This window comes from Cupressus sempervirens, chromosome 11, assembly GCF_028749045.1.
Source record: "Cupressus sempervirens isolate cs-2001-9-10 chromosome 11, ASM2874904v1, whole genome shotgun sequence".
NCBI lineage: Eukaryota > Viridiplantae > Streptophyta > Pinopsida > Cupressales > Cupressaceae > Cupressus > Cupressus sempervirens.
In genome coordinates, this window is record NC_143128.1 from 539,095,526 (window position 1) to 539,239,704 (window position 144,179).

The window sequence follows — 144,179 nt, forward strand, 5'->3', positions numbered from 1 at the left end:
AGGTTGCAAACAAATCATCCTTCTTCCACCAACGAGTCGTTCCATTCAAGAATGATCATGTATGATGATGTCAACGCACAAAAAAATAGGGAGACAATTTCTTGACTGTGGTCTAACTTAAAAAGAAAAGGTGATGGAAAATGTTATTGTCCTTGCAAAAATTGTAAGGTCTTAAAGACTCGAAGATATCTAATCAAAACAGCTGAGGAACATTGTAGGCAACATGGTCAGATTGAAGGGGGAAATGAATATCATCCATTGGTATGTATTTTAATAACTTATAAATTATATAAAACATGATTTGATGATGACATCATGGTCATGGCTAATATAAGGTCATCATTTTCATATAGGTCAACGTCCCTGAGTTTCATGTTATGGACCATGACAATTCAGAGAATGTTGATTTCCAAATGAGGGAACAAGGAGGTGTAAATATTGAAGTAGAAGGTAATGATACCATTGAAGACCATGATGATCAAGATCACGATGATCAAGATGATCATGATGATCAAGATGATCATGATGATGATGATGATGTTGATGCAGAGCTTGATGTACCTATACTTGAGAAGGCACACGAGTCCCTATATGAAGGCTCCAAAATAACTCTTCTTGTCATTTTATTGTTGTTGGTGAACTTGAAGGTTATGAATGGTTTATCCAACGTAACAATGACACGTATGTTAAGATATGTCATCTTCTTTCATTATTTTACTCATAGTTCCCTTACAATTAACATTGGGTTCATGTAGCAATTAATATTTTTGAAATTAACAAATTATATTTTTGGTCATAGGTTGATAGGTGAGAGTTTGTTACCACCATCAAACATTCTACCTCGCTCATACCGAGAATTATCTTCCATCATGAAAGATATTGGAATGGATAATCAAACAATACATGCATGTTTGAACGATCATATTATATCTCATAAACAGCATGAATTTTCAACACAATGCCCTATTTTTCATATAGGTAGATATCAATCAGATCGATTAACAAAAAAGGTGCCTCACAAGGTTCTTCAATATATTCCCATTATTCCACGTCTACAATGATTATTCAAGTGCAATAGCTTGACACAATTTATGGATTACCATGTACGCAATAAAAGTCAAAATGACATTATGTGAATGCCTATAGATGGTTTGACATTTAAGGAAATAGAAAAATTGCCACACTTTAAAGAAGAACCTCATAATCTCAAGCTTTCATTGGCAGCAGATGGTGTCAATCCTTTTGGAGATATGAGATCTACTTACTCGGTGTGGCCAATTTTTGTTATCAACAATAACATACCTCCTTGGTTGTCCATAAAGAGAGAGCACATAATGTTGACACTGATTGTTCCAGGTATTTTTTGATTTAATGGTCATCTAAATTAATTTATTATTACTAATCCATCAAAATGGTCATAATAATTATGTGATTTTTTTGTTCATTCAACTAGGTAAGTACCAAGTTAAAGATATCAATGTATATATTGAACCCTTTATCGACAAGTTGATGGTGTTATGGAGTGGGGTTACTATGCATGACATCTGTAGACCAATAGGACAAAGACAATTTCAATTTCATGCAATGCTTGTATGGACAATACATGATGCCCCTAGGCTAACACATTTTTGTGGTATGTTCTCTTCTTAAGACCTCTTGCTTGGTAGGTTATAGTGACAACACAAAGTTAACACATTTAATCCAATTATACACGATCTTGTAGGTCTTCAGACAAAGGGAAAATTTTCATGTCCAGTTTGCAATCCAAAGACAAAATCTCATCATTCAAAAAGTTTAAGAAAGTAGGTGTTCGATGAGAATAGATATTTTTGTACAAAAATTATAAGTACCGAATTACCAAAAAACATCTTTTCAATGGGAAAGAAAAGACTATGTCAAAGCCACAGAGAATGACACCTTGCCTATGAAAGTTGGCATACAATAAAATAAATCGTCGAGGTAATTTCATTCCATCTAATGGTTTCTGTTTCAAATTCATATTTCAATATTGTGTTTTGTTTACTGATGATGTAATTGATGCTTGTGAAGGTTGTCAAGGCATCAATGACCAACTTCCAAAAGGACTAAAAATTTATCCTACATAATTTACTAGGTTGTTGTACTACAAGAAACTCCCAATTGTGCATTTTTTTTATCCTACGCATATTGGAAAGAATGTAACAGAGACATTATGGAAAATCTTGGATGGAAGGCGTGACAAAGACCAAATTGTCAAAACTTGTAGTGACATTGAAGAATACAACCATGCAATGAAAAATGGCATTTGATCAAACAAAAATGGAGATTAGATTAATACAAGTGCCCTTAGTTGGTTATTGTCAAAGTAGCAGAGCAATGCTATAAAAGAAGTCATAAAAAAATATGATTTCCCACAGGATTTTCTACGAACATAAACAAACTCATATCAAAGAAAAGTGAATTTGGGCCAGGTTTGAAAACACACGATTGGCATACATTTATTAAGGTAATTCATGTTATTTTGTATTCACTATATATTTGTATACTCCATGTAGTTTTAATTGCATTCTTTTATAAAATATTGACAAGATCATTTTAAAAATATTGTTGTATGTTCTACCTCTATCTCTCCCACACCACTTCGCCAACAATGTCAAATAGGTTATATATGATCTTGGAAAATACATGTGGTGGTTGTCATCTAAATAAATCAATAAAGATATAAAATATTGGAAGAGAAAAATTCATCTTCTTATGTGTGAAATGCAAAAGTGTCTACCTCCAAGTTTTTTCAATGCACAAGAACACTACTTCATACATCAAGTTGAGAAGATTTAATTGTGTGGACTTGTACCAACTAGGTCAATGTGGATAGTTGAGAGGCACTTGAAATTTTTGAAAGGCTTGGGAGAGCACATCCTGAGGGTTCTATGGCAGAGGGATATATGATATACCAAACCCATGGTGTACATTAGTGAATATCTTCCTAAGTTTGCAGCAAAGATCCATGTAGATCATATTTGGGATCCCAACTCAATTAAAAAATTTGAAGGGGAGTACTTGATGAACAAAGGTTGATTGAGGAAAGTGAGAGGTAAATCTAAGATGTTATTGTAGTTAATTAATTCTTATAAATCTTCGATATAGGTTATTTATAATTGGTTTTTTTTTTAATATAGGTGGTCGAGAGTGGGATACAATACATTTGTATATTGTGAACAATCTTGATTGGGTGAAAGTATGGATTGAACGATGTCAACAACATGGTTGCTCATTAACATGGGAAGGTGTTGCTTCATTGGTTATAGAAGCTCATCATAATGGAGATTCCAATGCTACGCCGATGTTAGTTGATCTAGTAAAGGGTTTAAGAGGTGGAGAGGTACATAGAAATTTATTAATGATCATAACTAGACGTATGTTTCGTATCAACTCACAATGCAAATAATTTACACATGCTTCAAAATTTGTAGGTCAAGCACCACAAAGCTATGTACTATCATGGCGATAAATTTTGCATTAAAAAGTTGGATGACACAAAGAAAACCTGTGATTCTGGGATAACCATAGTTTTCAAGGTCACCAATATATCATCTAGAAATGACATACATCCTCAACAATATCAAAATCAATACTATGGCATCTTGGATGACATAATTGAGTGCGACTTTAACTCCTTCAAAGTAGTTCTATATGTTGTCAAATGGTACAGGTTACGACTAAATCAAAATAATCCAGATAGAACAGTTATTCAGCATGATAATGGATATACAATGATTAATACAAGGTCGTTTGAGCCAGTTGGAGATGAGCCCTATATTTTTTCAAGACAATGTGAGCAAGTGTTTTACTCAGAGGTTCCACATAAACAGGGTTGGTCATTTGTTGTTAGACATGATCCAAGAGGAAGGCCAATAAAGTATGATGTTATGGAAGAAGAAGATATTGAAGATGATGAAGAAGCAGATGATGAAGATCAAGATGATGGTGATGACGATGATGGTGATGATGATGATGATGATGGTGATAATGATGATGATAGTGATGGTGATGATGGCGATGATGATGATGAGGGTGATGAAGAAGAAGATAATTGATGACTACAGACATCGTCACCCCTTCTGGTGACGATCTTGCATTCCATATATAAGGTAAATTTGTTCATGTTTACAATGTTGCATATTATTCATGTTGTCTTCTAAGTATTTGTAGCACACGTGTATCATGTAATTTTTAGCTAACTTAAGATAAATGATTAACATATGCAAGAAATATGATTACATATTTATTGTGTTCAATTCTAATGATTACAACATATGTTATTTATAATTACCATTGTTTATATTGTGTATGATTATCACCCTTTTTGCAAATAGTCAATTGACTACAGACATCGTCACCTCTTTTGTTGATGATCTTGCATTCCATATATAAGGTAAATTTGTTCATGTTTATGATTTTGCATATTGTTCATGTTGTCTTCAAAGTTATTTGTAGCATACGTGTATCATGTAATTTTTAGCTAACTTAAGATAAATGATTAACATATGTAGGAAATATGATTACATATTTATTGTGTTCAATTCTAATGATTACAACATATGTTATTTATAATTACCATTATTTATATTGTGTCTAATTATCACCCTTTTTGCAAACACTCAATTGACTACAGACATTGTCACCCCTTCTGTTGATGATCTTGCATTCCATATATAAGGTAAATTTGTTCATGTTTACAATGTTGCATATTGTTCATGTTGTCTTCTAAGTTATTTGTAGCATACGCATATCATGTAATTTTTAGCTAACTTAAGATAAATGATTAACATATGCAGGAAATTTGATTATATATTTATTTTGTTCAATTCTAATGATTACAACATATGTTATTTATAATTACCATTGTTTATATTGTGTCTGATTATCACTGTTTTTGCAAACAGTCAATTGACTATAGACATTGTCACCCCTTCTATTGACAATCTTGCATTCCATATATAAGGTAAATTTGTTCATGTTTATGATGTTGCATATTGTTCATGTTGTCTTCTAAGTTATTTGTAGCATACATGTATCATGTAATTTTTAGCTAACTTAAGATAAATGATTAACATATGCTAGAAATTTGACCCCTTTGGCGTGGATCATGCACAGTGACATGGATCAGCAAGTATAAGTCAATAAATAGACATAATTTTCTTATATTCTTCTTGTTTATCATTGACCACGTATGTTATAAATAGACATATTATATAATCATATAATGTATATATAGACAAAGAAGGTCTATATAGAAATATAATTGTATAATCACTTTCAACTTACTACATTTTATATCTCTCACGTATAGACAAGGAAGAACTGCACGTATGAGTCACGACTTGATTATTCTATACATATTATTTAAATATTATCAAATTTCCATTTGATGGATTGCAGGACCCACCAAATAGGTACTTGTTAGATCTATCTGCATCGAATGAGGGAAATGAGGAAATGGTAGATGAAAGCTCTACATGTAGTACAGCAAAAATAGGGAGATCAACTAGAGGTCAAAAGATTTTAAAAAATTTGATAAATGCATGCAATTTTTCCTAATGGGGGGTTATGTTCTTATGATGATGAAACCAAAGGCAACATCAAGGTGCCCTTTTGATACACACACATTGAGAAAGAATGGGTACCCAATGAGCTACCTCCAATTAACACATATTTTTGTGTTAATGAGAGGATATATCACATTGCTCCATCATCATTACATGGTTTGGGCCTATTTTCCATGGATGGGATATAGGTATGTTACAAAAAAGTTGTCAAATTTTTCAAGTACGTCGATCCATGTTACAATTACAATGATTGGATGCAGATTGTTTGATATAAAAAAAGTATGCATAGGTATGTACTATTAGCTAATTATATACAATGGAAAGACAATGATCAAAGTAAAAGATTTGCTATGAACATTGATGGGAGACCAAAAGAAATAGGTAATATTGCAGGTTTTATAAATAGTATGCAACCTTCCTCAACTAGTAAGCAACCCAATTGCATATTTGAGGAGCGTGAGGGCAATGAAGTTTTTGTTTGTGCAATAAAATCAATAAGTGCAGGGGAAGAACTGCTAATAGATTACCATTTAAATTGCATAGATACAAAGATAGTTACTATCATGAGGGTTGTAAGTACTATATACCATTTTGTTAATAAGTTTTTTTTTTTTTTTGTCTATTGCTTTCAGTTAGCTGAAGTTTTTATGTTTAATCTTTGTGACAGGATGATATGGATCCGACATATGATAGAGGCCACGAGGATGCTACTCCCACCCATTCTTCAGCAAGGGTAAAGCTTATTGAAATTGTAAAAATTAGATAGTTGAAAAATGTTATATTATTACGTTATTTTATTTATGGTTTTTGATTTTTTATGATAGTTTTACTGATATTCCTCTCACAATCTGATGTTCAGGATAAGGGAAAAGCACCTACAGTAAGTATAGAGCCACTAACTACCCCTTCTGATGATGATATTGCAGAAACTCCCAATGTAACAATAATGTTGAAGAAAAAAATTTTAAAAATTAATTTAGAAATAATGAGAACTTTGGATGAAGCAAATATTCCATCTGAGGAGATGATGAAGAGGCTATCTAATTTGAGAGCGCAAGCTCATCGTTATGAAGTAAGTAGTAATGAATCTTTAGTTATAACAAAATTTCAATAAAGATTTATATTTTATAATCTTTTATGTTGTGAAGTAAAATATGTAATATGTGTTCTTGTTACAGGATTTTTTGGCAACTGATCCAGAACCTGGTCAAGGACAATGCGGTGAGGCCAATAGTAGCAAAGCTCCGACTACCACTGGTAAAATAATCTTTTAGTTGACAAGTTACATGAAATTTTTTATTTTGAACATTCAAAAACTTCTTAAGTTAACTCTTACTTTTATTATTTCATAATATCTTTGCTAACAATGTATTGTTCAGGTCATCTAGTGCAAGAGACTACTAGGAGGTTGACAAACATCCATACGAGATTTTTGACTGCAATGTCAGCAACAAGGGGACGTCCAGCTGGTAAATCCTTGTTTTGCTATATTTGGTTTTGTGTTAATTATAAGTTGATAATTTTTACTTTTATCTTGGGTGCATCACATAGTGGATTTTTTTTTTGTGGTAGGAGATGCACCATTTGCTATGCTAGATACAGATCATAGTGCATGTATTGGTGATAATTCACCATCATTTCCTGGAGCTACCTGTGTTTCTAGCACGGGAGCTATGCAAACATTGTTGTTGATTGAAAATGATGAATCAATGCCTTTAAAATGTCCTAAGATTCCAGGTACTTTAAATAATTATTTTTTATATTTTAATATGCATTTACCTATTCATAAGAAGCTTTGGATTGATTATCTCATGAATTTTTTTGTAGGAAATGATACATTTTATAAGAAGCTTTATGACCTCACACTACAAATATTCGAGCCCACCATACGTACAAAGTGGAACATCATAAGTGAACTAATTTTATTCCACTATTTTTTTTTCATATCATTAATTGGTGCAACATTTTTCCTTTCATTCGGGTCTTTTCTTTTACTAGCTATATCTAACAATTTTGTATTTTTTCTTAAAAGGTGGAACTTTCAAGATAAAAAATTAAAAGATCAGCTCGTCAAAGATTTAGAGCATGAGTTTGGTATTAATATTTTTTATCATAAGAAAATGTTACAAAAAGCTTGCAAACATCTTAAGGTTGTGAGGGACTCATATAGAAAGAGTCTCGTCCTAAACCCAAAGTACAAGCGTCCTCCCTTTATTATAGTGAGGGAATGGAATGAGTTCATTTTGGATGCAAAGGAAAGGGGATGGTCGAAGAGAAATTACAACAAGAAGTGTAAGAAGGTATGCAATAGTATTAACTACTAGTACATTAATGTAATAATTCACTAATTAGTTCTGATCTTTATATTTATATCATCTAACATATTTCAAACTTTTCATAGGTTGCAGGACACATCAAAGGCAACAAAGGCCAGGCTAGAAGGTTGGGCAGCACAGACTTGGCTTTGGGGGATATTCTAAAATCAAAGCACGAGTTGTAAGTAGCAGTAAATGAATTGCAGAGAAAAATTATTTATAAAATGTAAATAATTTTGTTAATTAATAAAAAAATGCAAGGCGCTGATTTTAATCTAGAGGCCATGGAAGAACACAAAGAATTGCCTTCAAGCAAGGCTATGCAGCCGTGGTTGAATGCCTATGACAAGCTTCCATTACCCCAACTGCACAGTCTCCTGCATCATGTGCACAAGTAAATATGCCAAAAAATATATTAGAAATTCAATACTTGAGCAACAATCTATTTGATAATAATTTGTGTGACATTGCAATGCAGCTTGTTAATCGTGACATGGATCATACATCGCATCATGAAGCCCCTAATGTGCATCGTACTGTCCATGGAGGCACTCATTTGCTATTTAAAACTAATTATGTAATTATTAATACAATTTAACATCTTTAATTAAAGTTGTTGTAACCTTTTTGTGTATATTTTAGAGGATATAGAATCATGTCGTGTTGAACAACTGCCGGAGGATGTTCAGACTGATCAGTAGGTAGCTCATGTCACACATTCAATTAAAGAAAATCTATGTTTTGTTCTTTTAAATTAATTTTTTGATTTATAGTTATTTTACTTAAATAAAAACTCATAATTCACTAATATAAAATGGTGTGAATTTAACTCATGAAGCACTTTTTATTGCAGCAGACCCCCCTTTGGTGCAGTGGCCTCATGTTCCTTAAGAGATGAGGAGGAGACATGCGTTGCAATTAGAACCAGTAGAGTAGGGGGATAACGAGGACATTGATATTCCTCTTAGAAATTTCATGAAAAAAAAATAGCAAGAAAGCCAAAAAGAAATGATTGTTGTGTGTTAATGACTTATTCATGAACGTTGTGTGTTAATGAATTTTGTGTTAATGAATTATTCATGAATGGCTTACTCAAGAATGTTATGTGTTAATGAATTTTGTGTTCAAGAATTATTCATGAATGTTGTGTGTTAATGAATTTTATGTGTTAATGAATGTTATCATGTGATGATAATGATTGAATGTTATATTTCAAAAATGGATGAATGAATGAATGTTATTAAAATGTTAATGGGGAATTGAGAGTGATGTGGGGGGGGGGGGCGAGTGGAGGGGCCAAATGAGCTTCCACCTTCATGCGGTTGGCCTTGTTTAGTAGAGAATATTAAACTATTCTTGAAACCAAGCGAAGCTCAAACTTTAAAGATATGCTTATAGTTAATAGTGACAACCAATTAGCAAATCCAAATGAAGTTCTTCGTTACAGGTACTTTTTTAGTTTTTAAAGCACAATGTCATGTTTTAATATTGTGTAGTTTTTTTCTTAAGTCAAAGTATTCTTTTACTATAAGAACATAATTTATGACCATTTTAGTAACTATTCTTACATCACTTTATGACAAATCCTGTTTTGGAAAAGATGGTGATAAGTGGTATTGTCTATTCCTTGGGAGATTGGATTGCATAGGTCTATATCTCAAAATCATTTGCATGTGGTAGAAATGCATACTTACAACCATTTCATTCTACATTTAAAAACATTGATGACACTCTAGACACAAAATAATGCTAAGTATGGAGATAAGTATTCATAAACAAGATGGTGAGAAACATAAGTATTCATAAACAAGGTGGTGAGAAAGATGGTGAGAAAGTGAGTATTTTGGGTGAGTAGTACTCTCTAATCACATGTTTTCTACTTCTTCAAATATTGGGTTTTTATATTCTTATGGTCTAATTGGTACTTTTTCGTGTTTGTAGGATGGAGAAAGTAGACATTAAGTCTGCAAGTAGCTAGCTCAAGATTGTGGGTACAGTGTTGTGTGTGTCTGGAGCCATGGCCATGAGCTTCCTACGTGGTCCTGCTATAAGCCAACTCTGGCCTTCATCAGACCTCCCTTAGAAAACATCAATTCCCTAAATTTCTACATGAGGGGAATCCACACAAAACTGTCACTGGATGCATTTACCGCTTAATAGTTGTGACAATCATGCCATCGGCCATGATTGTACAGGTGGAAGCTAAGATCAATTATTATTATGTTTCATGATTAATTAAGTTGAGAGGCTCACAATTCACAGATATGTTGTAGACTCTTGCCTTGGTTCTATTTGATTTTGTCATCCTCTTTTCCTAGTTTTTAGTCCTTTCTTACTATAATAGAAACATTGGTCTCATTCATGAAGCTCTTTGCTTATATAGTAGTTGTATTCTTGAGTTGTGACTAAAAATTGAGAGCATGCAATGCAGGCAAAGACAATGAAAAGCTTTCTAGCCCCATTATCCCTGTCAACACTCACTGCACTTTTGGGATCCACTAAAATTGTTGCTTTGATAGTGTTTTTGGAAAAGGGTGTTGATAAATCATCATGGTCTTTGGAATGGGGTGGGGTTGTCACTGTTTTTCTTGGGGTGAGTGAAACAAATCTTATCATTTTATTATTGTTAATGTTTTGAATCAAATTTCATCATTCATCATTTTAATCTGGGAATATTTTGATTTTCCTATTATAATTTTTCATATTTTGATATTTTGATGATGGATCATAGAATTGATCAAAAATACGAACAAATCATCATAAACAATAGAAGTTTCAAATTATTAAATTTCCCCACAATTTTTCAATGTCCTAGCTGGGACTTCGTGGGCAATTCAAAAGCCTCACTTTCTCACCATCTTGTTTATGAATACAATTTTGTTTATGAATCTTATCTATTTGATAAGTATGGAGAGTATGGAGATAAGTATGGAGAGTATAATAAGAATTCATAAACATACTTATCTATTTGAAAATTGCTAAGCAACTTTTGAAAGTTGCATTTTTCAATTTTGAACATAATGAAGTCCTAAGACTCTCAAACCTTCCTAAGACCTATATAAACTTATTCTAAGGTCTTTTCAACCATTTTGGACTATATTCATTATTCTAATCCTATTTAGCTCTTATAGGTCTCTAAGGATTCATGGTTTATAGAAACACCAAATGAACCTTGAACCTTTACAAATGGGCTTATAACAACATGAAATTATTCCTAACATCCTAAAAAGAACTCAAGTCCCTTGAGTTGGTATTGTGTCCAATTGATACCCTGCCTTTTCGATCTTTGTTTGAGTCATCCAAGTTGCATCTTCATTGGGTGTGTCCTTCCATTTGACTAGGTAGGAATAATAGGTGCCTCTCCTGGTTTGTTTTGTAACCTTCTTGTCCAAAATGCATTCAATCTGAGGTTTAGTGACCTTAGGTAACTGAGGAACATCAGCACTGTCCTTATGACCTGTTCCTGCATCACAAATATTAGTAGGTGGCTTATATGCATAAAGATCAAAAATATTAAAAATTGGAGAAAGGCCTATGTCTGATGGAAGATCAATATTATATGCATTGTTAATCTCCATACTCTGACATCAAGGACAAAGGGTGTCCTCTAAAACATTGTATGGACTTTGTGTTACCATACATTACTCGGTAATACGAAAAGTCATATCTATAACTAGACCCACATATCCTTCTTTGCAATTCATGACTTCAATATTTACATTAGCACCTATTGTTGTGTACAGCTTACAAGACTGATATATACCAATTCTAGTGTTGCTCTTTTAACATTGGCATCAAATGCACTCCACAAACTGTGGAAATGGCCACAGAATGAGCGAAATCCATCTGGAAAGGTGATGCTCTTAATTTGGAAAGAATTTATGTGTGCTTCTTAGAAAATTGTATTTTAAGTGACTAAGACAGTGATCTTCTCTACAGTCTATTGCCAATCTTCAACCACAAATGCGGCAGCCAACTAGTGGGATTGTGATGACTAATGATATTGGTGCTACGAATCCAAAAGAAGTTGATGCTTGCATAGCTTTGTCTAAGAATGATTCCTATGTAATGTTTGCCTCTAGTGGAAAGGTCTCCTTGTTCAATATGATGACATTCAAGGTGTAATTTTCTTTTGGTGGCCTTTAAGCTTCATTTTTACCTTTATTGTACACCAAGAATGTAAGTGTAACACCCCACTTGGGAACCCAAGAGAAATAAACCTGACATGTTACAATGTTTACTGAACTATTTTTTTTTTAAAGTTTAAACAACATCAAGATAACATGAATGCAGAAGCAATATGAACATACACATCAAATACAGCTAATCGCCTTCTTCTAATTTATGAGTGTTAGAGAGTTTGATTTTAATATTGATTAACATTAATTTTATTAAAGTTTTTAACAATAAACAAATTAAATTTTAAAAAAGCATGTGCCCCACTTAACCTTATTTGGATCGGCAGCCTATTATTATAAATAGGATACTTTTAAAGTTTTATTAAACTTTTATTAATATTTTCATTAAAGTACTATGTTAATAGTCTTTTTAAATATATATTAACTTTTAATTATTATTTCGATTTATAATGTTTATTAATATTTATTAATTAATTTAAAAATACTAATTTAATAAATTTAATAATTAATAAATATTATTAGTTAAAGATTGTTCTTTTTCAATAGTTTTGTTTAATAATTATTTATTACTAATAAGTAATTTATAATGCTAATTATTAATTTATGTGAGTATGGATATAATTATTAATTGATTTAATTAAGATAATTTAATTTAATTTAATTAAGAATGGAAGTTAATTTAATGGAGTTTAAAACTTATTTAATTGTTATTGCTAATAATTAACAATATTGATTTTTTATAAAACTATAGTTATTCTATTTAAAATCAATAAGTCGTTATTAACTAAATAAATGAATGGGTTATTGGATGGAATAAATGGAGAATCTTATAACTTGTAACGTACACTGAAACTTTACTTGTAACCCAATTATGTATTTTAACTATGAAATTGTGATGTTGCTTGTACTATCTATGCTTTTGGATTTTGGAGTCAATTAGGTGTTGATCAGTTTAGGATGTACACCAGAGGTTTTTGTAAGATTTCTTTTATACTATTTATGTGGCTGGATGTCATGATGTGTTTTGTGATTCAAATTGAGATTATATTTATGAGATTTACTTGTGGAGCATTTATGTGTTCTTGGATGGGAGAACCATCTTATTATCAGGTTGCCTATTAAGGAACCGAGTTTGATCATTATGAGTGTTGTAGTATGGGACACAACTGTGTTTTTTATGTGCTTAGGAGAGGTTGTCTAGGTACGTGACTTGGGAGTGGCTTGCAATAGGGGTCTGGGACCCAAAGTGGTCAGTGCCAGGGTAACCTAATGCAAGTTATGTAATAAGTGATAATCTAGTAGTTAAAACTTTTGGGGGCAAAACACACTAAAAAGATAAGTTAGAGATATTTGATCCACCCATGCCTTGAGTGCTTATATAGACTAAGGATGGGAATGGGATGAGTGCCTCATCTTCTTGAGAGGGCTTTCTGGTTTCTACATGTGTGATGTTGAGGGTCCGGGGTTCAGAGTAACAGTCCAGGGTAACTCAACGCTTGAGGGTTTGGGGTCTATTAAGAGATCAGTTCAAGGTAGCTCAAGCATCCATGTGATGACACTCCCTAGTATGTAGCCTGAGTCTCCTCTGTAGATTATGTGTACCACTGGTGGTGTACTTATTGATTGTGTTTATTGTGGTTATTACTTTCATTGATGATGATTGGTGATTCATGGATGATGTACTTTTGACATGTGGTTATTGACTTGAGGAGGATATCTTTCGTTGACTTTATCTTATAATCTTGGTATTTGGTTTATACTTGGTTCGTGTATGATGTTTGGTTATGTGGAGTTGGTATTGGATTGAGTGTTCTTACTTTTGGATTATTTTATCTTCTTGAGTAGCATGTGTTACCTTTGAGGTAGTTTTGGCTATTAGGGGTACCTTGCCTAGGTATGTTTTATGTTTGATAGTCGTTTGTGGATCATTCATTATCTTCCCTGCACGGTGGGAGTGGAAGCCTGACTAGGTAACCACGTGGTCGAGAGATAGTTTCTTCTTACCATTTGGGTTTCCTCCATATTGCAAGCTATTGGATGTTCATTGCAGAAGATGTACCTTTATCATTCTTATTTCTTATCTCAGAGACTTCTTTTCAAATGATGTATATATGTTATCATGTATTCTAATTTATTGTATCTATTTTCACATACCCTGCAACATGTGCAGTGGATGTTATTAATTGGATGTACTTTCATTGTATTGTTTATACTTATGTATTTGCTTATGTGAATATGTATTTGGTATTTCTTTATGATCATGTGACATTGTACTTGAAACTTAAACTAATTAATTTAAAACTATTAAATGTGACTCAACGTAAAGGAACCCTTGAGGAATTGAAAGTAAATCTGTAATTGATTATGTGTATTTTATGTGTATGTTCATATTGCTTCCGCATTCATGTTATCTTGATGTTGTTTAAACTTTTTTTTTTTTTAAATAGTTCAATAAACATTGTAACATGTCAGGTTTATTTCTCTTGGGTTCCCAAGCGAGGTGTTACAGTAAGAGTGCTTGAATGGAGAAATGTTAGATGTGTTTTGATTTCTTTTTGGGAGGTTTCTAGATTTTGTTCTTGCAATCTATTAGTATATCTTTCTTCCTTTGTGATTTATTATTTTGATGCATCACAGAGTATGCTGTCAAAATTCTGTGATCTATGTATCAAACTTTTCTTATCTAGCTTAGTATCTTCAATATATATAATAATTCAAATATTTAAGGTCTATAATGTAGATGTATAGAGTTTGACTACCAAATTTATTTCGAATTTGAATGCTCTTGAAATTGTTTGCATATATTTTATGTGTCAATGTTTTCTATGATCCATTATCACCTTGTCTTTTCTAGATCATTCTTTCAATAATGCATTATAGAGTATGATCCATGTTCTTACAATCCATCCTCAGGATTTTTTTATTTTTTTTAATTCATTATATTGATGGGTGTTTGAACTCTTTGAAAATCTTTATTATAGACCAAGAAAGTAAGACTGCCTAATTTGTTTTTAGATTCAGTTATTTTTATCATTTTTTCTTATCAATATTTTAGATCATGTTCTATGATCTACCATCACAACTTTCGTGTTCTCTAACTTCCTATCTTGATCATGATAGATGATGGAGTATGTGCCATTGCCATAATGTCTTGTTAATAACTCATAAATATTGATGCAAAAGAGATTTACGAAGTCATATCAAAATCTTTGAAATTCATTAAATTCTGAGAAAAATAGTGTACACTAAGTAAACTACTTATAAACAGAATCTTTATTCACTCTGAATTTTCTTTTTTTTTAGTTGATTGTGTATTTTTGTAAACTAAGAATTAGAAATCATAGCTTTATCTATCATCATAACTTTTCTCTTTTCTAGCTCATTATCTTGTCTAATCCATTATAAACCTAACCACACTCATATGAAAAAGTCTTAATTTGTATCTTAAATCGGAAAGCTTGTCGACTTGATTGCAAGTATCTCCAAAATTATATTTATGATCTAGCATGACTTGGTGTTGGCATGTTATGTATAGAATTGAGACTCATATGAATGAAGTGAAATTTGAACTAAGAAAGAAGGAAGGCTATTCTTTATCGGCTAGGGCCACTTATCAAATCATGGCAACTATAGAAAATTGTTGCTCGGTTGCCCAACTAAAGTGGGAGAGGCTAGACTAGAAAGTCATAGCCAGGTAAGGTTTGTTTCTTTTCAAGCTCACTATACTAAATGATACATCATGGCAGTTCTCTTTTTCACTAATTCACTATCTATATTATTCATTCTAAAATATGAATTGCAAAGTCGATGCAAAAATGTTATACACGGTCAAAGTGAATTGTCCTTATTCTATTCATTTTGTTTTGGTGTTTATTTTATAGGAAAAGTATTTGGGGTCATTCAATATGATGACATTGTTCAATATGATGACATTCTAACTTTTGTCTTTTCAAAACTTTTTTAAACTAACCAGGTAAAAATGAAGCTTAAAGGCCACCAAAAGAAAATTACAGGCTTGGCATTTTCACACACTTTGAATGTATTGGTATCTTCTGGGGCCAATGCCCAGGTTTGTCTTCATTTTGTATATCCATTGCCATCTCATTTTGTACATTCACATGTTTATAGATTCAAATTACCAAATGTTTGGCCAATGTTCTGACAGCTCTGTTTCTGGAGCATTGATAGATGGGAGAAGCGAAAGTGAAAAATTTTACAAGTGCAGACAAGAAGATCATCACCACCGGTTGGGGATACAAGAGTACAGTTCCATAATGATCAAGTTCACTTGTTGGTTGTTCATGAGAGCCAACTTGCTATTTATGATGCTTCTAAGTTTGACTGTTTGCATTATGTAAGTCTTTGTCAGAAATTTAGAATTCAATTTAGTAAGTGATAATGATATAAGCTACCTTCTCTATATGAGTGTAAACTGATATCACATTTGTTTGTACTGCAGTGGACACCTCATGATTCTCTATTTGCTCCCATTTCAAGTGCAGTATATTCATGCGATAGCCTTCTCATAGTTGCAGGCTACTATGATGGTGTCATTGGATTATTTGATGCAGAGAGCTTGAGGCCACACTGTCGTATTGCACCTTCTACATATTTAGCTTCAGGCATGAATAGGTAAGTTGGCCCAAGGAGGCAAAATTTATGTTATGTATGGATAAATGGATCCCCAAGTATTTTATGATTTAACTCAAAATGTATCCTTTGATTATTCACGCAGTGTCTATCCTCTAGTAATACATCACATCCATCTGACTCAAATCAGTTCACTCTTGGAATGATTGACAGAGGAGTTTATGTCATTGAGCCTTCAGAATCAACAAGAAAGTGGGGTGTGGGACCTCCTCCAGATAATGGTACCATTGGATCAAATCCAACATTAATCAATCAAGATTTAGAACTAGCTCCAAGGTAGTTCATCATATTAGAATATGGAAAATGGTGCCTTGTACTACCTTTTTATGTTTATCACTTACCTATCTGCAACTCCACAATCGGTGTTGATGACAATCTCTTGCCCTCATCATGCTCCTTTCGATATTTAGTTTTGTAACCTATATATATATATATATATATATATATATATATATATATATATATATATATATATATATATATATATATATATATATATATATATATATATATATATATATATATATCTTCAAGAGCATAGTGCTTCTTTGTGCATAAGTTTGAGCTTTTAGAGAAAATCATTCACTTATGAACATTCCATCAAAGATGATGTATACTGAGGATATGGCTTTTCTAGCTATTAAGTGGAAGTTTCACATTTTTTAAACATTCAAATAACTTTACTTTTATTGATGCAGCTGAACTATGATTGCCTTTTGTGTTCTTGACAAATGGTAAGCTTTCAACTTTTGTGAAGCCATTACGGATGCAAATGAACTACAACTAGTGAGATGTCAATTTTAAGGCAATTTTTGTTACTATAGTATAGTTCAATTGCTAGAAATAGGCTCAGTGATTGATTGTGTTTTAATATTATGTCCTAGATGCTCTTGCCAAGGAATTGATCAACAAGCAGCCAAATAAGGGGTTATAGTTATATATGTGCTCTTATGATGATGTGATTGGGACTATAAGTTTTTTTGTCACAGCTATCTATTATAGAGATTAGTTAGTGTTATTGGCTTTCATTCTTGATAAATAATTCTTTCCTAATTTTATTTTTCCCTGCAGTCTTCACAAGCAATGGTGTCTCAAGAACAAAAATTAAGACGGGTTGTGCCAATTATTGTAAAGGCTTTGTTCTCATAGGAGCCTTTTAAACTTCACAAAATTTGATTCCAAAGCATAATTTCTCAATGGAGACTCAGGATATCGTGCACATTTCTTCCTCCTTCCCATTGTTTTGTATGAAATAAATCATGTGATATGAATGAAAAAATGGTGTGGAGGTAGAAATGTGCACGATACCCTGAGTCTCATGCATTGAGAAATTATGCTTTAGAATCAAATTTTGTGCATTTTAGAAGGCTCCTATGAGAGCAAAGCTTTTCCAATAATTGGCATAGCCCATCTAAATTTCTGCCAAGAATTGGTCTCAATTTCAACCAACATGTCTTCCCTTTGTCATCGAATGTATGGCACCACCGTAGAAAATTAAGGGGTCTTGGTCACAATTTCGACAATGGTTGAAAAGGATCTTGGTCGCAATTTCGACGACAGTTGGTCTTTTTTGCCATCGAATGTTTGGCTTTACCGTCAAAAAATCCTAAAGGGGTCTACGTCAAAATTTTGACCAGCAATGGACGCAAATGAGGAAATAAGCATTTAGGCTAGACTAAGGAAATTGATGAAACTCGCGTCGATAAGTCAACCTTTTTGAAGTCAAAATTTTGATGCATAGTTACTCTGACTAAAAAAGATCGACGATAAGTTTAGTCATCTATTCAACTAACTCTAGTCACAATTTTGACCTTTTCTCGTCGAAATTTAGGGCTAAATTTACTAGTGATAATTTTGTGTTTTGACTTCTAACTTTTTCACTGTGTGAAGATCAGATAAAGTGATCAGATTTCTATGCTGAAATTTTAATGGTATTTTACTTCTCCCTTGCTAAAGAGGGAGTGTTAATTTTTTAGCATCAATAGAAGTAATTAATGTTTATCTGATATACTAATCTGTGTTTATGTTTAACAAACAAAGTTGTTACTATTGATTATTAAATATATATGCATACATACATACATACGTTGTATGTATGTATGTATGTATGTGTTTTGGATAATACACATTTGCAATATAATCATTGGTAGATAACAATATACATATCAACAGTCACATTTATATTGTCACGTTATTATATGTGATCAGGCTCCTTGATGTATCGTACACGGGCACACTTTTGTGTTTTATTTTTCCTTAACTAAACATGACAATAATCATGCCACTAAAGAGACATGACTCTACTTTTCCAAAGGCCGTGTAGAGCCATGACTCTTCGAGGGTCATGACTCTCGACCTTGTATATAAAGAAAGTGTAGATCGTTGAATAACATCATCAATCCACGGCATTTTGTCTCAGCAGTCTACATCCAATTTTTCATAAACACTTCTCCATCATATCTAATTTGTAGGGATATCAAGAATTCATCTCAAATCATCAGCAATAGAAGATAAGGAAGTTGAATATGAACCCACAGTCCTAGAGATCTACAATATTCAAAGAACAAGGCTGCTCAACAATAATACAAGTAAGAGTTACATTATTCTTGTAGTAATTTTTTTATCTATTAGAGATCAAATAAAACTAATAGCTTCTTCATAGGTACCAAAGTATGGTGCCTTAGGATCCACTGGCTCATTGACAAGAGCCTCAATTATGTCTCTTGTATCATCAATGTTCACCTCATATAAAAGAGGTTTCACCCATGCCACCCTTCGCCTAATTGCTTGTATATGCACCTTTTCACTATCCACAAGGAAGCATATATCTTGCTCATAATCATCAACTAGGTGTTCGGGTATCCTGAATCTGCTCTGCATTCTCTCCTTGAATGTCTCAAAATATGCATCCATGATGCCCTCAAAATTTTCTCCTATATCATCTATGAATTCATTTACCTGATATACAATAGGTATATCCTTCTTCCAAACCACAGTGCCCTTGAAAGGAAAGAATTTTTGTACATAAAAGAATAGATGGGTCAAGAGTGATCCAAACTTACAAGGATTAGTCTTTGACGCTCGAATGCTCTCCATGTTCTTTCTCAATTGGTTCAGCTACAACTCGGCAAGGTCAAATGACAAATTATTCTTGACCACTTTGAATGCTAGATCAACAACTTCACAAGGAATGTTGTTTAATTTGCTCAAAATGTAAATTTTGTGGGCAATTACATGTATCCTAAACTTAATGTCCATGTCTGTGACTCCATTCAACTGCATACCTCTTCCATCCCACTCGGAAAGAGTCTTCTTTGCTAATTCAACCTAACATAGGGTTTTGACAGTTTTTGCCTTGTTGGTCATAGGTAACCCTGTAATCCTATCTATCATCTTCTTTGTGATCAAAATAGGTTGATCGAGCCATAGTTTAATGTCGTAAACTCTTTTGAGAATAAACCTAATCCACTTTTATTGAAAGTCCCTCGGCATGTGCAAGATATGGGTTAGACCCATTGCTTCCAAATACTTGTGCTTGGGTTTCAAACTTCCATCCAAACAATGCTTCATATGCCTAGTTCAACACTAGGGTTCCTAATTCCTGAATTGAACAATGATAAAATGACTAGATGTCATGAATTAGCAGCACCTTTGTGGGATTTGAGATTGTGCTCCAACTAGATCAAGTTCTTCCGCAATCGCTGAACACAATTTGAATGTTGGGGCTTCTTGTTCAACACCTCAGACCAACATTTTGAACCTTTCTTCACATTGCTACTAGAGGAAGATGTCATTTCACTCGGTGATGCAAGGATTAATTTTGACAAATCTTCTTGAAATCATTAGGGGCTCAAGGATGCTCTTCACTCTTTGCTCTGAAATTTGTGGTGAAATAATAACCTTCAATTTATTTCTTTTAACCAAATTTAGTATTTAAGTTGCCATTAATGCATCGTACAATAGTTAGCTCAGTAACAGTTATCCAACTTAGCAGATTCCTTCAAACTCAGTAACTCGGTAAAATCTTCAACTCAGTAAGAACTTCAACTTGGTAAGAACTCTGAACTTGGTAGAGTCTCCAAATCGATTGAGTCTTTAACTTGGTAGAGTCTCCAACTTGGTATAGTCTTCAACTTGCCATCTGTATCCAAGCCCAGTTGGGTCATGCAACATGACCTTTCTCGATAAGGTCTTGTAACCCAACCTTGCTTGGTAAGGTCTTGCAACCTGACCTTTCTCAGTAAGGTCTAAGAAATTACTTTAGTTATCATCCAATTTGGTGATCCAGTGCATCTAAAATGTTGAGTTAGACCTTCTTTCTTGCTGACTAGAACTGATATGAGATGTCTCCTTCTAAATCATAGTTCTAGTAATCTCCATAGATAACTAGTTTGAAATGGTTGAGCCACCCAACTCATTGACTTGAGTGTCAACATTTTCATGACTTTGACTTGCATTCTCTAGAGATTTCCTTGTCCATTGCTACCTCATTTGACTTCTAGTATTGTCATCTTTTGTTTTTGTCTCATCTTCAACTTTACCTCAGTTCATGTTGTTTCTAGCTAGATATCTAAGTTCTGTGCATACAAAGAATATCTTTGTAGGGTCTCTCTTCCTCATGTGAGTTCTTATGCAATTTTCTCCAATGTGCCCATACTCACCACAATAGGGACATCTGCACCATGTGTTATAATCCCAACCAAATATGGCTTTGGCTATTTGTTCTATTGGGTTCCATTTCTTGGTCTTACATTCTAAAGATTTGTGCCCTTGTTTGTTGCAATTGAAAACAATTTCCTTCAAACTTGGTTTTTTCTATGCATTCACTAGCTCTATGTCCATGTTTGTTACAACTGTAACACTTTCTATTGAATATTGGTTTACCATTGCTCCAACACTTGTGATGTATGCCCTATTTTTCCACAATGATTACAAGTAGGCCTTTTGTTCTTTTGAGCTCCTTGTTGAGATGATTCACCTTCATTTGTATAACCTGATCCTACTTTGCCTTTGTGTCTAAATTGGTTTTGCTCATTCAGTTGATTCATGCTTTCTTGAGATTTCATCCTCTCATTGGTTTTCTTTTCCATGTTGAGATCATTCTACAAACTTTCATTCTTTGTCCTCAAGTTGATAAGCTCTTGATTTGCATCATTGAGTTCATCAATCAAATTTGTTTTTTGAAGAGGTAGCTAATGAATTGCATTGTCCTTTTCTTCTATCTTTTCAATTAGCAATCTCTTCTCTTCTTTGGTTGTGTTCTTTTGTTTCATGTTTTCACACATTCTGACTGATTGAATTTCTTGCTCTCTTTTCAGCTTTCTGATTTCTTCATGAAGAGTGAGATTCTTTTCAAGTAGGTCTTTGATTGTTGCATCAGCTTCATCTAAACTTTTATCTTGGTATATGTCTTCAATTATTTCTTCAATGTAAAGATTGCCATTCATTTGTGTTGCTAGTTCTTTCCTTCTTTGCAAAGATTGAGAGAGTTGCTCCTTCATTTTTTTGAATTGATCCATGGCTAATTGTAGATCCAACTTTTCATTTTCAATAGCTTTCTCCAGTCTATATACTTTCATTGCCTCTGATCTTTTCTCAAGCTGCTAAACTTCTGATGTGAGAACCAATGCTCTGATACCAATTCTTGGAAATGTAGTATAGACTAGGTGACTGAGAGGGGGGGTGGGGAGGTGAATCAGGAACCAATAAAACTTATACTTTAATTCACCAATTAAACCTTCACATTATAATCTAGTCTAATTGTATGCATGAAAGACAGAAAGCAATAAAACATTCATAACACTTGACACAATATTTGGTAATCCAGAAACCTTCCAAATAGAAAGTAAAAGTGGGATGGGGATGATATCCACAAGCTTTAATACTACAGTATAAAGTTAGCCTATTAGAGCTTACAATTGATCATTTCTGCTAATCTTCCTTGTTAGGAGCAAGAAGGATTGTTAGATCCACCTTGTGAAAGGATTTATACAATACAATTAAGTATGCACTCGGTTAGGAGATTTTGCATAGGACTATTAAATCCACTTTGTTAAAGGATTTGACTAATGCACCTGTTAGGATGAATCAGTGGCTGATCTTTGATCTACAACTAGGTTTTCATAATGAGATTCCTTTAATGTAAACTAATCACCTATAAGACTCTACTTTTCCTTATATTTTTTGTATCCTTCTTCTAATTTGCACTCGTGCTTCTTCTTATTCTTGTTACTTATTACTCATTTGGATATAAAAATGTAGGGCCCATTTGCCGTTGCACCAAAAGCCATGACTATTAGTGAACATGGAACACCACATAATTAACCACCTATGGGCAGGGAAGCGTGTCGCATCACCCAACAATCTCCCCCTCGACGCGCATACCAGGTGCTTACGCGGGTCGGGAAGGCACCGAGGAGATTTGAACCCATGACCAGGCCAAAACCAGGCTATGATACCAATTGTAGGGCCCATTTGTCGTTGCACCAAAAGCCATGACTATTAGTGAACATGGAACACCACATAATTAACCACCTGTGGGCAGGGGAGCGTGTCACATCACCCAACAAAAAAGATATGTTACATATATACCGATCCAAATCATTACCTTCTGGAGTCAACTACAATACCAAATTCATCATAATTCACCAAGTCAACTCACTACTGAAAATCGGTTCCTAAAGACCACTCAAGTGATATCCTGACACTTGGCAACACAGTCAACTCAGCAAGCTTTGGCACTTAGTTGACACTAGTGCTCGGTCTACATTGATCACTTAGGAGTAGTCACAAACTCCATTAGCACTTGGTGACTTGGCGAACACTAGAGAACTTGATAAACAATGAAGGGCTCGGTTGACACTATAGCTCGGTCAACACTACCTTCATTCTACTTCATTAACATTGCCAGCTCGATAGACACTGATAAGCTCGGTTAACACTACTTCTTGCATGGTTTACACTGATGAGCTCGATAGACTCTGCAAAGCTCAGTAGACTCTGCTATCTGTATGTGATGCTCGATAGCAAATGTAAAGCTCAGCATACACTGCTATTTGTATGTGAGGCTCGGTAGCAACTATAAAACTCAGTAGCAATGTAATCAATCAATCTAATTAACTTTTTAGTCACTAATTGACAAATGATTTGACCATAAGGTCAACAGTGTGAATATCAACATCAAATTAGTGATGACCAAAGACAATGTTAGATATGTTGGAGAAAATAAAGGCTATTTCTTTTCATGAAAATATCTGGACATATAATTTAACAAATTTGGTTTTTTTTTTTTTTATTAAGGTGAAAGCAGGTTTTGAAGGAACCCCCAAACCATTTACAACTACTCTACGAGGAGATAATCAACTAAGCATTACCAATGAGATCAACTATCGAGATATGGCAACAACCCAAAACAAAGGTTAAAAGAAGAGCCCCATAATAGTAGACCAAATGAGACCGACATATCCAAAATAAAAGAATGAAGTCTCAATCTCCCCCAAGAGAATCAAAAAAAACCTCAACCAAAAGAAAATTGGTTATTACTAGTTTGTGTGAATGCCAATTTAATGAGGGCAATCACTAAACACTATAATCTTGAGAAGACTTCCCTTTTCAATACAAAAGAAAAATTTCTCATTAAAAAAAACAAATATGATGATAGCAAATAAGAAGAGAAAATTGCCTAATTTTAGGATATAAGAACTAAGAAAAGGATAAAGAAGACTCATTGAGAAAATGTAAGAACCCTATTATGAGATTTAGACAATTGTTTCATCGAAGTGTATTTTATCCGTGTTAACTTTTAAGCCTTGATTATGAATACATGATACAAATTCTTTTGGTAGTCCCCGTTGTAAATGTATAGTTTTATGAGAAAACTGCACCCTTTGGTTATATTGCAAGTATTTCATAAAATATGCACAAGTCCTAGCCTAATATTGAGATGGATCCTGTAATGGTGCAAATAAAGTGGCACTTTATTTTGTTTCATGTCATTTTTTGTTATTCTTTGACTATATGGAATTTGTGACTTGAGGTTAGGTTAGAGGAAGATGATAATATTCTACAAGAACCATTAGAGATTTATAATTTGCATATAGACAATATGAGACAATTCACTGTGCAATTCTTGAAGAATACTTAGTCAAAGAAGTATACTTAGGTCAGCCTATGGATTGAAGGTTCTTAGAGAAAGTGAAAACATGTTTGTGGCCCAAAGAGCTTCTATCCAAGAAAAAAATAACTCAAGATTCGGGCAAATGATTTCTTTGCTAGCATATCACAACTATTAAGGAATATTGTTTGCTAGTAGCAACCGTATGCCACCAAAATCTCTTCCTAGTAGAATTTCATTTTAGAACTCATTTTGGAAATAAATAAAGCTAAAGATGAAAGGACTCACTTGAGAATTGCCAAAATTGTATTTGTATGCCTTCATCACTTGTTTTCTTAGCTTTCAATGTATCAACCAAACAAGGGCCAACAAACATTTGAGATACTAAACCACCAAGACCATTTGATCCACAATTCTTTATAGATTACTTCAACACACCATACTAAATGTCTAGCTTTATGCACCAATTTGATGAAATAGAGATATGCCACCAAAATATCTTCCTAATAGAATTTCATGTTAGATCTCATTTTGTAAATGAATAGAGATAAAAATGATAAGACTCACTTGAGGATTGTTAAGAAAAAAATTTGTATGCCTTCATCACTTGTTTCTTAGCTTTCCATGTATCAACCAAACAATTGCCAATAAATATGTGAGATATTAAACAACCTAGACCATTTGATTACCAATTCTTTATACATTACTTCAACACACAATACCTAATGTCTATCTTTATGCACAATTTTTGATGAAATAGAGGACCAAACAAAAAATTGTTGCACATAATTGAAAGTGACTAAAAATAAAAATAAATAAATAACCAAACTAAAATTAAACTTCAAGGGGACAAAGCACTGGAGAAGACCCAAAATATACAAAGATCATGTGATGAAGTTTACAATTATGTTCTTACAAAAAGAATGATGTCAACTATTTACAAACATCATTTGAAGAAGGATCAAAATTCCTTCAAGTACTCCTACACTCCTTGCTTCATCAATTCCCTCTACATCATCACCTACATTGGTTCCAAAGATTCGTATACTCATGTCTCCCAACAAACACTATCTTCTACAAAAGAAGTTGTGGTTGAATTTCCAACAATTGAGTTGAGGTTAACATAAGTGGAAAGGATGTGAAAAATGAATTTGATCATAAGGATAAAATTGTGGTTGAACCTCTACCTATGAAAATTACATTGCTTAGTTACAAACAAGGAGGAGATCTTGGTGGTGATTTGAGGGAACTGGGTTTTTCAAGTCAATTTATAGATAGTGATGATTTTATTCAAACTTAGTATTCAAACAATTCTTATGTAAGATTGAAGGACAAATGTATCAAAAAGGATTGAGAATAAATTAGGAAACATATCAAAACAAAACGAAAGTTGCAGATTAGGTTTGAGTAAGGGTGCACAAGGAAATTACTAACATGAAATCTTAGAAGGGGCAAGAAATAGTCAGCGAGAATGGTATACTATTGTTGAAAGGCTAAGATATTTCCTCTAGCATTTCTTTTTATACACACATGAAGTAGCATGAAATGAACTCTTAGATCTCAAATGAGGAGGTCCATGACTTGTACTTTTGATCAATATCTAACCAAAGGCATGGTGTCTTAGTTCTTTGATCAATCTTCCTCAATAGCAACCAGCCCCAAGTGGTGAGAGACCCAAGTGATGAATTATTAAACAGCTTTATTGTTACTAGATGTAGTGATACCACTATGTCACAAGAAGCATAACTGATAACGCACTCTTCTATGTTTTCTTAAGTTACAACCAATAGGTTAACGAGGGATGGTCAACAAGTAGATGTCATAAACCTACATTTTTTATTTAGTTAAATTTTCTGTCCATTTTTCTAGAATTTGCACCATGTAGTCAAGCTATTAATTTAGTTCAATTCTTATTGTTGTAATTTTTTAGCTTAAAAACTTGCAAAATGTTTTTTTTTTCCTATCGTTGGAAGGTAGACGATCATCATCTTTCATATTCACATACTGCGTAAAATAGTTAGTTGAGTAGGGCAAAGAGCACCCACTTACCTTACCTTACCCTCCCAGGGCCCTAGCCCTTTCCTAGAAACCGATTCCAATGGGGAAATCTTCAATTGAGAAATATTCACCTTATAATTGTCATACTTGGAAGACTAGGATAGCTTGATTACTTCAATACCACATTTTATAGTCCTTTTTAACTAAGACCTAACAAAACTTGACTTTTCAATTCTTGATCCTTTAGCATAAGGACAACATACATTAGCCTATGGTTTTCTTTGACATGCATGTTTCAAACAATTGTCTATTTTATCATGATTCATGTCCCACTTGTCAAGCTATGTGACTCAAATTAAAGGATCGTGTCAAGGGTATTAATAAGTTTTGTGGACATTGTGACATCTTTGGTACCTAATTCCTTCTCCTCTATTAACGAATTAAAGATGAAGTTCAAATCATCAAATCAGTTGGACAGAGTCATGGAAAGGATAAGATAAGCAAATACCATATCTTTTTGTTTTTGTCAAAGCTTTGAGGCCTATATTAGTTCTTTGCTTCCATATTTTATTCCACCATGGATCTTTTACATCTTGCATACACTATGCCTTTATTTGATGTGTTTTCTAAATCACTAAAATGGGAGGGGGGCAATTTCATACATATTGATTTACTTTGTAGTTTTAAATCATACTCTTTGGTTTCTTAGTCATTTATAGGGAAATAAAAGAAGCAAATAGTTGCAAACATGGACCAGTATGGTCATTGATGTCAAAATATTCATTGATTGATATATTGTGGCTATACAATAGATCAAGTATGCAATAATATTTTTGTTGTGTCTAGCCTATAGAATAGTACCACGTTTCTCTACATATGAAACTAAAGTTTCATGGTTTGCAAGTTAGATCGATGATAATGCATGGTCTATATGTTTAACATTTCATGTCACAACAACAGAGACAAAAAATATAGCATTTTATAAAGTAGCATTGCTTGTCAAGATAGTTCTCAATTATCCACCACACTACTCATACTATGTTCTTGCAGTTTTGGGGGATAGTCATATTTGTCTATATATTATAAGTCTTCAAAGTTGCATATTGCAAGTATGAACACAATTATTTTTTGTTAAGGAAAAAAAAAGTTTTGAAGGGACTTGAAACCCTTTACATTAATATTACAAAAGATGTAACATCATAGCCCACCAAAACATATTAAAAAAGAGACAAAACCACAACATGGGTTTTACCAACAAGTTCTCACAACCTAAAACAAGTGTTATACAAAAATCAGCAAGCAACCAAAAACCAAAGAAAGGACCAAAGAAAACTAAAATCCTAAGCATCAACAACTAGGGACCATCAAGATTTACCTTTAGTATTGCCATGTGAAAACGAAGAGTAATGTCAAAAGAGGGCGTAGATGTCTTAGCTTTCTTACCCTTAACAATTATCCAACCCTCTTCCACCTTTGTGGCTGCATCATACCAATCTGACAAACCCAATATCGATACACCATGATCTTGAGAAAGAACACCTAAAGAGAGAATGTCACCATCTCAAAGTCATTTCATGTTTTCTCCCTACAGGCAAAGCATCAACATGGATGCTACTAAAGTGATAGCCCTATACAATTATACTTAGATGTTGGGGGCCCAATCCCATGCTAAGGAAACAACAAGAGGGACTTGATATTGCAATCCAATTTTAACAAACACTCCACATGAAACCAAGTTAGTCTAAGAAGAAACTATAATATCTTGCATTATCACTTGAGATAAGCTCCTATGAAGTTTAGATTTATTTCCAACTGTGTAATGTTTTTTTGAAGCACCTTTCCACCATCATGAAGTAAATAAAACCTTCTTTTTGAACCCATAGTTCTCAGGCTGATAACTAGTTTTGAAACATCTTCTACACCTAAATGGAATCCCTTCATAGTCCAAAGGTTGAACCCAACTGCCCTTAGAAAACTTGATTAAGTTCTCAGCAACCCTTTATAAACAAAAATGCAAGAATATGAACCTAATTGATAAGTAGGAGATAATTTCCACAGCTAGTCAAATTGTGATATGAATATCAAGATTTAACTGTGTGATTTTGAGTCAAACTCGAGCGCGCTCAGGCTGGAGTAGTACTGGGATGGGTGACCTCCCGGGAAGTCTCGGTGCTTCACCCCTGTGAGCATCACCTAGATCCAATGAGTGCTAAGTGTTCCATTTATTGTCATGAGAGATGGATTCATGTTGAATCACTACTCATCAAACATGGGTCATCGAGTTTGACTCAAAATCACACAGTTAAATCCTGATATTCATATCACAATGAACCTAATTGTTATATCTCAAGATTGCATTGACTAATTTCCAAGTGATACTAGAGTTTTCAATATTGGTTTGTTGTTCCAACTCAAATGAATGTGGAAGTGTGAAACAATATTATTAAAATGTTGTTGACCATCATCTCATGTACTTATCCATTATAAATACGAATAGCCATTGAGAAATGCATAGAAGGCATGGCAATGCAATAATTCAAACATTAGAGAATATTGTAAGTTTATGTCAAGGGCGAAATTTATTTGGACCGAGTAAAAATAAATTTGAAATCTATAATTAATGCTTTCAATTTTTTTGCAATAATATAAGTGTCGACAATGAGGCATTTCATGGTATGTGTGATATTTTTAATAGATACAAGCACTTACTGTTTTAGATTAGTAGATACATAGATCTCCACATTAATAACTAGATCCCATAAAATTATATATATTATAAAACAAAAAACAAAAAAAATTGCTATGGTGTTAATTGCAAATGCACCTAATTTCATTATTCAGTATTCCTTCCACTTTCTCTTGCACATTTATGCAAGTACAAGAAGAACACATTGCCATATGGATTATTAACATTGGAAGACAAAAAGCTTTACTAGATTAAAGAATTTAACCCAACCGAGAACATGGCAAGAAAGCTTATCCCTGCTATTAAAGGTAAGGCAAGGTGGTTAGTGTCACAATTGAGAACAGGGTCTCATCACCTTAAACGCAAGATGGGTGGATGGAACACCCAAAGAGGCTTGGGAGAAGAGAACACGTCTGTTTGGTAGGACAAGAGCAATTGAAATTAAATGGCATTTTCACTTTGAATGCACAACATACGACAACATCTGAACATATTATGATTCATCCTTAAAGAGAACAGCATGCATAGCTTATTTGAAGTTGACAAGATTAACCAAAATGCTAGATTTTTTGTTAAGATACATAGTAGAAGATAGAAAATTTAGAAAAGAATATGAAAATTGCTAAGTGTAGCATTCCTTTGGTCCATTAGATTCCCTAGTCCGGTGGATGTCATTAAAATCATTCGTTGATTCATTCAATATGCAGGTGCCCACAGCCCTCCCAATTGATTGACCTTCAAGAAAAGGCATAGAGGTACACCACCCATTTAGAAACATTATTATCAACCTTTACTTAACAAGATGTTAGTGTGCAATGGTCCTCACCAAAGTAGAAAAATTTAAACAATGCTTGTGCACACCTCATTCAATCCATCTAGTACCACTCCTAATTAGCTAGGGGCAAGTATAGGCGTAGACATGTCTTTGCACATAAATGCATATAGGTGGGTCTATGTTTGTTTGATGGGTGTCTCGTCCAATCTACCTAGGACTACAGGCACGTGTTATGTGCATGCATGAGATCTCTGGATAGGTAGGTGAGTCTGACATCCATAGAAATCTGCAAGCACTAAAGTTTCTAAACTTTATTATTTTGAGTGCAAGTCATAAGCAACCAAATTATCATGTTTTTACACAAATACCTTAACTATGTTTTCCCGTGGAAAACAAGAGAGTTTCTGCAGATCCTATTATGTTTGTTAATGATAAAAAACGGCTAGAGGATAAAAATCCCAAGCCAAACAGAGCTAGTATGAGTTTTCAATTCTCTTAATCTTGTGATTATTCGCCTTATTACCCAAGTTTAAGGCTGTTAAAAGAAGAAATGCTTACTCATGAATGATAGACATTGAAGTGGCGAGTTTACAAAAAAATCTTCTCAAGTAAAAGATGACCAACAAATAAATATTCACTTAAATAACATCACACCATGAAATCAGATTCAATCTATCATGCAAGCTGATTTTCCCTTCGATCTCTAGCCAAAATAGTATGTTTACTTTTTCAAACTTGTTTATCAGAGTATAAATATGATAAACTGATATTATTCGATCATACATTTTTTCAATTGATCTATGCGTTTACGCAAGTCCAATACTTGGGGTTGTGTTTACTTGGCCCAAACTTTTGTTGAGCACAATGCCCGCCGAAAATGAACCCTCAAGTCTTCTTTGCACTTGAGCATTGTATATTTGTAGTTCATGGTATTGTTTATTAATATTTTGTACCACGCACTGGGTGTTTTGTTTCGTACAGATGGACCGCCAAATCAGGCCTGCACACACTGGCTAAGGAGCTGGTTAAGCCCCTTGCTCCTTTTCATTGGCATGCTACCCAAGATCATTTTGTGATCCATTTTGGTTGGATAATTTTAAGCATGAGGGTTGCAATTGGGTACTTTGTTCTATCAGAACTTTATCAGGCACAGATGTAATGATGAATAAAAAAGATCACGTAGCTTTAGATGTTATCTAATGATGATTTTGTGTTTAAAAATTGTCGATCGCTCGCAGCTATAGGCCAGTGACAATCAAATTACATCAGTGATCCCCGGAACATGGGGAATTTTAGGCTCTGGTTTCTTGATTTTGTCAACCACAATTGCCTGAGTTGTAAGGATCATGCCTGCAACCGAAGCCGCATTCTGTAGAGCGCATCTTGCAACCTTGGTAGGGTCAACGACTCCGCCATCAACAAGATTTTCATATGTGTATGTCATTGAATTATATCCCATCTCCCAGCTGGAAGATAAAATCTTTGCCACTACAGTTTCACCCTCAACACCAGCATTATTTGCAATCAATTTTGCAGGAGCCAATAGTGCCTGCAACAAAAATTGTATAAGAATAATAACTGAAATTTCTAAAAATACTTGGACTTGCAAACGTAACTGAAAAGCAGCATAATTTGAATGTTTATTTTATAACTTGGACTATAAATTCCTCACAATGTAATGCTCATCGAAGTACACAAAATAGTTCTCACGAGAAAATAATAGCTATGAAATGCACCTTCTGTACAATGTCAGCCCCAAGACGCTCTTCAGGGCTATCAATAGATTCTTTTATGAATGGCACATAAGAGGAGAGATGCACGTAAGTAGCCCCACCACCCGGCACAATACCTTCCTCAATAGCTGCAAATGTTGCATTCTTTGCATCCTCAATTTTAAGTTTTCTATCCTCAAGTTCAGCTTCAGTGGAAGCTCCAACCTGAAATAAACAATGTGCTTTTAGTTAGTGCAGTTCAAATATCAACAAAAATTGCTTCAGGTCTACACTGCCACTGTGATGTGCATTCAAAAAGTGTAAAATTTCCATACAGAACACTCTATTGGGCAAAAAGAATAATACAAATGTACCTTAATCACAGCCACTCCTCCACAGAGCTTTGCAATTCTCTCTGATAGTTTATCTCTAAGATAGGATGAATCAGCCTTTGCTAGTTCATTCTTGATATGAGCAATCCTTGCATCAACTTCATCTTTGGTAGCTTCATCAGCAATAATGGTTGTTGACGTTTTGGTTACTTTAATTTTTCTTGCAATACCTAGCTGCTCAATAGAGACATTCTTAAGAGTATAGCCCAGTTCACCGGCCAGAAAATCCGCACCTATCAAAAACAAATATATCCAATGAAAGCCTAACCAAGAGGAAACTGGAAATTATCAAGTTCATGTAAAATTTGAATTATATTAGCTTTTAGACTTGGTGGTAATTAATAATTATCTGTCTCATGTAGGATTATACACTTAGTGAGGTCGTGATGCCAGCAAAGGTCCCTGCTCACCTCGTAAAACCACTGTCAATGGAATAATCTTCAATTTATTAGTATAATATTTTAGACCTGGGACATAATATAAGTGACTCCCGGCATGAGCTATTAGTATTAGCAGCAAAGGATGCCCCACACACAAAATGGCTCTACAACAATGTGCTTCTGTATTGGTCATCCACATCCAAGAACAAAGAGATAACCCCAGATCCTTCTACAAGATTGTCAAATTAAACAGATTGTCCTTATCTGCTAAGGCAATAATTTACCTCCGAAGTCGAGCAGAACCTGTAGAGCAGATCCTCACCATTGACTACAAACGCATTAACCTGTAGAGGTAAAAAGATCAACTAGAAGCTAATAACAGCACATTGTGCTGCCAAAACCATGGATCTATCTTGCATTCCATATTACAATGGCTGCCCATGCACTGCCATTTCCCAAAGAAGACATCTATGATGTTCATAGTACATACAGGTGAGTATGAGCTGCTCTAACAACAAGAAGCATCAAATACACCAGCATGGACAGGCCAAAAGATATGCCACCATTTTGCTATGCATTATAGACGTTCACTTTTCTTTTCCTAATTTTACCATGTTGTTTCTCTTGCGGCTAATTGTGTATGTGTGATGCCACTATTGTTTCCAATAACCTTTGTATATACAAACATTATCTTGGTCTTTTACTAAATGGGCGACCCCCTTGCTATTACGGAAGTAATTGGAAAATATTTGCTTGTTATTAACAGAGACCAAGAGGTCATTATATACAAAAGAATGGAACGATGTTTCCTTAGAAAATGATCATAAAGAATAGAAACATTCTATTCTAGCTGAAAGAAAGCTAAAAAAGCTACAGCTAACTAAAGCTAACAATAGATTACCATTAACTATTAATAGATGATTATCTATTATCGTAATACCCTCCCTTAATAGTTAATCTATCTACAACACCAAGCTGTCCTCTAAATTTGACAAAAGTATCTGGACCAAGAGGCTTGGTGAGAATGTTTGCAATCTGATCTGTGGTAGGAACATACTGCAAATCTATTGTCCCGTCTTCAACCAATTGTCATATGTAGTGACAATGAACATCCACAAGCTTGGTTCGTTCATGGAACACTAGATTTCAGGCTAACTTGATAACGCCTTCATTATCAACAAACTGAGCAGTCAGTCATGCTGGTGACATCTACATATCCCCAAGCATTCAATGAAGCCAAATAGCTTCACATCCTGCCTTAATAGTCCCTCTATATTCGGCCTCTGTAGAGGAGAGAGAAATTGCCTGTTGCCTCTTACTAGTCCATGTGACGGCACCGGATCCCAAACTGATAACATATCCAGAAGTTGACATTTTATCATCAACAGAGCTTGCCCAATCTAAATCAATGAACCCACTGAGTCTAGGATTAGAACTTCGAGAGTAAGAAGTCCATACTCTGAAGTGCCAATGCCTTTCACATAACGAAGCACACGCTTTGTTGCCATCCAATGATCAGCCTTAGGAGTTGTCACAAAGCATGAGATGTAGATGATGTCAGTAGCAAAGAGGTAGATGAGGTTACCTACTAGTTGCATGTAGTATCATCAACGAAGCCAAATAGCTGGTGAGATCTGCATATCCCCAAGCATTCGACGAAGCCAAACAGCTTTACATCCTACCTTAAAAATCCCTTTCTATTCAACCTCTATAGAGGAGAGAGAAACTGTCTGTTGCTTCTTACTGATCCATTTGACGACACCAGATCCCAAACTAAACACATATCCAAAAGTTGACTTTTTATCGTCAACAAAGCCTACCCAATTTGATCTTATGAACCCAATGATCAGCCTTAGGAGCTGTCATAAAGCGTGAGATGTAGCTGATGTCAATAGCAAAGAGGTAGATGAGGTTGCCTACTAGTTGCATGTACATAGTATCATCAACGGGAAGAGAATCAGACTTGGCTAATTAATTGAGACCTTTCTCCATGGGTGTAGATGCAAGCTTGCAATCCTGCATACAAAATTTGTCTAATAGAGCCCTAGCATATTTGGACTAAGAGATGAATATACTAGAAGACTATTGTCAAACCTCAACACCTAGGCAATCATGCATGAGCCCAAGGTCAATCATATCAAAAGACTGGCATAAATTATGTTTGGTTCCCTGAATCAAAGATGTTGAACTTCCAGTGATGATCAAATCATCCACATAAATAACAAGGATGATGTCATTGTCAGTACTCTTAATGTACAAATTTGAGTCTAAAGAACTCTTCTTGAAGCCTTGATCACTAAGGTACTTGTCAATTTTTATGTACCATGCCCGAGGGGCCTGCTTCAAGCCATAGAGAGCTTTTACCAATCTAAGAACCAGATGGTCTTTACCAGCAACTTTGAAACCAGGAGGCTGCGTCATATAGACCTCTTCATGGAGATCACCATTCAAGGAAAGCATTCTTGACGTCCACCTAACGGACCTTCCAGCCAAATTGTGCTGCCATGACTAGGACTAATTTGATGGTGCTCATCTTTGCAGTAGGAGCAAAGGTCTCCTCATAATCAATGCCCTGATGCTGAGAAAAGCCCTTCACAACTAAACGAGCTTTGTAATTATCCAAAGTACCATCACATTTGTATTTGATTTTGTAAACCCATTTGCAACCAATGGGTTTCTTCCCTGGTGGAAAATCAAAAAGGACCTAGCTGTTATTCTTTAGCAAGCTCTGGTGTTCTGATGTCATGGCATATACTCTGGAATTCCTTTAGCCTCGAAATATGTTTGAGGTTCAAACACACTATGATTATTGGCCATGGGAGCAAAGTTAACAGACTCTATAGGTTTGCTCTTTTTCCAAGCAGTTCTCCCATCAATGAACTCATTATCATGAAGATCAGCAAGTGTCTTAGCCCACCACTTCGGCCAGAGAGGAGAACGACCAACATTAATATCAGGAGATGCTTGGTGATCAAGTTCCTCATTAGAAGAATCTGGATCAAAGTCAGGTGAAGCATCTACATATCTGGTTGATCCTGTAGGAGAAGCTAGAGGTGTCTGTATAAGGATCACTGGTATAACTAGAGCTGCAAGAGCCACTAAAGCCCTCCCATCAAGTGGAACTAATGGAAGCCTAACTCCCAAACCAAGAGCTTTCATAGGCTGGTCTAATGGATCAGGAACAGTAGAAACAAGCATGAATGGTCCTCGCTGCTCATCAAAGACTACATTACGACTGTAGATGAGACGAGATGTCTCAACATTGATCAAGCGGTAGGCTTTGTGAAGACTATTGTATCCAACAAACATGAGTTTCTAACTCTTGGCATCCAACTTCGTGTGTGATGCATCAGGGATCCAAACAAAAGCAAAGGAGCCAAAAACCTTCAGGTGACTGATTCTGGGCTTGCGACCTGACCAGGCCTTTTACGGAGTTTTACCTTTGACCGCCACTATGGGTGACCGGTTCGACAGATAAACTGTAATGTTAACTACTTCTACCCAGAACTTCTTCAGAACATGTCTATGTTCGAGCATGGATTGAGCCATCTCGGTGATTGTTTTGTTCTGACGTTCAACTACACTGTTTTGTTGTGGTGTGTGGGGTGTGGTTAACTACCATTTGATGCCATGAGTATTCAAAAAGCTAGAGAATGCATTAGAACAAAATTCTCCCCCATTGTCTGACCTAAGAGTAATAATAGATTTCCAGACTCTTTTTCAACTAAAGGTTTGAACTTCTAAAATACAGGAAATGCAACTGATTTCTTTTTAAGGAAATACACCCACATTTTTCTACTGAAACCTCAACAAACAACAAAAAATAACTAGACCCAAGACTAGAAGGAGTGGCCATAGGGCCGCAGATATCGGCATGAACAAGTTGAAGTACCTAAGAAGGTCGCCATGAATCGCCACTAGTGAAAGGTGTGCGATGTTGCTTCCTAGTCCGGCATGCATCACAAACTCCAAGATGTTGAGTCTGAATATATGGCAATCCAAGGACAAGCTCATCCCGAGCAAGCTGAGAGAGATAATGCACATTGAAGTGCCCATATTATTGATGCCAAAGTGTGCTAACAGAAGACTACCAAGCAGCCATAGCCAAGTCCCAAGAATCACCAGAATTAGTAAGTCGGAAAAGACCATGATCCTTAAGACCCACTTCAACAGTAGACTAAGTCGCTCGATCAATGATGGTACACTGATGTGAACTGAAGGTGACATCCAAGTGTGGAGAATGTCGCAATAACTAACTGACTGAGAGTAGATTTAGTTCCATCCCTAGAACATGGTATACATCGAGGAAAATGAGATTCCTCCCAGCAGATTGAATCTAAATGTTGCCTTTGCTGACTATAGTGTACTCTTCTCCACCACCGAAAATAACAGAATCTGAATAAAGCTGGTAGGCAATAAACCAATCTCTCTGGTGAGTAAAATAATGAGAGGCCCCTGAATCAATGTCCAAGAAGACGACTTCACATGTTCAATAGGTCTTTTAGCCATGAAGGCATAAAAGAAAGATTTTGTGTGCTTTGTGTGCTTTGCACTATTTGCTTTGGGTTGCAAACCTAATTGCTTAGAATGTGCAGCTAATCGTTTTTGACATTCAACCTTCATGTGCCCAAATTTGTGACAATAGTTGCATTGAATGTTTTTTCTTCTGGGAGCCGCCTGAAACTAGAGCAGAAGACTTCTTCTGAGACAACTGTTGAAACTTGCCTTTATCCTTCTGAAAGGATTTAGCAGCAAAAGCTTGCTCTACGGAGGTGGAGTTGGAATTGCTACTGAACTGTTGTTTCCACCAGTCTTGCTAAAGTAGAAGTGTGCAAAGATCAGATCAACACCAGAAGATGTGATGTTGAGAGTCTTGATAAAATGTTCATAGGATTTTGGTAAACTCCGAAGAGTGATAACCACAATGTCCTCTTCCTCCATCTTGCGACCGATGGCAAGCAACTAATCACGGATTTCCTAAATCCTATTCAGGTGAGCCAGGAGCGAGGTGCACTCATCCATGATAATAGAAAACAGAGTGTTCTTCAAGAAGAAAGCTTTGTTTTTGTTAGAAGTCTCATGAAGACCTTTGAGATGGGTCCATATCTCAGCAGTTGTCTTGCCAGATGGAATCTGAGAGAGTTGATCATCAGCCACGCATCACTGCCTCTCGATTATTCATATCCCAACTATCTTGATCAGTACCAGAAGCAGTCGGACGCTTCGTAACACCCAGAACAATTTGATCAATATTCCGATATTCAAATATTGCTATGATTCGTTGCTTTCAAGTGCCATTAATTCAACCATTGAATTTGGAGTTGTGCTCGAGCATAATGTTTTTCGAAGATACCATGGTACATTTTTCAATGAAAATATGTAAAAATATGTGAAGGCATGTTCTTTGATGCAAAAAAACGGAAGAACCAGAAAATTTGGAGAATGACCCAAAAGAGAGCTCGAAAAACACATAAGAAAAATGTTGTCGTTTTTTTTTATCCGATGGCTCGGAAATTGAGGCACGAAAATCAAGGTGCCCAGAAAAATCTGACAACAACCCAATTGAGCTCTCGAAAAATCCACCAAAAGTCTAAAATCAAAAATAAATTTTTGAGCTCAAAAAACTAGGGTTTCGAGCAAAAAACCAGGTCGACAGCCATGGAGGTCAAAACAGCAGAAAAAATGGCTTTTAGCAGGCAAAAAGCTTGTTGTTTTTGTAGAAGGGATGTTTTGATAGGCGGAGAATGCAAAAATGACACAAAAAATGACTTCCAGGCATTGTATTTGGGCCAAAAAATGGTGATTTTGCAGAGACACTACAGTAGACACACGACCTCAAAAAACGGGCTGAACAAGGTTATGGATGCTGCATTTTTGAGACAGGAAGTCAAGGCCCAGTAGCTCGCGTTCATGGAGGAACTAGGTGTGATTTCTTCAGACTTTCCCAACCTTCAACTTTCACAGAATTTTTCCAGACTTTACCAATAGTGATTTGCAGATTTGGAGCCAAAAAACAGACGTGATTTGGCAGATCCAAGCTTGAAAAAAAATGTGATTTGCAGACTTGTCTCTTGAAAACCCTAGCCAAAAAAAGGTAATGAACAAACGAATTCCTCATGAAAACAGAAACCCTATATGGGTTTTAGAGAAAATCCGAGAAATAATTTCGAAAGAAATTATAAATTTGTCCAAAAAATTTGAAGTATTGGCTCTGACACCATATTACGGAAGTAATTGGAAAATATTGGCTTGTTATTAACAAAGACCGAGAGGTCATTATATACAAAATAATGGAACGATGTTTCCTTAGGAAACGATCGTAAAGAATAGAAACATACTATTCTAGCTGAAAGAAAGCTAAAAAAGCTACAGCTAACTAAAGCTAACTAAATATTTACAATAGATTACCATTAACTAATAATAGACGATTATCTATTATCATAATACTTGCAAATAGTTTTCCTTTCCCTCTAGCATTGAACTCCACTCTGGCTTTGCTGTTCTTTCCCACTGAAGACTCGTATTTGTTTCTAATCATCAATGCAGTTCTTTTTATCTTAAAAATAGGTGTTTGGTATAAATTTATGGGTTTCAAATACCGAGGGTAGTTTCCAAACTTACACTCAAAAGTCTCAAATAGTTCAATCACATTTGGATTTTTTCCCTCTGATATGATGAGATTTAATGCAATATCAAAAACTCACCAAACAATGGCACAAGAATCCCCTTCATTTTTAGTTTTCATATAATAAAAAGATGACCTTTGTCCAAAATTGTTTAAAAGTTCAAACATCATCACTACACAAACTTACCTGTCATTATAGCAATATCCTGGAGTAGACCCTTCTTTCTATCACCATATCCTGGAGCTTTGATGACTGCGACTTTGATTAGCCCACGCATTTTATTTATAATCAAAGTAGATAATGCCTTCCCCCGAACTTCTTCTGCAATCACAAGCAATGGAACACCCAACTGTCTGATCTTTTCCAGAACACCAATTATATCTTTTTCTCTTACAATTTCCTGGTCTGTGACCAGAACTCTGGCATTTTCAAACTCCGCAGTCAACTTTCCTTCATTAGTGACAAACTTAGAAGAGATATAGCCCTTATCAATCTGCAGACAAAAACAGTTTCAACTATTACCAGAAAAATACAAAAGACACAGACATTCTCCAAGGGACTGTTTAGAGTGGTATGTATTCCATCTATCTCACCTTCATACCCTCCTCAACAGTAACAGTGGTTTCAAAAGATGATGAAGATTCCATATACAGTACTCCATCAGGCCCAATTTTATCAATTGCATCAGCAATCATTGTTCCAACCAAATCATCATTTCCAGATGATATTGAAGCAACAGCTGCCCAATAAAATTTGTTCAAGGTAAGAATTTGTCACATTACATATGGTCTATGCCTTGCATGAAGGAGCACTGTAAATGATCATGTCTATACAAACCTTTAATATCCTTTCGACCATTTACAGGTTTCGACTTTTTCCTCAGCTCCTCAAGAAGCCCTCGCACTGTTTTATCTATTCCCTTTTTCAGAGCAACTGGGTTAGCTCCTGAGCGGACATAAAGAAGCCCAAGGTTGATGATTTCTCTTGCTAGAACAAATGCTGTTGTTGTTCCATCACCAGCTGAGTCATTGGTCTTGCTAGCAACCTGCAAAATTACCTTGCTCAGAATCAATTTAGCCACTATTACTGCATAAAAATCTCCATGTATATTAAAAAATTAAAATGTAACTCTAATAAATATAACCTCTCGGATCAATGTTGCTCCTATATTTTCCATTCCATCAGGCAGGTCGATTGCACGAGCAATAGTGATTCCATCGTTAATCACCTTTGGTGTTCCAGAATTGTCTAAGACAACATTGCGACCTGAAAATTTTCATTAGTAGGTTATGACCCTCATCTTAGAAAAGCAGAGTGGACATTAAAAAATAGACAATACAGTAAAAATTGAGCAGAGAATTAGAAATGGGTCAGAAAGTGAAAACTGAGAGCACAATAGGAAATTCACGATTATGTGAAAAGCGAGTAAATAATTATTAATGGTCAAGAGATGAATTTACATGTAGAAATAGATCTGGGAACAAAGGATACACTATGATAACTGGGAAAATCTTGTAAATTTTAGCACTGTCATGAGGCAATAAAAGACTGCAAGCACACAAGCAGCTCTGAGCAATATTAGTAGTGAAGGAAGATGCTTACACACAAAATCAGCGAGCGAAACCCAATATCCTGCATCCTGATGGGCAGAGTTTTCAGCACGCATGGTGCTTACAAGTCTCCCTTGTCTCATAATAATTAACAATTTTATTGTGCATGCATAGACAATTTTATTATCATTCAAACTTCAAGGCTAAGTTAGTAAATACACCCATTAAGTATCCCAATCCCATACCCAATCAGACCAAGTATCAGTCTAACAACAAGAGCATATCAGCAACGGACAGCGTGTATCCCTGACACCCCAGGATCCTTTTGGATGCAGCAACTACACGAACTGGCCACTCCCATGTGTTCCGATGACCTCTAGGCATGGTATTTATAGAAAAAGTAAAAAATGAAAAATAAAATGTATTTTTAGAGATTTAGACAAAAACAATACCTAAAAAGTGCCTCCAACCCTAAATTGCACCCACTACATTTCTTTTGACAAAAATAATTATATTTTCATATAAATTTATTTTTGTTTTGCCATTTTTGCATTTTGGAAGACTGGTATTTTTCCAGAGCAGAAAGATCAAAAAGTGTCAATGGGACATATCTAGCTCTCTCAATGTAATATCCCCAAATAAAGATAAAGGAAAAAATACAATATTCCCAACTATATGCAACAGAAAACTCTAAAATTTTATTTGCAAATATGAAATTCTTAAAAAAAATCAGATTTAGATTCAGATTATTGATCTAATTTTTGTGCTAATTAAAATAAGTTTCTGAGAATTTTTTAGCATAGAAAAGTTTCAGAAAAACACTCTAGATCTGCCCAAAAAATTTAGAAATGACTTGCATTGACTTTCTTTTATTTTCTTGAGATGAAAATGATTAATAGCATGAAGATTTAGACAATTCAGACACAAATACCTCAGAAATATCTTCAGACCCTACCTGCCCTTGCCAAAACTCCCAGAAACCTGTGCCAGGTCTGTTCTACTTGTCCTTTTGTTTCTATCTTCTATGATGATCAGTAACATGAAGACACCTTGCAGTAGATTATCCAAAGCTTAACGTAATGCTTGAACCTCACCTTCAAAAATGGTCCCTAAAAAAGAATCACAGCTCTGAAAATTGTGCACTAGAGCATGACGAAATCCCTCTGACTAAAGCACGCCCTTCTAACTAGGGGAGCCATACCTCTCTCCGAAGCAAAGGATCCTCGAGGGTTTCAGACCTTAGGCCAGAGACTGCAGCAGCAATAGAGAAAAAGCTAAGAACATAATGAGATCCAAGAAACCTAAAATGTTATATTACGACTCTCAAAAGAATGATTTAATAGGTGATAGATCCATTGCAAATTCAATCTGATGATCCAAAGAAAACCCCTTAAATGAGCCAAAAGGCTCCTTGGAATCTCAGACCCCCTTGACATTTTTGGTGCATGTTTAATAAAATCACCTAAAGCACAGGTCTCATAAGTCACTAAACTTAAAAGGCAGGGAGGCGGGGGGGGTGGGGGTTAGGCTGGAAATCACTAGTTGCATAAGATGTGCCCGCAACTTAAAATCACTTAAGTAAAAAGACATGCCCACAACTTAAGAACAGAATAGAGAACAAGCCAAAGACTCATAACACTTACCCAATAATGCTCTAAGTCCTCTTCCTCTTGGGTAGTTGTCCCCAACTTGCATCCTCCAAGTCAAGCTTTTCCACTAGATAAGATATTCATAAATTATTTTTCTCCTTAGCTTCTTCTCTCTTTCTTGCAAAATTGTCTCCAAAATGAGTAACAACTTACCTTCTTCATCCATGGGGAGCAATTCTACAAAAGAAATCACTTCTTGTCCAAGAGACTTCTTGAGGCATGGCACATGGAACAAATTATGGACTTTGTTTATCAATGGTAGCTCCAACTCATTCACTACTTCACCAATTCTTTTAATCACTTCGAAAGGCCCATAAGGCTTCGGTTTAAGCTCTTCTCCTCTACTTACTTTCAATAAGGATTGTCTATAAGGTTGAAGATGCAAAAGAACCATGTCTTCCACCTCAAAAGACCTCTTGACCAGCATATTTCTTTTTTACCATTTCTGTGCAATCTGAAAATATCCTGAAGCGTCTTAAAGATATCTTTATTCACTTTGGCCCACTTGAGCTTTTGGAGCACTAGAACAAAAAATAAACAAATCCACAAATGTAGAAACTTTGTGACTAAGCTTTAAAAGGGGTTGTACCTATGCTCATATGATATGTAGTGTTGTGACAAAATTCTACCAATTGTAATAACCTAGCCCATGCCTTTTGATAGACCAAAACACAATTTTCCAAGTAGCCTTCAAGCCATTTATTTACAATTTTAATTTGCTCGTCTGTTTGAGGATGATAACTAAAGCTATTATTGAGTCCTGTTCCAACCAGCTTCATCAACTCTGGTCAAAAAGAGCAGATGAATATGTGATCTCTAGCACCTCAAATTCCCTTTGTAATGAAGTATGAACACTTGTTCAAAACACAGACCAGCAACTTAGGGTACTTTAAACTTGAAAGACAATGACATTAAGTGACCATATTTAAGGAGTACCACCACAACAAAAATACAATTCCTACCATTGATCTTGGGCACCCTGAATTGACACCCATTCATATTTATTCCCACTTTTGATTGGTAGAAAGTGGATGTACCAAGCCGGCTAGAAAAGAAACTTAAGCTTTTTCCCTTTGGCACTCCATGCCTTCCCCCACATGCTAGATCCTCTTTCATACCTTTCCATGAAAATATTTCACAGTTGTACCTGTATGTCTTCAAATAACCCCAATTACCAACAAGCTGGTTGTTATGGACACCAATAAGAATCTTATGTTTTAGCTTTCCAATACATAATAGATTCTATCTTTATAATAGAAGATGTCATTCATCAATACTTTATACCTTTTACCAATGATTTTACTATCTAGCATGTCATGAGCATGCTGTTAGTTTCAATATTTTACTAGTAGGTGATGTTAGAAATAGGAAATACTGAGGTATTTCACAAACTTTAGCCCAAAACTGGATATCTTTAACAACTTTATAACTTGCATAAGAAAGTAAACTAACTATGCTAAACAGTAAACACAACCATTCAATAAAGTCACTCATAACACCATATTTTGTTAACTAGGGAAACCCCGGTGGGGATGGTACCCACAAAATGATCCACTAATCAAAAGTATCTAGTGAAGGATATTGACCCTGCTAGGAGTCTATTACATCCGTATAGCGTCTCAGACAACCCTATTAGGAGTTGTTATATACAATTACAAAATGTATGCAAGATGACCCCATTGCCCAAACATGCAATGTACAATTAAGTTCTTCAATAAAAGGAGATAGATACAAAAACCTCTTTACACTGCTGCTGATATCTTCAATATCTGATACTGTCTTTGCTGCTCTTCAAAACATTATCACGATTCGCATTCCTCTAATCATACATCAGAATTCGCATCACAAAATATTACATCAATATCGCATTCACTCACATAACTTCACATTTAGCAATCTTCTTTTATACCTTGCTAATTATCAAATATTTGCCCAGTCAACCTTCATACCTTTATATACTTCATGAAAACACAATATTAACTCTTGCTGACTTAGGGTTAACATCTAGGATGTTGTCCCTAATTAGTTAAGTAATTATTTTGTAAACAAAATAATTCCTTAACCCAAAATTACCCATTTCCTTATGCTCAGTTCTGCCTGTACACTGTTGTAACTAGTAAATCCGTCATAACTCTGTCCGTACTGACCATACTGTCCTATGGACTTGATTATACAATCCTCATACTCTATACTATCTGCCCTCAAGTGCGCACAAGCTAATATAGCCTCTGTAAACCGCGCTTATCAAAACCTCATCTGTTCTGAGTCCTGACACATAAACTATGTAACACTTAGATAATTTTCTAAGTATACATGCCATAACTTTATCTTCCTATTTTGCTCACTTCATATAGCTGATATGTTTTCATAAATGACAACATCAAAATATCTAACTAGCTAAATTGCCAACAGGTGATCCATCCAAGAGGCTGAAATTCCTGAAAGTGAGCAAAATGAAGGGTTGCTATAATGCATCAGAAAAAATATCATTATTTTGTTGACAAATTCAATATCAAAGTTTATTATGGTCGCTCCTCACTATAAACTTGCTGCCCAAACATTACTTTTCAAGTGCATACATGATTGCCAACATTTCCTCATCATATTACAGAACCTCTTTTCAACCTCATTCAATTTTTGGAACTCATAAGCAATTGGATGCTTGTCTTGCATCAAGATCGGGCCCCATATAAATACTAAATGCATCACAATCAAGCACAAAATGCTTAGATAAATCCAATAAAGCGAAAATGGAAAAGGTGCTTATCACCATTTTTAGATGGTCCATGGTCTTTTGAGTCTCATATGTCCAAACAAAGGCATCCTTTTTGGTCAAATCTGTCAAAGGAATTGTTGATGAAAGAATCCCTTCATAAACCATCTTCCTAAGTGCATAGACCAATGAAACCCATCAAATGCGATATGATCTTTGGCAGTGGCCAATCAAGTACAGTTTGAATCTTCTCCTTTGCACTGCCTTCACAAACATGTCCCAAATATAATGCTCATCCCTGTTGAATTTGCACTTAAAGGCTTTCGCGAAAAAAGGAGATAGCTCCTAGAACAATTAACACCTCATCAAGATGTCAAGTGCGCTCCTCCCAAGACAATTTGTATGCCAAGATGTCATCAAATTAAACTAAGAATTATTTCCACTACTACTTATTGAACATATGGTTCATGCAAGATTGAAAGGTAGTTGGATCATTTAATAAACCAAAAGGCATCATCAAATACTCAAGATATCCATACTAGTACCTAGAGGCTATTTTATGCACATCCCACTTCGGAACCCGATCTGATGGAATCCAAAAATAAAGATCTATTTTTGAGAAATAGACTACTTCATGTAGCTCATCCATTAGCTCATCAATATGCGGAATAGGATGCTTTTTCTTGATGATCCTATTTAGTGTGTGATAATCAATCTACATCCACTTGGTGTCATACTCCTTCACCAATACATCATAGGAAGCAAAGGGGCTAGTACTAGGTTGTGCATGTCTTGTTGTAATGTCCCCAAGTTAGTTCAATTAGTTTATGCATAAATATAATTGAATTATTTTCTTTAAATTAACGTTTTCCATATTATAAATATAATAACTATATGCGAATTTATAATAAACTATATGCCAACTGAGAAATTCATGCTATCCTTATTATTACTCCAGTCTATGAGAATGCTAAGATTTAACAGGCTGCCCTCAAGGTTTTTCAAATCCAAGCCCTCAACTGAAAGAATCCCTTCATAAACCATCTTCCTAAGTGCATAGACCAATCAAACCCCTCAAATGCGATAAGTTTTTTGGAGGTGGTCAATCAAGTACAGTTTGAATCTTCTCCCTCACATTGCCTTCACCAACATGTCCCAAATATAATGCTCGTCCATGTTGAATTTGCATTTAAAGCCTTTCTCTAAACATGTCCGCAAGGCACTTGGGGTTGTTGATCCCTACCCTATCTTGGAAATGACCGATTGGTTGGATTTACAAAGGCCTCTCCCTGAGTAGATCGTTGCACCTCTCTTACAGACTTAATAATAATAGGTCTTGAGCATGTACTTATATATTTGTTTATAACAATGGCTGGCTATCAATGTTTATTAAATTTATTAAGATGGTGTAATCAGAAAGACATTCAGAACATACCAATTATTTATTTATAATCTGTGTCTTTCTTCTACGGTGCCTCTATTGTGTGTATGTCTGTAAGTATTATTGTTGTCTACGGAGAATAATATCCCATTGATTATTATCCTACAATTTACTCTTGCGATAAATTCCTAGATGTTATTATGGTGCTTTTTTCTCATATTCCTTTGTTATAGTCTATATTCCCCCATTGATTGAGTTTGAATTTAGCTTTTATATCTTTATAACCAAGAGGTGACAGCTTTTGGAGTTCAAAAGTCATTTCCTTCCATTATATTTGGTTCTTTCATTAGTAATTATATTATATTGTATTTGGTTACTGTTCATTTATTTATTTTATTCAATCCTATTTTTTCAAATAGTAGACATCACAGTCTTACCGTCCCCCAAATTGCTTGTCCTCAAGAGTTATGTTGATTTTATAAAAGTTTTTTCTATTATTAATCTGTAAATTTATAACCTTTGAGTCTTACTATTCTAAATAAATTAAATATAGAATCACATCCATTTGAAAGTATGAAATACATGAATATATGAAGACACAAAGCATAATGAATAATACACTTTAGTGCATGAAGACACGAAGAATACACATTAACGCATGAAGACATGAAGCATACACATTATACTCACCTTGCTAGATTTCTTCCTATTGAAATAAATGTGTCTTTCTATCCAAAACATCTATAATTTGTTTCTTTGCTTCAATATTTTCTCAAGCACACATTATGTGTTTCTAGCTTCCTTTTTATATACAAGAATGATTCTTTGTTTTGTTCTTTCACCCTACAAGTTGGCAGGATGGTGTTTTGATACCATTTGTTATGTCCCCAAGTTAGTTCAACTAGTTTATGCATAAATATTCTTGAATGAATTCTTCAGATTAACTTATTCCATGCTATAAAGATAATAATTGTATGTGAGTTAATAAAAAATTATAAGATAGGATATTTTTATTAATGTCCAACAAGAGACCACAAACAGGTATAAGGGTCTAAAAAGCATACAACAAGACTGTAGCCAGCAGCAAGAGCACCAAATAGTGTCTATAGAAAGAACAAAACAAGAAAGCAAAAAGCCAAAACAAGAGAAACCTAAGAACTCCTCACAAGTGTGAAGTTGTTCATAACCAAAGGGTACAGTTTGGGGCAAGGGAGAGCCCCAAGCCATTTCAAAGAGCCACTAGAGATAGGATGATGTTGTCGCGAGTACCTTCTAGGAGGTCTCATAGATCTGGTGTGTCTTGAAGAAAGACCAAACGACCTCTTCCTCCCCTAGGCAAGAGACCTAGGAGACCTAGCAGAAAGTGATGAGCTCGTCAGAAATCTGTCTCGACGGGAACTGAAGCTCACGAGTGTGATCCCAAAACTACATGGCCTCCTGCTAATAAAGGTTAAGACAGTGCTGACCAATGTATCTAAAGAAAGCGGATAGGCCTAAACGCCCTCTGAACAAGCAATAAACCCTCCCCCAGATCTCATAGTAGATGGGGTAACGGAAAACAAAATGAGTCTCCCACTCCACCTCCCCATGAGAGCAGAAGCGGCAAATCCTGTCCCATCTATCAATTTGATGGTTTGTCTATATGCGTCACCAATGGGAGCCCATCCTAAAGGACCCCAAGGAGATGCATTGGGCATGAGTCCAACAGCGGGTGAGGTATTGAGGACGAACAATGATCCCATTCTGAATATCTATGTAATGCTTAGCATAGAAGGTCATACTCGGGCGGAGTCCCCCTAGAGGGTTATTCCATGTCGTGATAATATATTGTTTGTAGATGTTGATCCAGACATGCTCATTCAACTCGTGCCAAGACAAAAGGATGTGAGCGGGGGCATCTAGAGAGAACTAGAACAAAGGAGGCAATCAATCACGATCCCAACCAAACCAAAAAGAGCAGACCTGGGTGAACCAACGGATCAGACTTTGCAAACACCTCAAAAGAGCAATAGACTAGGTAAGACTATTTGTGATGGCCCTCAAAGGAGTCCACGAAGCCCCAAAGCCAATGGAGAAACCAAACCAGATCAAAGATAGTCCTATGCTTGAAGGGATAGGCATCGAACTCCGCCAAGATGATACCGTATGGGGGGGACTGATGACATCTGATAATGTGTGGAAGGAGGGTATGGACTCTCTCAATTGAAGCTCTTTCAAACTTTAGGAGAGAGGGGCCCCAAACGATAAGAGTCAAAGGACAGTCAGTCTGACCAAGGATTCCAAGACGGATATCCTGGTCGTGGTACTATGGCATAGCCAGGGAACCAAACCCTTTGTTAACTTGGGGCTACATAGCAAGTTTCAAGCTGAAATGGGGTTCGGAGAACACAATCCCCAAGTAAGTATAGGAGGTGATCTCAATCTCATCACCCTAAAAGTAGAAATAGAGATGTGAGGTCCTCAAGCAATTGAAGACCATCACCCGAGTCTTGCTCAAGTTCACAACTAACTATCACAAATCACAAAAGGAAGCCTAACCATCAAAAAGCCACTAAAGCCCCTTTAGGCAAGAAGCCAAGAGGACCACATTGTCGGCAAAGAGCAAAATGGAGAACAAAACCTAGTGTAAGTAGCATTCATCATCAAGAAGTGAGAAGTCCCAAGTGAAAGTCTCGAGCTTATCAATGTAGATAGGGAAGAGAGTAGGGGAGAGAGGACACCCCTACTTTACACTCATGGTACTCTGAATGGGATACAAAAAACCTTGCGGAGTCCTAAACCTGCCCACCACACTCTCATATAATCTCATGATAGTTGTCAATAGTCTCTAAAATTCCGATTTCCCTAAGTCTCTAGAAGAGGGCTATTTAAGGAACATAATCAAAAGCCTTGTGGAAGTCCACAAAGTAGTAGTAGGCTTTTGTCGAACAATGTCGAACCTCCTCGATAATAGAACAAAGACTCAAAATATGGTCCATGGTATGAAATAAGTACAAAAACCAGCCTAGTCATGATGGTCTTATAGTTATCGGGGTCCAAGGCCAACTCGGTCTTATGAATCGTATAGCTAATGTGACACAACCAAGAGTAGGGAGAGCCAATAAAAGCCACTCTATTAAAGAGAACTGTGAGAAGGGAGCCCAAAATAGTAATACCAAGCTTAAAGAGCTTTGCTTGGAACCTTTCCTCATCCGTTGTCCTGCTACTGTTCATGAATCTAATTGCCTCACTGATATTGGAGAACATGAAGAGGGGGCAACAAGGTTGGGGGGGGCTAATGCAGAGTGGGGGTTGGTCGAGGATCTCGTACAGAGTGGAGATGTGGAAAATCAAGGAATTGTGATCCAAGGTGGAGGGGGGGTAGGGAGGCAAGGGAACAAGGTATGCTAGAATAGCTTTGGAGACTACAAAGGTATCTATATTGCATCATGAAGAACATCCACTTCTTCTAGCAAAGAAGGCGGCACTAGTCAAGCCTTCAATAGGTGAACGAGGAGGAAAGGGTACAGAAATTGGCGAACCGAGCAGTGAAAGGACTTGTAGTCCTCATCAAACCGTTGATTTATGGGGCAAGTACTCTTGTGCTTGGGGCAGCGAAAAGGGGGGAGGTACGATGGGGAATGAAGAGAAGGGTGGACTCCCACAACTTGGAAGCAAGAAAAGTAAACATGGAGAGATCATCCCCAAAATTGGTGAAGGAATTTTGGTGGAGTCATCTAAGGTGATGGATGAAGAGGTCACAGTCGCTCTCGGTGAAGCAAAAAGGAGGTGAAGGGGCGAACTCCAAAGTGAGGGCGGGGGGGGGGGGGGGGGAGGCAGAAGGAAGGGGAAGACCCTAATGGTGACGCTAAGGAGGGCGTGATTGGCTAAGGGAACATGACAAATGGTGCAGTGAACGATGGAGTGCATGACGGAAGCGCAAGAAAGAGTGTAGTCAACCACACTTGTACCACCACAGTGAGGCTAGCAAGTGAGAAGACCAAACCTAGGGAAGCAAGAAAGCCCAATCAAGATCACCAAGCCCAAATTATTGTTTCATGTCCTTCCACTGTGAACTTTTTTATGTTAAACACCTTTGCCAAAACTTGCTAGGAAATCTGATCTATGGTGTGGATGGCTCCATGTTCCTCGCATGCTTAATAGAATCTTGCAAAAATGGTTGATCAAACGCCTTAAGAAACCTCTAAGAGATACTGACAAACCCTTTACAAAAAAATAAATCAAACTCCTCTCAGTCACAACAGAAACAATTCCTACCCACTATTGAAATCCTAAAATGTATGCATTTAGTGTTCTAACCTGTCTCAACAATTACCAAGCTTAAAGAGCTTTGCTTGGAACATTTCCTCATCCATTGTCTTGCTACTGTTCATGAATCTAATTGCCTCACTTGTAATTGGAGAACATGAAGAGGGCGTAACAAGGTGGGGGGGGAGGCACTAATGCAAAGTGGGGGTTGGTCGAGGATCTTGTACAGAGTGGAGGTGTAGAAAATCAAGGAGTTGTGGTCCGAGGTGGAGGGGGGGTAGGGAGGCAAGGGAACAAGGTATGCTAGAATAGCTTTGGAGACTGGAAAGGTATCTGTATTGCATTGTGAAGAACATCCGCTTCTTCTAGCAAAGAAGGTGGCAGTAGTCGAGCCTCCACTAGGTGAACGAGGAGGAAAGGGTACAAAAACTGGCGAACTGAGCAATGAAAGGACTTGCAGTCCTCATCAAACCATTGATTCATGGGGCAAGTACTCCTGCGCTTGGGGCAACGAAAAGGGGGAGGTGCGATGGGGGATGAAGATAAGGGCAGACTCCCACAACTTGGAAGCAAGCAAAGCAAATATGGAGTGAGCAACCCCAGAATTGGTGAAGGAATTCTGGTGGAGGAGTCATCTAAGGTGATGAATGAAGAGGTCACGGTCGCTCTTGGCGAAGCAAAAAGGAGGTGAAGGTGGAAAGGGCCAACTCCAAAGTGAGGGCGAGGGGTGGGGGCAAAAGGACGGAGAAGACCCTAAAGGTGACGCTAAGGAGGGCGTGATTGGCTAAGGGAATGAGACAAATGGTGAAACAAATGATGGAGTGCATGAAGGAAGTGCAAGAAAGAGTGTAGTCAACCACACTTGTGCCACCACAGTGAGGCTAGCAGGTGAGAAGTCCAAACCTAGGGAAGCAGGAAAGCTCGGTCAGGATCACCAAGCCCAAATTATTGTTTCATGTCCTTCCTCTATGAAGTTTTTTATGTTAAACACCTCTACCAAAACTTGCTAGGAAATCTGATCTATGGTGTGGATGGCTCCATGTTCCTCGCATGTTTAATATAATCGTGCCAAGATGGTCGATCAAACGCCTTAAGAAACCTCTAAGAGATACTGACAAACCCTTTACAAACAAAGAAATCAAACTCCTCTCAGTCACAATAGAAACAATTCCTACCCACTATTGAAATCCTAAAATTTATGCATTCAGTGTTCCAACCTGTCTCAACAATGCCAACTCTCTGTAGCGTGCCTATAAAGTCTTTTAATCAACAACTCTATCAATGTAGGGAAAAACTAATCATAAGAAACTATCCCACCATGACCATATGTCACTAGACCATTATACCACCATTCAAGTGTTGCTCACTCAAGCTTAAGGGTAGCAAACTTGATGGCCTCAATCTCCATGTGATTTAAGGCAAGGTAAGCATCCAACTTTTGAGTCCAAGCTCTACTTGTACCCTTGGATGATCCATCAAAGCTAGGAAAGGATAAATGACCCAAACTTTTCTATAGCTCATTATTTTACTTGCCTTGATTTCATTGGTTTTGCTTTGGCTTTGTGCATATACTGACCTCCATTTAATCTATAAAAGTGATAGTTGGCTGAAAATATGTCCCTAAAGCTTGGTACTCGGCCAAAATTTCAGCATCCTCATTGTTCCCAATGGGTTCCTACCGTATAGGCTCATCATATTTTAGAAAGACGTGCATGAAAGGTCTAGACTATAACCCCAAAGATTTGCTAGTAGAGTGTTGAGTGTTTATTGTTTTATGCAGCCTTGCTACTTTCCTCTCTTTCCAAATGCACTATATTCTTTCATTTATTGTATTAAGAGCCATATGACTCAAATACGTATTATTGTCCTATAAATCTTGCAAACATGTGTTTTGCCTCTTATTCAATTGATACTGGTGGCTGATCAATGTTGCCCATTATTCCCTTTTGTTTTTCAAGGTCAAGATAACCCCTTCTAGACATAAACCAACCCAAATAGGTTGCCAAGACTTGCAGCTCCAATAACATTGTAATATCCCATTGTGAGGTTTTCACACAATCACTCCATTACAATGGGGACTTTCTCTTTTTGTTTTGGCAACAGTAGTGATCTTAGATGCTTTTAGGTGGTCTTAGGTGTTTTTAGTTGGTAGCAATTTTCAAATCTTCGAGTCAAAAAGATAAGTTTGAGCAATTTTGGCCTATTGGGGACCTTCTCTTTTTGTTTTGGCAACAGTAGTGATCTTAGATGCTTTTCGGTGGTCTTAGGTGTTTTTAGTTGGTAGCAATTTTCAAATCTTTGAGTGAAAAATATAAGTTTGAGCAATTTTAGCCTATTGGGAAGTCAAGCCTGTCTAGGATGTAAGTGAGAGCTAGGCTAAGAAAGTTAAAGATATGGAGTTGAAACAAAATGACTACTGATGAAATGAGTTAGAGTCATTAGAAATCCTTGTTTCAGCTTCAATTAACCTTATAAAACCTAGAAATGTTATGGGAGGTAACACTGTTGAAGGCGTGTTGAATCCATAAATTTTGCTAAGTCTGGATTTTTTTGAAAAACCCAAAATTTAGAATCTTTATTATAACTCCTATGAAATTGAAACCTATCTCAAACATCTTGGCATTATTCATATAAAATATAACTGAAAGTACCTTATACTCGAATATTGTATTTTATATAAATCCTCTTGCCCTCTGGTCTGAGCAAAGGACTAAGTCTAAACATGTAGTCGTAAAGAGAAAGTTCCTTTAAGCATGGTGTATTTCTCTTGCCCCATAGGTATCCAAATCCCTCCAACCCCCGAAAATTTTGACCCTTGCAAAAGTGAGTTCCGAATGCAAAATGGTGAGAAAAAGTGAAAGAAAATGAAAAAATGTCATTTTTTAGGTGAAGTTGCAAAGAGAAAAATTCCACTGCACATGATGGATTCCCCCTACCCTAGAGGAATGAAAATTCCTCTAGCACCCAACCTTTCCGCCCCCTTCTTATGGCTTAATATGCCTCCCAATTCCGCCTATGGGTAAGTTTCTGATGCAATTGGATGAGAAAATAAGTATATTTAAAAGTCAAAATCTCAAGAATAAAGTAAAACTCAAAGTGATGAAGAAGCATGTTAAGTGGAAAATTCCTTCACGCAAGGTGATATCCACCAGCCCTAGACAATCAAAATTCCTCTCTAATCCTGAATTTCCACCCTCATGTCTTAATTGAAAAAGGGCATCATCACATGAGACAAACTCATCCCCCCTAGTTGGAATGAATGTTGCAAATTTGAGGTGTAATCAAGTTTGATATGGCGAGTATAAGCAAAAAAAAAATCTACTACCCATGATTTCTATCACCATATTGAAGGCAAGATGAACAAGAAACCAATGAAAGGTTGAATCCAAGATGAACAAAAGAGATGATTGAAGAGACGAGAGGAAATTCCTCAAGGCAGGGCAGAATCCGCTACCCTTGAGAAATTATAATTCCTCTCAACCCCAAATTTTTGTCTTGCCCTTATCTAGATAGAAACATTTATGTGGCTTCACAACTTCATGAAATGATGAACAAGAAACTTGAAAATTGTAAGGGAGATTGAAACATTGGCAAGATCTTCTGAGCAAGATGTAAATTTGAGAAGTTTGAAGTGACAGGATTCAAAATTACTCTCCATGCCTATGTTTCCAACTTGCATGAGACATAATAAAATTCAATCGAATTCTACAAATCTGCATTGCAAGGAAGAAACAAAGAATGCATTAAGGATTTAGGATGTGAAATCAAAGGTGGCAAGTTGAAACCAAAATGCAAGAGGCGATTCCTCTAGGCATGACGAAATCCACCAACCTTAGAGGAATCCAAATTCCTCTCCATGCCTTAAATTCCACCCCTTACATTAAGTTGGGAAAATGCAAAGCAAAGCCCCAAAGCTTGAGCAAAACAAAATTTGATGGCAATCTGCTTCAGGAAGGAGAAATTAAGAACAATTGGGGCTGAGTTTTTTGAGGTGGAGGCTGAATTTGAAACAAAGAATCCAAAATTCCTCTTGATCCCTTTATTTCTGCATGCCATAAAGACATGAATTAAGTCCTCCAAAATTGGGTGATGATCAACAAAAATGAAAGAGTAAGAGATTGGCTGAGCTAAAAGAGAAATATTGAGTTCGAAGAAAAATGAAGGAGAAGAGGAATCCAAATTCCTCTCACATGCTCAAATTTTGCCCCTCGGAGTGGAGCCTATATGGAGGGAGGAAAGGCGATCCAATGAGTGATTAAAATGTCTTTGCTATCCTCTAAACAGGTCGGCCTAGAAAAACAAGAAAAATTATCAAATAGAATGATTTTATTAGCTTAAAGAAGCCAAGTCGACCTCTATATAACACATACCTCTTCAAGTTATCACCTATATAATATTATAAAGGGGGCAATACGAGTTCATTTAACATCAAAGAAAAAAGCGAACATAGTTCTACTAATTGACAACGAACTCCTCTTTATAAAGGAAGTGATCTCTCTCTATAAGGAAGCAAATTCATTCTCAAAGGGCAGTGAATTGCATAAGACAGCAAATTGCATTGAAGGAGAGATAAGTTATCTTGAAGAAGCAGCGATCTTTGAGCATTCAAAAGACAGTTTTCTTTCAAAACTCAGAGATGAGGAGGGTGAGAAAACTAAAATCTGGGCATGTTATTATTGAAAAAACTCACTTATTTTCCACATTTAAAGTGAATTCCTACCAAGTTGTTAGGTCTATCAATAAAATCAAGATTGGGAGTTGTGAGAAGAGAGATCTTTTGTCTTGAAGTTAAAAAAGATCCATAATCAAATGCCTTTCTGCCTCCTATTTGATGTAGAAGAAAGTGGAATTTAGTTGCAATTTCATTTCATATTTGCTTCATGTTTTCTTATCATTTTGTGATCTTAATGCAATTTCTCTTCTGTTTTGCAAAGTAAGTTGTTGAAGAGGAAGCTTCGTGATCAAGGAGATAATGGTAGGTCAAGCTCAAAACTTCAAGTAAGAGGATGATAAAGGACTTCAAATGGAAAGGAAGTTCAAAATCAAATTATCAAAGTGCAAACTGAAGACCAAGATCAAGATGCAGTTCAAGAAAGCATGGATACAAGAAAAAGAACAATCATGATGAACTTGTTCCTCAAGAAATCCAAGTTCACCTTCAAGGATCCAGCTATATGAAAAACTTCATCACTTTAAGAGATTCAAGTTTTAAGTTTGAAATATAATCAAGCTCCAGTCATGGCAATGAGAAAATTTACAAGAGGATGAAGAACATCTCAGAAGATGAAGCAATTTGGAAATTTGCCATTGCAATTGAAGGCATGGAAATGTTGAGTATTAGGAGATATTTCCTCATCGGCAAAGGATTGATCAAGTCTATGACATTAGGATGTTGAGGTGGCACCCACTTATCTTCTACCAATCATAAAACTCCAATTACACATGTGCAAACGCACTCAATCTTATGCCAAGTGTACAATTTTCTCATTGGCTCTCAAAAAGCACTGTAATTTTCTTATTGACCCCCAATGTGGTGCTTTCATGTAATTGGATAATAGGGTGGCAACCATAATTAGGGTTTGTAATGGGAAATCTTAGCCCTTGATCTTGAATGGATATTGACCCTTCGTTGTAATTGAGCGACTACAAAATGTCAAGGCCTTCTCATATTTGTAATAAATAAAGAACTAATAGTAGTAGTAGAGCAAGAGAGGAGACTTGACGAAATTGTTGCCATACTGATATCAAAGTAATTGATGATTCATTGTTGGTATTCATGGTGGATTACTTAATGTTGCTTTGAAATATTGCACAGTCCCTTCAATTCCTCACTTAGATTAGGTCTGATTTCATGTTAACTATGAATAGAAGTAGATCAATGGAAAATATTGTTGAATAGTGATTAATGGTGAAGCTAGTGTCCATACCTTTCAGTACTTGTTGATTGTAAGTAACAATGCAAGGTTAGATCTAGGTCTAAATTGCAAGTGTTTGACTTCTATTGGAGATGTTTATTTAGATTGCACCTTCATAGGGTATTTACATGAATATTGACGATGTAAAAATCATTTTTGCATCCTTACAAACTAGCAGCCTCCTATGCCTAATTGACACTGCAAAGTAAACATTGGTTAGAAGCTCACTCCATCATCAACATTCTCTTGCATTCTTAGGCTTAGATTAGATTCTCTAAACCCTTTCTCCTTTACATCATATTTGGTTGGAAGTGTTTGAAGAAGTAAAAGTCAAGCTGATGTCGATTGAATGAATAGCATAAGTCCCTATATCATAACCAGCATATCACATCATAAAACTAAGTGAAAGGACACAATAAAGAAGGAACCTTCGATTGTTTCATTTGATCACAATTCATCTACAAGTTTAGCATATGAGCATCCTTATTCAAATGGCAGTTGGAGATTTGGTGTTTCATCTTGGAATACTAAGTCTTTGACTATACATGTTGTAGTGGAACAAAACTCACATCAACATATCCCCAAGTAGGGATAAAGGAAAAACAACAACATTCCAAAAAAATTGCTATACAGAACTCTAAAATTTCATTTGCAAGTAGGAAATTTGTCAACAAACTCAAATTTAGATTCAAATTATTAATCTAGTTCTTCTGGAAGTTTAAATTAAATTTCCGAATAGTTTTTAGTATAGAGAAGTTACAGAAAAAACACTAAATATGCCCAAAATCTTCAAAAATGATTTACATTGATTTTCTTTTATTTTCCTAAGATGTATAATCAATTGTGTCCAAATTTAGCCACAAATATATCAGAAATATTTGCAAACCCTATCTGTCTTTGCCAAAACTCCCCAAAAACCAGATCTAGATTCATTATGTTCCTTTCTGTCGCCATCTTCAGTAATGCTTAGTAATATGAAGAAACCTTGTTGTATATTATTTAAATCTGGACCCTATGCTTCAACCTCATCTCCAGAAATGGCCTCCAAACCTGATAAAGAATTGCAACTCTAAAAATGATGTGCCAAGGTATCCCAAGTCAAAGCCCTTCCATCAAAACACATCCTTCTAACTAAGGGGTGCCTATGTGCCTCTCTAAATCAAAGGATGGTCAAGAGTTTCAGATCTTAAACAAAAAAATACAGCAGCAACAGCGAAAAGAACGATAACATAATGGTCTCTAAGAGTATTACACAATAATTGGTAAAATACTCGCTTGTTATTAATAGACACTGAGAGGTCATTATATACAAAAGAATGGAACGATGTTTCCTTAGGAAACGATTGTAAAGAATAGAAACATTCTATTCTAGCTGAAAGAAAGCTAAAAAAGCTACAGCTAACTAAACCTAACTCAATATTAGAAACATTCTAATATTTACAATAGTTTACAAATAGATTACCATTAATTAATAATAGACGATTATCTATTATCGTAATACCCTCAATGGTTAATCTATTTACAACACCAAGCTGTCCTCTGAATTTGACAAACTTATCAAGACCAAGAGGCTTGGTGAGAATGTTTGTAGTCTAATCTGTGGTAGGAACATACTACAAATCTATTGTCCTGTCTTCAACCAGCTGTCGTATGTAGTGACAATGGAAATCCACATGCTTGGTCCGTTCATTGAAGACTAGATTTCGTCCTAACTTGGTAACGCCTTCATTACCAACAAACAGAGTACTTGGTCCTACTGGTGACATCTACATATCCCCAAGCATCAGACGAAGCCAAATAGCTTCACATCCTGCCTTAACAGTCCCCTTGTATTCGGCCTCTGTAGAGGAGAGAGAAACTACATGATGCTTCTTACTGCTCCATGTGACTGCACCGGATCCCAAACTGAACACATATCCAAAAGTTGACTTTTTATCGTCAACAGAGCCTGCCCAATCTGAATCTGTGAACCCACTGAGTATAGGATAAGAACTTCGAGAGTAAAGAAGTCCATACTCTGAACTTGAAGTGCCCTTCACATAACGAAGCACATGCTTTGCTGCCATCCAATGATCAGCCTTAGGAGCTGTCATAAAGCATGAGATGTAGCTTACTGTGAAGCTGATATCAGGCCTAGTAGCAGAGAGGTAGATGAGGCTGCCTACTAGTTGCCTATAGGTAGTATCATCAACGGGAGGAGATTCAAACTTCGTTGATAACTTGAGACCTTTCTCCATGGGTGTAGATGCAAGCTTGCAATCTTGCATATGGAATTTGTCTAACAGAGCCTTGGCGTATTTGGACTGAGAGATGAATATACCAGAAGACTGTTGCCAAACCTCAACACCTAGGCAATAATGCATGAGCCCAAGGTCAGTCATATCAAAAGACTGGCATAAATTTTGTTTGATTCCCTGAATCAAAGATGTCGAACTACCAATGATGATCAAATCATCCACATAAACAACCAAAAGGATGATGTCACTATCAGTAGTCTTGATGTACAAATTTGAGTTTGAAGAACTCCTCTTGAAACCTTGATCACTGAGGTACCTATCAATTTTTATGTACCATGTCTGAGGGGCCTACTTCAAGCCATAAAGAGCTTTTACCAATCTAAGAACCTGATGGTCTTTACCAACAACCTTTAAGCCAGGAGGTTGTGTCATGTAGACCTCTTCATGGAGATCACCATTCAGAAAGCCCTCTTGACATTCATCTGATGGACCTTCCGGCCAAACTAGGTTGCCATGGCTAAGACTAATCTAATGGTGCTCATCTTTGCAGTAGGAGCAAAGGTTTCCTCATAATCAATGCCCTGACACTAAGAAAAGCCCTTCGCAACTAAACGAGCTTTGTACTTATCCAAAGTACCATCCGATTTGTATTTGATTTTGTAAACCCATTTGCAGCCAATGGGTTTCTTCCCTGGTGGAAGATCATAAAGGACCTAGCTGTTATTCTTCAGCAGGCTCTGGTGTTCAAATGTCATTGCCAATTCCCACTTTGGAATTCCTTTAGCCTCGAAATATGTTTGAGGTTCAAACACACTATGAATATTGGCCATGAGAGCAAAGTTAACAAACTCTGTAGGTTTTCTCTTTTCCCGAGCAGTTCTCCCATCAATGAGCTCATCATCACGAAGATCAACAAGTGTCTTAGCCCCACCACTTAGGCCGAAGAGAAGAATGACCAACATTAGTATCAGAAGATGCTTGGTGATCAAGTTCCTCATCGGAAGAATCAGGATCAAACTCAGCTGAAGCATCTAGAAATCGAAGTGATCCTACAGGAAAAGCTGGAGGTGTCTATACAGAGATCACTGGTATAACTGAAGTTGCAAGAGCTACTGGAGCCCTCCCATCAGGTGGACCTAATGGAAGCCTAACTCTCAAATCATGAGCCTTCATAGGCTGGTCTGCTGGATTAGGAACAAGAGAAATAGGCATGAAAGGTCCTCACTGCTCATCAAAGAGTACATCACGACTGTAGATGAGACGTGATGTCTCAGTGTCAATCAATCGATAGGCTTTGTGAAGACTAATGTATCCAGCAAGCATGAGTTTCTGACTCTTGGCATCCAACTTGGTGCATGACGCATCAGGGATCCAAACAAAAGCAAAGGAGCCAAAAACTTTCAAATGACTAATTATGGGCTTGCGACCTGACCAAGCCTCTTCTGGAGTTTTACCTTTGACTGCCACTGTGGGTGACCGGTTCAAAAGATAAACTGCAGTATTGACTGCTTCTGCCCATACCTTCTTCGAAACATGTTTGTGTTCGAGCATGGATCGAGCCATCGCGGTGATTGTTCTGTTCTGGCGTTCAACTACACTGTTTTGTTGTGGTGTGTGGGGTGTTGTTAATTAGCATTTGATGCCATGAGTATCCAAGAAGCTAGAGAAATCATTAGAACAAGATTCCCCCTTATTGTTTGATCTAAAAGTAAATAATAAATTTCCCAGACTCTTTTTCAACTAAAGGTTTAAACTTTTTGAAATACAGGAAATGCATCTGATTTCTTTTTAAGGAAATATAAACACATTTTTCTACTAAAATCATCAACAAACAACAGAAAATACCTAAGCCCAAGAACAGAAAGAGTGGTCATAGGGCCGCAAATATCGGCATGAACAAGCTGAAGTACCTAAAAAGCTCACCATGAATCGCCACTTGTGAAAGGTGTACGATGTTGCTTCCCAACCTGGCATGCATCACAAACTCCAAGCTGCTGAGTCTGAATCTCTGGCAATCCAAGAACAAGCTCATCTCGAGCAAGCTATGAGAGATAATGCACATTTAAGTGCCCATATCGTTGATGCCAAAGTGTGCTAACAGAAGACCGTCAAGCAGCCATAGCTAAGTCCTGAGAAGCACCATAATCAGTAAGTCTAAAAAGACCATGATCCTCAAGACCCACTGCAACAATAGACTAAGTCAGCCGATCAGTGATGGTGCACTGATGTGAACTGAATATGACATCCAAGTGTGGAGAATGTCACAATAACTGACTGACTGAAAGTAGATTTAGTTCCATCCCTGGAATGTAGTACACATCGAGGAAAATGAGATTCCTCCTAGCAAACTGTATTTGAATGTTGCCTTTGCTAACAACATGTACTCTTCTCCACCACCAAAAATAACAAAATCTGAATAAGGCTAGTAATCAATAAACCAATCTTTGTGGTGAGTGAAATGACGAAAGGCACCTGAATCAATGTATGAGGCAAATGACTTCACATGATCTGTAGGTCTTTTAGCCATAAAGGCGTAAAAGGTAGATTGCATCTGCACAGTGTGTTCTGCATTGTTTGCTTTGGGCTATGAACTTGATTGCTTAGATTGTGCAGCTAAGTGTTTCTGACATTCAACCTTCATGTGCCCAAACTTGTGGCAATAGTTGCATTAAATGTTCTTCTTCCAGGAGCCATCTGATGCTAGAGCAGAAGACTTCTGCTGAGACAGCTATTGAAACTTGTCTTTATCCTTCTGAAAGGATTCAGCAAAAGCTTAGAGCTGAACTGTTGTTTCCACCGATCTTAATGAAGCAAAAGTGTGCAAAGATCTGTGAACTTCAGATCAACACCAGAAGACGTGATGTTGAGAGTCTCAATTAAATGCTCGTAGGACTTTGGTAAACTCTGAAGAGTGATAACCACAATGTCATTTTCCTCCATCTTGCAATCGATGGCTAGCAACTGATCACAGATTTCCTAAATCCTATTCAGGTGAGCCTGGATTGAGGTTCGCTCATCCATGATAATAGAAAACGAAGTGTTCTTCATGAAGAAAGCTTTGCTTTTGTCAGAAGTGTCATGAAGACCTTAGAGATGTGCCCATATATCAAAAGTTGTCTTGCCGGAAGGAATCTAAGAGAGTTGATCATCAGCTACAGATAATTTTAGACGCATCACCACCTCTCGATTATTCAAATCCCATGTATCCTAATCAGTACCAGAAGCAGTCGGACACTTCATAACAGCCAGATCAATTTGATCGATATTCCTATATTCAAAAATTGCTATGATCCCCTACTTCCAAGTGCCATAATTTCGACCATTGAACTTTGAGTTTTTCTCGAACAGAATGTTTGTCAGAGATGCCATTACACATTTTTCAATGAAAAAACGTGAAAATCTGTGAAGGCACGTTCTTCGAGGCAAAAAAATGGAAGACCCAGAAAATGGTCGAATTTTTCCCTGAATATGGATGTCCTTGAAGAAACATTGCTGGAGACGTCAGTTTAGACACCAAAAAAGGTGTTTATATGCCCATTTTTGAAGAATACAATGTATAAAAATGTCTGCAAAACAAACGGTGATTGAATCAGCAAGAACAGCTCCAAGAATGACAACTACAGACGTAGTTTTTAGTAGTTGTGGGCAGGATACAGCCAAATGAAAAAAACGACCTCCATTTTTGTGATGTTGTGATTTGCAAACATTTCCAACATGCGATTTTGCCCGTTCTTTGAGAAAAACACGATTTTCAAATCCTCAAACCCTTGCCAAGAGCCCGGTGAAGAATAGAGGAATTTCTTGAAAAAAAACGAAAACCCTAGATGGCACCAAAAATAATTTTGAAAATTCTGGAGCAGATAATTTCAAAAGAAATAAAATTTTCAAAAAAAAAGGAAGTATTGGCTTTGATACCATATTACGAAGTAATTGGTAAAATACTTGCTTGTTATTAATAAAGACCGAGGTCATTATATACAAAAGAATGGTATGATGTTTCCTTAGGAAACGATCATAAAGAATAGAAACATTATATTCTAGCTGAAAGAAAGCTAAAAAAGCTACAGCTAACTTAATATTAGAAACATTCTAATATTTAAATAGTTTACAAATGGATTACCATTAACTAATAATAGACAAATATCTATTATCGTAATAAAGAGAACCCTAAACTATTAACAATGACTCCCAAAAGAATGATTTAATCTCAGCTATAAATCCATTGCAAACTCAGTCCAATGCTCCAAATAAAACCCCTAAAAATGAGCCAACAGGCTCCTTGAAATCCCACACCCTTGACTTTTTTGGCACGTGTTTCATAAAATCAATTAAAGCACATGTCTCGTGGGTCATTTAACTTAAAAGCAGTAAAAGCTTGTCTTTAGACTAGAGACAAGTTAGGCATGCCCACAACTTAAAAATCACTTGAGTTGCATAAAAAGGTTGACCCACAACTCGAGAATAGAACAGAGAATGTAAGAAACCAACCAGTTCTAACTTCAATTCTAGTGGTTTGACATTTTGTCAAACACTCATCATGCAAGCTCTGATACCACTGTAAGAGCCTTGTTGGCTCACACTGTAGCAATGTTGGAGAATGTTTTTTGTTTTTTTGAGGTTTTTACTTTTTTTTTTGTTTTGTGTATATATGTTTTAACTTTATTTTGTATTTTCAGAATATAAGAAATGCTTAAGAACCCAACTATAACAAATAGAGCTTACCAACATAAATTCGATTGCAAATTTGATGCAACAATTACTACAAACTTGAACATAAAAATAAATAATTATTGATGGAACCTGTGATGACTGTAACATGAGATAGTTGCAGCAGAACAATGAAGATCCAATGCCACATGTAATTTGCAGTCCAGAGCTTATCCCTGCCGCTGTAGAGATTAACGCTGGGCAAGTTCGGCTTGTCTATGACAAAAAATGGCTCCCTAAAATGCTAAAAGCAGGTTCCAACACCCACACTGGTGTATGAGGTCAAACTCTGCTTCAGCCAAGCAGATCGCAGCACTATCAAATTCCCAAGAAATGATGTTGAATACAGTAGTTAATGCACAATTCCAACCCCTAGCAGCCAGGTACGTACTTCTTGAGTATACAGCAGTAACAAGTCTTCACAAACCCTTCCCTCTCAGCTCCAAATGCAGATTATTACTAATCAAATTGATATACAACAGCACCATTCAGTTACCAACTTACCAGATGAAATCAGACCTTGGACACAATTCACTAGATCCCTTACCAGCTCAGAGTGCAAACCAAATAGAGGAATCAGTCCTCTCCAAACTTCCAACGCTGAAACCCTTAGAGCCTTCACCACATTCATAGAAAATGCTAAACAACAAGGAATAAATAAATCAAAGCTAGAGGCTTGTTTTTGTAACAATTGAAGCCAAAATCTTCTTCAACACACCAACGGCCAATAGCTTCTTCCATACACTTTTCACTTAAATGCAAACTTTGTTTTTGGTTGCATATTTGAATTTGTAATAATATAAAATGATAATCATTTACTTCAAAATTTCAATTAATTCCTTGCCTTAGGCTTCCATGAATTAATTAAATAAATGGCCCCTTCCAAAGATGACTCAACCCTCAACTTAATTGAAATGATAAAGTTAAATTATAACTTTATAATAAGTCATTTAATGATTTAATAATAATTTTGCCACTAAAACAATAATAACTTCCAAAACAGGCCCGTTAATGGGCTTTTGCATTTTAATCCTCTTTCAGTTAGTGCTGAAAGATCAAATGGAGTCCACCTAATCCAAGATGGATTAAGATCAACTTTGACAGTGCATCAAAAGGGAATCCCGGTCCTTCGGTTGTTGGAGTTGTGTCAAGGAGTGAGGATACTAGTATCATGGCATTGGTGGCAAAGAGAGTAATAAATGGACCCAGCAACTAGGCTGAATGTCTTGCTGCAGTTAAAGCTACATTGCTTAGCTTCAAGTTGGGTGCCCGTAAGATTCACCTTGAGGGGGATTCACAACTAGTGATAGACAAAATTGCTAAGGGTGAGATAGGTACATGGTACTTGAACAACCACATTAGACAGATTCAAGCTTTGCTGGAGAATGTGGAGGAATATAAGATTTCTCATGTCCCTAGGGAGGCCAATTCTCTATTGGATAAATTGTCAAATATTGGACTTAAAGGTTTCTTAAGTGACAAATTCGAACTTTTTGAAGATTTCAAGGCAATTGATCGATTTGAACTTGACTTGCAATTGTATCAAAGCTCACAAGTACATTTTCATAATTAAGTGGATGCAGATTTTGGCAGGGGAGCTATGTTGAAATGTGAAATTGGCATGTGTATAGCCCGCAGGTGTGTCCGAATAATGATGGGGTGTTTATTTTATATTTGTTCCTTCTAGAGGCTTTGTTGGAGTCTTTAAAACAATTGTTCTCTCTCCATTTTGGCATCTGTGATGCAAGAACTAATTTGTGAAGGTTGCAGAGCTTAGGAACAAGCGTCATGGAGGCCAACTTCTCGCTGCAAACGTCAATATAGATCCCTGCATTCAAAGGGCCAATCACTGTTAAAAACTTGCGCAAATTTTCCAAGATTGATGATGAAGACTTATGTGAGGCGGTGAAGCTGATTTTCGGGGAGGAGTATTTGGAGCACAATTGGAGACCCCGGCCGAACCTAGTTATTTTGTCCCTGTTTTTGGCGCTGACTTTAATGGTGGCCGACTCAAAGGTGGAAGTTTTGGGTGTGGCAAGAGAGTGCTTCAAGACAAAATGGGCAGAGAGATTGGAGGATGTTGTTAACAGAGTGAAAATTGGGGTTGGGTTGCACATGTGCCAACACTTGTGGTGCCTCCTCGATAGTGGATTTTGGGTGAACTCCAACCTCTACTAGTTTGGTCTTTGAAAGCTCCAATGGATACATTTGCTAGGCATTTGATTGGAGTGATGGAAGTTGTTGTTTACTTGCGAACCCGTGTGCAAGGTCGAGCTCTGGGGGTAGGTGTGTCCAAACGGAAGTGAAAGGTATCCTTAAAATCCTTAGCCCCTATTGGAGAAGATGGTTGACAATTGAATCGACAACAGAATCATGGGAAACTGCGTCAGGGAGTTGCGAAGGACAGTGGTAGTTCTGCATTTGGTAGCGGTAGAGTTGTGGCGAGTGTTGATATGTCCCTATTGGTAGATCAGACGGGTGTGCCTGATGGTGCGGCCAGATGAGGTGGTGCTTCATCCTCTAGCTTATTGGTGGCAATAGAATCCTAAATTCTCTCGCGAAGAGGGTGCAAGGTGGTTTAAGTGATCCCTAGGTAGCTGCCATGGTCTTTGCTTATTTGGTTCTGTGGGATACTAGAAATTTTGTTTTATTCTCGATGATATATATTTCCGACGAGGTAGCGGTAGTAGGTTGTGATTGGTGGTTCCTCTTTGGCCACAAGTTGGCTCAATACCTATATGTACTTTTTTATTTCTATTTATACAAATGTTTTGAATTACCGATCAAAAATAAAATAATAGCTCCCAAAATACTTATCCTTTAAATATGTCGTTTGAAACAGGAGTCGCACCTATTATTTCCCCATGCGATCAAATGCACTTTCCTAAAATAGAAGGGTCCCTCTCAACCATCACCAGACTTGCGATAAATAGTAGGCACATGAAACTAAGCCCAAAAGAAGTCCAATCTGAGTCAAACAAAGTCCAATTTGAGTCAAACAAAATCCAATCTGAGACAAACGAAGACCAAACTAGAACATATCGAATTGTGAAGAAGACACGACCCTCCCAAACTGAGCCTCTGCCTCAGAAGACAATCTATCCACAATTATTAACCTACGAGGATCACAATAATAGGCTAATCCCTCCAACTCTAATGCTAGCAAAAATAGGGACATCACAGAGAACAAACCAAAAACTCTTAATCAATAATGTGTTGTGTCCTCTTCCTCTCGGGTAATCCAAGGAAAGGACAACCAATGTATCATTAAGCCCCACAGCTTGAGTTGAGGACATCACATGCAAAGGACATTTATTGAACTAAGGCATAACATGTAAATTCAAAGCATCAGTTGATCATTCTATGCTTGCTTCATGATGCATTTGCTAAAGCTTTCAATTTGTCAACTTTCTCTAGTGTCACCCTTTAATTCTCTTCCTTTTAAACAACAAAATGACACTAATCATCAATATGCTTTCTCCTCATTTATAAGGTCAAGTTCCTTGCCGAACACATGGCACTTTGACCATCAGATAAAACTAAGATTTATTAAATTAAGCCCCAAATCTAAAAGCAATTTAATGCAGGAGCATCTAGGGAGTACAAGCAATCTTGCAGTACCTAAATGAAATATTATCTAGTTTTCCAATTAGGGATATTTTGGACAAGGTTCCCTTTTTTTGGCAAGTTAAATATTTTAGTAAGTTTTTCATTTGAAAATGGATTTTTCCAATTACTTTCTTGCAGGTTCATTTTGAATACATAAGCATGTTAGTAAAGTTTTGTGGAAAGATCAAGCCTGGTTTTGAAGATAATGAATTTTATGTTTTCACATACTGGTATGAAAACATTGAACTCAATTTTGAAGACCTTAGAGGCTTCGGAAGGGGGCAAACTTGTCTAGAAAATGGTGCTACATAACTCTAGATATAGAGCACTTTGAGAGGCTTTTTGGAAAGTTGTTTAATAGAGGATCAGGTATATGGTCCAAAAGTTATAGCTTTCGGAAGTTGTACCATCAAGACTCAAGTTTTGATACAAAAGAGAGAGAGAAATCACTTAGGCATGAAATTGAACCATTGGGCATCAAAATGGAAAAGTTTCACTTTCTGGAGTATTCTAAGGCAATTATTGGTGCTACATATACAAGGACAAAGGTGGGTTTCAAGCTCAATTCTAGAAGTGTAGTTTGTGGCTTTGTCTTGCAAATTATTGTAACGAAAATGCCCATATGGTTGTAGCATGTTATTTTTCTAAATATTGTAATGCCATTTCATCGAAGATAATGGAAAGCAAGTGTTTATGTTCTTGCAATTTTTTAGTTCTTGTAATTTTCTATTTATTTCCCTATTGTGTTGTATGTGTGGCTTAGAAAGGGGAGTATCCTTCATAAAATGGCATCAAAGCATAAGTTCCTGAGTGTGAAGACAGATCACTGAATGTGGGGTAGTTTGCACTACAACTATGGTTGTGGGTCTAAGAGATAAGTGCGAAAAAATTCCTCCACGAAGGAACCGTGGTGGAAAAGTTGCAAGTGTGACAAAAGAGGGTTTTAGGGCTCTCTAAAAAAGAGTGCAAGCATTGCACGAGGAGTTGCGTAAAGAAGTTGATATTACGACAAAAGATGAAAGTGAGGATGAATTTGGAATGACAATTTGAAGAAGAGCAAAAAGCGACTAAGAATCCTCACAAGGCTAGGTTTTTGAAGGTCATTTCTAAGATTGGAAAGAAACCAAAGATTAAAGTTTTCACATTTTCAAGAAATCTTAATCTAGAGGAGTTAATCGATGGGATCAATGATATGGAAAATAATTTTGAGTATTAAGAAGTAGAAGGTCCTAAAAAGGCCAATTTCGCAAAGGCCAAGCTGAAAGGTCATGTTATGGTGGAAAGAGGTTCAATAGGAGAAAAACTAGAAGAGGAAGGAGAAGATAACAAGATGGGATCGGATGGTGGACAAATTGAAGAGAAAGCTCATTCTTGCTGACCATGAGCTTAATTTGCTGAAAACAAATGAAAGGGTTGAAGCAAGCAAGAAAATTTGTCTAGGAAAATACAGAAAAGTTTCTAATGAGTTCTTATCAAAATGTATCATTCTAAAGCCAACAAGGAGAAGGTTGTCTATTAGATAAGTGGTTTGAGGTCAACTATTCAAGAAGAGTTGGTAATGGTAAGAATGTCTAACATTGAAGATGCATATCAATTTGCTTTGAAGGAAGAAGAAAAACTAAACAAGAAGTTTGAGAGCAAGCAAAATGGAACAGATCGTGGTGGAAATACTACCAAATAGTCTTTGTGATGTTCCTAATTCTAGAATGTTTTTTTTAGAAGAAAATAAAATTAATGAGAAAATAGATTATAGTAAATTATAATATGATTTATTACAATAAACTAAATTCATAGTAATTATAATTATATTTAATGTAATAATAGAATATATATCAAATTGCTATAATAATATTATATCACTAAATATAGTAATATAATGAAAATAATATCATAGAATATAATCAACTATTGATATTGATCCATTTTCAATATTAATAACATATATAATAAAAAATTAAATAAATAATAATAAACTATACAATAGAAAATAAATAAGTCACTAACCCAAGATATATACAAAGAACAACTACCTCCCTAGCCAAGAAAGGTGATATGAGAAAATATGGGCCAATGTACCAATCAGAATCCAAGAAAACAAATTCCTATCATAATAAGGACCAATGTTGACCATGAAGAACTCAACTTTCTCCTCCTAAAGCCCACATACCTCCCTAATTCGAGCAAACCTTGAAATATGAGGATTAAGGCCATGTATAGATAAGTTACATGTTGGCTTAGGCAATGGATATACAATCATTGTCCAACTATTGACTGCCTCTTATCCATATGTTGTTGGTGGCTATTAATCATGATTGGTGCCTAAAGAGAGCATTGATATTTATCAAATAATGTTTGCGCTCCCCCATGATTCAAGTGGGACCGCTAATGATGGTTGATCTTAATAAATTAGTTCCAGTGTTTTGACCGATTCTTTCCTGTAATCAATTTCCCTTTTAGTTGCATATTTGAATTGTTTTGACTAATCTTGAAAAACCCTTCCAAAGATAATCAATTCATTATGGCTAGTTGTATGTTATCATATGGATCATTAGTATTATATTGATAGATATTGCATGCTCTAGTTTAGTGAATTGACCCCAAACTAGTGAATCTCAACTAAATTTTACTCATATTTGTCATATAAACTTTTCTTCGTTGTTTAACTTTAATTGATTCAAGTCCTATAAACCAACGATAGTTGCATTCAGCAAATTTGTCATCATCCTTTATTCATTAAATAGATATAATTTGCAAATATAATAATAAGAAGCTATTATCACTAATGAGGACCAATTAACAGGGAGAGCTAACAATTGTCAATTATACAACAATAACAATATAACACAGTATCGACATCCTTTGTAAGTAAAGCAATAGTTACTAATGAAGACATTCATAAACAAGATGCCTCTATTCAAAGGGATGGTTATAGAAGGCAAGGGAATATAAAGGGAGGGATCGACCCATAACAAATGGGATATTCACGACAAGAACATCAAACAAGCAATTAAGTTGATCAAAGGGAATCTTTGCACAAGTACAAAATGTTATCAGAAACAACATTACCCTTACATGACAACTTCATCAAGAGTTCAATATATCTTGAAGATATCATTTATATACGTTGTAAATATATATTGGATCAATATAATGACTATTTCATATGATCTTAATCCTGTGTAGCCTAAGATTTTGATAAAGAGGATAGATCTTAATCAAAATTCATCTCTTATGTTAGATAATATCACATTTATTGAACCAAGAAACCATCATCATTATACAAGCCTATTGTTGATGAAATCTCTTGCATAAAATCAAGGTAAATATCTTGAATTTGCAAATCTGTTGTAGAAAAAGGTCTCTTATAATTAAAGTTTTGAGGAATATTGCCTCTATATTCCAAGCTAGCCAAACAAGGGGCATTATAGTCTTATGAAGGCTGAAATGAGGATTCCAAGAAGAATGATGACTCTAGTAATAGTCATAATCAAAGGGAAGATTATTCATAAAGTCCTTACAATCAAAACAGTGGAGACCAAAGAGGAAGAAGAAGAAGAGGATGAGAACTAGACAGTGGAGGTTTTCATTGAACATGTTTCCAATGCTAAGGACATAAAACATGAGTGTCCCCAACATTAAGGGAGGTCAACTAGGAGACCAAACAGAAAGGCACAAGTTGCACATGTGGATGAGAATGTTGAATCGTCACATTCTAAATATGCTAAAAGAAGAGAGGTCCTTGGTACTAGAAGAGCATTGCTAAACAATGAGAAGGAACCTATACAAAGGAAGAATTTATTTTGCACAAGATGCAAGTCTAACAGTAAAATATACAATGCTATTATTCATTGTGGTAGTAATAATCACCTTGTTTCAAAGGAAATGGTTAATAAATTGAATTTAGAGAGAAGGAAGCAACTGAATCCTTATCGAACTGCTTGGTTCCACGAGGATCACAAGGCTTTGGTCAATTAACAATATTTGGTAAAGTTCATAATTTGAAACTATCATGATAAGATATTATGCCGATTGATGTTTGTCATTCATTGCTAGGGAGACCATGGCAATTTGATCGTCACGCAATACAAGATGGGTACGAAAATACTTATTCTTTCACAAAGGATGCAATCTGACACAAGCTAAACCCATTAATGAAAACAAAGGAAAAGGTATAGTAATGCAAGAATATGTTTAGTTGATGGAAGTTTGTAGAAGGCATGAAACGTGAGCATATGTATTTTGCTTCAATTTCAGAATTTTGATTAAGTTGTGGATAGAAGATGTACTTATGCAAGTTGCTGATTTGTTGGATGAGTTTTACAATATTGTCTATGATAATGTACCTAATGAGATTGCCACCAATAAGAAAGATCAGTCATAAAATGGAATTGATTCCTAAAGCCACATTGTCGAATAAGATGGCCCATGGAATGACTCCAACATAGAGTAAAGAGTTGAACAGACAAGTCCGAGAATTGTTGCAAATGGAGTTGATTCAAGAGAGTCTAAGTCCATGTGTTATACCATCAATACTAGCACCAAAGAAAAAAGGAGAATGGAGGATGTGTTGATTCTCGATTATTATCAAGTATAGGTTTCCCTTGCTAGGGATGGATGACACTATGGATTATTTGAGTGGAGTTGAGCACTTCACAAAGATTGATATTAAGAGTGGATATCACCAAATCTGGATTAAAGAAGAAGAGGAGTGGAAAAAAACCATCAAGACAAAGGATGGTTTGTATATGTGGTTAGTCATGCCCCTTTGGGTTAACCAATGCACCAAGAACATTAATGTGACTCGTGAACAAGTTTGAAAGAATTTTTAAGTTTGTCATGGTTTACTTGGATGATAATTTCAACTTTAGTAAGACATTAGAAGAGCATATAATGCATATTATTCACTAAGCTCCATTAAAGTCATTTTAGCACTTTATTGAATAATTAAATTAAGTCGTGAGAAAATTTGATATAATTTAACAACTTAAATTTATATATTTAATTGACTTCTAATATCCCAAAAAGTGGGCATTACAACTCCTTAAACTTAGTGGCTAAAAAACATTGTAATTGAAGTTATTTGTGAGGCTTGAAATCCTAGCACTCACCATGGTGTTTTACATCTTAGATTTCCACGTAAAATCTTGTTGCACTATCTCTTGGATGGATGCGTCTAACTTGCTTTCAGTATTCAATTACTTTCAGATTTCAATTTAAAGTTTGAAAAGATTAAATTTGATTAAAGTTCAAAATTTTCTATCTACTACTGACTCACAACCCCCACCCTCCCTAATTGGGTGCTCTTCAAAACATAGAATTTGATCGGCACAAACGCAATTGGAAAAATATAGATGTCTCACCTCTGGGTCCCAAAGTGACCCCAACAGTGTCCACCAATTTGTTAACGCCCGCCTGCAAAGCGTTCCTAGATTTCTCATCAAATGCAATCTCCTTTACCGCAGCTCTCGCACTAGCATTTAATGCCACTGCTGCCCACTTTCTTCCTCCATTCAAATTCAATCTCACGGGCTTCCTCTGCTTCTGCTTCTCTGCTTGTTCTATAAAAGATGAACAACAAGGCTTGCATTGTCGCGAAAATGTCAATACCTCGAGATAACATGATACGTTTAAGACAGGAGAAGAAGTATAGTGTCAAACACGAGAAACAGCAGATGAAACAACTTACAAATTGAGGAGACTGATATCCAGGGGCGAGGGCCCTATGCGCAACAATGGGATTACTTGCCATGCTCTCAAATATTATCGAAAAGTACCTGTTTCGAAGTGAAAGGTATCAACTTTGTGCTATAAAAACCCAAAACCCTAGCTTCTGATAAGCCCCGCCATTTGCCGTCAGCTATCAAACATAGAGAACGATGGTGACAGAAAATGCATAGCTAAATGCTAGTGGCCCCGACGTCGGCTAAAAATTGAACCGTGTTGTTAATGTAGTAAATAAAAAATAATAATAAGGGCCCGATTGGTTGCTGTAATAGCACGGGAATTGGCATTGAAAATTAGAATACGAATGTTTGGTTGGCAGAATTGGAATGCAGAATAGGATTACGAATTTCCAAAATAGTTCAAAATGAGCTTTTGTCTAATCTCAAAAATACTTGTAATTGGAATGCCCCTTCCCATTCTCAATCTCATTTAATCATATTTGACAATCTGTCGGGTCCGTGTTAGGCGTTGATATTTTTGGGGTTAGGTTGAACTCCTGCTCATTTTGTTGTTTGTGAAGAAAGCACCGTTTTCGCTCATTCTGTTGTTTGTATATTTCAGAAAGCTGCTCTGGTAAAGCGGACTGGATTCGATTGGCATTGTTGTAAAGGGGAGTGGGCACGGTATAATTTTTTCTCTGTAACTACACTGGAACTGTACAAAAACAATATAGGATTAAATGATGTCTTCTTACAAATCATTTGCTCGGCAACTGCACAAGATTTGATTTTATTCTTTCTAGCTTTGAATTTTAAACTTCACTGATTTGGGGCTAACATTGGCATTGACGTGGACTTGCAGGCCATAGCAAGAAAAGATTAAGTAGGGCCCGTTCCTCTCCATTCTGTAGAAACTAGTTTTTTTAGCACAAATCCAATCCTTTCCCCATTGCCAAAGCTTTCTATGTCTACCCCTGATACTGGCTTTCATTTACGGGAAGTCCCCAGATTCAGATTCATCATCAATATGATAATAGGTATTCCCAATCAAATACCACGCGAACCAAACAAGAATGGGATTGGTCTTTTCCATTCCCATTCTCCATTTCTATTCTTATTCTAAATTTCCATTCTAATTCTCTATTCCTACGCTTGCAACCAAATGGGCCCTAAGGGATTGGTGATTGCGTGGAATGAATGAATGACTCATATTTTTATAATGTCCAAGAGGCCAAAGCAGCTTATGGGACCACTAGAAAAACAAGCTACTCCAAAAGGGCAAGAGGACCCTAAGTCTTTTGAAACTGCTTCTTTAGGTCTATTCTAACACAATGAATGTTGATCATTAAATTTATTTCCTCAAAAATAAAATCCAAATTGTCAGTTGCAAGGATATCCCTGTAATTGGAGCAGATGTCAATATACGTTGAGCACTCCATGATAAAATGTCAGTTTATCTCCACCACTCCCATATTGCAAAATAAACATATTATTTCCTCCCATTCTTCCTTTGGTAGTGTCCATCTACCTATTTCACACCTCAAGCAATGAGAGCCTGTTCTAAGTTGCTAAGTTGCGCTATGAGCATTTTTGCTTTCCAATTGATATTTGCTCCTATGTGTGATTTCTCCATGTGCTCCCTCGTTGGGTTAATTTTTTTGATATGATAATCTTTTATGCACCCTTTTTATTTAGACCATATGAGACTACCGAACTTTTCTCACTCTTTTTATTTCCTCATTGTTATCTAGGCATTCTTGCCTACTAATATTCCACTTTTCCATCAACTTAACATTTTGTTTCATCCATGTGCTTTTTTCTTCTGTGAAATCTTTCTTCTGTGTTCAATTTAGGTCATCATTCATTCTCCATTCCTTAATTTTTATTTGAAATAACAAAAAAATTGAACCATGGCATTTGCCTCTAACGAATAAGTGTTAATTTCTGCCAATAAGATCTCGTAAGGAACTATGGTTTTATTCTTGAGATTACATATGGTTAAATGCTTTTGGATTCTTTCTATTTGTCTCCATTTCTTATTTGATTTATTGTTGCCCCAAATCTCACATCTATATAGGATCATCGGGGTAACCAACAAACCAAATAGTATCTTTTTGGTTTTCCAGTCCCATAATTTTGCATTCCTACATCTATTTTGTAAAGAATATAATGCTTTCCATCCTCCCTGAATTATTTTTGCTCTACAAGTTTTCCAGTTGGGTTTTTTATGAAAGTTGATTCCAAGATACTTGTAAACCTCCACAGTCTCCAATGGGATGTCATCAAAAAGGAATTTGTTTTGTTGCTTCTTATTTATTTTCAAAAAAAATCATCATTTTGATTTTGCCAGTGTTCACTTGCATCCCAACCAACTAACAAAATGTATTAAGCACATTCAAGTGTTCTTTCAAACCCTTGGTAGTTTTAGCAATTAAAATGAGGTCATCTGCATACAGGAGTAACTTTATCACATAATTAGCTAGTTGAACTCCATCCCCATTGTTCTTTTCTAAAAATTCTTCTAGCTTGTTGGTGTATAACCCAAACAAGGTTGGGGAGAGGGGGCATCCATGTTTGACATCTATATCACTGTCAAAGCACTTTGATATCCCATCCATAGTTTTGATTTTGGACATGACCTGTTCATAAAGTATGTGTCGTAGCTCTAAATTCAATAGGAATTTTCAGTTCTTCCATTCTGAGCCAGAGTTTGTCATGTGGCATCGTGTTGAGGGCCTTTTTGAAATCCACAAAGCAACAAAAAGGCTCAACACCCTTTGTATTCCTTTTTTTTTTAACCAAGAATCAAAGAGTAATCCCATGATCAAGAATGGAATGCTTTGGTCTGAAACCAACCTCTCCTTTAGCCTTATTACCTTCTGATTTAGCCCATCTATTGATTTTACATTCGACCATGCTACCAAAGAGATTTCCTAGAAGTGAATTAATCATAATAGTGTGATAGTTTGATGGATAATTTATGTCCCCGTTTTTGTGAAGGGGAATCACAATGCTAGTAGACAAATTTTCAGGAAACCCTTCATTATTTGCATTATTAAAGATGTGATATATATGTGGTGTCAAGATTTCACTGCCCCATTTTAGATGCTCAATTTGCAGCCCATCAACATCTTGAGCCTTTCCCTTGACTAATCTTTTTATGCCTTGTGAGATGTCTTCAATTGTAAAAATTTCATTTGTGTTGTTGATTACCGGAGTTCTATGTTTATCTTCCTCTGACTCATATAATCTCCTTGCGTATTTGAGCCATTGAGGTCTCGTGATATTGTTCTCAATTTATTTTCTCTTTTGTTGTAGTTCTTTCCATAATTTCTTGGGATTTTGTTTACCTAGAGTAATCTGCTTCATTCTTCTCATTCTCACATACACATAATCTTTTTTACTTTTTAGAAGCTTCTCATACTCTTTTTTGTTTTCTTCACTCTTGCTTTTCCTCAGATTTCTCTTTGCTAACTTGCAATCCACATCAAACCAAGGATTTGTTGGAAAATAATTTTTTGTCTCCCTTTTGGGTTTAGTTCTTTTACACTTCTCTAGAGCCTCATGAATTATGGGAATTAAAGTATCTTTGTTTACTTTTTGTTGTTCCTTGTGCTCAGATGGACTCTCGATCAGCCCTTTAAGGGCCTGGTTTTTTTTAAAAAATTGATTTTCCTCATTCACTGGAATTTTGCCCTAAAATAAGCCTTTCTTGTGCTTAAGGTGAGTTTGTCCTTCCTACTATTGCTCCATGGCAAATGCTAATTTTAAAAAAAAATATTGGTTGTGGTTAGACCTTAGTCCTAGCAGACAATCTCTTATCTCTAACTCTTTTACTATTTTGATGTGGTCTTGGGAGCATATAACATAATCTACAACACTTTGTCCATTGTAATTTTTGCATGTAATGTTTCCTAAATTTGGCCACCCTTTCATACTGTTACATATGGCCAAATTATGTAAGCTACATAATCCCAAAATTTTATCCTCGTAATGATTGATGTTACCTTTGCTATCCTATGATGCTCTTTTCCAAAACTGATCAATCTCCTCTTCTAACCACAATGGGTCAATACTTTCCTTGCAGCTTCTTTTCAAGTTGGGGGATTGATTATTTGTTGTCCTAGCATTAAAATCACCCACTATTACGACTTCTCCTTGAGTGTTAAAAATAGAGATATCCTTTTTCAGCAATGTGTAAGGATCCTCCTTATCTAGATTGTTTTTCTTGTAAGTTTTTTACCCCTTTGGAGCAAAGTAGTAGGCTGCCACCCTTATCATGGCTTGGTTTTCCATGATTTTCAACCATATGTATTGTTTGTTTGGGTCTTCTTCCTCTATCTTTATGAATTTTTTCTAGGTCTCCTTAATTAATATGGTGATACCTACATGTCCTTTTCCATTATCAGTTCTTTCATTCCAAGCATATTTTTTTTGTATCCCTCGAACTCCAACACTTTTACATCCATCATTCTCATGTGTCTCCATGAGCAATATATGTCTTTATCTTTGGCTATGGACCCTAAACAAGACCCTCATTTCCATGGGTATCCTCTACAATTCCAACTAACTATATCTAAGTGTTCTTTGGGCCCGAGTCCCTATTTCTTATGTTCCATTTTCTCACAAATTTGTGCCTTGTCATTTTATAGCCACGCCCACTTTCCATTTCCCCTTGCTACCTTCACCTTTTCCCATTCTTTCCTTCTTTCCTCTTGCTAAAAAATGGTAAGATCTTCATCAACATAAAAACATGTGCCTTTGAGGAGTTCCTTGTTCCTCATAATCAAGTTCTTATCTTCTGTGTTTTTCAAAATGACCCTTACGTGTCTGCTCATTTTATCCTTTGTCCATTTACCCATCCTTTGTGCTTGTTGGATTAAACCAAACCAATCTAGATGATCTTGAAGGAAGTCTCTTTCCAAGTGTTATGTGTTCTCCTTTTCGCCGAAGTCTTTTAGCCCCTTGATGATGATATTTGTTGCCTTATCATTCATGTCTTTCTCTTCTCGAATTTGCCGCCTTACTTATTTTTCTATGAACTCATTTGGTGAATTGGATGGTCACTTCACTACTTGGGTCCATGATTTGACTTCTATTATTTCTTCTATAAGTTGGCTTTCTTTTTGCTCCATGTTTATCATTACATATTGTATTTCTTTTATTTGTGGGTCATCTCTTTCCACCTCAATATCTTTTCTCCCACATTTTATTTTTATTGTATCCATTGCTTTTCTTAATAGGATCAGCTCATATTCCCCTTTCTCCATATTAAATTGTATTTTTTGCACCTATTCTCTTTGCAATTTGTTCTCATTTTTTATCTTCGGATTGGATTCAATGACCTCCTTCCACATGACTTTGTGCTTCTAATACTTGAAGCCTCCCTTTCATGGACATTAATTTGTTTACAAACAAGTCAGGACACCACATTAGAGGTGTTGAAGATGGATTGTATGTGTTAGAGGATCCACTTTCTCCCTGCTTCTATCATGTTTGTAACCTAAGACTCACCCCCTCCATGGTTTTTTTTGAAACTAGTGTGGAGTGAGGTTCTACGTCCTTACTTTCCTCTCTCCCATTCTACCTCTACTCATGTTGGTCCACTAATTCTAGTGCCTTCAACATAGTTCTTGGGATAATATCTGTCAATTTTCCCCTTCTAGCATATTTAGCTTGCCAAATTTTCCTTTGTCTTAGGATTCTTTTGTATTGTTTAGCATTGACATATACATATTTCTTGCTTGAGTCTACGTTATCTTGAGTTTGATCTAGATTACTAGACCTCAGAATGATTGTTTTTACAGTTTGAATATTGATACTAGGATTTAAAAAACAATTTGTGTAGTTGTTGAATGCATTTTAGAGAAGTTGAAAGTGATTAGAAAGCCCTTTTGTGTTAGCATCCTGAACATGGGTCTCTATTCCAACTTTTTTCTTTGAAGCCCATCATTTTCTTGTGTATTGCCCTATGTGATAGTGATTGAATTTAACCCAATTTTTGCACCCACTGATACTATCTTTGTTTTTGGACCTGTCATCTCTATTTGAAAGTTGGTGTTTGTAGTTGCCACATAGTTACTGATTTTACCTACGTTGGGCACTTCTTGTTCCCCACTATCTACCATATTTTTGCTTAAGCTTTGCCCCAAAAGGTGGAATGTTTTTTTAATGTTTTAGTTTTGTTTTGGATGATATTTATTGATAGGATGAATAAGATGTCAAGGAGAGAAGTGATGTAATAAATCCCAAATGGAACAAAGAGAAAAGGTCCAAAGAGGGTAGAATGAAACCTGGTAGCCCCCCCATGTCAGATTTGTATTCTTCCCAACCATAACAAATTACGTCCCTAACCACCATTGCTTGTTAGGAGAAAGAACGGGGAACGAAAGCAGAAATAATAAATTACCAATCGCTTGAATGGGGATGACAAAAAGATAGTGAAGGCGAATTACCGCTCTGAAAACATTGATCTTTCTTAGAATGTATGTATGAATGAATGAGAGATATTAATAATGTCTATGAGGCCAACATGTTGTTTTTATTTCATCCATTGCTTTTCTTAATACGATCAACTCATATTACCCTTTCTCTGTATGAAACTGTAATTTATGCACATATTCTCTAAGTAATTTGTTCTCATTTTTTAGCTTCAGATTAGATTCAATGACCTCCTTTAACCTATTGTCCTCCACATGACTATGTGCTTCTAATACTTGAAGCCTCTCTTTCATGAACATCAATTCATTTACAAACAAGTTAGGACACCACATTAGAGGTGTTTAAGAGGGGTTGTATGTGTTAGAGGATTCACTTTCTCCTACTTCTATCCTGTTTGTAATCTAAGATTCACCCCCGCCATGATTTTTTGAAACTAGTGTGGAATGAGGTTCAACGTCCTTACTTTCCTCTCTCCCATTCTGCCTCTTCTCATGTTGTTCAACTAATTCTAGTGCCTTTAGCATAGTTCTTGGGAGAATATATGTTAGTTTTCTCCTTCTAGCATATTTGGTGTGCTGGATTTTCCTACGTCTTAGGATTCTTTTGTATTGCTTAGCATTTACATATACATATTTCTTGCTCAAGTCTAGCTTATCTTGAGGTTGGTCTAGATTACCAAACCTCAAAATGATTATTTCTACAATTTGAATAATGATACTAGGATTCTAAATAACAATTTGTGCAGTTGTTGAAGGCATTCTATAGAAGTTGAAAGGGATTAGAAAGCCCTTTTGTGTTAGCATACCGAACATGGGTTTCTATTCCAACTTTTCTCTTTCAATCCCACCATTTTCTTGTGTACTACCCTATGTGATCATGATTGAGTTTAACCTAGTTTTTGCACCCACTAATACTATCTTTATTTCTAAACTTGTCATCTCTGTTTGGAAGTTGGTGTCCATGGTTACCACGTAGTTGTTAATTTTCCCTACGTCAAGTACTTCTTGTTCCCCACTATCTTCCATTTTTTCTGCTTAAACTTTGCCCCCAAATGTGGAATTTTGTTTTAATGTTTTAGTTTTGTTTTAGATGATATTGACTGGCAGGATGAATAGGATGCCAAGGAGAGAAATGTTGCAGTAGATCCCAAATAGAACAAAGAGAAAAGGCCCAAAGAGGGTAGAAAGAAACATGGTAGGCCCCCTGTATTAGATTTGTATTCTTCCCCACCATAACAAATTGCCTCCCTAACCACCGTCACTTTTTAGGAGAAAGAATGGGGAATGAAAGGAGAGAGAATAAATTACCAATTGGTCGAATGGGGATGATGAAAATATATGAAGGCGAATTACTGCTCTGAAAGCATTTGTCTTTCTTAGAATGTATGAATGCATGAATGACAGATATCAATAATGTCTGTGAGGCCAAAGAAGCCTATGGGACCAACTAGAGAAGAACACCCCCCGAAAAGGGTGAGAGAACATTAAGCCTCTTGAAACTACTTCCTTTGTTCTGCTCTTTGACAAAGGATATTGATCATTAAATTTGTTGTCCCGACAAGTTGCACTTCCTCAAAAATGGAATCTAAATTGTTAGTTGCTAGAGTATTCCCATATCTGGAGCAGATGTCAATGTATGCTAGGCATTCCATGATAAAGTGTCTCTCTATTTCCATCACTCCCATGTTGCATCATAAACATATTCTCTCCTCTCATTCTTCCTTTGGCAACGTCCATCTACCCGTTTCACACCTCAAATAATGAGAACCCGTTCTAATTTGTGTTATTAGCATTTTAGCTTTCCAACTTATTTTTCCTTCTATGTATGCTTTCTCTACACGATTACTTGTCGGGTTCAATTCTTTGATATACTATTCTTTTTGGCATCCTTTTTTTTTAACCGTATGAGACTCCTAACCTTTTCATTGATGAACTTTTTTATTCCATCATTCTTATCAAGGCATTCTTGCATACTAAAGAAATATTTAATAACCTCCATAAGGCAAAGAAGCCTATGGGACCCATAAACTAACATACATTGTTAGAAAGGAGGAAGAGAAGCTAAGTAAGCTGTAATTTCTTGACTAGGTTTCTCTTCGTCCGTGGATCTTGATAACTAGGTTTACGGGGTTTTCTAACTATTTTTTTGTCAAATATATAGTCCAAACTATCTTCCTCTAAAATATTTGCATACCCAAGTTCTTTTCTCTGTATGACAAGCACTCCATGACAAAATGTTGCTCCATCTTAACAACCCCCATGTCATAAAATAGGCACATCGTGTTTTCTCATTCTTCTTTTGGTACCCACCATCTACCTATTTCACATCTCAGCCGATGAGAGTCAGTTCCAAGTTGGACTATGAGCATTTTTGCTCTCTATTTAATATTTTTCCCTATATATATTTTTTCCTCATGGTTTGTTGTGGGATTAAATTCCTTGATATAGTAAGATTTTTTTCTACCATTGTGTCTTGTCAATATGATACTTTGAAACTTTTCACAAATAATATTTTTTATTCTTTCATTACTAATTGGACACCCTTGAATGTTAAAATCTCATTTTTTCATCCACTCGTCACTTTGCTTCATCCACGTGCATTTTCTCCTATATAGTTTTTCCTTCATGACTAGCTTAGACCAATGATGGCTTTCCATATCCCAAGTTTTCTTTAGGTAACCTAGTAGACAAACTAATGCAATGACTTCTTAGGGGAAGGAGCCAGCTTCTGCTAATAAGATCTCATAAGGAGCATTGTCTTGATTTTGAGGTTGTTAGTGATAAAAAAATGATGCATTCTCTCAACCTATCTCCATTTCTGATATGACATACTATTGTCCAAAATTTTACATTCATATAAGACCAACAGGGTGACTAGTAGACCATACAAAATTTTCTTGGTCTACCAATCTCACAATTATGCATTTCTACACTTATTATGTATAGAATACAATGCTTTCTGCCCCCCTTGATTTTATTTTTCTTTGCATGTTTCCCAGTTGATCTTGTTTTTAAGATTGATTCCCAAATATTTGTACACATTAACTATCTCTAGTAGATTACCCTCACAGAGAAAATGTTCCTAAGGGCCTCCTATTTCTCTTCAAAGAAAAGATCATCATTTTGGTTTTGTTGGTGTTCACTTGCATTCCCACTTCTTGAAAAAAATCTTTTTGATTCTTTCGAGTGTTCTATCAAACCATTGACCATCTTAAAGATTATGATGAGATCATCCATATATAAAAGTAGCTTTATCACATAACTAGTCAATTGCACCCCCTCGCCATTGGACTTATTTAACCATTCTTCCAACTTGTCAATATAAAACCCAAATAAAGTCAGAGATAATGGGCACTTGTGTTTGACCTTGATGTCATAGCCAAAGCATTCAAACATTCCCTTTGTAGTTCTGATTTGAGCCTTAGTGTGCTCATACAATCTATGAACTAAAGCCCTAAGTTCCGTAGGAATTTCCAACTCTTCCATTGTATCCCAAAGTTTGTCATGCAACATTGTGTCAAAATCTTTTTTTTAAGTCTAAAAAATAGCAAAAAGCCTCATCCCTTGAATGTTCCATATTTTTTCAACTAGGAATCTAAGAGTGGCCCCATGATCTATCGTGGAATACTTTGGTCAAAAAGAATCTTTCCCCTTAGCTCCTTTCTTTCTGTTTATGTCAATCTACTATTTTTTTGTTCTACCATGTTGCTAAATAGTTTGTCAAGGAGGGGATATACCATGATAGTCCAATAAATTGAAGGGTTGTTTATGTCTCCACTTTTGTGAAGTGGTATCACCGCACTAGCTGCCCAATTTTGAGGGAAACCCTCCTTATTGACAATGTTGAATATATGGTTGCTATAAGTTGTAAGAATATCAATACCCTATTTTAAATATTTAGCTTGTAGCCCTTCAATGCCTTGGACTTTTCCTATAGTTAACCTCCTTATGCCTTAAGTAATATCTTCTTTGCTAAATAGATCATCCTTGGACTTAATTATTAGGGTTTTGTGCTCTCTCATCACACGTCCATAAAGTATCTTTGCATACTATAGCTATTGAGCCCTCGTGATGTTATTCTCTATTTGCTTCTTCTTTTTCCATAGCTCTTTCCAAAAAAAATTGGGATTGTTTTTCCCAAGGTTGATCAACTCAAGACTTCTTAAGTCCATATATTGCTCTTTATTTCATTGTAACAACTTTTCATACTTCTTTTTGCTTTATTTATTCATTTTATCTATCATACTCCTTTTTGCCATCTTGCACTCATCATCATACCAAGGATTAGCCGAGAAAGTATTCTTAGTGTCACTTTTGGGCCTTGATCTTTTACATCCCTCGAGAGCCTTGGTGATAATAAGGACAAGATTATATTTGTCAACAAGGTGTTATTTTGGAATATTAATATTATTTTCCTGATTCTTAAACAACTAGTTAAGAGAACCTTTGAAAATTTCTTGACTTTCCTATTCATCAAATCCCTACCAATCAAACATATGTTTCTTCCTTGAGAAGCAGTTTGAACAATTTGTTTTCATTTTATGTGAATGGCCAACTTCAATAGAATTGGATTATGGTTAGAATTTATCCCAATTGGGCATTCCCCTATCTCAAATTCAACCATCCTTGAGGTGTCATCTTGAGAGTAGATGACATAGTCAACCACACTTTTTCCATTATAGGTTTTACAAGTGATGCTCCCATATTTATGTCATCTTTCCAAACCATTGCATATGACAATGTTGTATAAGCTAGAAAAACCTAGCAATTCAGCCCTGTAGTGATTGACCTTACCCTTGTTGTCTTCTAATGACCTTTCTTAGTATTGTTCCAACTCTTCTTCTAACCATAATGGATCACTTCTTTCTTTGTAACTTCTTTTTAGGTTAAGAGTTTGAGTATTTCTTTTTCTAGAATTAAAGTCACTTCTGATTAAAAAAATCATAAAGAGCTAAAGGCAAAAATGTCCTTTTGGAGTAAAGTATATGGATCTTCTCACCTAAGATTCTTCTTCTTATATATTTGTTAGTTCGATTATTTTTCAGAGTCACCTTGATTTTGGTTTCTGTTTTTATTTGTAACCATTGGATTCGATCTTCCTTTAGTCCAAATTTGCCTAAGAACATACCCTATAAAGTTGCCCTACCCAATGCGTTCCTTAGTTCTTGGTTGATCAAATCCTTCTTGTTTGGTTAGTTATGAATCTTTGAACCTTGTGAGTACTTGAATTGTTAACTTTTAACCTATTTGAACCTTCCAAACCACTTTGAACCTAGTTCAAACCGATTCAAAATGGTTCGACACTACAAGAGCATTCCTTCCAAAGAAGGAAGTGGGACGTAGTACAAGCATGTGATGACAGTAAATGAATTTGGACACATGAAAATCAAGGTGGGCCCTGACATGTCTCCTAATGATGCAAGTGGGAAAAATTAAAATAATGATGAGTAAGGTAATTATGACAGAGTGTGGCTCGTGTAAAATCATTAAATGACAAGTGCTTAAAAATAACTACGCAATTTAAGGCCTAAAAACCCAAGGAGGGTAACCACATGTGAAAGAAATAAGGATGAGTTAAGGAGAAAGAAATGGAAATTCATTTATTAATGGCAATTGCCTTGAATGGTTTTATTGTATAGGATTTTCTGGCAAGCAAATCTTTCTGAAACCTAACCCTCGATGTTAACTCATGAGTTTTGATATTTTTAAAAGAGATTTGTTGTTAAAGTAGTAAGTTAATTCTCGTTTTGAGTATTAGCTTTGGAGAACACATGAAAGACCATTTAGAAGGTTTAGTAATGCTTCTTACTACGGGTTCAAGGTAATTCTTTGATAATTTCCCTACTCAAGTTTTCAGTTCTCAACAATTTCTCTTTGGGTTTAGTCAGTAATTGTAATTTTTCTTTGAGAATCGAAGAACATAAAGTCATCCCTACATTTTTTTGGGAATGGTGTTAGTATGGATTGCAAAGGTCCCTTGTTGACTAAAATAGATTTGAAGGGGGTAGGATGTAGATACTATTTGTGATAAAGTACAATCAAATGTAGAGACAAATTCATGAGTGAGATTATGGATAGTGGTTTATTACAAGCTACAACTTTTCCTCAAGCTGTCGTAAGCCCTGACCTAGTCCAAGAGTATGTCGAGCATTATGGCATCAGGTCTCCTTGCATAAGGAAAAATGATAGAAGCATTTTTCTCTCAATAAACCGAGTTACAATTACCTTTGTGTTCAAGATACCAAATGAAATGTTTGTTGATTTCAGCCCTACCCAATCTTATGCTAAGTACATTGAAAAACTTGATAAAAATCGCTTTGTTATAGCCTATCATTGGACCAAAATATTCTACAGGGGTGGTTCACAACTCCCAAAGGATCTGAATAAAGATCATATGGAACCCCATATTCATGATTTAGTATTCTGTTACATGGGATCAAGGGTTCTCAGAAGAATTTATTTTCAAGGATTGGATGTATCATTTCATTAACATCATATTAGATGGAAAATAATATCTAGATTAGGTTGAAATCATAACACATTCAATTAGAGAGCAATTGCAATTAACTAAACCATTAAGAAGGATTTCTCTATGTCTTCCTATCTCATATATTATTTGACATGTATGCAAGATCTCACCCCTCTACCTCATGAACGCTGGAATAATGACATCTTCATATATAGTTATTGTCCCTCCATACAAAGGAGCCAAGTCTTGTTGAATTATAGAAAGGTCCATGATGTTTTCCTAGGTAAATTATGTTTTGAACTAGCAGGCGAGGAAGAGGAAAGAGTCTCATTAGAAGCCTTACAATTCATACAAGTCTATGGAAGCTTATTCATTCAATTTCCCAAATTCACATATCTTAGGGTAGGAGATTTTGATAAAGAACCCTTAAGATTACCCATGTTTTCTTTGGATTGCTTTATTTTGACAGAAGTTCATTATAATAATGAAGCTTTTGCCTAAAGATAAGTGGGATAGTCTATTCCATTTGTAGATCGACAAACTTTCATGTAAAAATCTAGAAGATACCATGAATATTGGGACTGATATATGCACCTTTGATTTCAAATTTTATCATGCCAGATAGGGTTTCAAAAAATAAAGAGTTTTCTAGGAGATTTTTAGAAGTGGGATATCATTTCTCACCCTTGCCTCACTTAGAAATTTATGGGAAGACTTTTCAAATGAAAGAAAAGTTCAAAGGATAAATAGTTCTATGATGGTATTGTCACAAATCTTTTCCTTCTGATTGAGATGAACATCAAGGGAGTTCAATAAGTTGGTTCATTGATCATCAAACCTGAATACCTAAAACAACAAGAACTTCCCCTACCTCCCATTTATTGGTTAGAACCCAAAATGGACAACATAATGAAAAGGACTAATGGTGTTATTGAACATACTAAAGTAGGACTTCAACATAAGAGGAAATGGAGCACATCTCAGCCTCAAACTAAAGATGCAATTTAGGTTTCCCCCTCTTCCTCCCATGCTAACACCATCTTTTCCACTAGTCTTGTAGGTGATAAAAAGAGTTTGAAGGCATTGGTCACTAAACTAGTCCAAAATCAACTTATTGTATAAAGCACAAGGTCAAAAACTAGGTTCAAATAAGACAATATGGAATCTCAAGAACAAATGCGAATACATCTTGATGTTGAGAAAGAATAAGATGAAGGTTCAATAGACAGTGAACAATAGGTTTAGGCAACCTTAGATAGCATTTCACAAATTCTAGATTCATTGAACACACTAATAAAAGACCCAACAAGAAATTAATCTTCCCCATCGGTACCAAATTGGCTTATGAGCATAGTAAGCAGAAATAGGATCTTGGTACCAGTCTCTATACATGTAAGAGATATGACAAGAAAGTATATTGATAAAGCACTGAAGCCCAAAAGAATGAAGGATTATTCTCACCTAGTTACAGATGCTAAAATAGGGGAAGTTACGACAAAGATTTCCTTGTATAAACCAAAAGATACTTCTATAGGTTTGAGCATTAAGGACTTTGGAATTTCATAAAGTGGATCAAGGTGTATTGAATAGAGAGACCAAGGAACATTAGTTGAGTGGGTCTACTCAGCATATGCTAGTTCAATCTTAGAAGGACGCAAAGGAGAAAAATGAGATGAAGCAAGTGATTAGCATGATGGATGAATATATTGACTCCTTAGATGGTAGTGGCATTTTACCTCTAGTTCAAACACTTAAAAACTTTGATCCTACATCATTTGATAGCAAAAGGTTATTGAACAAAATCAACGTAGTAAAGACATAGTGGTAGCCATGGACGAATGGGTAGATGGTGTAATTAAGAAAGGTAAATAGTTCCTTCAACAGTGTGTTACATTTTTTAATGATGTTGACACTTTTCTAAGAGAAGTTCAAGTACAAATGCCCGCCTAGGAAACAGAGGAAAGTAAGTGGTTGGTCGTAGTCATGCGAATCTGAGATGTGGAATAATATGTCGAAGAGAAGTTTGTGACTGAGAATCCTCTTAAAATAGTGGACCCTAGTGTGTTATATGTAACAAAAAGAAACATGAGTTGGAGATGTTCAATCTATAGGTCCACCATCACTAATGCCCGAAGAATTGAAAACAGAGATTAAGTGCATGTACATTGGTTTTTCCAAAGACATGCAAATCATAAGTCCCCATAGTGTGGCTCAGTTTGATGAAGGAAATTTTGATAACGAACCTTTGGTGAAGTCTTTTGAAGGGGATTTGAAGAAAACTAAAGAATTGATCAATCCTACAGTTGTTGACTTCATGAAGGTAGCAAAAAATCAAAGCCACGTTAATCCTTTGCATGGAACACCTACCACAATACATGGGACAACTCAACATCATGAAGTGGGATAGAGACATGTGGAAAATGTGACTATTGAGTTTAAGGAATGCAAGTTCCAATGCGCTTCAAGAATTTGTAGGTGCATATTATAGATGGAAACTAACACGTGGTATAGGCGGCGATGAGTAGCAAATTGGAAATGAAGGTCATAGTTCACCCATATAAGGGGTTTTCACTATGTTTATGTTTTATTGCTTTGAACTCGGAGGACAGGTGTCATGTTTAGAATTTTTTGTTATTATAACTTCTTTTGTTAACTATCAAGGGGGTTGAGTTTTTAGGGAGACCCCCTCTGACATTGAAAAATATTTAAGGTAGATTGATAAACTATTTTAGGGGTTAGAAGATAGGAGAAGGAAAAACATGATGGTTTTTACTCTTTTCTGGTATATGTTGAATGTTATCTTTCTTTCTTTTGGGGGGATAGTAGTACTGGGATTGAATCAAATCTGATACATGAAAAATCATTTTATTATTGAACTGCGAATTAATGTAATATGAGTTGGTTTCTAGATTCAATATGAGGGTAAAAGAAGAAACCTGTGTCACCCTTTTGTAAAGAAAAAGGCTAAAAAAAGTATAACTGTTCACCTTCGATGACATAAAATTGGTATTATTATTTTGAATTTGAAAATGAAGTAAACTAATGAAATGTGTAGAAATGGATGAAGTTTAGGATTATAATTTTTAATAATTATTTGGAATAAGAATTGATACATTTTCCTAATTTTTATAGATAATTTTTTTACTTGCTAAAAAATGCTGAAAATTAGGGGTCTAGTTCCCACCACAAAACTAGATGGAAATAAAGTTATTTCCCTTTGATCAAAGACTATGTTTTTGATTGAGGAAAATAGGATTTAATAAGGCCCTAAAACCCATATAATTTAAAGTTTAGACATAAAGAGAATGCTTAAAGTAGCTACAAAAACTAAAAGAAAACAAAAGAAACACCTCCCCACATAAAAAGACAAGAACTAGCAAAAAGCCAGGGAGAGAAGACAAAAAGCTAGGCCATCCAAGAAAATCTAGGGCACTCAAGAGATCTCTCTTAGCTTTTTTGCTACATTGATTTCGACTTCGACAATCTACCCGCTACCTCGTTCATGTCTGAGTGCTCCTAGTCAAGATCCAAGGTATCCTTCTTCCTCATGTTGCATCTTGTGCGCATCCTCGAGCAGTCATCAGGGGTATTTTCCTTGGCATTGTGGGGGGTCAGATCCTCTTCCTTACTAGTTCTTTTCTCCTCCATTTTATTGATGAGAATCTTGATATTCTCATTGGCTTCTTTTAGAATATTGTAGCTTTGTTTTACAATGATCCACATAGAGCTCTCCATTATTTGGACCTTATTTTTGACCTCCTCCACTCTATCATCCTTGCTCTTTTCTTCCTTTGATATCATGTTCTTTAGGCTTTAGTTCTCTCTTTCAAGGTTGTACACCCTATACTTGAGGTCTTAGATTTCATGGAAGATCCATTTGGTAGTGTAGAAGTTGTCAATAGTGTTGTTCTTAGCGTTGTTGATGATGTCCATATTCGGGTGCTCCTTAGCTATGTCACTGAAAATGACCAGGTCCAGGTTAGTTAATTCCTCCATTTTTATCTTAGCTTCATCATCCTTTTTAACCCGTGTTCTTATTAATTCTCTATTAATCCCCATTTTGGCAGAGGTTGTGTCAAAGTTTCTCCACACCACATTTATGTCTCTGCCTGTGATCGAGCATATGTATCAACTGGTTCCAAATTACTCAAATCCTTGGTCGTGGTCATCCCTTTTGCCTTGTTTGAGATCACCTTCCTCCCCTTCCACCTCAACCCCCTGTTTCTCCTTCTTGGCCTCAAGATGTTTCCTTTTTTGGCCCTTGGATATATTGATAGTCCTGCTTTTCAGAATTTTGATGGTGATGGTTTTTTCCCCCTTTTTTCTCTCCAAACTTACCCCTTCCCTAATCTCCTCCTCGCCTTCAGCATTATCCTCCCTCGCATCCATGCCTTTGACCCTTTCATTATAGTCCTTGTCAAAGGAGGAATCAATGTCGTACTTGGGATGAGGGATAGTATTCCTTGTATTTTCCACTCTAATGGTTTGTTTCCTAGAGCCTCTTTGTGGAGAATCATCCTTCTCCAAATCAGTGTGAATATTAAGGCTATCTTTGGTATCCAAAGGCAAATAGTTATCTTTCGAATCTTTAGAGTTCACTCTGCCCTTCTTGCCCTCCAGCTTTAACTTAATTTGTTTCGCATTGTCCTAGCTTTAAGTAACTCATAAATTAAAAGTAACAACCTCTCATGGAGCATCAAATTCCTAGTATGCTTCTCCTGATATTCATTGATGTTTTCATTCATAGAAGAGTAAAGATAGAAGGGGATAGAAATTTCAGCCCCATACCTAAAGTGATTGAGTATCACAAAATAGTAGGTGCATAGCCGATCAAATATGGTGTCTAGGGTAATGTATTTAATGATAACCCATAAAAAAAATCTCTATAGTAGCTCGATGGAGCTTGGGAGATAATGGGTTCCTTTCTTCATGAGCGCTTTTTTCTTCTCTTGATCCTTAGTGAATTCCATCACTGCTTGCCCTAAGATTTTTCAGTCTTTGTAAAATTTCTTTCCTAGGACAATAATGCTAGTGACTGTGGAGATGACATCCTCAGTCACCGTGAACTCCACCCCATCAATTTTCACAATGCCCTCATTCCAAATTTTAACCATAGCCTTGGTAACCGAGGGTTTCTAGCCATTGAGCCTATCGATGAAGGTCGTAATTTCCCCTTTTTTCAATATGTCCCAAACCTTGGACCGCCTGTGCCATTTCTGGGCTTCATCTTCTAGTTCCCACTCGTGCCTTTACCCAACCATGTTTTCCTCAATCTAAGCTAGAAAGCCAGTTATGAATCCCTTCAAATCCAAAGAAAAAGAGGCTCTTCTCATTTTCTTGAGCCAATTTTTTGACTTATGAACAAACTGTTTGAAATCTATCATAGAAAGATAGATATGTTTGTTGTGAGAAGTACAATTGGAATCGTACTTCCACATCACATTTCTGCACATCCCCCATAAAGCACTAACTATCATAATAAATTTACACATCAAATTTTTGACCACCCCCCGCACTGTTTTAGCAATCATAATGAATTTTTAATTATACCCAATCTTCTTGGGATCCTTTCTCGTTCAATTGTATCATTAATATCTAACAGGAAGTTATTACCTTCCATCCACTTAGCCATTTCATTGTACTTGACGACCCAATTTTTCAAGTTGTCTACCACTTGGTTGGCCTCCCGATACTCATGTGCCACATAGATTTCTCTGAAAGTCTTGAGAAGAAGAATGCATTCCTCTATAATATTCTCTGTAGTTCGTGTAGGTATGCTCTTCTCATTTAGGTAGTCAATAATGTTTTTCGAATCATCTTCCAGCCAAAGTTTTCTCACATCCATATCTTTAGCTAGCTTTATGGTATAGGAAGCCACTATAGCCTCCACATAGTGATTGGTTTGTGTTCCAAGGGGAGCAACAACCATAGCCATACCTTTTCCAAAAAAAAAGTTAAAATTCCTCCCACACCAACCTTTCCTGGGTTACCTTTGACCGCCCCGTCAAAATTAGCCTTATACCAACCCTCAGGTGGCATTGACCATCTACACCAATCCCTCTTACTTTTATCCCCTTCATTAGTGCCAAAAGAGGGAATAAGACCTTTGATATTAAAATAGTTTTCCAACAAAGATTTATGGAAAACCACCTCAGCGTTAGTTTCCTTATCGCTAAATATTCTATTGTTCCACTCTTTCCAAACCCCCTTGCAGACATGGGGTAAGGTCATGTTCCATAGAACCCTATTGTCACTCCCAAGCCTTCCTTGGTTCCACTGCTCAAAGACATCCAAAATGTTGGAAGGAAAACACCAGGACATGTTGAAAAAAGATAGGAAAAGAGAATAGATATTGTTAATGAAAGGGTGTTAGAGTTTGAAAAGATTAACAACCCAGAAAACTAGTGCAAAGAGTAAATATCTAAACTATGAATGCAAATGATACAAAATCAAAATAGCATCATAGAGTTAGTCTCCAAGAGAGTAATGCAAATGCTAGAAGCAAAATAGCATTAAGAGGATCCAAAAACAAGAGATACAAATACAAGCCAGGTAGCATGCTTATATAGGCTAGGAAGAGGGAGGAGGTGGCAACACCAACCAATGAGGAGCAACCATCTATCAGACTAAAGATAGCAAAGTATCTTCCCAAGATAGCTAATTGATGCTCACATGTAAGAAGGTGACACCTCACAACCATTCACCTAATAAGACATGCTTTATTAACCTAAGCGAGATTATTAAAAGTGTAGGAAAAACCTAGCAAAATAAGAAAAATAAAAAATTGCACTAACACCCCCCCATAAGCGAAGCTTAGGTGGATGTAGAAATGGGTCCTGGCAAGTCAAGCCTGATGAGGTACCCATGTACATAAAATTCCCCCAAAAAGAGAGAGAAAAGAGACTCCCCAAAGAAAATTAGGACTCCAAGTGAGAGGAAGAGGCCCCCCCAAAAGATGAAGCATCCCGCACCTCCAGCAAAGCTTGCAAATTTTGTCTGGTTGATCCACTTACATCGAACAAGTTTTCTTCCCTTATGAAAAGGGACAAGATCCCAAGTGTGTTTCCTCATCAAGGAACTATACTCTTCCTGCATAGCTGTATCCCACTCAGAAATACCAGAAGCCTCATGAAAGGACAGTGGATTTGAGGCAGTAGCAATGAAGATATGTAGAGCATCCTAGAATTATGAACGAGTCTGCTTGGTGTCTGATGGATCCCCAACCCAATCACCTGCAAACTGCAAGGTCTGTCTAGCCCAAACTGGACCAAAAGATGGAGAATCTAGAGGAGAATCATCAACCTGTGAATGATGACTAGGAGAGGAAGGAGGTGAGTCCTCTGAATCACTCTCTGCATCAAAGGTGGAGGTAGAAGACTGCTCAAGTGAATCTGACCCATCAGAAGATCTATCATGTATTCCAAGTGACTCCAATGTCAAAGTAGAAGGCAACCCTATGACCATGCTCTGCTGGTTAAGCTGATGCAAGTAGTGGAAGTTAAGATGGCCAAACCGCTCATGCCATAATCTACTCACATCATCAAAGTGAGTGAGTGAAACAGTCAAAGGAGGATCAGGAACAAAGTGAGAAAACATATAGAGTCGTGACTGATGATCTGCTCTCCCAACTGCAACTGTAGAATCATTGTGCAACTCACATATCTCCACTGAACTAGGAGTGAACTCAACCCACTTGCCTAAACCTGTGTGAGTGATCTGGTGTACCGATTGGAGATTAGTTGACAATGAGGGTACATAAGGAACATCATGGAATGTACCATCCCCCACATCAATAGAACCTCTCCCACACACCTCAACAAGAGTGTTATCACCCATCAAAATAGAAGGCATAGTACACGGCTCCAAGGATGCAAGTTCTTCCTTAGATGAAGCCATTTGGTGTGAAGCACCCGAATCAAGAACCCAAGTGGATGGTGAGGAAGCAACTGCAAAAAGGGCCTTGCCCTTTCCTTTCCCCTTGCTGTTTTCTTTTTCTTTGTTAGACCCTTCATTAGAACTTTGTTTGATAGACTCAAGAACACTGATATTATTCTTCTCAAGAATGTATGTCAAGTGATCAAGTTGTTTTTGCAAACATTTATGTTCATCATGACCAGGTCTTTTACAATAGGCACATTTGATCTTTTCTTTCTTAGGCTTATCGCCCTTGGAAGATGGTGTATCAATAGTTGCTTTTGAAGAAATCGATATCTGATCCTTCTTCTCCTCGCTATTCTTTTGTTTCTTATCCTTACTATTGTTGTTACTATTTTGTCCTTGTTGTTCTTTTGTGCCTTGGTTGGCAGCCAAGGCATGTGACTTAAAGGACTTAAGAGTGCCCATCTGGATTAGCTTGTCCTGTTCTCGAGTGAGATTGACAACAAAATCATCTAAAGATGGGATGGTGAATTGAGTACCAAGTGCACCCTTAGTAGCATAGAAGGTAGAGACAAACATAGAATATTTTGAACTTAGCTTAGAGAGAATACTAAGAATCAGTTGTTCATCTTTCTTTTCAATTCCACATTGTTTTAACTGTAGCCTTAGTGATTTCAATTTGGTAAAGAAATCTTGGATTGTGTTGAAATTGCCTGGACTCAAACTAATTAATTCATTTTCCAACATATGACCCCTCATTGAATCTTGTGTGCCAAATAGTGTTTCTAGCTTTGTCCATACTTCATTTGGTGTATCCAATGACTCAATGTGAAATAGCAAGTCAGGAGAAACAGACAAACACTATGTTCCAAATGCCTCATCACATTTGTTAAACCACTTAGGCTTATCTTCATCTTTAGCAGGTTCAGTTTCAAGTCCCATAATTATCCTCTTTAATCCAGCTTTCCTTAAGTGAATTGTCATGCATGATTTCCGCTCAAAGTAATTGTATGGAGTTAGGATGGGCATATTTGTTTGATCCATGATGAAGAAATGCAGAGAAGAAATGCTAGAAAGAAGAGAACCCAACCACGATAATGCCCCCCCCCCCCTCTTTACTCAATCAAAGAACCCCCCCAAAGAAATATGATTTGGCACTTTATTTTAGTGTGTTTACAACTACCACTAGAAAGAAATACTTAGTGGTCTTGATTTCAATGCATTACAAACCCTTATGAATAGCATATACTAAAAGTGAAACTTGGGCACAATAATCAAGGAAACAAATAGCACCACTACGATCTACTCAAAAAATCATGCACTTTCAAAAAAAGAATCACCTTGATACGAGGTCGTATGAGAAAGTTATGATCCTTCAAAGTTTCCAAAATGAGAACTGTGCACAGTCACGGCTGAGAATCTGCAATTTCTGAAGAATTCATGCATGAAAATCAAAAAATAACTCCACTAGTGGATAGAGCACAAAAAAATAGCCAAGTTCATAATAAGAATCATCAAAATCGGAGTCCGTATGAGCAAGAACGAGACATTTGAAAACTGCGTTCAAATCTGCAACTGCCAATGGAGAGGGGTATGGCTGTAGCTTTGCATGCTCGATTCTAAAAAATATACAGCTTCCATACAAAAGCTAAAAGATACCCAAATGGTTTTTCGGGGCTGCAAACAAAACCCAGAAAGTGTTTTTCTTGCTGATGTACAGAAGATGTTGCTGTAGTGTAAATCAGACGCCTTTAACAGTAAAAAACGGCTCCAAAAATTAAAAAACGACTCCAGCAACCAGAATATGACATGCAAATGTTGGATCGGCTTCTTAAGTCTATCAATGGCATGCTGGAACCTGCAAAATTGATTGAAAACTCCAAATATGCAAGTTGGTTGTCAGATTTGAGATTGAAACCCCAGAGAAAAATCGTTTTTGTCAAAACTTTTCTGATTCTCAGGATCATCCAAAGATGCAAGAGAAGAGCATACTTTGTTTTTCAAAAAACTACAAATAAAGTTTATTTGCCCGCCCCCCCCCCCCCCCCCCGAATCTCTCAAAAAAGGAAACTAAAATCTACTCTTGCACATAGAAAAGCTCTGATACCATGTTAGAATTTGAAAAGATTAACAACCCAAAAAACTAGTGCAAAGAGTAAATATCTAAACTATGAATGCAAATGATACAAAATCAAAATAGCATCATAGAGTTAGTCTCCAAGAGAGTAATGCAAATGCTGGAAGCAAAATAACATTAAGAGGATGCAAAAACAAGAGATACAAATACAAGCCAGGTAGCATGCTTAAATAGGCTAGGAAGAGGGAGGAGGTGGCAACACCAACCAATGAGGAGCAACCATCTATCGGACTAAAGATAGCAAAGTATCTTCCCAAGATAGCTAATTGATGCTCACATGTAAGAAGGTGACACCTCACAACCATTCACCTAATAAGACATGCTTTATTAACCTAAGTGAGATTATTAAAAGTGTAGGAAAAACCTAGCAAAATAAGAAAAATAAAAAACTACACTAACAAAGGGCAGTGGATAAAAAGGTGATCAACACTCTCGCATTATTTTTTAGATTAAATGCATCTATTCAACATCATATTTCCCCTCTTAGTATGGTTATCCACCATCAAGATGTGGTTTTGAAGCATAATCTAGAAGGAAATATTAACTTTCAAGATGAGCCCCAAGAACCAGACTTTGGCCCACACAGGGGTAGGCCAAAATTTTTGCATATTCTCATAGCCAGAGGCCACAGTATAAATGTCATTGACAGTCTCCCCCAGATTATGGAGTCTTTGTTGAGAGATAAGGGGATATGTCTAATTAGATCCATAAGTGGCTTGAGATTCTGGGACATCTCAGCCAAGTCAATCCACTCATTTTGGTCCCTGTAGTCACTCACCCTATTCCCAAATCTATCAATACAAGCATTATCTCATTTGTTAAAAGGTTCAATGTCCCAAAGAGGGCTAACACTCAGCCAATCGTCCTACTAGAAGTTAATATCTTTTCCATTTCCAAGTTTCCATTTAGCTCTATCGAAAGCTAAGCTCTTCATCCTTAGGATGTCATTCCAAATAAAAGAGCCCCTAGGGTCAGGGTCTTTTTTTATGAACTATTTGAGATTGAGGTTTGCCATATACTTTAGCTCCAGAATATCTCTCCATTCCCCCTTGGTTTTGAAGATTCTCCAATTTTTTTTCACTTGGAGAGCATAGATAACTTGTTTTAGCTTTTTAATCCCTAGACCCCCTTTAATCTTGGGTCTACAGATGTTCTCCCAAGCCACCAGAGCATACTTTTTATTCTCATTGGTGCCTGTCCACATAAAATTCCTCTAAATAGCTTACAAATGCTCAACCACCTTGGAAGGGATAGAGAAGAGGCTAAGAGTATAAGTAGGAAGGTTTTGAGAGGTGAAGTTTATCAACAACACATTGTCAGCCTGGCTAATAGTAACATCTTTCCAGCCTACCAATTTTCTATTAAACCTGTCAATGAGATTGTCCTAAAACCAAACAGGCAGTTTAGCCCCCAAAAGGAGGCCTAAGTAAGAGTAGGGAATTGATCTAAGACTATGTTATAGATAACATATATAGCTAGAACAATCAAAAATAAAAATCAGCTTTAGACCTATATTTTCTCTTTTATAATGATTCAAATTTCAACTCACCTAAAATAGATAGTTTTCATCTCCCACCACATTTTTCAAAACAAATCTATTCTAACCAGGCAAAAATTTATACATTCTAAAACAGGACTCTCTCCTCTAGAACGTCATATAATTTTTTATTTTTTTATATGATTTAATATTTTTTTCTTTCTCAATATTGACATCTTTTTTAACATACTTGTAGAATTTTTCAATTACAATATACTTTATCTAATTAAAACACTATAAACTCTATATGAGAATATTCTTGACTCTTAGCTCTATAAAATGGTGTTTATATGTTATTAAGAAATATCATAAAAAAATAGTAAGAGTTATTGAAATGTCACATTTATGAAATAATTGTATTTCTTTAGTAATTGGATACAAACTAGTATAAAACATGCATTTAATAGACTTTTCCAATTGGAAAAGTGTGAGACCATATATAATTTAGCTAGAATGAATTTATCTAGATCATATATTTGGACAAACATGATTTTTAGATAGAAATACTAAAATTCAGTCGTTCTAATAAGTCAACCTAAAAGGTGATGCAGCTTTGTACTTTTACCCATGAATTTTCATTATTTATGATTGAATTTAAGAATGTTTCTTTGTGAATATTTTCTTTGAAATTCCTAATCCATTATGATGTTTCCTAGTGAATAAATTAGTTGATTCGTATATTGCTATTGTCTTCTAATGAAATCCTAAATCACTAAGAACTTGAAGGACTTTGTATCATCTTGTTTCATATACTATTTTCCATAATCATTTATCAATGAACTCTCATTAGAAAATGAGTTGTGATGCCTTTTACATTTTCTGGTTAAAAACAAGCACATGTGTTTTAGTTTAGGGATTTATTGAACATCTAATGGGGGAGCTGTACCTCATACAATTTAGAGGGAATGTATTTGTTGAATTTTCCCAACTATTATGATCCTTTATTGTCTTCAAAAAGGGGGTAATAGAGTTAGTTAGAACATATTTTCATGAAGAGATATTTGTTCACTAATAGATTTTTGGCGACTCTACTCAGGAGGCAGATAACTGATAACCTGGTTTGCTAAAAAGAAGTCATTGTAATGATTAACCATGGTTCTACCACATATGATGTGATTCCTATATTGCAACCTAATCTAGGATTTCATGACACATAGTAAGATATTATTTCTAATTTGAATTTGGTGACTTGGAGCTTAAGAACAAGTAGCCAACAATATGATCAACAAGTGTTGTAGTTCCTTTAAAATGAAGAGGAAATAACCGAGAGATTGAGAGATAGTCTTGTTGATCAAGAAAGAGTAGTAATAGATAGGTTTTCTTAGAGCCCTAGAAGGAATTAAGATTTATTCATAAATGTGTGATAAGCTAGCTGAACCCAAATACCATATCCAAGAGGTGCGAAGGAATTACAGACCAAGACTTTGAAGTTGTAAGGAATTGAAATTTTGATCCTAACCATACTCAAAGGAGTGAAAAGAAGGTAAAATATATCAGTAGACCTCCCTCCCCACCTCCTATCTCTGGTCCTTAATTGATATTGCAAGCACTCATCACACTAGGAACAACTACACCTCTCTACATAAATATTCAATCCCTCAACTTTGTATTCCTAAATATGGCTCTAAAACCTTGGGGATAAACAAGAGGTCCTTTGAATCTTGGGGTGAACCTTGGACCCTTACCTAAAGGGCCTCGAGATGTGTTTCCAACCTTAAAAAGGTAATGACAAGGTCTTTGCTGAAGATCACTTTAGTGCCTTCCATTCAGCATGTGGAATTCTGGATGTTCCCACTAAAGATGTGGTTGTGTAAATTTTTATTAGAACTCTCATTGATGTTGAGGCTGAATGGTTCCATCACCTTCCACAATAATTCATAACCACTTGGGGTGAAATGGTAGCAACATTCAAAGCATGATACAAGACTCCAGAAGATGAGCAAACCTTGCTTTTTCAATTAGCCCAACTGAAGAAAGAGGTACAAGAACCTACGAGGGAGTTTGTACCAAAGTTAAATAAAATTGTACAAAAAACACTTCTGGAGTCTAGACCAAGTGTAGTAAACTAGAAGAGGTTCTTTCTCAATGCCATGCCTCATAACATTAGTTTTCATTTGTGAAAGGATAGAGTTCAAGATTTGGTAGCAGCCCAAAGATCATCCATTCAACTTGAAGATGTGCTCATTATAGAAGGAAAATGGAAAAGAGATGTACAAATTCCCAATACTTTATCATTCGTTACTACTAACCTGATTGTTCAAAGATTAGTGAATGACATGATCACCTTGAAGAGGTAGAGGCAAACTAATCCCTCTTATCAAATTTTGTATCAAGATGCAAGGTGTAAGACATATAATTCACCTCAAGGGAAAAAGGTAACTTACTCACAACCCCACCTACAAATTAAAGTTGCACCATGTAAAGAAACTATGTGTTCCTTCCATTTGAGTGTCGATCATGATGGAGCTACTTATTCATATTGGTTGAGATGCTTTCAAATAAACACCACAATAGATGAACTTGGAGAAGTGCATGTAGAAGAAGTAATCTAGAAGGATTAGGAAGTCATGGTGCATTTTATTTGGAATATGAATATGATGGCGATGAAAGAAGGGATATTTTGGCTACTTTGAATAATCTTGCCAGTGTAGTCTTGACTAGGAATCAAAGGACTCCTAAATTTTCATTGTGAGGTATCATGCTGAGTGAGACATATAAAGGCAAGGAATAGATAAAAAATGTCTCCTATCCTGATGTAAAGACGGGAATGGATGTCAAGGTTCAACGGAAAAATGTTGTAAGTTGTACTCCATCTCCCTCTTTTGATATTATAGAATTTTGTAAAACATCTATGGTGACCATCTCTACTACCTAGTACTTGAAGTCAAATCCCAAGGAATTAGACAAATTGGTCAAGTATGTCAAATGCGAAACCAGTTCAACATCCCAAACCAACCATTTTGAAGAAACTTCTCCCCCTACTCAAACCCCTATCTTTGTATCTGAAGATCCTTTTGATTCACCTAATAGTCTCAAAGCCTCACATGTATTAGAAGTCGATGGGGGATATTAAACCAAACCCATTCTATGTGTCCTTGTTACTAAATGGTAGAAAGTTAAGAAATTACATAATAGATTCAGGAGCTTTGGATAGTATTATGCCGACACTAGTTGTGAAAAGCTTTAGGACTCACCCTTACCAAGACCTTTGATAGATGTGTTAGCTTGCATATGGACCCCCTATTTAAAATACAAAATTCAATTACTCTTTCTATTCATAACGGTCAAAGACCACACATGTGTCTTTTCTTTATGATATTTTGAAAAAAGAATGTGTTTCAAAGATGATTATTTCAAGTTGAACCAAGTTCATTTGGGTTCAATGTCATTTAATCTATTATATTTGGTATAATCAGTTCAATAACATGCCTTGAACTACCTAGAACTAGTTCAAACTAGTTCGAATGGTTCAAATGTTAGATTAGGTGAAAAACTAATCTCCCAAGAACACCTGCATGCATAACCCTGTCACATGGATGAAGCAAAGAACAGAGGCAAGGAAAAATCAAGGAGGCCAAAAAGCCAGATCCATCTTATGGACATGCAAAGAGAAATATCTCATATAATCCAATAAGTGAATCAATAAAATACAAAGAGGTGAATCCTTATAAAGGAATCACGAAACCCAAAAAGGGAAACTAAAGCCTAAAAAAGCTAGGGTTGCACAATATAATTAATAAAATATTAATTATATGCACCTACAAGATATCTTAAGAAAACTAGAGTAATAGGCAACTTAATTAATTAAATCAAAGTGATTTAATTAATAAGTTAGAACAAATAATTACTCTAACACCCCCCCTTAAGCAAAGCTTGGGAGGAAGCTAACCTAGCACAGCTATGAAAGAGAATTGGGTCCCGACAACAAGGCCAGATCAGGTACCCAATCACAACAAAATCTCTATAAAGAGGAGAAATAGAGAAAACCACATGGGAAAAACTCTACTCCAAAAAGAGATAGAAAAGAATGTTCCAGAAGAAGGAACAAAGAGATCAGAAGAGAATCATTGAAGCATGAAGAACCGCAAAACTTTGTCAAAATGCTGATCTGTAGAACCTCCATAGAAATAGAAGGCATGAACCATCAACCAAAGGAACCTCCATGGAAATAGAAGGCACAAACCATCAACCAAAGGAACCTCCATGGAAATAGAAGGCACGAACCATCAACCAAAGAAGCATAGAATAGCAATATAACTTCCCCTTAAGGCAGGTGAGGTGACAGGCAGCTGAAAAGATGGGCCAAGAATCTCCTACAACATAGGAGCCAAACACATTGAGAGTGAGGTACAAAACACCAATAAAGGCACGTGTCATCGACACTGCATGAGGAATTAGAGAAAGAGGGCCTATAAGCAGCAAACAACTATCCCCCCCCATGGCACTTTATAAAATAGTGCGAGTACAACGAATCACAATGATGAAAAGGATCCCGAAACGCAAGGGTGGCACTTTATCTCAGTGCGTTGCAAAAAGATGCTTAAAATGAATATAAAAAATGATCAGAAAAAATATAAGGCTGAAACAACAGAAGGTAAAGCCCAAAATGAAGCAACTGAAGCAACAAAATCGATCTCTAGACCTGAAACAATCAGGACATCCACCAGAATGCTAAAATGCAAAAGACTAAATAGGATGTGCTTAGAACAGAATCTAGAACAACAACCAGCATCACTGGAAAGAGCACAGAAAGAGCTTTCCAGCAATATAAAGAAGTCCAAAATCGGAGATCAGAAGCTCAAGATACGCCTCCCGGAGTGCAAAATAGAACATCCAGCTTTGACTGCCAAAATAGGCAACCAAACTCCATAAAAACCCAAAAACACCTGTACCAGCATCTCCGTCTCAGAACCAGCTTTCCGGTACATTTTTTGGATTGAAAAAATACGTCCATATGCTCGAGTTACGGAGAAAAAACCACCAGGGCCTCTAGAATGCATGAAAAATTATTTAAAAAAAAAAAAAAAACCTCCAAAAAAATGCACCACCCCCGCTCCGCCGGCAGAGCGGCGCACGGGCAGAGGTCGCCACAAGCGGGGCGCGGCGGGAACCGTTGCTGGTCGCTGGCGGTGGCCGCCAGGGGTGACCGCTACGGAGCCACTAGCGGTTAGATAACCACGGCGGCAAAAAACAAGTCGCAAAATTTTTTTTTGCAATTTTTTTTGATATTTTTGCCTCGAACTGCGTGCGGGGGGCCGTACGGCCTTGTCGGGCAAAAAAATTTGTTTCGCAGACCAACTATGTCCAAAATGGACAAATTTTATATGGATTTTGACTGCAAACGACCTTTCAGATCTAATGGAAGTGTTCGTTTGAGCCCAAAGTGCCCCCAAAAAAATTGTACGTATAGCCTCCCACTGCTTCGAAAAACGTAGCTTCTGAAACGCTTCAACAAACCACGAACAGCAAGCAGCAAGCTTGCTCTGATACCATGTTACATTAGGTGAAAAACTAATCTCCCAAGAACACTTGCATGCATAACCCTGTCACATGGATGAAGCAAAGAACAAAGGCAAGGAAAAATCAAGGAGGTCAAAAAGCCACATCCATCTTATGGACATGCAAAGAGAAATATCTCATATAATCCAATAAGTGAATCAATAAAATATAAAGAGGTGAATCCTTATAAAGGAATCACGAAACCTGAAAAGGGAAACTAAAGCCTAAAAAAGCTAGGGTTGCACAATATAATTAATAAAATATTAATTATATGCACCTACAAGATAGCTTAAGAAAACTAGAGTAATAGGCAACTTAATTAATTAAATCAAAGTGATTTAATTAATAAGTTAGAACAAATAATTACTCTAACATCAAATAGGTTCAATATAAATGTACCGAGTGTAGATTGGCTAATGAAAGTATATGTGGTTTTAATATGGTTCAAATTAGTTTGAACTAGTTCACAGCTTCATCAAGTTCAAGTACAACCAGGTTCAATGTATAAATTTAGACTCTCAGAGTTCAGGTTGGAAGCACAAGTTTACTTGTTCAAACAGGTTCAAAGAAGTTCAAAATAGTTTGACAGGCTTGGGAAAATACATGTAGGTACATTATGGTTCAAAACGGATCCATAAGGTTCAAATTGGTCCATATAAGTTGAACAAGGTTCGAAGGGTTCACAATGGTTCAAACTAGTTTAACAGGTTCCAACTAGTTCAACAGGTTCAAATTGGTTCAAAAAGGATTCACAAGTCCAAGATAAGAAGTTCAAAGTTTAGAGATTGACTCTTTTTTTAGATGAATATTTCCATGATTCAAATTGGTTCATTCAAGTTCATGCAGGTACAACCAGGTTCAGAACAATTTGAAAAGGTTCACAAGTTCATTAGTTCAACAGGTTTGATGTGGTTTAACAGTTTAGTCAAGTTCATTAGTTCAAGAATATGACATTTTTATAGTAAAGAGGAGTTGCAAAAAATGATTTTGGAAACCCAAGAATGAGAAGATGACTAGAATAAATCATAAATCTATAAAATGCATACAAGCAAAGAATATAAGGTTGATGCTGGTAACATTATCTTAATAATTCTGATTTATGATAGTTTGATAGACCTTCAAACAATAGTAAATAACTTTGGACTCATATTATTTTCAAAATCGCTCTGGTTAGAATGTGGAGAATTAGGATTGCGACAACATATATGAAAATGAAGGAGATCTAATGATGGGGTAAATAATGATGCACCTTGTACTGAGACCCAATTTGATTGTCATAATTATTTCAATCCACCCAACATCAAAAATATTTTTATTTTAGATTAATACATTCATATGTCACCTATCCAGATATCATTAAAATATTGAATTATATCCTTATAAACTTTGCATAAATAGTTTATGAAGATATCAAGTTAAAATGGCAAGGAATGTTATCAAAAAGAAGGAAAAAGATTAAAGAGACTAAGTAGAGATAGTTTCAACAATCAATTACTATAGTTGTATACATCACCAGGGCAAGAAGATAAATACACAAAAGAAAGCCAAGAAAGGGGTTCTAGTTTCCATCTTTTTGCTAGAGACTTTTTGCTATAGGCAAAAGCTTTTCTTTTTGCTTGTGATTGTAGTGGGAAGGGGAAAGAGATGTTTTTATTTTCCAAATTGTAATTTGTGAGGGTAGAAACAATTAGATCTTTGTAATTTTTTGTGTATTCAAAGAAAGGAGATATTTGTATGCCAAATCTTTGAGTATGGACATTTATTTTGTAATTGAGATTGATCTGTGAATTGATCCAATCTTTTATGAGTATAAATTTGTCTCGAGTGATTACATTGCATGATAATCATTTGGTCTTTGAGCCTTAGTTATTCATGTGTTCAAAAGAGAATGATATGCTTTCCTTCCTACATTTTCTCTACTATATAAGATCTAAATAAGTGGACTTTGTGCCATTTGTTTGTTGTTCTTAGTTGTTCATTTTCTTTCACATTTATTATGTGTTTATGGGTAGATTTTTTTGTGCCTTTCTTGCTTTTAGATTAAAATCACCTCAATAATTAGTTTTGTGAATACATTGAATATCTCACATGAGGAGCTGTACCCAAGAAAATTCGGAGGGCACTTATGTATTTTAACGGTAAAGTGGCCCAACTATTAGTCGCAAATATTTTTCTTCTTGGTTTGGGCATTCAGGAGTCATTTTAAAATTATTTTTGTAGAATACAAATCTTTTCACTAGCACGATGCTACTTAATCAATGGGAAACATGTGCCTTTAATGGGTCAAGTAAAGGATGCACAAGTAGTCTTGGCTACATGTATTGACAAAATGGTAACATTAAACCATTTTGGTTGTAGACATTCTAGCAAGCTATGACATGCTACTCAATAGGACCTTCTGTAAAGATATGTGAGGATAAATAAAAATGGATTAGTTTGAAGTCATTATACTTGTAGGGAAAAACAAGATAGAACTCAAACTTGAGCCTAAAAACAAGTATTCTATCTTCCCTTCCAAAGATCCTAGAGCTTAAATTTTGTATCATGAACGTTAGTTTGGAAATTATGCTATCTTGTGAGGAAATGAGGTTGAACCTTTAGCAAGTTTAAGTGAAGAATATTATGGGATATGGAAAATAGAATTTGATGGCAGTTCTTCTAGTATTGGTTTAGGTGTTGGTGTAGTATTGGTATCTCCATCAAGGGAGTTTTTTCCTTTCTCTTTCAAGCTTGATTTTAAAAATAGTAATAATATTACAGTATATGAAACCCCATTACTTGGCCTGCAAGAAGAAATATAAAGGAAAATCAAATGTTTGGTTGTGCGAGGAGACATAACTTATTGTGAACCAAGTTAGGAATTTGTATGTCGTGAAGAATGCAAGGTTAAGGCATTACAGAAATTGGGTGTGGAATGAGCTGGAATACTTTGAGGCATTTTCAATTGATGTTATTCCTAGAAGTATCAATACGAGAATAATATCTAGCAGTTTTGGAATCACTCTTGTTACCTCATCCTAATTGCAAAACAAACACCTATAGGATTGAAATAATCTATCGACCAAGGATTCTAGACAATGTAAACCATCGGTAAGTTTTCAATAATGATAGTCATGTTAGAATATATAGTCCACCAATATAACTAACAAGGTGGGGGGGTGAATCAATTATCCAACTAATATCAAAATTATCAAACTTATTCAAATTTAACCATATGGGAAATATAATCAAAAACCACAACAAGATACTCATATACAATAAGACCAAAAAATGTTAACTCAAAAAATCCTTAATCAGAGGGAAAACCCTAGTGGGGATGGTACCCACAAGATGATTGGATGATATAAATATTCCTTGTTAGAGGATGACCCTTGTTAGGAGTCTATAAATGCATTTAGTACATATGAACCCCTATTAAGAGACTTTGAACCCCTATTGGGAGATTCCAACCCTGTTAGGAGTTGTGGAAGATAGCTAGACCCATTGCTCAAACAGCTTGAAGGATAAGACTAATGAACCCACTATCCAAATGATCTTTGTATTAACCCACTATCCAAATGATCTTTGTATTATTCCTTGTTGAACAATATAAATGAAATGTACTTCCTTCTTCTATCTCTGTACTATCAACCAGACTTTTTAATTTTCAGATCTTGTAACTAGATCACAAAACTTGCATCCAATAATCCTTTGGATTGCTTACTTCCATTTACCAAACACTCTGCTCCTTTCACACTTTGCACTTCATACAACACACACACTTTATAAACAAGGAAAACATCTTTCCTTTATTACATATCTTCAAACTAATTCCTTGAGTTGACCTTGAGGCTTTCCTAATTAATTATAACAAGATAATTAATTAATTACAATTACAATAGAACTGTTTATTCACAGTCTATACAAAACTTCACACATGCAATACTAGGGCTTGTGCACTTGTTGACATCACCAAAAGACAGTCCTCTATCACTGCCTGACTATGCATCTTCTCATTACATCTTAGATGAAAGATATTAAACAATAATCAAGAACTACTTTCCTAATGTTTTATCTCTGAACTGCTCTCTATAAATTAGTTACCACTTCCATACGTCTTTGACATAGACTTTATGCACTGAACTGCATCATCAGGACACTATGACAAATATGTCTATGATTGTGCATAATTACACAATCAAACCACTATCCATATGACTAAGATCTTTGTCTATTACTTAGCCAGTCTTTACGAAAACCATACTATGTTGACATCAATGACAAACATAGTCATAAATATGATATGCCAATACTTTCTAATGCTCAAGATACTCCCCCAAAGTAGTATCATCAACATTCATGCTAACTGGTCAAATTGAAGAGTTACTAGTGTTGGTGTAAATAAGTATTTACTATTTACACTTACTTAAGTTCACTTAGGTTAATGCATTATTTTAATATTTATTTATTAGTCACCTAGGAGTATGCGTACTCTTATGAGTTGTCATGTTGACAAGATGGGAGTTCACACCTCTTTTATGCACATGGTGTCTACAACACAAGAGTTAGCACACCAATTAAGCACATGGTGTCTACAACATCTCCACTTGAGATACACCTTATCATTCTTATCCTATCATCTAGAATGATGGATAAGACGTGTGCTTGGTTGTCATGCTTATCTTATCTACTGGCTCTTTCTAGAGACATTCTAAGTGCTTCCTGAAAGGCCTTTGTCATGTCCCCTTTTCAGATAATTAAAAATAATAATCTTTGCTAAGGCAAGCAGGCCCAAAAAGGTGAAGTTTCAGCAAAATGGGATAATCTTTGGAAGAAAATGGACTAATAAATGAAAATTATTATTAAAATATGTTTTATTAACCCCTCTTGGACGTGAGTTAGGGTTATGCCCTCTTTTAAGGGGTTTGGATGCATTTTGGGCTTATTTCAGAACTTGATTTTTGCTCATTTCTTTGTTGTTCTTTAGAGGCTGCCAAACCTGTGGAGAAGGAGACCCAAGAATAGGAGTTTGCAAGTTTTTAGGAAGGCTAAGGATGGGATTTTTAAGCCATTCCATGTGCATGCTCATATAGAGTTTTGCTTTGTGCTGAACAGTGCCGATTTGTGAGTTTTCGGGTGTGTTTTTGTAAGATTTTGGTGTTTTCAGTTGAGTATTTCATATCAGTTTGGGTTGCTGCTATATATCAGACATTTAGATGTTAAAATAGAGCTAAATATATGTATTTTTTCATGATTATACTTCTATGATAGATTATTAGTGCTTTGGTGGTGTTTCCGACTATTTTGTGTTGTTTTCGGGAGCTCGATGAGCATTGTTTTTGTCCTCCATTTGGGAGATTTTGTGTAAATGTTATATAGATATGGAAATGTCATTTTGTAGGCTTTTATGCTGCTGAAATTTTTATAAAAAATGTCCACTTTCAGATTTATTAATAATATGTGAAGCTGTGAAGTTTTTGGCACTATTTTCGACATACCCAATTTGGGGTTTATTGAGAAATTGGTGGATCTTGAAATATTGGTTGTTTGATCTTAAAGATCTGACTAGAGGCTTGAAATATCATATAAAATTAGTAAAGGGACATTAAAGTGGTATCAGAGCTATGATCTTGCCAGCTTGAGGGTTTGTAGATTTTGCATGTCAGTTTTGACAACTACCCAAATCTTGCATGTCATAATTTATGGTTGCATGTTGCTTCTAATCGGCTGCATGTCAAACTTTATGGTTGCATGCTACTTCTAATCATTTTCATGTTAGTTCTTGGTGAATTTGGTGGTTGCATGTTGCTTCTAATCAGTTGCATGTCAAAATCTATGGTTTCATGCTACTTCTAATCATTTGCATGTTAGTTCTTGGTGTTTGAAGAAGTTATAACCTATTGGGGTTACACTCTACTTTATCCAGAATGGACAGGTATAGTACAGAGTCTCAGAGGACATGATCTTGGACAATTGATATCCAGATTCAGAATAGTAGAAAGGATGGTTATTTAGACATTCGAGATAAACTTAGGAAAATAAGCCATGACATGTTTGAACAGTTGGTTGAGCACCATCGTATGATGAATGACATGTTGTCCGATCGAGCTAAAGTGGATAAGTTGACTGGATTTCTATTTGGTAAATTTTCTCATAGGGCAGATGACACAATTACCAAGAACTTGCATGAGGAGTTTGAGAAACTAGCTTATAGCCGGGCAGAGGTCTCAGATTCTACTCTGCCACAGGAGGTAGTGAGAAAGGATATTACACAAATTGATAGTAATGGTCAACTTGATACTCAAATTGAGACAATTGTATACAGGTTGTCAAAGGGTGATGTCACAGGTATTCGAGATGGTATAGTTACAACAGGCAGTGACTACAACGTAGTGGGTTCAGATGATGATTATGAGGATGTTGTTGTGCATGATGGTGAGATACCTGGTAGAGATGAGCAGACATTGAGCATTCATGACTTTGCTGAGAAAGAGTACCAAGCATAGTTAGATGCTTCATCACATGAGGTTGAGGCAGGTAGTACTTCACATGATTTGCCCAGCCAGCTGAAGGTGAACAAAGATAGTATTGTGACTTCATTATCTCATCATGACAGGATGCAGGATATGATAGAGGATCACATTTGAATGATTCAGTTACAGGGTAGACATAAGGGAGTTCAGGCAAAGTCTTCTTGTGTTGACTTACAAGCGATTAGGGAAGGAATGGGAACGATGAAGTTGAGTTATTTACATCTTCTATCAGATCGTGACCATCTTCTTAGCCTTGTTGGAGACTATTCAGATGCCTTGAGGAGGAAGGAGGAGGAAGTTGACAGGCTTTCTCACGAGCTTGAGGACACTCGAGCTTCTTTGGTGAATACTCCATTGGCATTACAAGACTGGGAGAGACATGGGGATAAGCATGGCATCAAATTGAGTTTAGTTTCATCTTGCACTCCTAATACTCAGCTTTCTGTGAACGGTAGATCATATGTGGTCATTGATAATGTTGCGAGTTCATCTTGCATTCACATCCAGGATATAGGGACAATGTCAGACAGGTATGTGGAATTAGTTGGTATTGGTCATACTACTTAGGTGATGAGTTTGCTTGAGTTACCAGCTGATTATAGTTTATGGATATGGACTTGAGATTGTTATATTGGCATTTGGGATTCAGTTGACTGGAAATCTTTAACACTTTTTGGTAGCAGTGATTGTTTGGGTGCTATCATGGATTTGATTAGCAGATTGCACAATGTTGTCTTTTCTTGTGCCAGGAGCTTATCCAATGTTGGTATTAGTTTTTATACACCAGTGTTGGGCTTTATTCATATATCCAGTCGACCATTTTTGCTAGAATGCGTTGATGATCTTTCATATTTGGCAGTGTGTACAGATGAGTCTTAGGATCATATTGGCATTGATGACATCCAGGATGCAGTGGGCAGTTTTGAAGACTTAGTTTCCTTGGTGGTTTCTTTTGGTACAGAGGAGTTGGATAGCAGTGCTACAATTTTTGATACTCCGTATGTTGATATGAGCTTTGGAGTTGATTTGCATGATATGGATGGTAATACTGTAGAGACCAGTAACCTTGAGGATACTCCTTTAGATAGTGCATCAGAGGAGGTTTGTAGGATACAGTCTAGCAAGTGCCATTATGTGTCTAGTTAGTTGAGAGTTAGGGAGCGAGACATTGCTATCGCTTGCCAACATTTCGATGATGTTCATCAATTGCTAGCAGTTTATGGATGGGGTTCTCCTACTAGTGATGAGCAGGGAGGCAATTATCTTTCCTTGACAGAGTTCCACTCTTTATGGGAGGCAATCCAAATTCTGAGACAGGATTATATGCAGTTGGTAGCCGACAGAGATTATCTTATGGAGTGGGGCAGTATAGCATACAATGCATTGTTGGCCAAGGAAGATGAGGTGAGTGAGGTTACTTAGCAACTTGAGGTGACTTCTGAGATTCTTGAGAGTACACAGTTGGCTTTCAAGGAGTCACAGTTTCATTTGGCTAAGGTGACCATGGAGTTAGAGAAACTACAATCTTTACTAGATTCTGTACAGTCACAAGCTATGGTGTCTGGTGATCCGAGGATGTCCATGGTCAAGATTGTCAAAGATAGTGGAGATGGGGATGCAACCATCCTTGATACTAACTTTGGCATATCAGGTTCATCCCCACTAGAGTCAGGTTCAGTTGAGTTGGGTGCTATAGTAGATTGTTGTGGTATGCATGACATGGTGGTGACCTCTAGTACTAATGGCATGAAGACTAGAGATGTTATATCAAAGACCATGTGTGATGTTGGTGAGCCGACAGTTGGCATGGTTCCTGCTAGTAATACTACTCCCTTGGCGATGTCTTTAGAGGTAGTAGTCAGTTCCAACTTGGTTAGTGATCGATTGCAATTAGTTACATCTGGATTGCAGTTTGAGCCACTGACTGAGATTGGCACATTCTATCGACATTACATTGTGAGGTATGCTCATCAATTCACCTTTGATGACTATGTTGATGAGATGATGATACAGAGATGTACTTTGGTTCCTAGTGCTTATCATCAGTTATGGGATAGTTTGACGCCTCGAGATGAGAGTTGTGATGGGCACGACATGGTGATAGGTTCTGCAGTTGACAACTTGATAATACATGACTTAGAGCAGGAGTTTTGGAGTGATGCTTCAACGAGTATTGTTATTGATTCTACTCCTTTGGCTATGACATCTCCTGACTTAGTTGGTGATCAATCACAGTGGGTTGTATCACTTGTTCATGGTGAGCTGTTGACTGAGGTTGGTTTTTTTTTATCAACATTAAATTGCAGGGTATGTACATCAGTTAGCATTTGATCCTTGTGTTGAGGAGTTGATGGCAGGAAAATTTGGTTTGGGTTCCATTTCTTGCTGTTTATCTTGTGATGGCTTTCCACCATTAGGGGTGCATGGGAGTTATGGTTATGAGACAGTGGCCGGTGATCTGCAGAGTTGTGTTGACTGTAGGAGTTGTATAGTGTGTGGATTCTCCATACTTGGTACAGTTTCATTCGAGAGCGTTCACCATTGTTGCAAAGTTGGATTGTACATTCCGTATAGGCCAATGGGATGCATTGATGGTATTTACTGTGTTGGCAATTTGATTTGTCCACTTTACTTGGGTTTTGATGTTCTAAGAGTTTGTGTCTCGTGTGTTTTTGACTATGGAAGTTGTGATTTTGGAGTTTGGTTGAGCTGTAATTGTGAGTTTGATTATGGATTCCTCTTGGTCATATTGCAGAGGATATTGCAGGAGCCTGTGTTAATTGGCAGTAGTATAGTTCATGACTACATTTGGGATCCAGGTGGATTGATTGGTTTATTGTTTAGCCATTGCTTGAGGAGAAGAAATATTTTGGAGGGGAGGACTTGTCATGTCCCCTTTTCAAATAATTAAAAATAATAATCTTTGCTAAGGCAGGCAGGCCCAAAAAGGTGAAGTTTCAGCAAAAGGGGATAATCTTTGGAAGCGAATGGACTAATAAATGAAAATTATTATTAAAATATGTTTTATTAACCCCTCTTGTACGTGAGTTAGGGTTATGCCCTCTTTTAAGGGGTTTGGAGGCATTTTGGGCTCATTCCAGAACTTGATTTTTGCTCATTTCTTTGTTGTTCTTCAGAGGCTGCCAAACCTGTGGAGAAGGAGACCCAAGAATGGGAGTTTGCAGGTTTCTAGGAAGGCTAAGGATGGGAGTTTGAATCCATTCCATGTGCATGCTCATACAAAGTTTTCCTTTGTGCTGAACAGTGCATATTTGTGGGTTTTCGGGTGTGTTTTTGTAAGATTTTGGTGTTTTCAGTTGATTATTTCATATTAGTTTTGGTTACTGCTGTATATCAGACATTTAGATGTTAAAATAGATCTGAATATATGTATTTGGTCATGATTATACTTCTATGATAGATTATTAGTGCTTTGGTGGTGTTTCTGGCTATTTTGTGTTGTTTTCGGGAGCTCGATGAGCATTGTTTTTGTCCTCCGTTTGGGAGCTGTTGTGTAAATGTTATACAGATCTAGAAATGTCATTTTACAGGCTGTTATGCTGCTGAAATTTCTATAAACAATGTCCACTTTCAGATTTATTAATAATATGTGAAGCTGTGAAGTTTTTGGCACTATTTTCGGCATACCCGATTTGGGGTTTATTGAGAAATTGGTGGATCTTCAAATATTGGTTGTTTGATCTTAAAGATCTAATTAGAGGCTTGAAATATCATATAAAATTATTAAAGGGACATTTCAGCCTTTATATACAGGCACTCCTAATGTGTATGTACAATATAATACAGAGCAATGTATGAGGACATACTTTGATTAATTGATCATATCCATTTTTGGTCTACAGTTGTGCTTGTGTTCGAGTTCTACAATCTTGGGTGAATCTTTCCCTAAGGAAAATTCTTACATGGTATTAGAGATCTTGGAGAATCTCTCTTCACAAAGCTATTTGAGACCTTCTTCTTGCTTCATCACCTCATCCTTAATCTAGAGTATCACTGCTAGTAGGAACGTCTAAAGCTAGATTTGACCTTGCCATTGCATTCAAAATACTGATTTGATGAAAATTGGCTATAAATTAACCTACCCTAAGCCAAATATGATCGTGAGGCAATTTTTTTTTTGCAAATCGGAACCCAGAGGCCCCAATTTGCAACTCAAGTATGGTCATTTGTAGATCTATTTGATTGATTTTTGAATCTGTAATTTAATATTTCTTTGCATTTTTTAAGTTTGCATTTTTTCAAAAAAAAATTGCCCAATTGGGCTAGCAAAGAAAAAAATTTCTCAGAACCGGGAAATCACACCTTGGCTCTGCAAAATGGCATATTCCATTTGGCATAGGGAATATTTTTTATTCGGTAGTGAACTCAACACATTCTGGCATTGGATTTTTTAAATCTGACGACACACTACATAATTTGACGGGCAGAGCAAGGCCCAACAACCACTCTATCGGCGGCCAAGCCCCAAATCTAGTGGGCTTTATTTACACTGCATTCGGTGGCCTTCACATTTAAAAATCTGAGAAGGGCCATCCCACCACCAATGTGGGATTAAACCCACAAAAAAATTGCATTTGCAGATGTTTCTAGCACACATTGTTACCTCTGGTTCCTCTGCCCAATCCTATTTTGCCACGCGGATGACCCATCAACCTCCATACTGTGATAGTGAGGCAGGACATGTCCATGCCAGCTCATCCGTGTCAGACTCCCGCTCACCAATTGGACTGTTAATAGCCAGCCACATGTTCCATTGTGACAACAAGGACCTCCACGTGTTACCCACTCTAGTAGACCTACACATCATTGTGTATAGTCGCTGACATGTCATTAGTCACATGGATAGTCTATTGCCATGTTGATCATACGTCTATACCTCCTGACATGTTAGCAAGTCGTACTGCCACATCACCCAGGCAACTAATTTTTTTTGCTAACATCATCATTTTATGAGGTTAAATTTGACAGCCATCTGATTGTCAAAACCAGGCATTTTATAACTACTATGATGACCATTTGACCGTCAAATTTAAGCTAGCAGTTTTCTTGCCAAAGCCCTCTTTAGATGCATTTTTGATTTGGCAGCTTGACTTTGAGAGGCCATAGCTTGGACATCCGGACACCAATTCAAGTGATTTTTTTAAAAATTTTGGGTAGAATTTCCTAAATTTTCCATTGGTGGTGTTCTTTTTTGGTTTTGGTGCAAGAATTTTTGAAAAAATTGTGTCTTTTGGTGACTGTACCTATCCAATCTTACATTTTGCAACTTGAAACGCTATGTACGGGCTCATCTAGACTCAAAAATAGGTTCCATTTTTTTTTGAAAGTACATTTTTTTTGTCTACTTTCTAGATCTGCAGTCAGATTCTAGGGTTGTGTGGACAAAAATCTCACTTTTAGAACTAGGGCCTTTTCTGCATTGTATTACTTTCATTTCTTTTCAAAATTGTTGTATATCTCAGCTATAGTGCTTAGTTCCAGATTTAGGCCTCAAAAGGCAGTTGTAACAGGCAAAATCAAAAGTCCACTTTGTTCATTTTGACAAGTGGCCTATTGTACACACACTACATATAAAGTGCCAAAACATCTTTTTTGAGGTGAGTTCTTTTGATTGAGTGAAAAGGGGGGGTGTGTATTGTGTTTTTTGTGTCTCCTTTGTGTGCTCTTTTATTTTCTACATCATGGGTTCACCTAAATGTCCACCTCTGATTTCACACAATTATTCTACATGGAAAGATATTGCTTAGAGTAGATTAATGGAAAAAATTTATAGTCTCTATGTTGATGGTACAATTCCCAAACCCATTAATGCTAAAGAACTCATTGAATGGAAAAAACAAGACCAACAAGCTTTAGGAGTTATCAGGACTTGTGTACATAGAGATCTCTTCTTTTACATTGCCAACTATACAAAATCCAAACTAGCTTGGGATAAACTTGCAGTATTATATGGTAAGGTGGATGAGGAAAAGGGATTTTAGATTGAGGATGATCTACTTCTCTTGGATCCAAAGAACTTTGACACAATTTAGGATGAAAAGTTGATTCATGACATCCTGAAGTGGCTACATTCAGAGTATGCTTCATTTGTTTCCAATTTCAATACTCTCGGGTTGACCATGGGAAGTGCTTACTAGAAGCCTACTTTTGATGCTTTTTCAAAGATGTTGATTGTTGAACAAACTCATGTGATGGATTTAGGACTTCTCACAACATCAAAGACCAAAGCCTTGGTCGTTAGTGATGAGCACCAATCAAGTCAAGGGGGGAAAAGTTCTAGCAACAACAAGAAGAAGCAGTGGAAGTAGAAATCACAGTCTGACACACAACAATCCTCCTCACAACAAGGCAGTTCTTCTTCCAACAAGAAGGGAAACAGTGACAAGAAGGATAGACTTTTTTGTGCATATTGCAAAAACCAAAATCATGACAAGCATCATTGCAAGATTAAAAGAATCAATGAGTTAGAAAATCTACTTAGGAAGAACAAGATTCAAGTGCAAGGTGCTTCCAAGGATTCAACTGCACCCACTTCAAAGGGAAAAGGGCAAGCACTTATGGAAAACTCAAGTTCTTCTACATAATGGATACTTGAATCCAGTGCCTCCTACCATATGAGTTCTTCAAAGGGAGATTTTTCTTCATTGAAGTAGTCATAGGTACCACACATCTTCGTGGGAGATGATATGAAAATGGAAGTTGAAGGAAAAGGACATGTGGAAATGAAAAATAGGGAATTCAAGGATGTTCTCTATGTTCCAAATCTTAGCTCCAATCTCCTCTTAGTTTACCATATCACTCACCTTGGAGATGGTCACAAAGTCGAGTTCCTTCCAAATTCAGCGATGGTGCGTAGTCTTAGAGATGATTCATTGGTTGCAGATGGGGAAAGTCAATAATGACAAGAGGCTTTATTCCTTCTCCCACTTTGTTCCTAAGTCTCCTTCTCAAGCCTTGTTGACACACTCTAATTCACAAACTACATTATGGCATGAGCGGTTTGGTCATCTTGTCTTCTACTATATTCAACAACTTTGCTTCAAACACATGGTCAAAGGTCTACTTGACATCAACTTTTCCAAGGGTGAATGTTCATCATGTTTAGTGGATATGCATCTCGAGGAGAAGTATGATGAAGTAAAGTCTTTACGAGCACTAGTTGTTCTCTAGTTGGTTCACATGGTTTTAGCAGGACCCTTTGCAGTGACATCAGTCAACCAAGGCCGCCACATCCTTACCTTTGTTGATGACTTTTCACAATTCACATGGGTCTACTTCCTTCATCACAAGAGTTAAGTGGTTCATAAGCTTCAAGCCTTCAAAACTCATGTTGAACACAAGTCAAGGAAAGCCATCAAGGTCTTACAGGTGGACAATAAGAATAGATAGTGGAATGAAGACTTAACTTGACTTTTGTAAATTGAGGGAATTGATCTTCAGAATCCACCAGCATTCAATCCACACAAGATAGATGTTGCAGCACTGAGGATTAGGACTCTCAAATCCATGGCAAGTTGCATGATAAAGGCCAATTCTCTTGATCCTACATTAGAAGTTGAAGCTATTAGCAATGCCACTCACATACTTAACAGGTCTCCTCATATTGCCTTAAATGGGAAGACTCCTTTTGAGGCATGGTGCGGTAGAAAACTAGTTGTGAGTCATTTCAAAGTCTTCGATTATCCAGCATGGGCAAACCTATCTTATAGGGGTTGCAAGGCACTGACACCTAGGCCTTGTACTTTCATTAGATATGAAGACAGAATAAAGGCATACAGACTCATGGATCTAGAGACAGATCATATTTTTGTGGAGAAGGATGTACACTTTGAGGAAAGTTCACCAAACTTGTCCTCTAATCCTCTCCACATTTCATATACTATGGAAACTAATAGTGACACCAACGATAGTGCTTCAATAGATTCAGACACATGGGGTTCTATCAACAATTGCAGTGAGAGGTCATGACATCAGTCCAGTCCACATGCATACATTGCCATAGTAAAAGGTCCAACACAACACAATACATGTTGTCTTCTAGCTCTAGCTTCAGATGATGATTTCCTAGCAGACATTGCAGGTTTATTCATGGAGTCACACACCGTAGACTTGGGAGATAGTCTTGATGATTTGCATCTTCTCTTTGATGAAGATGATCCTTCTACAATTCTTGTGAGGGCTTACTCTAACCCTCATGTTTATTCTCTACGTGATCAAACTTCATAGGTTGGCATGATTGTGGATACTTATGTACAATAGTTGGAGGAGGTCTCTTTGTTAGTAGAGAAGACAATTCTGGAATAGGTTCTACAGACACTTAAGCAGGTTTCAGGGCCACCATACATCTTTAGAATTGTACCTTCGCCTTTGTTTCTTCCAAAAGGGAGGAACATCATTCTACACTCTTGGACTAGCTTCTAACTTGGAGTGGCTTTCATTGATTGACATTCTTCCTTTTAAGGGGGGGGGGGGACTACCTTGTCTCTCTTCCTCTTCTTTCTTATGGGGGGGGGGGGGGGAGGGGGACTTTTTCCTCTTAGGAGGTTTTGTTCTTCTCATTCTTCTCTCTTGTATATACTCGATGTATGTCATAATGGGGGGGTCTTGATTACTCCATCCATCCATACATCTTTCATCTCCCTTTTTGGGGGAGGGTTTTTCCCATGAGCTTCTCCCTCTTTCTCTGCTTTATGAGAGATTGCATATCATTATGTACATGGGTACCTAACATGGCCTAGCAGTTGGGACCAATTATGCATTTCATCCTAGTTCTTGTGAACTTAAGTGCATTCCCCTAAGTTGCACTTAAGGGGGGGTGTTGGTGTAAATAATTATTTACTATTTAAACTTACTTAAGTTTAATTAGGTTAATTAATTATTTTAATATTTATTTATTAGTCACCTAGGAGTATGCGTACTCTTGTGAGTTGTCATGTTGACAACATAGGAGTTTGCACCTCTTTTATGCACATGGTGTCTACAACACAGGAGTTAGCACACTAATTAAGCACATGGTGTCTATAAGACATGTGCTTAGTTGTCATGCTTATCTTATCTCCTAGTTCTTTCTAGAGACATTCTAGGTGCTTCTTGAGAGGCCTTTATATACAGGCACTCCTAGTGTGTATGTACAATACAATACAGAGCAATGTATGAGGACATACTCTGATTAATTGATCATATCCATTTTTGGTCTACAGTTGTGCTTGTGTTTGAGTTCTACGATCTTGGGTGAATCTTTCCCTAAGGAAAATTCCTACACCTAGCTTGTACAAGGCATTTTTTTGACTTGTATTTTGAAGGTTCCAATAATTGTTGCAAAAGAATTAAATGTTGATCTAAATGATAAAGATGATGTGGTTCAATTATAGGGAAATAAGATACCAAAGCGCCTGGTTTCTTTAGAACATATATTTTCTAACAAAGATGATAGTTCAATGAATCAAAGGCAAATACATTCTAAAACCTCTAAAGAGTATGACAAGGTTAATGTTGGCACTGACCTAGAGCCAAATTGGATGACAATGGATAAGTCCTACTCTCCCTTTGAAATAAACAAACTAAAGGATTTGTTTCTTGATTACAAAATTGTGTTCGCTTGGGGGTATAAAGATCTTCGTAATTTTAGAGATGGTTTCTTCATACATCATATTCCTTTGAAGCCAGATGCAATACCTTTCTAACAAAAGTTAAGAAATTATAATCCCAAGGTTTTAGAAGCAATAATGAAAGAGGTGGATAAAATGTTAAAGGCAAGGATAATCTGTCTAATTCATCATTCCACCTAGATAGCTAATATTGTTCCAGTGTGAAATAAAAATAGAGAAACTGGGATTTGTGTGGACTTTCACAATCTCAACCAGGCTAGTTTTAAAGATAATTATGTCTTGCTGACAATGGAAAGTGTTCTTCAAACTGTAGTTGGTTATGAGATGATGTCCATGTTAGATGTTTTTTTTTGGCTATAATAAAATAAGCATGGTTGAATAGGATCAAGATAAAGTAGCCTTCATAACCCCTTTGGGAACCTATGTTTATAGCAGGATGCCTTTCGGTCTGATCAATGTAGGATACATAATTCAGAGAGCTATGAACTCCTCCTTCCAGGACTTGAGAAATAAGATCATAGTGGTGTACCTCAATGATCTCAAAATATTCTCAAGACAAAGGAAACATCATTTCAGGGACTTGCAGATAGTGCTACAAAGGTGTAGGGAACAAAACATATATCTGAACCCTGAGAAATTAGTCTTCTTGAATGAAGAGGGAAAACTTTTGGGACACGATATCTGAAAGGAAGGCATAAGGATTGATCCAGAAAGAGTTAAATCTATCCAACAATTAAACTTTCCTACAAAAAGGAGTGGAGTAAAGTCTTTCTTCAGCTAGGTGAATTTTCTAAGGGATTTTATTCCCAAGTTCTCAGAAATTACCAAACATATAATTGATATGATGAGTGAGTAAAAACATTTCAAATATAGTGAAGAAGGTAAAAAGATGTTTGATGAGATCAATGTTGCTACAATGAAAGCCCCCATGCTACTTAGTATAGATTAAAAGGACTTTATCATATACTGTTATGCATTAGGGCATACTCTCTAGGGCATCCTGTTGTGGTGTCCACAACACACGCCCCATTCCTCACTAGGAATGAGGACCCCCTACTTTTTTTTATGACTCTCGGATTCACAGTTCGAGAGTTTGGAGAAAATTGTTAGAGTTAGAAGTATTGGAGACATTAGAAAATCAAAAAAATAATAAAACATTAGAAAATCAAAAACATTAGAAAAACACAAAAAAATTTAAAAAATTAGAAAAACACAAAAAATTCTTTTTGAAAAATAAAAATAAAAAAATCTAAATATCTTGTGCGAGACTGCGAACACATCGAGGGGGGGGGGGGGTGTGAGGGTGGTTATAAAACCCTTCTCCCTCCCCCCACTTTATTCATTTTGCTTGGCATTTATTTTTGTAGCACCCATGCAAGGTAATCCAAACCCCTCCACACCATGGCACCAAAGCACCCCTCAAACCCTACCGCAGGTCGCATGCCCTTGGCGTCATGCGTCGTAGGCTGTTGGCCGTGGGCCATGCACTTGGCACTGCACACCTCGGTTGCGCATGCCTCAGCACTGTGTGCCTCGGCTGCATGCTGCCCCTTGGCACCATGCACCACTTACTCATTTTTAAAAAAAAAAATTATTTCTTTAAAAAAACAAATATAAAATTTAAAATTAAAAAAAAAAAAAGAAAAAGAAAAGGAAAAATAAAAAATATTTTAAAAAATTAATTTAAAAAAAAAAGAAAGTAATAAAAGAGATGAAATAAACCAAAGCATTTTTTTAACGCTCATTCATTTAGACTTTAATTAAGCATTTTTAAAGTTTTTTATCTATTAATTAACTAATATTTGTTTTATTCTCTCATAAGTGATCAAATGGCGTCCACATTCAGAATGGCACCCAAACTAGTCGTGTTCAAGTTCCAAGGTGTACCTTTGAAGTCGAGATTTTGTGATGATTTCACAGAAATCAGAGATACCGACCTCAAACACATGGATCTAGGAGAATTTCTAAGAATTTGCAACAAACCAACAAAGAGGTCAGCTTTGGTATCCATGTTGATTCGTTCCAGATTAGTGAACGTAGCATCTCACCCCATGTCAATATGGTCAGCTGAGCTAATCATGGCCTTATCACAACATTTTGGTCCTGATGAAAGAGTAGTCAAGAGTGTCATCAAGGAGGTGGTGGTGGATCTACAACCCAACAACATTGAGAGGGTCTTCCATCTTCTCAAAGTAGACTAGTTCATCTGACTCTCATATGAAACAACAGAGAGATTGTATAGGGAGCATCAATAAGAGGCAATTGACATAATACAGTCTTCATACCTCATTGAGAAGCCTCCTTGGGGAAGGATAATGGGCAAAGTGGATATGACCTGAGGATACATGAAGGAGGATATTGGTTATTCCATCATTCTCCTTAGCAGAGTCATGGGCTTACCCGCAATGGGCCACCTCAGTACCTTCATGGTCAACTTCATTAAGACCATCAGATAGGCAAAGATACCACTAGACTGGGCCACCACACTAAGTGAAAAATTATGTGAGCAACTGAGGAATATGAAGGATAAGAAGAATTTTTACATGAATTCTTACATGGTGTACCTACTTGTAGCAAGGGCAACAAACTATACTGGTTTGTATAGAAGAGGTAGTATGCAAGATCTCAATGCCTGGCCCTATATAGTCTACCCTCAGCTGGTGAAGAAGAAACTCTCAACACAGAGAAAAGAATATAGAATCGTGAATGATGCGTTCATCTTTGTGATCATTCAATTCATTGAGGGAGACTATGGGAAGAGGTTATCTGATGAAGTCAAAGCACAAGTTACAACTCTCGGAGCCTACTTCATCCAGTTCAAGACGTTCACCTATCTATAGGTAGCTGGTGCATCCATCAATCCTAAGAAGTTCCCAAGATACCCAATTGACAAGTTGGTACTGTTGGAGATATCTCGACAAATTGAGTCAACCTATGAGAAGATAAAGAGGTAGTGAAGACCTTGCTGGACATGGCCATTGGTCATTGGACCTTATCAGGTGAAGCAGAAGCAGGATATTTTGTCCTTTGAGTGGGAGTGGGAGAACTATCCTCTTGAAGAATACAACTCTCCCTAGCCATAGTTTGACAATGTTGGGAAAGTGGAGAGTCTAGCAGGAAGAGACTTCCATCATGAGGATGTTGTTGAAGATCACTAGATGAATGCCACAAATGACTACAATGTCCACATTAGGGACTACTATAGGATGACTTTATATCTAGCAGAAAAGGCTCTCTAGTTGAACATCCCTGATGAGATAAGGCAATAAGATTATAAGGAGTTACTAGACCCCCTGTTCAATGCAAACAAAATTTGTGAAAGACCCATTATGAATGTTGAGGTTGACATGGAGCAGCCCGATGATATTAATCATAGAGCGAGGCATGTTGTCAGAATGACAAAGGATTGGATCAAGAAACCTTTTCCACTTGACCCAATTCCTGATACTATAATCTTCCATGCTCGCCCAAAAAGAGGTAGAGGAAGGAAAGTAACAATTCCTACCTTCGCAGCTCAATCTCCTATTAGGCCAAAAATAGTGCACCAGCTTGATCGCCCAGTTGGATATTATCATCCTCCTGAAAGGAAGGGAAAGAACAAAAGAAAGAGGACCTCTCCTCAAAGAATTCAGACAGAACATGCACGTCCCCAATAGTAGGAATAGAGTCCACAAGTGTCCCAAGATACTGGAGCTACCCAAGTCCAGGATGAACTGTAGTTGCCTCCTGTTGTGTCTAGCCAACCAGAAGAGGGAGAGATTCCACAAGTCTCCATTCCTCCAATACAAGATGAACCAACTTCTCCTTCTACCTCCAAGAAACAAAAGAAAAGGATTAAGATTTAGATGAAGAAAAGGCAAAGGATTAGTAGAAGAATAGTGCCTAATCCATCTATTCCTGAAAGCATTCTAGAAGGAGACAAAGAGGAGGAAGAAGAAGAATCAAAAGAGGAAGAGGAACAAGTGCCCCCATAGGAAAGAACTCGGCTAGCTAGAGCCACAGAGTTGCAAAGGAGAAAGAGTGCCATGGGTACCCTGCCATCCACTCAAGTAGAACCCTTAGAACTCTCTTCTTTGGAAGATGAAGTACAGAAGTGGGTGGATGAGCAGAGTGAAGAAAGCGATGATGTTTTCTCAATGTCAGATTTTGATTTCATGCATGTAGGTATAGAGTTGATCAAGGATAAGATCAGAGACACCCCTACAGGTGAACTCCAACAAGAAGACTAGACACAAATGCTGCCAGATACACAATGTCTTAATCTTACTCCTCCATCTCCACCATGAGTTACAGTGGTAGAACAAGGCTCGGTGACCCCTCCACCCTAAAGTTCAAAAGAAGAGCACGTTTCGAAGGAACCATTACCAAAGGAGAGACTAGAATAAATGGTGACTAGTGAAGTGTTAGAGGGACAAATGGTAGAGTATTCTAAACCACTTTCCCAAGACACCAAGGTTTAGGCTATAGGGTCTACCAAGACTGAGGCTAGACAAGGGGAGCCCTCCCAATAGGATATAACTCCCAATAGGAGTGACAAAGGGAAGGAAGTTGTAGAACATATTCCTTCATCATTAAGAGCCAAGTCCTCAATAGGATGCATCCCTAAATGGATTTGAAAGGAAATAATGAGAAGTACCAAGCCTCAATTCCATGCTTCAGAGGAAGACATTTGTGATATTGTAGAGATCTTGAACAAACCTGAGTCTCTATCACATGAGGCAGTGCCATTGGCATTTGTCACCACCATACAGAACCAGGATTTATTTGCATAAGTGGCTCTCCCTCCTGAAGACACAGATGCAGAAGGCCTTAGCCTCGAGGATTATGAGTTAAAGGATGTTATGTTGGGAAGGCCTACATGGGATTCAACTCAATAAATGATGACTATGGGAGTCAAAGAGGTCCTCAAGTACATGGAACAAGAGGAGATTGAACTCCAAGCACTTTCAAGGCAGGTGGAGATCTTAAAAGGATATCTAGCTGAAGTTCTTGGTCCTCTTGATCCTGAACACCCAGAGCATACTTTGAACACTATACTTAGAAATGGGGGAGGTGTACAATTAGACCCATTTTTGAAGGCTTTTTAGGAATGGTGAGAAAGTTTTGAGGAGAAAGGTGTTACAATTATCATAGGGAATTTGAAGTTACTGCATGCTACATAGGAGAACGTGAATAAGATCATAGCAAGACTTTAGTATCATGGATGAGGTACGTGCTTGGAGTAAGGATTTACAGACTCTACAAGCCATAAAGGGCCAAAGATATCGGGTTTTGATTGATGTATATACTGGAGAAGAATTAGACATGATTGATGATTGGATAGAGAAAATAGTAAATAACAATAAAGTAATGGAGACATTAAACGAGGAGATCCATTGGCTCAAGGACCAAGCTCGAGAGTGAACTTTGGAAGTAGAGAGACACTACAGTGACACATGCTTGGATGTTTTTGAAGATGAGGAACAAAAGAGGTTGTTACCTATAGAGACTGTAGTGGAGAATTTTAGGAAGATTTTTGTGGAGGTTACTGATGATGAAGACATCTAACAAGCCTTCAGGACAGAAGAAGTTCTGTTAGAGTTAGATACCAAACTCGAAGATTTTGTAGAGACTCGAATTGAGGTGGACAAATAAAAATAGAAGGTCAAGGATAAATATGAGGCTTTAGATCTTCCCAATGTGGCTAAAATAACTAAGATGATAGAGAAATCCAAGGGAAAAAATCCAAACATAGCTTTGGGATGAAGAAGAATAAAATCCAGATGCCAGAATTTCAATTTTGACACTCAATAAAATTTTGAGATTTTGACCCTGTCGAGGTCCATAGGTCCGCAGCTCCACAATTCAGAGGTGTGCCGATAGTTAACTGCTTGTTCCAAAAATAGTGCTTTCCATGCAACGAGAACACATTCTGATGGCAGTTTAACTTCGACACATGCCTAGTGAAGGACCAACTTCTATTTTTGGCACCTCTAGATGCTCCTACTTTGACTAAAGGCTTCCTCCTACTTTCTCTCTCACGCTTTCTCTATTTTTGACATGTAAAGGGCTCATGCATCCAATTGATGAATAAAATATGGATGGAGTCCCTCTAAGCACCAGATTAATTGTTAGTCTATATATATATAGTTTGTTTTAATGTTTTAAAAGCATTTTATTGCATGAAAATATCTCACTCTCAACACAAATTTTCTTATAAATACTCCATTGTAAAATGTAAAAGGGTCGTCGTTATTATGCAATAAAATTATGCTTTTGGTGCTCGCATTTGAAGTGTAGTTATTATTGCCTGAATGTGTCATTGTTTTGTGAATTTTGTTCATGGAATTGTGATTGAGCCAAAGGTTTATTGCATTCTTTCTAGTTGTGCAATCTTTCAGTTCTGGTGTTTGCTACATATTTACAAATTTCGCTGATGTAACGAGCTTGAGAAGAGATCATCAAATTGTGCTTGCATAAATTTTTGTCTCGCATAAGTGCACTTTCCGTGGCCTTGTGATTTGGAAAAAGGTGAAATACCATATGATTGTTAAAGTTTCTCACTGATGATTGCATCAATGGATTCTAGGAAGCACTGCTCCTGTTTTCATTGGTTTCCTACCGATTTCTTTGAAAGTTTAACTCGCAGCATGTTGTTTTCTGTAGCTTATGTCCGTTTAGGATTTCAATTTCAAGTTATTTTCTTTTAGTTTCGTTATTTGCTTTGCTAACCCATTTGTTAGAATAGGAACTTATTTTACTTGCACTGTTAGAATTGCATTCATTGAAAAAACCAAAAAATATAAAAATATTGTTCTTTTGTGTGTGATTTTGAGACAACAAAAAGATTTACTTCATTATGAGATTATAATTGAACCAGTAAAGGGCTCCTCATGAACAATCACATTTATCTTCAACTGAGCAGATTTTGGTACGTCACAAGACAAATACTAAACCTTGGAGTTGATCCCCAAAAGATTAGCTTTTCAAGAGAGGAATTGTGCAATGGATTCCTGCCGTTGATCTCATGCATAATGACCACCCAACACATCCTAACTCAAAAAATTTATCATGGAGAGGAAGCTCATATAACATTCATGAGTACCCCATTAAAAAAACATGAACTTAAGTACTCACTTATAGAAAAGAAAGCTTACATTGTAGTGAAAGTTGTTAAGCACTTTAGACAGTATATCTTACATTCTCACTCAACAATGTACGTCCCTGATGCAATAGTAAAAATCATTATGAAACAATAGGAAATTAGAGTGAATAAGAGAGGAACTTGGTAGTGAAGATACAAGAGTATGATCTAAATTTAAAAACAACCAAGCTAATAAGAGGCAGAAGGCTTTGCAAGGTGATGGTAGAGAATGAAAATTCACTTGAAAGTAATGAAGAATAAGAACCCATAGCCTTGGTGGTAAGCCTTACCGATCCTTGGTTGTACAATGTTGCACATTATTTGACCCATGGGGAATGTTCGAGAACTCAACACCTTGTGAGAAAAGGGACTTGATACTTAAAGCAAGCTAATATATTATTACCCAAGGTATTTTATACAAAAAAGGTGTGGATGGAACCTTCTTAAGGTACAATGATTTATCCACCATGACAACATTTAAAATCTCGAGAAATTTTTTTTACTAGCTTGGGATATTTAGAGACGGTTATACATATGTAAAGAATTGTGAAAATGCAAAATTTTAATGGGTAAACCTTAGTTGGTTGCATTTCCTTTAAAACTAGTTGTGATTGATGAGACTTTTAAACAATGGGGTTTATATTTTATAGGCATAATAAATCCAGTCTCAAGTGCTGGTCATTCATACATACTAACAACAACTGACTACTTTACTAAGTGGGTCAAAGCAATTCCCACTAAAAGAAGTAGTTCACAAGTGGTATATGACATTCTTAAATAATACATATTGGTTCACTTCAGCATACCTTAGAAGGTAGTCACTGATACTGCAATAGATTTTTCATCTCAAGAACTAACAACATTCTGTTATGATCATGGTGTTTTTCTAGCTCACTCTTTAGATTGTTTTCCTCAAGGGAATGGACAAACAAATTCAAGTACCAAGAACTTAGTGTCCATCATGAAAAGATTAGTGAGAGAAAATGCTAAATAATGGCACAAGAAACTTTATGAAGCACTTTGGGTTGATAGAACCACTTTAAAAAGGGCAGTTGGCATGACACTATTTGAACTAGTATACGATATGGGTGCATAAATTCCATTACCTTTGGAACTCACATCATAAAAATTGTAGAAAATTGTAGAAGATTAATAGTTCCAAAACCCTCTTGAAAAGAGGATTTTGTACTTAACCAAATTACAGGAAGAAAGGGAGAAATTGGTTGATCATATTACAGAGCACCAGATAAAAGTTAAAAAGATATTTGATAGGAGAGAAAAGCCAAGAAGATTCATTAAAGGTGATGAAGTCTTGTTTTGAAATAAACATAGAGAACCTAAAGGAGATCATGGTAAATTTGAGTCACTTTGGAAGGGGTCGTTCATAATAGAGGAAGAAGTTGGTTTAGATGCTTTCAAATTAATGTATCCAAATGGAGAGATCTTACCATTCACTTACAACAGGAAATATCTTAATCTCTTTAAGTTTTTATTTGAGTCGTGTCTATTTTGTACATATTTTTTCCTATTTTTTGTTGCTTTAGGTTTCTTTGCTTTTGTTTCATTTCTATCTTTCTTCTTTTCACTATCTTCCTAGAGTCAACCAAATTTCTAAGTTCTCTGTGCTTCATGGAAACCCACTCCCTAATCAGAGCCAATGTTAGCTCAATTATTTTTTAGAGTCACCTTGATTTTGGTTTCCATACTTATTTGGAACCCTTGTCTTCGATCTTTCTTTAGTTCAAATTTGCCTAAGAACATACCTTGTAAAGTTGTCCTAGCGCCAACCCATTCTTTAGTTCATGGTTGATCAAAGCCTTATCATTTGGTTAGTTTTTAACCCTTGAAACTTTTGACTTCTTGAATCTTTTGTACCTTTGAACCTCTTTGAACCTTTTGAACCTAGTTCAAATTGGTTCAGAACAGTTCAACACTACAAGAGCATTCCTTCCAAAAAAGGAAGTGGGACCCAGTACAAGCATGCGATGGTAATGAATGAAGTTGGATGTTGTGAAAACCAAGGTGGGCCCTGACACATCTCCCAATGATACAAGTGGGAAAAAGTAAAATAATGATGACTAAGGTTATTATGATAGAGTGCAACTTGTGTAAAATTATCAAATGACAAGTGCCCAAAAATAAGTATGCAATTTAAGGGTTAGAAATTCGAGGACGGTAACCACATGTGAAAGAAATAATGATGAGGTAAGAGGAAATAAATGAAAATAACTTTATCTATAGAAATTTACTTGAATGGTTTTGTCATACAAGATTTCTTGGCAAGAAAATCTTTTTGAAATCTAACCCTCGATGTTAACTCGTGAGTTTTGACATTTTAAAAAGAGATTTGTTGTCAAAGCATTAAGTTCATTCTCATTTTAAGTATTATTTATGGAGAACATAGGATAGAGGATTCATAGGTTTAGTAAAGCTTCTTATTGTGGGTTCAAGGTAATTGTCTGATAATTTCCCTACTCAAATTTTCAATTCTCAATAATTTCTCTTTGGTTTTAGTCAAGAATTGTGATTTTTCTTAGAGAACCAAGGAACATGAAATAATCCTTGCATTTTTTTGGGAATGGTGTTAGTATGGATTGCAAAGGTCCCTTGTTGAATAGAAAAAATTTGAAGGGGGTCAATAAAGATACTATTTGTGATAAAGTATAATTAAATGTAGAGGATGAATTCATGGGTGAAATTATGGATAGTGGTTTATTACAAGCTCCAACTTTTCCTCAAGCTATTGTAAGCCTCAAGCTAGTCCAAGAGTGTGTCAACCATAATGACATCAGGTCTCACTACATAAGGAAAAATGATGGAAGCATTTTTCTCTCATTAAATTGAGATACAATTACCTTTGTATTCAAGATACCAAATGAAACATTTGTAGAATTCACCCCTACCTAATCCTATGTTGAGTTCACTGAAAACCTTGATGAGAACCACACTGTTATAGCTCATCATTGGACCGAAAAATTCTAAAGCGTGGTTCATGGTTTCCAAAGGGTTTGAATAACAATCATATAAAACCCCATATTCATGATTTAGTGGTTCTATTACATAGGGTTAAGTATTTTCCAAAAGCATATCTATTTGAGGATTAGATGTCTCATTTCATTAACACCATATTAGATGGAAAATAATATCTAGATTGGGCTGAAATAATAACACGTTCAATGAGAGAGCAATTGAAATTAACTTAAACCATTAAGAAGGATTTCTTTATGTCTTCCTATCTCATATATTGTTTGGCTTGTACTCAAGATCTCACCCCTCTGCCTCATGAACCTTGGAATAATGACATCTTTAGATACAATTATTGTCCCTCCCTACAAAGGAGCCAAGTCCTATTTAATTATAGAAAGGTTAGTGATGTTTCCCTAGGTAAATTATGTTTTGAATTGGTAGGTAAGGTAGAGGAAAGAGTCTCATTAGAAACCTTAGAATTCATACAAGTCTATGGCAATTTGTTCATCCAAATTCCCAAATTCACATATCTTAGGGTAGGAGGTTTTGATGAAGAATCCTTAAGACTGCCCAAGTTTACTTTGGGTTGCTTTATTCAAGCAATATTTTTTCATCAACTTGCTATTGTAACAATGAAGTTTTTGCTTGAAGATAAGTGAGATAATCTGTTCACTTTGAAGATCAACAAGCTTTCATGTAAAAGTGCCTTTGATTTTAAATTTTATCATGCCAGATAGGATTTTGACAATAAAGAGTTTGCTAGGAAATTTTTAGAAGTGGGAGATCATTTCTTACCCTTATCTCACTTAGAAGATTACTAGGAGGATAGTTCAAATTAAAAAGAAGTTCAAAGTAAAAATAGTTCTAGGATGGTAGTGTCACAAATCTCTACCTTTCGATTGAAGATGAATGTCAAGGGAGTTCAAGAAGATGGTTCAAAGATCATTGAACTTGAATACTTGAAACAACAAGAACTTCCCCCACCTCTCATTGATTGGTCAGAACCTGAAATAGATGATATAATGCAAATGACTAATGGTGTTATTGAACATACTAAAGCTTGGCTTCAACATAAGAGGAAAGGGGGCACATCTTAGCCTCAAACTAAATATGCAGTTCATGACTCCCCTTCTTCCTCTAGTGTTAACCCTATCTTTTCCACTAGTCCTACAGGTGATAAAAAGAGTTTGAAGGCATCAATAGCTAAACTTGTCCAAAATAAACTTATTGTACAAAGGACAAGGTCAAAAAAAAGGTTCAATAAACAAGACAAGGTAACATCTTAGGAACAAACCCAAAAAAATCTTGATGTTGAGAAAGAACAATATGAAGGTTCAAAGACAATGAACTACAAGTTAAAGTGACCCTAGATAGTGTTTCATCTGGTTTTGGATTCATTAAACACACCTATAAAGGACCCAACAAGAACTAAATCTTCCCTATAGTTACCAAACTGGCTTATGAGCTTAGTGAGAAAAAAAGGAGCTTGGTACCAATCCTTGTACTTGAAAGAGATATGGAGAGAAAGTATACTACAAAAGCCTTGAAGCCCAAAAGAATGAAGAATTTTGCTTGCCTAGTTATAGATGCTAAAACAAGGGAAGTTACAAAAGAGATTGCCTTGTATAAACCAAAAGATACTTCCATAGGTTTGAGCATTGGAGAAAAAGGATGTTGGTTTAATCTCAGAAGGACATAAAGGAGAAAAGGAGTTGAAGCAATTGATCAACATGATGGGAAAATATATTGACTCCTTGGATAGTTGTGGCATTTTACTTCTAGTTTAAGCACCATAGAGATTATATCCTAAATCACCTAATAGCAAAAGGTTGTTGAACCATATTTAGTGTGGTAAAACCATAGTGGTAGCCATGGATGAATGGGTAGATGATGTAATTAAGAAAGGCAAAGAGTCCCTTCAATAATGTGATATAGTTTTTAATTATGTTGACGCTCTGCTAAGAAACTTTCAAATGAAAATGCCCACTTGGGAAGCAGAGGAAGGTGAGTGGTCAATCGTAGTCATGTGTATCTTAGATGTGGAACAATATGGCATAGAAAAGTTCTTGACTGAGAATCCTCTCAAAATAATGGACCCTAGCACACTATATGTAATGAATAGAAATATGAGTTGGAGATGTTCAATCTACAGGTCCACTATTACTAATGCTCAAAGCATCAAAATAGAGATTAAGTGCATGTACACTAGTTTTTCCAAAGACATGCAAATTATAAGTCCCAATAGTGTGGCTTTGTTTGATTAAATGAATTTTGATATCAAATATTTGGTCAAGTCTTTCGAAGGGGATTTTAAGGAAAATAAAAATTGACTAATCCTATAACTGTTGAATTCACAAAGGTAGCACATATTGAATCCTTGCTAATCCTTTGCATGGAACACCTACCAAAATACATGGGACTACTCAACATCATGAAGTGGGATAGAGACACGTGGAAAATGCAACTATTGAGTTCAAGGAATGCAAGTTCCAATGCACTTCAAGAATTTGTAAGTGTGTATTATAGATGGAAACTAGTAAGTGGTACAAGCGGAGATGAGGAGAAAATGAGAAATGAGGGCCATATTTCACCCATATAAAGGGTTTCTCTATGTTTATGTTTTATTGCTTTGAACTCAAAGGATACAAGTCCTATTTAGACTTCTCGATTATTATAACTACTTTTGTTAACTGTTAAGGGGTTGAGTTTGTAGGGAGACCTCGTCCAACATCAAAAAATATTTAAGGTAGATCTATAAACTGTTTTAAGGGTTATAAGATAGGAGAAGGAAAAACATGATGGTTTTTACTCTTTTATAGTATATGGTGAATGCTATCCTTTTTATTGGATAGTAGTACTCAGACTAAATGAAATATGATACATGAAAGATCATTTTGTTATTGAACTAGGAATCGATGCAATATGAGTTGGTTTGTGGAATCAATTTGAATCTATATTATTTATGATTGAATTGAAGAATGTTTCTTTGTGAATGTTTTCTCTAAAATTCCTAATCGGTTCCAATCTTTTTTGGTTAACAAATTAGTTGATTGTGATACTGCTATCATCTTCTAATGAAATCATAAATCACTAATAACTTGATGAAATTTGTATCCTCTTATTTCTTACATTTTTCCATAATCAAATATCATTTCCTATCATCCAAGGATGAGTTGTGTCACCTTTATTTTTGGTAAAAAACAAGCATGTGTGTTTTAGTTTAGGGATTCATTGAACATCCAACAAGGGAGATGTACCTCATATAATTTAGAGAGAAGGTAGTTATTAATTATGCCTAACTTTCATGAACCTTTATTATCTTCAAAAAAAGGGGTAAAACATTCAATTAGAAAATATTAGTACGAAGAGAAATATGCTCACTAACAAAAATTTTGAGTCTTGAGAGGTTTTCATTATTGGGTCTTGACTCCAATCTGGTGATTAGGGTTTGATCTCATCCCATAGGATTTTTGAGAAACCAATCCACGTAGTATATTGAAGCTCTCAAAGGTGACCCCACATTTTAATTTTGCGATAGACGACATCGGCTAAACATATATTGTTGATTTAAAATATACCATAATCAAACTCACATGTTAGAGAAATAGTGGACATGTAGCTTTGAGCATGACTACAGATTAATTTGTCTTCCTTATTTGTGTTGTCAATGGTATAAATAACCTTTTTTAAAACTCCATGTTAGCACTTGTTGATGAAAATTTTGCATCCAGAAGCAGAGTGATATAAAAGATTGTGGAATTTGGCAATGCATCTACCAATCACATTAGGTAAAAGTTTCAAAATCCTTTTTAAGTAATCTATTTTGTGAAGGTCCAATTATCATTAAAAGGTTTTGTCATAGTACACAATGCATTGGTACTACAACATTTGATAAAAATATTTTTCCATTTCACATTTTATGGCGATTGTTTACATGTTACTCTATGACTACATTTTATCATAGACAAATTGGATGCTACCAATAGATATGGAATTATTTTTTGAAGTTTTATTTTATAGCTGTATTTTTCTCAAGATATATTTGACTCTGACAAGAGATTTCTTCATGTTATTTGCATATGGAATCTAATTACAACTTTTTGGTTGTCTTTACTTTTAGTAGTTTCTCTTGGTTTGACATTGCTTAGAATCTTACTTTATTTCTATTGGTAGATGGTAGTGATTCCCACATGCGGCCATAATGATATGTGATCATCAAGAAAAATGTCCACGTGATCATCTAGTCGTGCCTACAAGATCAAATATGTGATTGAGCTATGCACATCAAGTAAACATTTCATTCAATTGTGAAAATAGATTTTGTCATCTAAAAATATATAACATAAAATATGCCCTTCATTTCATCCATCAAAACTACACTACAATTTCAAGATTAGCATTGTCATCATCTAAAATGTTTCACATAAAAACCATATCCAAAAACCTAACCCTAACTACAAAGAAAATTATGAAAATATTTCAAATGTTTTAATGTTATTTGCAAGATAGAGCCCTATTTTGGAAGTTCTAGAATATCTCTTTCCCATTAAGTTCTATAACTTAATAGAGCCCTATTAAGTTATAGAACTTAATAAATCATAATACTTTGGAATGGAATGTTGTTTGAGGAAATTAATTAATTTAGACTAATCAGAATGGTTTTTAATAATAAAAATTATTATTCATTTAAGACATACTCTAGCATTATATTTCTTAGAATCCTCAACAAGAAGAAGCAAAAAGAGAGCAAAAAAATTAAAAGGTGAGAAATTTAAAAAAATACAACTAGAAATTATGATTGTGAGGATTACAATTGTCGAAGTTGATGAAAGATCAACCCCACAACTCCCAAGAATCATTGCATGCAAATACATGTCACAAAAAGAGATGAACAAAGCTATGGAGAATGGAATTCACAAATCCATAGAGGAGACATTCTTGATGAGTAAAAATAGAAATTTCTACTAATAAAAAAGTGAATGAATAAATTGATTACAAAGAGAGATCCATCCTTATAAAGGAGATCAAAACCCTAAAAGGTATGTTGGTGTAAATAAGTATTTACTATTTACTCTTACTTAAGTTTACTTAGGTTAATGCATATTTTATTATTTATTTATTAGTCACCTAGAAGTATGCATACTCTTGTGAGTTGTCATGTTGACAACACAGGAGTTTGCACTCTAAATATGCACATAGTGTCTACACTTAGGAGTAAGCACTTTATTTGAGCACATGGTGTCTACAACATTCTAGATACCTCATCATGCTTATCCTCTTATTGTGGAGGATATGTGCTTAGTTGTCATGCTTATCTCCTAATACATTCTAGACACATTCTAGATGCATCTTAGAGGCCTTTATATATAGGCTCTCCTAGTGTGTATGTACATGCTTTCGATATAATAGTGAGCATTCATTTATTGATCATACTCTTGGTCTATAGTTGTGCTTGTGCTTTTGCTCCTTGATCTTGGGTGAATCTTTCCCTAAGGAAAATTCTTACATGGTATTAGAGCTCGGGGAGATTCTTGTCACTAGCCATTTGAGACCATAGTTGCTTCAGTACCTTGACCCGAATCTAGAGAATCTGTAGAAATTGGGAGCATCTAGAGCCAGATCTGACCTCACCATTACGTCCTGAACATGATTTGATGAAAATCAGCTATACATTTGCCTATGCTGGGCTAAAGTCAATCATGAGGCAAAAAAATTTGTAAACCGACACTCGAAGGCACCGATTTGCAAATGGGTATGATCTATTCGATCTGTACATTTCAATTAGTTTAGATCTGAATTAATTTCCTCTCTAGATTTATTTTTTGAATTTTATTTTCAAAAAAAATTTATGCCTAGTTAGGCTAGTAGAATTTTTTTTTTTGCAGAACTGGGCAATTAGACCCCGACCCCGTAATTTGGTAGAATATTAAAATTAATTATCAACCCACAGGCACAGCATATTTTCTATGGACTGGTTGCTTCAATATTTTTGGCATAATCTTCCATCAGATAGGCCACCAATCCACTAGCGGACAACTCACTCGTCGGCCAAGCTGCTTTGTGATTTCATTTGCACAGAGGTCTGTTTTAAAACACTCTGCATGAGTGTTTTCCCATGAATGTGGGATTTTTATTGAAGTTCCTCGGCACTTGAAAACATCTCGATGACCACAAAGAAATCTCGGTGCAACTTTTACTACTCCAATCCTATAGACCTAATTTCAGGCATGGTGACGGGAATGATATTCTGACAGCTCTGTGTGAATTTACCTCTGGCGACGATGTGTTTTCCCAGCATTGACATCCACAATTCTGGAATGTCTACTTAAATCTTGGCGATGAAAGTTGTTTTAGGTGCTTGCTGCTCAACTACCATGCAACACTTCCTGTCAGCACCTCACGCCAACTATAAATACAATCATGTACTCGTCCTTGCGCCAACTATCTAGCACATTCGATGCCACATCACCTACCAAGTCAGTAACATCTAGTCAGACAGTGACTCAGCGATGCCACATCAACTAGCGTACCTATCCATATAGCTGATGTCATCATAGGGCTGGAAATTGATGATGTCATCCAATCTATGAGCCTAAATTTGATGATCGTCTAATCATCATTTCAGGGTAAATTTGAACTACTACAACGGTCATATGACCATCAAATTTAACCCCATCTTTTGTTGATGCAACCCCTCCCTAGATTGATTTTTTATTTTGTAGTCCAACTTTGGGAGGCCATATCTCAGTCATTTGGACTCTAAATCAGGCGCAATTTTTTTTTATTTGATCTAGAATTTTCTAAACTTTTCAGTGGTGCAGCTCTTTTCTAGTTTTGGTGCATGGATTTGTCAAAAATTATGTCTCATGGTGACTGAACCTGTCTAATCTTGCATTTTGCAACTTCAATTGTTATGTACAAGCACATCTGGACTCGAAATCAGGTTCTATTTTTTTTGAAAGTGCGTTATTTTTTGTCTACTTTCCAAATCTATAATTAGATTATAGGGTTGTGTGGACAAAATTGTCACTTTCAGAAATAGGGCCTTTCTTTGCTTTGTATTGCATCAAAATTGTTGTGCATTGTAAAGTTCCAACCTTTTAATCCATCAAGAGGCTGTAACAAGCAAAATCAAAAGTCCATGAAGGCAAAAATTGGCAAGTGGCCATTGTAATTGCACTAATTATAAAGTGCCAAAAGCATCTCATTTTGGGGGGTTTCTTGATTTAGTGAAGGGGGGGGGGGGGGGTGGTTTTCTTGGTGTTGTGTTCCTTCTTTTCTACAGTTTTCTTTCATTTTTTGCATCATGGGAAATTTTAAGTTTCCTAAATTAACTTCTCATAACTATGCTACATGGTCCATCAAAATGTGGTGTCACTCATGTATAGGATTAGAAAGTTTTCTACATCCAAGCAAGCTTGAGATACCCTCAAAAACTTATATGATAAAGTGTTTGAAGAGGATGTTTTCAAAATTGAAGATGAGCTTGTCTCCTTAGATCCTAAGTCATTTGATTCTATCCAGGATTTCATCATTAAGGTGAATGAAGTAAGGACAAAGCTTACTGATTGTGGGAACCCTATTAAAGATGATAGATTGATCTGTCTTATTCATAATAAGTTGTCATTAGAGTATTCCACATTTTTTCTTCTTACAACACCTCAAAGACTACATTAGGGTCTACCTATAAGAAAGTCTCTTTTGATGAATATTGTTGATCTTTTGGATAGAGAAGAAAAGAAGTTGATATCAATGTGGATTCTCAATTCACCTAAGTCTAAAGCATTGGTGGCCAATAATGAGGGTTCTCAAAATTTAGCTAAACAGTCTTCAAATAAAGGAAAGGGTAAGAATCAAAAGTGGAAGAACAACAAATTAGAGAATGTAGAAAAGACAACACCACAATCCAATCAACAAGGCAAGTCTTCCTCGAATTCCAAAAAGAAGGGGGACAACAATAAGGAGAAGAAAAAGTGTGCCTATTGCAAGAAATTGAGTCATCAAGAACATGAGTGTTATCGTAAAAAGATTGATGAGTTGACCAACATCATGAAGAAACATAATGTTCCATTGCCTAATGCTTATAAGGATAAAGGGTCTTCTTTATATTCAAAGGGCAAAGGGCAAGTGCTCATGGAAAATTCAAACTCTTCAAAGTAAAGGATTAATAACTCAAGTGGCTCCTATCATATGGGTTCTTCAAAGGAGGATTTTTCTTCATTGAAGCAGTCAAAGGTACCACACATCTTTGTGGGAGATGATACGAAAATGGAAGTTGAAGGGAAAGGAAATGTGGAGATGAAATATGGAGAGTTTAAAGATGTTCTCTATGTTTCAAACCTAAGTTCTAATCTCCTATCGATTTGCCAAATCACTCACCTTGGAGATGGACATAGAGTTGAGTTCCTTCCTGACTTAGTACAAGTGCACAGTCTAAAAGATGACTCATCGACTGTAGTGAGGAAAGTGAATCATGACAAAAGGTTGTATTCTTTCTCCCACTTTGTGCCCAAGTCTCCTTCATAGGCCTTGTTATCTCAATCCAATTATGGCATGAGCAGTATGGACATCTTTCCTTCGACTATCTTCAACAACTTTGCACAAACAGAATGGTCAAAGGTCTACCTCAAATCGACTTTTCTATTGGTGAATGTTCAACAGGTACAGTGGATATGCATCCAGAGGGGAAGTTACAGAAAGGGAAGTCTTCAAGAGCACCAGTTGTTCTACAGATGGTTCACATGGTATTAGCAGGACCTTTTGCAGTGACTCCAGTCAACCAGGGTCGCTATATACTTACTTTCATTGATGAATTTTCAAGATACACTTGGGTCTATTTTCTACATCACAAGAATGAAGTGTTGGACAAGTTTCTAGCCTTCAAGACTCATGTTGAATAGAAATTGAGGAAAGCCATCAAAGTTTTAAGAATGGACAATGGAAGCATATATGTGACCATAAGACTGAAAGAATTTTGCAGACTTAAGGAAATTGATCTTTAAAATCCACCAACATTTTGTTTGCATAAGACAGATGTTGTAGCCCTAAGGATCTGTACGCTTAAGTCCATGGTGAGTTGCATGATACAAGCCAAGTCTCTAGATCCATCACTTGAAGTCGAAGCAATCAGTATTGCCACTCACATTCTAAATAGGTCTCCTCATCCAACCTTAGATGGAAAGACTCCTTTTGAGGCATGGTGCGGTAGAAAACCTATTGTGACACACTTCAGAGTCTTTGGTTGTCCTGCATGGGCAAACATATCTTCCAAGGGATGCAAGGCACAATCACCTTGGCCTTGTACTTTCATTGGTTATGAAGACAGTGAAGGTATATAGACTCATGAATCTAGAGACACATCAGATTTTTGTGAAGCATGTACACTTTGAAGAAAGTTCACCAAGCTTGCCCTCTAATCCTCTCCATACATCATACCATGTGGAAATTGATAGTGACACTAGCGATAGTGCTTCACCAGATTTAGACACATGGGGTTCTATCAACAGATGTAGTGAGAGGTCACTACCTTAGCATTCTTCACATGCATATATTGCCATAGTGATAGGTCCAACATAACAGGGTACATCCAGTCTTCCAAGTCCAACATCAATAACATATTTGGGGGACAGTATTGATGATTTGCCTCTTCTTCTTGATGCAACAACACCTTCTTCAGTTGTCACGAGGGCTCCATCTGACCCTCTTGTTCATTCTCTACATGATCGATCATCATAGGTTGAAGTGATTATGGATACTTATGACCTACAGTTGCAGAAGGGTTCTTCATTAGCTGAGGAGATAGACAATTCTTTGAGACAGGTTCTTCAGCTAGTTGAGTAGGTTTCAAACACATCACCTATCTATGATATTCTTTCCATGCATAGCAGAGGCGTCTCATTTGTGCCCATGGCCTTATTTCTTCCCAAGGGGAGGAACACCATTATACAATCTTGGATCAGCTTCTTCATCAGAGTAGTCACTGGCAAACATTCTTCTTTGGGGGGGGAAGCCTATCCTATCTCTCTTCCTCTTCTCATATTTCTTCTTTGTATATACTGGATGTATGTCGTAATGGGGGGGTCTTGATTACTCCATCCATCCATACATTGTGTGTTTTTCATCTCTCTTTTTGGGGGAGGGTTTTTCCCATGAGATTTTCCCTCTTTCTCTACTTTATGAGAGATTGCATATCATTATGTACATGGGTACCTAATATGGCCTAGTAGTTGGGACCCATCATGCATTTCATCCTAGATCATGTAAGCTTAAGGGAATTCCCCTAAATTTCACTTAAGGGATGGTGTTGGTGTAAATAAGTATTTACTATTTACACTTACTTAAGTTTACTTAGATTAATGCTTATTTTATTATTTATTTATTAGTCACCTAGGAGTATGCATACGCTTGTGAGTTGTCATGTTGACAACACAGGAGTTTGCACTCTAAATATGCACATGGTGTCTACACTTAGGATTAAGCACTCTATTTGAGCACATGGTGTCTACAACATTCTAGACACCTCATCATGCTTATCCTCTTATTGTGGAGGATATGTGCTTAGTTATCATGCTTATATTCTAGAACATTCTAGACACATTCTAGATGCATCTTAGAGACCTTTATATATAGGCTCTCCTAGTGTGTATGTACATGCTTCCGATATAATAGTGAGCATTCATATATTGATCATACTCTTAGTATATAGTTGTGCTTGTGCTTGCACTCCTTGATCTTGGGTGAATCTTGCCCTAAGGCAAATTCTTACAAGGTAAAACCTAGGTTGCAATATAATAACTAATAAAAGAATTAATTATTATTTGCCTAAAGTTTAACTTAAGTAAAATAGAGTTAATAAGAAAACACCTTATTACTCTAACACCCCCCTTAAGATAAACTTAGAGAGTAGCTAAAAACCTAGAAACTACTACTGAAAGTAAATTTGGGTCTTAACAACAAGGCCTAATAAGGTACCCCAACACAACCAAATCTCTAAAAAGAGGAAAAATAGAAAAAATCACATGGGAAAAGACCTACTCCAAGAAAAAATAGAAAGAATGCTGAAAGAACTAGTGAAGAACTACAAAATCCTCCATACTAGTGAATTCCCCAAAAGATAGGAACAAAAGGATGATCATGAAGAGCACCACTAAGAATATAAAAACTACAAAAATCTATCAAAAAGTAACTGTTGATCTAAAGAAGCTCCACTGAAATAGAACATGACCAAATAGAGAAGACTATAATTAGCATGAGTGCTCTCAAAAGACACTACTTGAATCATGAGGTACAAAAAGGAAAATAATTGAACTCAAAGATACAAAAGGCACAAAACACCAAAGAATGAAGAATTGATCAATCAAACATGGAAGGTTGTATCCAAAGTAGGAACAAAAAAAAGAGTGCCATATGGTAAATGATCCATTTCACTGAAATGCATAGGTACCCAGGCACTACATCCTTCTACTATATAGGAACAAATACTGAATAGTTAGCTTACTCCATCAAACTAAGGAAGCATAAGAACCAAAAAAGAACCCCCCTAATGCATACAAGGGTGAGGTGACAAGAAACTAAAAAAAGTGGCCCAATAGAACTAATGTCAAGGAACCACAATCAAGATGCACAAAAGAATACACAATAGTGTACTAAAGTGATCAATCTTAGATACATCATGAGGCTAATGTCATGGATGAAATACTCACTAACAAAGGAAGATGACAAATAAAGGAAAAACATCAACCCCCAAGGACACTTTAATCAGAGTAGTGCATGCACAATAAGGCATAAGATATGGTGAATCCCAAGAATATAGTAATTTGTATGAGTGTCCTCAGATGACACTACTCGAATTAGAAGGCAAAACAAGGCAAAAAAACTATCATGAAAATATAGATGGAATATGACACTTCACCTTAGTGCATTTGTAAAAATGCATACAATAAATATCTATAAAGATCAGAAGAGGTATAAGGCTAGTACATCAAATAGTAAAACTCATGATAAATCATTTGAAGTAATTAAATTGATCCATGGACCTGAAACAACCAAGATATTCACCAAAATGTAACACTTGCAAAAAAAGAATAGAATATGCCTAGACCAAAATCTTGTAAAATAACCAGTATCACTAGAAAGAGCACAAAAATGTCTTTCCAATGATATAAAGAATTCCCAAATTGAAGATTAGATGCTCAAGATATATTTTGAGGGGTGCAAAATAGAAGTCCTAACTTTTATAGCAAAAAAAGCTATAAAAAAGCATCAAAACTAAAAATTACCTATACCACTATAAAAGACTTAGAACCAACTTTCCAACGATATCCCATTTGTGGAAAATGGAGTCCATATGCCCGAGATATGAGCACAAATATGAAGGTAATTCCAAACAGAGCTAGAAGGGCAAACATGCTAATGATGTAGGCACCGATGTTAGCAAAGGATAAGCACAAATTTGATGGTCAAATAGTTGTTGAGTCAAATTATGCTAGAAAAATCCCCTTGCTAGAAAAAAATATAGTCATTGGAAAAATGCGTTAGACAAATACCCATGTGTCAGAAAAAGGATGTCGGTGCTGGAAAAATAATTTTGGGGGCAACAAAAAGCATTTTTATTTAAAAAATATATCTATCATGCCAAAACCACTAATGAAGGAGTAAAAACTACCTAGAGCACCCAAAAAACTATTGTTTGAAAAACAAAGGGAAGCATGCTAAAAGCCACCTTCATAGAGTAGTAAACTCGAGGTCAGGAAGTACAGGGGGGGATTTTTTTGTGTGTCGTATATCTTACAATGACAGATGGGCAACCAAAATTGGTGTTGGTACACACTTGGCCCCAAATCTAATGTAAATCCATTATAAATTTTGAAATACCACTATGAAAGAAAAAAAATGCTAGAGTCAATAACCTGGTAGTTACCGACTGCAAAAACCACCAAAAAATGGTCACATGCTCAAAAAAATCTAATGCCAAAACCACCAAAAGTGATAAAGAACATCGATCAATTTGCAAAACCTGTAGTCAAATACTAACTTGCATAGGAAGTTGGTGACATGGTGGAAATTATGCATGGGAGCATGGAATTTTGAGTGGATCATCAAATGAGGATGGCCCCATCTCCAAAGATTGAGGTGATGTCGCTAACACGAAAGGACATCAAGGCACAAAGTCCAATTAAAGGCGCATGACCTCTAAAATAAAAGTTAGCCCAAAAATGCCACCATTTAAAAAAAAAGCAAATTACATGTGCATAGGCTCCAAAAGAACATGCTTTTCATGGGGGAAGCCCAAGGCGCATCACTTAAAATGCACACCAACAAAATGTGCACTCAATTCTATGCACACGTGACTCTGTTCAGGTATAAAAAAAAGTGGCCCCCCTCCACAAAATAGTATGGGTTTCCCAATCAAGCATCTTCTCCAAGAAGCCTACTCCTCATGTATTGCTGACATCAATGCTGACAAGGATAGGCCCTTTGTCAACCTGTGTTAGCAATTATAAAATGGAGGCCAAAGTCTTTATAAAAAACACTTTTACAAGCACAAAAAATTCCCAGCACTATTTTTTTTTTTGAAAAAAAGCAAGGTGCTTAGTCAAAAAAATGATATTATATTTTTGTAAATAAATAAATCAATTCCTTAGGATGTGTGCCCAAACCATACAACTTGAGTGCCAATTTTTTTTTACCTTAGAAGTCAATTATGTCTAAAATAGACAAAGTTTATATGGAAATAAGGGTTTTTGGATGCTCTATGTGCAATAATGATGTCTGTTTGGGTTTAAAGAGCATGCTCAAATGTAATACAAAACACCTTTGAAAACTGAAAACCTTTGAAAGAAAAAATATAGATCTAAAGACCAAGCCAAACCTTTCATAAATAGAATGTGGACATGAAGATCTGGAGCTCTAATACCATGTTGAAGTTGATAGAAGATCAAACCCACAACTCTTAGGGATCACTGCATGCAAACACCTATCACAGAAAGAGAGGGGCAAAGATATGGAGGATGAAATTTATAGATCCATAGAGGAGATATTCTTGATGAGCAAAAACTAGAAATTGCTATTAATCAAAAAGTGAATGAATGAATCAATTATAAAGAGAGATCTATCCTTATAAAGGAGATTAAAACCCTAAGAGAGTAAAACCTAGGTTGCATGATAATAATTAATAAAAAAATTAATTATTATATGCCTAAAGTTTAGCTAAAGTAAAATAGAGTTAATAAGAAAACACCTTATTACTCTAACAACAACTATAGCTTTTCATATAAGAAATTAGAGATAGTAATATATGATGAGGAAATAGTTGTTGATGTTGTTAAAAAAATTCTCATATTCTTTATATAATGGATTCAAAAATGTAAAAGAATCGCATTGACATATGCTTTGTTCTACCTCCTGCAATGGAATACACCAAAGGAAATTTTCATTGCTATAATTCATCCCTTCCCCTATTTGTGCATCCTAAAATCATTCTTGTCATTTCAACAACTATTTTCTCCCATTTTACTTTTCATCAATTATTAGGTTAATGATATTGTGCGTTGAACATAGTTGAATTTTATGAATGTTTGATTTCTCTTTAAAGTCTTAAACTAAAATTTGACTAAACTCTTAAACCTCTAGGTGCAAGTGCTACTTTATATATTTGTGCAAAACTAAAAGGTGAGTTGTTCAACAATGTTTTTGGAAGATAGGTGTGAATAGAGGATTAATAGGTACATAAGTAATAAAAAAATGTGCTATCTTGCTTAAAGCATAATAAAAAAAATTAGAATATTTGATTTTACAAATCCTAAAACTTAATAATTAAGAAAATGTCTTTAAATAAAATATAATAAAAGTCACTTAATTGAATAAATTCTACTAATCTTAATCTTAATTCTAAACAAATAGTTCATATCTTACTTTAAATCTTTATTAAATTAAATTTAAAA

The 144,179-nt window shown here is 36.1% G+C and overlaps 1 protein-coding gene across 1 annotated transcript; it reads right to left on the reverse strand.

The window, feature by feature from the left end:
• Positions 1–30,966: 30,966 nt before the first annotated feature.
• LOC149530759 (ruBisCO large subunit-binding protein subunit alpha-like) lies at positions 30,967–73,347 on the reverse strand. The gene is made up of 9 exons (XM_089811663.1): positions 73,070–73,347; positions 72,744–72,963; positions 40,519–40,640; positions 40,212–40,419; positions 39,968–40,113; positions 39,561–39,867; positions 32,351–32,601; positions 32,001–32,201; positions 30,967–31,813 (listed from the first exon to the last, which is right to left on the reverse strand). The coding sequence occupies exons 1-9, from the start codon at positions 73,130–73,132 to the stop codon at positions 31,520–31,522; spliced, it is 1,812 nt and encodes a 603-aa protein (XP_089667789.1). The 5' UTR covers positions 73,133–73,347; the 3' UTR covers positions 30,967–31,519.
• Positions 73,348–144,179: the final 70,832 nt, after the last annotated feature.

Coding starts and splice junctions, on each gene's coding strand:
- LOC149530759 (XM_089811663.1), bottom strand. CDS start 73,132: ATGGCAAGTAATCCCATTGTTGCGCATAGGGCCCTCGCCCCTGGATAT. Junction 40,420..40,518: donor GAGCAACATTGATCCGAGAG/GTTATATTTATT, acceptor GTAATTTTGCAG/GTTGCTAGCAAGACCAATGA. Junction 32,602..39,560: donor GGATATTGCTATAATGACAG/GTAAGTTTGTGT, acceptor TGTTTTTGATAG/GTGCGGATTTTCTGGCCGGT.